Here is a 143800-nt window from a genome sequence, read left to right as displayed (position 1 = left end):
AACTAGGGCTTTCATCAACAAACCACTTGCGGTTTGGGGAAACCCAATTGTAGGAATTTGGTGCTGATTATTTTAACAGTGACGTGGTGAGTACCTTTCCCCTGATGTTGCTAGAGATTGTGAAACGTTGTTGATCAACTGGACTCTTAACCAGTGACATCTGCTTTGACTGTGTAAGATTTTTTAAATGGACAAATATTTAAATAGAACAAATATTAAAAGCAGCAAGGGAAAAACAACAAATAACACACAAGGGAATTCCCATAAGGATAACAGCTGATCTTTCAATAGAAACTCTTCAATCCAGGAGGGAATGGCAAGACATACTTAAAATGATGAAAGAAAATAACCTACAGCCCAGATTATTGTACCCAGCAAGGATCTCATTTAAGTATGAAGGAGAAATCAAAAGTTTTTCAGACAAGCAAAAGCTGAGAGAATTCTGCACCACCAAACCAGCTCTCCAACAAATACTAAAGGATATTCTCTAGACAGGAAACACAAAAATGGTGTATAAACTCGAACCCAAAACAATAAAGTAAATGGCAATGGGAAACGTAAATGGGTTGAATGCCCCAACCAAAAGACAAAGACTGGCTGAATGGATACAAAAACAAGACCCCTACATATGTTGTCTACAAGAGACCCACCTCAAAACAGGGGACACATATAGACTGAAAGTGAAGGGCTGGAAAAAGATTTTCCATGCAAATAGGGACCAAAAGAAAGCAGGAGTCACAATACTCGTATCAGATAAATTAGACTTTAAAACAAAGGCTGTGAAAAGAGACAAAGATGGTCACTACATAATGATCAAAGGATCAATCCAAGAAGACGATATAACAATTATAAATATATATGCACCCAACATGGGAGCACCGCAGTATGTAAGACAAATGCTAACAAGATGAAAGGAGAAATTAACAATAACACAATAATAGTGGGAGACTTTAATACCCCACTCACACCTATGGATAGATCAACTAAACAGAAAATTAACAAGGAAACACAAACTTTAAACGATACAATAGACCAGTTAGACCTAATTGATAGCTATAGGACATTTCATCCCAAAACAATGAATTTCACCTTTTTCTCAAGCGCACATGGAACCTTCTCCAGGATAGATCACATCCTGGGCCATAAAGCTAGCCTTGGTAAATCCAAAAAAATAGAAATCATTCCAAGCATCTTTTCTGACCACAATGCAGTAAGATTAGATCTCAATTACAGGAGAAAAACTATTAAAAATTCCAACATATGGAGGCTGAACAACACGCTGCTGAATAACCAACAAATAAAAAAAATAAAAATAAAAAAAATAAAGCACAGAGATGGCCAGAGTATGAAAAATCATGAACTATCTACTAGAACCTTACTGAAAATGAAATAAAATGGTCAAGTTGGAAGTAAAAGGATTGGAAAAGATACACAAACAGTAACCAAAAAAAAAAAATAGTAGTGTCTATATTAATATCAAGTAAAATTGATTTCATATCAAAGAAAATTACCAGAGACACAGAGAAACATTATATATTGATGAATCAATCCATTAAAAAGACATGGCAATTCTAAGTGCTTATATACCAAATGACAGAGTTGCAAATTATTTGATGCAGGAACTGGTAGAACTGAAAGGAGAAATAGACAGACTGAAAATTAAAGTTGGAAAGTTCAACATCTCTCTCTAAACAATAGAGAGAACTAGACAGAAATCAGCAAGGATCTAGAAGAAATCAGCAATACCATCAAACATCAATGTCCAGTCAACTATAATACTTCACCCAATAACAGCAGAATAAATATATTTTTAAAGGGTCTATGAACACATACCAAGATCATATCCCAAGCCATAAAATAAACCTAAACAAATTTAAAAAACTGAAATCATACAAAATTTATTTTCTGATTACAATGAAATCAAACTAAAAAACAGTAACATATACCAGGAAAATTTCCAAACCCTTGGAAACTAACAACTCATCTGTAAATAATTCATATATCATAGAGAAAGTCTCATGGGAAACACAAAATGCATTGAATTGAAAAAAAAAAAAAAAGATTTTTTAAATGGACCTTTTTTTCTCATTAGGGGAATTATTTCCCAATGCCAAAGGTGAGTTTTAAAACATGTATCAAATTAACATTTTATGATTTGCTCCAGAGAGATTCTTATGCTGAATTTCTGACATATAGACAGATATTTAAAGGCTTAGGATCAGACACAGTAGAAGGGAAGTCCCTGGAATTGATCTATACTAATAAATTGGCTCAGTCATTATTACTAATTTCTATTTATTGGATGTCTGCTTCAGGCATGGCCCTGTTCTAAATGTTAAGGAAAGAAATATGGGAAATACCTTGCCTCCTAGGAACTTTTAGTCTGAAATGTTGGTGTAAGTGGGATTTTTAAAAATAGTTATTGGACTTCTATATACATTAAATATCAAAGTATATTGATCAAGAAATATGAACCTCCCTTGGAAAGCCTCTTTGTCACTCTCCTAATATTTATTGTAAGTGCCCCCCACACCCCTGCAAGATCTTATAATATTTTTTCTCTCTAACTTCTCTGCCCACTGTCCAGTGATACTTCCTGGTCAGAATTATCCACTGGGTCTCAAACTATTTCAAGCTGGAGACATTAAAAGATGACCTTGGATTTAACAAATGAAAACAAAGATACCAAGTGAAGTATTTTTAAAATGGACGGATTCAAAGGAGATGCTATCCATAAGATTTTTTTTCAGTAGCCCTTGTAAAGATTAATATATTTCCCAAAACAATTTCTAATGAAATTTTTATCCTAAAATTGAACATTTTCTTATAAACACTGCCACTAGGCATTAGCACTTTTGTTACCAATTACCAGTATAAGTAACTGGTAATTATATATTATTGGATAATATATATATATATTGATTTGTTATATATATATATATTGGATTTGTTATATATTTACTTGTAAAATGGAGGCAATGGATTTCAGCCAAATGCCCAAGGGTAATACAAGGAAGCTTTAAAATCACGAACACTATACAAACAGTTTAACAATGAAATGTAGGTAGTTGGCAGAGATGGTTATCCGTAGAAGTGGGAGAAGAGGGAATAAATTAAAAGAGGAGGGCTATATTCCACAGAGTTAATTAGTATAAAATGGTTCAGCAGTGAAACTATAGGCATTCATAGCCAGGAATTACAACAGCATTTGGTTTAAACCCAAAAAGGGACTCATTTTCACCTTGAACTCAACCCGGGAGTTGTTGTTGTTGTTGTTCAGTCACTCAGTCATGTCTGACTCTTTGCTACTCTTTGCGACCCATGAACACAAGCGTACCAGGTTTCCCTGTTCTTCACTGTCTCCCAGAGTTTGCTAAAACTCATGTCCATTGAGTCAGTGATGCCATCCAACCACCTCATCCTCTGTCGCCCCCTTCTCCTCCTGCCTTCAATCTTTTCCAGTGAGTCAGCTCTTCGTATCAGGTAGTCAAAGTATTGGAGTTTCAGTTTCAACATCAGTCCTTCCAATGAATATTCACGATTGATTTTCTTTAGAATTGACTGGTTTGTTCTTCTTGTTGTCCGAGGAACTCTCAAGAGTCTTCTTCAGCACCACAATTTGAAAGCATCAGTTCTTTGGTGCTCAGCCTTCTTTATGGTCCAACTCTCACATCTGTACATGACTACTAGAAAAACCATAGCTTTGACTAGACGGACCTTTATCAACAAAGAGATGTCTGGGAGTTGCTTTCTTGGCTTTTCAAAAAGCCAAGGAATTTTTTATTCTTTTAAGTTCTCCATTTCTAGGGCGGTAGCAAAACAGAGAAGCAGACAAGTGAGATACACAGCACCAAAGATTGAAAATACCGCAGGGCTACAGACATATGTAGTCATATGCCAAGGGTAACAGGTAAACTAACATTAGGCATTTGACAATGGTAATTGGAAAAAAGTGAATTTCTCAAAGTGTACTTGATGGAAATTTGAAATCCAAACTTTGGAGGAGATTCTGGATCAGGATCGACATAGATAATAGCAAGATAAAAAATAATAATAAGATGGACACAAGAAAAGTGTCCTTGTTCCACTCCTAATTTCTAGAAGTTAGCCTATGGAGTCAGTGCAATCCTGAGATGTCTCATTAAATCCCCAAAATGTAGGAAGAAGCAAAGTGAATGGGGAGGCCCTTACATTTCTTCTGTTCTGAATGAGGAGGAATGAAACAAGAGAGAAAATAGGAGAATGTGAACCCGGAGCTGACTTTCTGAGATGAAGGGAAGGCTTGAGGTCAACCTCACTGAGTTGAGAAAACTATCTCCCAGCCCAAAAGTACCTCACAATGGAAGAATAGACATACCCCAGAGAATCACCTGTGCTTGGCTGCTGTTGTTTAGTTGCTTAGTTGTGTCCAGCTCTTTTACAACCCCATGGACTGTGGCCCACCAGGCTCCTCTGTCCATAGGATTCTCCAGGCAAGAATACTGCAGTGGGCTGCCATTTCTTCCTCCAGGGGATCTTCCCAACCCAGGGATCAAACTCATGTATGTTTTGTCTCCTACATCGGCAGACGGGTTCTTTACCAGTAGCGCCACCTGAAAAGCCCAGGACCCTGGTAGAGGATCTTTAATACCATCTCAGAAGAAAGGGCAGATGCTAAATAGAGAATGTTAATGGGGAGTCCAGCCACCACAGCTGAATTCTGTCCTAACTGTCACAGTCCCTCACAGAAAAAGAGATACGACACAACCTCCTCCAGCCCCAACTGTAGCTGAGTCAGGAACACAAACAGGTTTTGCTGTAACAGAAAACACAAAAAAGTCACCCTTGATAATGTGAGACGTGGATAGGAGGCAGAGAAGCAGCAAACATACAATCCCCAGAGGAACAAAACTAAACAAAGAAAGGTAATAATGTGACATGTAAAAGCTACATAGAAAAAAATTCAACAGAAAAGACAAACTGGTTTATAGAGTTTAGAAAATAGAAGAAAATTCCTCACAAATGATTTTGTGTGTTTGGTGAAATATGGACACTCAAGGCTGGGCAGACTAGGAGCATCCAGAAGTTGAGTAGGAGGCAAGATGGGTGGGTCACCGGCCCACACCTGGCCCCAGGAGGGGATGCCGGAAGGTGGGGGCAGGCCCAGGCATGCCAAGGGAAGTACCAGAAGGGTGGCCTCAGCAGGCAGACAGACCCTCCATCTTCAGAGATCTGTAGGCCAGCCTTGAGAAGGTATCTAAGCCAGGTCGTGAGTGTTCAGGCCTGAGCCTGGCTCAGAGAGGCAGGGTTGGGGCCTGGCTGGGGGACCCCAGAGCTTAGGGGCTGGCATCACTGGGGACTTCCTCAGTTGGAATCAAGCAGCTCCTGGAGGCAAACTTGGAGGTGGTCGTTCTTCTCCTCCAGGTGGTCCAGACAGGTATCGATCTGGTCCAACATGGAGTTGATGGCAGCTTATTCTGCTTGCCCAAAGCCCTCATCCTCACCTTCCACACACCCCTCTACTTGCATGCCCAGGTCCATGTTAGGGCTGGCATCACAGGCTCAGGCACCACAGGGGCAAAGTGACAATAAAACACAGACACGGTTGGCAGAGAGCCTGTGTGGGGCAGAAGGTGAAGGCTCACAAATGTTCTCTGCTACAGAACAACTTAATAAAAACATGAGTTCAGTAAGACAGAAACCAAGACAAGAAAATGATAGAATTGAAAAAGGAGTTGCAGATCTAAGGAAATAGAAGACCATCATTATTATAGGATTAATTAGAAAGAAAGTGAAAGTCACTCAGTCACGTCTGACTCTTTGTGACCCATGGACTATACAGTCCATGGAATTCTCCAGGCCAGAATACTGGAGTGGGTAGCTTTTCCCTTCTCTAGGGGATCTTCTCAAGCCAGGGACTGAACTCAGGTCTCCTGCATTGCAGGTGGATTCTTTACCAGCTGAGCCACAAGGGAAGCCCAAGAATATTGGAGTGGGTAACCTATCCCTTCCCCAGCGGATCTTCCATACCCAGGAATTGAACCAGGGTCTCCTGAATTGCAGGCAGATTCTTTACCAACTAAGCTTTTGGGGAAGCCCAATTAGAAAGAACCATGTACAAAATAGACACTGTTGAAAACATAATTATTGACGTGAAGAACGGCATGAGAATGAATGCAGAATAAAAGATAAAGATGAAAGCTGTTAGAGAACAAAGATGATCTAGCATAAGAATAATTAGGGTTTCTGAGCTAGAGAACCCAACCAATGAGAGGATGTAGTCAAATATATAAAGTAAGCATATTTCTCTTGTGGAAATAAATGCTTATGTTTATATTCAAATGATTTTCAACAAGGGTGCTAAGACAACTCAGTGGGATAAAGAAGAGTCTTTTCAACAAATGGTACTGGGACAATTGGATATCTTTTTGCATGTCTATCTCACACTGCCTAAGAAAATCAGCTCAAAATAGACCAAAGACTAAACCTAAGAGCAAAAATTACAAATATTTTAGAAGAAAACATACGCATCCATCTCCATAACCTTGGGTTAGGCAATTAGATTTATTAGAAATGACACCAAAAGTGGAAGCAACAAAAGCAAAGATAAATTAGACTATACCAAATTGTTGCATTTCAACGGCACTATCAAGAGAGGGGGAAAAACAACCGACAGCTTGGGAGAAAATATTTGCAAATATGACTAAAGCATATATCTAGAATAGTATCTAGAATATATAAGACGTCTTACTGACTTAATAATTGAAGGACCAATAACCTAATTTTAAAATGAACAAAAGATTTGGATAGACATTTCTCCAAAGAAAATACACACGTGTGGCCAATAAGCACAAGAAAAGATGCTCAATGTCCTTAGCCATCAAGGAAATTAAAATTTAGGTATGGTTGACTACTACCTTACACCCACTAGGATGGCTATATTCAAAAAGATAGGTAATAGCAACTATTTCTGAGAATTGAAGAAATTGGGCTCTTTATACACTTCTGGTAGGAATATAAAATAGTTCAGCTACTTTAGAAACAGTCTGGCAGTTCCTTAAATGGTTACGGATAGAGTTCCCATATAGCCCAGCTCTTCTACTGCAGGTATAAACCCAAGAGTAATAAAAACGTATGTCCATAAAAAACCCTGTACACATCACTTCTTGGCCTTTTGGCTAAGATCAGGTGCAAAGAGCTGTACATGAATGCTTATAGCACCAGAATTCATAATACCAAAAAGTGGAAACAACCCAAATGTTTATCAACTGATGAATGAATAAACAAAGTGTGATGTGATACATACATGCACCGGAATATTATTCAACTGTAAAAATGAAGTACAATACTAACATAGCCTATAATATGGATGAAGCTTGAAGACATTATCCCAAGTGAAAAAAGCCAGGTGAAAATGGTCACATACTCTGGGATACTATTTTAGGAAATGTTCAGAATAAGCAAATACATAAAGAAAGTAAATTAGTTGTTGCCATGGCCTGGGGGGGGATAGGGAATAGGGAGTGACCACTAACAGGTATGTGGTTTCTTTGGGGGGACGATGAACAATTTTTGGAATTAAATAGTGGTGATGGTTGTGTAACTTTGTAAATATACTAAAAATTACTGAACTTCACACTTGAAAATGATGAACTTTATGGTGTGTGAATTATATCTCAATTTAACTTATGTGCAGAGTACATCATGAGAAACGCTGGACTGGAAGAAACACAAGCTGGAATCAAGATTGCCGGGACAAATATCAATAACCTCAGATATGCAGATGACACCACCCTTATGGCAGAAAGTGAAGAGGAACTCAAAAGCCTCTTGATGAAAGTGAAAGTGGAGAGTGAAAAAGTTGGCTTAAAGCTCAACATTCAGAAAACGAAGATCATGGCATCTGGTCCCATCACTTCATGGGAAATAGATGGGGAAACAGTGGAAACAGTGTCAGACTTTATTTTTCTGGGCTCCAAAATCACTGCAGATGGTGAGTGCAGCCATGAAATTAAAAGACGCTTACTCCTTGGAAGGAAAGTTATGACCGACCTAGATAACATATTCAAAAGCAGAGACATTACTTTGCCAACAAAGTTCGTCTAGTCAAGGCTATGGTTTTTCCTGTGGTCATGTACGGATGTGAGAGTTGGACTGTGAAGAAGGCTGAGTGCCGAAGAATTGATGCTTTTGAACTGTGGTGTTGGAGAAGACTCTTGAGAGTCCCTTGGACTGCAAGGAGATCCAACCAGTCCATTCTGAAGAAGATCAGCCCTGGGATTTCTTTGGAAGGAATGATGCTAAAGCTGAAACTCCAGTACTTTGTCCACCTCATGTGAAGAGTTGACTCATTGGAAAAGACTCTGATGCTGGGAGGGATTGGGGGCAGGAGGAGAAGGGGACGACAGAGGATGAGATGGCTGGATGGCATCACTGACTCAAAAGACATGAGTCTGAGTGAACTCCGGGAGTTGGTGATGGACAGGGAGGCCTGGTGTGCTGCGATTCATGGGGTCGCAGAGTCGGACATGACTGAGTGACTGGACTGAACTGAACTGAAGAAAAGAATAGTTCTCGTAAAAAATAAAAATATAGTTGGCAAAAAATATATACAATTTTCTAGAACATATTGTTCTAGAAAAAAATTAAAATAGAGGCTTAACACCAAGTTGGATAGAAATCAAGGATAAAGATGGCTTCAAGGATAGGGTATTTTAAGCATCCAGGCAAAATACACACCAAACCAAAACAACAAATTGCCTAAAAAAGGTTGAGAATAAGAATACAGGCTATCCTCCAAATTTTCCACAGCAACATCCATTGCAAAAAAATAAAAATTTTGAGGAGACACATAGGGCTTTAAGGAAAGTAAGTTATCCCCACTCAAGAAAGCATTCAAGTATAACAGTACACTACCTCAAACATATATGAACTCAGAAAACACAACTCCTGTAGGTTCCTTATTGAGAAAACTACTTGATATGAGATCTTGCTAATTAAGAGAGAATCAAAATAAAGAACTCAAGAATGGAGAAATGACTCTTTGTGACCCCATGGATTGTAGCCCAACAGGGACCAGGCAAGAATACTGGAGCGGGTTGCCATTTCCTCCTCCAGGGGATCTTCCCGACCCAGGGACTAAACCTGAGTCTCTTGCATCTCTCACATTGGCAGGCAGATTCCTTACCACTGCGCCACCTTGGAAGCATTTAAATATAAAGCCAATTTAAAATATTTAAATATAAAAACAATGCCAGGGTATAAAACCAGTACTAAATAACTTTTGATATCATTACAAACAGAAAAACATGAACTGTATGAACCTGGAAAACATAAGAAAAATAATACAACCAACCAAAGGGATATAGGCACAGTCTTCATCCCTCTTAAAATGAAGTCAATAATATTATTTAAACTGAAACATAGTAGTAAAAAAAAATCAAAATTAAAAAAAATCATCATGGTGTTTAGAATTTTTTTTTTTTTAACTTCACAGGGATTGTTAAAGAAATATTACTGGGAGTGAAAAAAAAATTGTGTCAACTTGACAAGCCATCCCGTGTGTGGCACCAGCTGGTGACGGACCTGGCTGGACAAAAGCGTTTTTAGAATGGTAATGCAAATAAAGAGAGAAATGATGACAAAAAAAAAAAAAAAACTTGACTGGGTTAAGGGATGCCCAAATATCTGGTGAAACATTTCTGGGCATATCTGAGAGGGTGTTTCTAGAAGAGATTAGCCTTTGAATTGGTAAACTGAGAAAAGAAGATTGCCCTCCCAATATGAGTGGGAATCATCCAATTCCTTGAGAGCCTGAAGAGAATAGAGAGACAGGGGGAAGGCAAATTCACTCACTTTGCTTGAGCTGAGAGATATATCCTCTCCTGCCCTGGACATCAGTCATCACTCAAGCACCATGGTTCTCAGTGGGCTTTCCAACTCAGATCATGGCTTACACCATCAGCATCCCCCTCCCTCCACCCCTATTCCCAAGACTCTGGACTCAGACTGAATTACAGCACGCTGACTTTCCTGGTCTTCCAGCTTGTAGATGCCAGATCGTGGGACTTCTCAGAAACCGCAACCGTGTGAGCCAAATCCTATAATAAATCTCTTCTTGTATATATATTTATATCCTATTGGTTTTGTTTCTTTGGAGAATCTACTAATACAGATTTTTCAAAATAGATTCCTTCAGATTTGCTTCAGATCCCCTTTTTTCCTATTAAATTTAAATAAAATGAATTTAAATGTTTCTGTTAAAAATAGCGTTTCTGGTAGGATGCCATTTGGCAAAGGGTTTCAGCCAACTTGTAGTGAAGAATCAGAAATTCACACTGGGATGCCACTGCATGGTATTCATAGTTATTGATTCAATAAACTGCATATGGTCCTCATCCTACTGGGTTGATTCGGTCATAAATCACTTTAAAGTCCCAAGTACATGGGAATTCCCTGGCAGTTCAGTGGTTGGGACTCCGTGCTTAGCCTGAGTTCAATCTCTGGTGGGGGAACTAAGATCCCCCAAGCTGTGCAGTGGGGCCAGAAAAAGAAAAAAAAAAAAAAAGGCTCAACTACAGCATAACCCCAGTGGAGATTGGATCCTGATGCCCACAGTCAGCAATCAGGTAAATGTCACTGATTTAAAATACTGAAGACTATTTTAGCCATATTCCTTCTCTGGGTGTGCTACATGTTAACTGCAGCATAGGAAATAAGGTCAGGGAGGACAGAATCCAAGTTTCCTAATGAGCTATAAAAGAAAGTCAAGCAACAAAAGCTGTCACACCCTGAGGTGCCTTTGGGAGAATTCATAGAGAGAGCTGAATGTGAAGCATTCTTCTGTCTGCTTGATGATAGGGGCTGGGAGTGCAGCTTTAGTCCTGGGATCTCTTCTTCCAGTCATTGCCCTGGTTTGGGACCACCTGCACACCCGCTGTAAAACAAGCCTCTTGACATCCGTATTCCATCTGACCTTGTCAATATCAGTAGGCACTGATAGAAAACTCCCTGGAGATAATTTCCCCTGTTCTATACTGGACTCCCAAACCAGAGGTGAACACTGAGATGGAGAATCCAAGCCAAGAAGGAGAAATTTAAAATTTCATGCCACGTGTTCAGTCAGTCACATTCGACTCCACAACCCTGTGGAGTGTTGCCGGTCAGGTTCCTTGTCCATGGAGCTTTCCAGGCACAAATACTGGAGTGGGTTGCCATTGCCTTCTCCAGGGGATCTTCCTGACCCAGGGATTGAACCCACATCTCCTGCATTGGCAGGTGGATTAATTGTCCAAATGCTTTCACTTTGAACTGAGTCTTTCAGAATTTCAGTCATTTCCAGAGTCAAGTGTTTGTCCTTTTTGGTCTATCACCTACAAAATATTTACGGGTTTAAAGGTTAACAAAAATTAAACTTGTCATCTGCTCTGGCAGAGTTAGTGAATTTCGGAGAGGGGTTTTACTGTCATGGAGAGGGATTGGCCCTGTGATGTCATCAGGGTTAGGTGTCACACATACATTCAACAAATATTCAGTAAATGTCTATATAAGGCATAGGGAATACAACAGTGAACAAACAAAAACTCCCTGCCCTCAAGGCGCTTACATTCATTCATTCAAGTTCTTTGATGTTGCTATCTCTAAGACATATGTGCTTTTTTCCCCCTCTAATTTTGGAAGAATTCTAGAGACTTTTGTTGTTTTGTTGTTCAGTCGCTCAGTCGTGTCCGACTCTTTGCAACCCCGTGGACTGCAGCACGCCAGGCTTCCCTGTCAACTGCCACTTAAGTAAAACTGGGTAAGCTCACAAATTAGAAAAAATAAGGGCCATCTCGTGTAGTGGCTACAAAACAACCTGTCAACCTCTCTGGGTTCATGCTCTCAGCTCCATTGGTTATCAGCCTGGTGACCATGGGCATATTTCCTAACTTCTCTAAGCCTCAGTTTCCTCATCCGAAAAATGAGTATGATGATAATAGGACATTCTTCTTAGACTTGTGAGAGTTTGAGATAATCTGTGTAGAGAATTTTGCAATAGTACTAGAGACATAACAACTGAATGACAAATGTTAGCCATTGTTAATGGCAAAAGTATTTAAAATACAAAAATACTACTCTAATTATAGAACTGGAATTGGAAATGAGTATAAGTGCTAATTTACTTAGGGGAGCCTAAGTACAGACCAGAAAAAATTTAGTGTTTTCTTTATTAAAATCAGAAGTTGAAATAAAATATTTCTGAAATTATAATGTAAATCCATAAGAATACGATTTGCTTCAAGCTTTTCAGCAATAGACTGTGCTAAGTGAGGTAAAACTGCATCGTAAACACTGTCAGTTTGGTATCTTTTTTAGCACACTTTGTGCAACCCCTGATCATGGAGGCACAAAATTATACTTTAGACAATGCATTTTGTTGAATATAATTTCCTATTAAATGCCTATTTGTTGAGCTCCCAACCAGGCCTTGTGAAATGGCACAGTTCAATAAGGAAGGCTGTCAAATTCATGTATGATGAGAACACTGGAGTGGCGCTCTGTCAGCTGAGACAAAAATGGTCTGGACACTGACCGCCATTTATCTCTAACCCAGCTGTGTCTGATGGTGAGGTGGTACATCCAGTCATGCATTTCCACTGTTCATGCCTTCCCTCTGTTCCCCTCTATCAATTAGTGTGGGAGCTATTTCTGGAGGGCGCCTAGTTTATCCAAAGTAAAGGATTTGTTTTCTAGTCAGCAAATGCTTTCAAGTGGTAATTTAACTGTCAATGAAAAATAAATAAAAGGTGTTGTGAAGTCTGTATGATCTTAGCAATTCTTGGAAGCTCTGTTGTTATTGAATGTATCTCCCTCTCAGCTGCCTGAGGAATGGCATTTTAATGTCACACATCATGCAATTCTTTCCTGAATGTAATTGTAGTTTTTCTGATGCCATGCTTAGAGCTGTTCAAATGTTTGGCTTCTGGCAAATATTTCCTAATATATTTCCAAATATTTCCACTGTCATCATTCATGACAGTGATGGGTCTGAAGCAATTTTTAATACATTTTTAAATCCCACTAACTTGTTAAATAACCAGAGAAAGAATTCTATATAAATTGAAAACATCTTTATTACCAGAAGAGGTGTTGGGGAAGATATATGTGAAACTGTAAGGATCTGATGTTTGCAAGACTGTGGGTGGTCCACATCTTAGAAGCCAGTCACGCATCAGAGAGGTGCCATATAGTGAGATGAAGCCTGGAACTGGGTGGACATTGGTTTCTGCCAGCCACTGCTAAATGCCTATCAAATATTCTTTAAAAAGAAGTTTTTGTTTTGTATTGGAGTATAGCTGATTTACAATGTTGTGACAGTTTCAGGTAGATATATACGCATGTATCCATTTCCCCCCAAGCTCCCCACCCATCCAGGCTGCCACATAACACTGAGCAGTTCCCTATGCTATACAGTAGGACCTTGTTGCTTATCCATTTTAAATATAGCAGTGTGTACATGTCGATTCCAAACTATCCCTTCCCTGCATCCTTTCCCTCTCCCACCACAACAATAATTTCATTCTCTAATCTCTGAGTCTATCTCTATTTTGTAGATAAATTCATTTGTATCATTTCTTTATAGATTCCACATAGAAGGGGTGTCATACAATATTTCTCCTTCTCTGTCTGACTTGCTTTACTCAGTATGACAACCTTGGCAACCCACTCCAGTATTCTTGCCTGAAGAATCCCATGGACAGAGAAGTCTGGTGGGCTACAGTCCATGGGATCACAAAGAATCAAACATGACTGAAGTGAATGAGCTTGCAGGTCCATCCATGTTACTCCAAATGGCATTGCTTCACTCTTTTTAATGTCTGAGTAATATTCCATATGTACTACTGCTGCTGCTAAGTCACTTCAGTCATGTCTGACTCTGTGCGACCCCATAGACGGCAGCCCACCAGGATCCCCTGTCCCTGGGATTCTCTAGGCAAGAACGCTGGAGTGGGTTGCCATTTCCTTCTCCAATGCATGAAAGTGAAAAGTGAAAGTGAAGTCGCTCAGTCGTGACCGAGCCTCAGCGACCCCATGGACTGCAGCCTTCCAGGCTCCTCCATCCATGGGATTCTCCAGGCAAGAGTACTGGAGTGGGGTGCCATTATCCATTCCTCTGTCAATGGACCCAACCCAATATTCTTTCTCCCCTTATTTTCACTGATGTTAACTCCAATTTAATTCAGAGAGGCAGTGTGCCTGGACTTAGCTAAAAACACATCATTTCCAGTTTCCTGCAGCTGCCGTGCTCATGTAACATAGTTGTGTTTAATGAGTTTATCAGTAGCTAGATGGCACTTCAGGGAAAGGCCTTTGAAAGGGTGCAGACAGGTGCTCAGCCAACACATGCCTCCTTCCCTTCACCTTCTTCCTCTTGCTAGGAATGCAGAGGCCATGCTACAAGTGGATTAGGCATCAAGTGCCCAGCAGACCACAAGCACATGCTCAGGACAGCTGGGCAGAAAGAGAGGAAGATCCTAAGTCCCCAGATACAGAGCAAAACCTCTGTTCCGGCCCTGGACCACCTCACCCCAGCTTGTCATTCCTTGAGAAAAGTGAAGCAATTTATTGAGCAACTGATGTTTTGAGTCCCTGTCCTTAGAAGCCAAACACAATTTCTAACCTGTAGTGGAATGCTGCAAGCAAAATGGGAAACTGCACAGACGGCTTTAAAGATCCACCTGCTGGAGGCTGGAAAGCTAGAAGTCCCTGTTTCAGCAAGGCACGGCATTTGGTCAAACTCTGAATAGGAAGAGAGATGGAACCTGGTTGGTTGATAGTATTGCTGAGTCATTCTAGACCAGCTCTGCCACCCCCAGAGCACTCATTGGGTAAGAAGAATGATCCTTTATATTTTCTTTGCATTTTGAATTATACAGTGCATTCTACTTATGGCATATAAATGGGAAGAATAATTCCAAATACTTTGCATGGTATCCAGCCTATGAAAACTATTTAATAGAAATTTGTTGAATAACTAAATGGGAAAATCGTATCATTCTATCTTTGTCTCACTTCAGAATGTACATAAAAGAGAATCCTGCTTTTGTTGGTTTTACTGTTACTTATCTGCCAATTTATTATGCCTTGTTCCAGAAAAGTAAACAGTGTACAGATTGATTAAATAATTAGGTTGGACTTTGTGATAGGTAGTCCTAGACAAACCGTGATAGACAATGATGACGGCCCATTCACTGGTATTTTGGACCTCTCTTATGGGCAGCAGAGCCTATTAATTAATTCTAATTAATACAACTTATAATTAATTACAAATTCTAATTAATACAATCAGAGCCAGACCCAAAGAAATGTAAGTGTCAGTCATATTATGTTAGTATCCTGCATGATTTTCCTGACTCCCCAATCTTTAATTGACATCCTTCACTACTGTATAACTCTGGGTTGAAGAGGGGAAATCCTACATTTGAATAAAAACAACTCTAAATCTTTCTTGTAATCGGACCCCTTCCTGATGACTTCTAGCCTCACAAAGCCTCCAATTCCCTTCTGTAGCTGTCAAGGGCTCCATTTACCACGATTAGAGAAATGATCTTGCTGCTCTCTTTGACTTTCTGGGTTTTTTCTTGCGTGATTCAGGGTTTGAATCTCTAGAGCTGACAACCAGATTCTAGTATAAGGCAACAACCATCCTTGTTTCCTTGGGACCTTTCCAGTTTTAACCCTGAAGTTCTGGAATCGCAGAAAACCCCTCATTTCTGATCAAATTGGGATAGTTGGTTACACTGGTTACACTTAAAATATGTTATCCTGTTACTTTTCTCAGAGCTTCTGAGTTTTTATCTAAATTACCTTTCTGCTTTCTTTCTTTCTTTCATTCTCAAGTGACATTTGTTGCCTAGTCTGTGCCAAGTATAATGTTAGGTGTTGGAGAAGTACAAACAGCAATAAGATTAGGACCTTCTTACCTACTAAAGGAGACAGATGTATAACACTCATTACAAAATAGTGTAATAAATACAGCTAAAGATGTAATTGAGAAATATTTTTGAATACAGAGGAAGAAGTAATTTAAGTTACTGGTGAGTTAGGAAAGGGCTTCATAGAGAAGAGGACATTTGATCTGCGTCTTAAAAATGATTAAGTATTCATCAAGCAGGGAAGTTGTTAAGTAGTTTCTTCTTACAACTTTATCCTTTTTTTTTTTTTTTTAATTTTTCGAGGATCCAACTCAAGAATTTTTTTTTCTTCTGGCCATGCCATGCAATATACAGGATCTTGGTTCCCCACTTGGTTACTTACTCAGTTGCTCAGTCATGTTAGACTCTTTTGCAAACCCATGGATTGTAGCCCAACAGAGGGCCAGGCAAGAGCACGAGTGGGTTGCCATTTCCTACTCCAGGGGATCCTCCTGACCCAAAAATTGAACCCACGTCTCCTGCATTGCCAGGCAGATTCTTTACCACTAGTACCGTCTGGGAAGCCCCTTGGTTCCCCTACCAGAGATCAAACCCATTCCCCCCTCCCTGAAAGTGGAAGCTCAGTGCCTTAACCACTGGACCACCAGGGAAGTCCCAGTCCTTCCTTTTCAACGGAGCTTAAGTGTGAACAGAAGATCAGTATAAAGACCAGGAAATGGATTCTCATTATTCATGATTTCTTATTTTTTATGAAATTTTTATCTGAATCTTTCTCCAATCAAGAAATACGGTTTAGTAGTTCTGGCTAAAGAATGCAAACAGAAGTTGTTGAATGGATGGTGAGACTAATTAAAAGGGACAGGCAGCTGGAGCAAGCCCTTCTGCCATGTCCTCTCCCCTTTCTGGAATTCAGAGGTGATGACTGGCACTCCTACAGACATCCTGAACTAGGAGGAAGCTTTCAAAATGACCACGCTAATGATGACAGATCAGAAAGGGAAAGGAATCTCATCCCTGATACTCGTAGAGCAGCCATGGGAGCTCTGGGCCATCTACCTCAGGACTTTTACAAGAGAAACTCATCTTTTGTGTATTTACAATCATTGCCATTTAGGGGTTTGGATTGTATGAAGTTAAACCTAAACACAATGAATAATAGCAGAAACTTTTGGCCGTAGTCCTCTTCACTCCAACTCGAGCTCCCATCTCCCTCCAAACACTGTCGTTCTTCTGCAACTTCCACTCTTCTCAAGGTTAGCTCTGTTTGCCCACCACCTCAGCCATCTCATTCCTGTCTATTTACTCTGTGAACTAGTTAGTCTACCCACTCCAGACCTCAGCCTAGCTCAGCCCTAATGATTGTGTACTTTCTACTCCCCAAAACTATTTTTCTTATTGTAGATAATTTCCCCCCTAAAAAGAGTTCTATATTAACTCTAACATTTTCCCTCTACTACATATGTTATCTCAAAAATCCCAAAGCTTTCTCAACCAATTTTTAGCTATTTGTTGAAGTTCTATATTATTTACTATCCATGGAAAAGCTTGGTTCACAAAGGAAACTCTCAGATTGAATTTATCGTGTTAAAAGACTTTTTGCTGCTATTTAGTTGCTAAGTCATGTCCAGCTATTTTGCGACTCCATGGACTGTGGCCCACCAGGCTCCTCTGTCCATGAGATTTCCCAGGCAGGAATACTGGAATGGGTTGCCATTTTACTCCTCCAGGGGATCTTCACCCTCAGGGACCGAACCCATGTCTCCACATCTCCTGCATTCTTTACCAATGAGCCACCTATGAAGCCCATGTTAAAAGATAATCTCAGGCACATTAAAATTTCAAGTTTATTTGAGCAAATCAATTCCAGTTGGGCAGCACTAGACTAGAAGTGGTTTGGGTGTGCCACAGAAAGGAGTCAATGTAAAGACTTTTATAGAGAAGCCACATAAACCAGGCAAGAAAGTTATTTAATTGGTTGTAGCTTAAGCCACTGCCTTATTGGGAAAGACTAGCTTCTTCTGTGGGCTTCTCTGGTAGTTCTGCTGGTAAAGAATCCACGTGCAACGCAGGAGACACTGGTTCAATTCCTGGGTCAGGAAGTCCCCCTAGAGAAGGGACAGGCTACCCACTCCAGTATTCATGGGCTTCCCTGGTGGCTCAGCTGGTAAAGAATCCACCTGCAATGCGGGAGACCTGGGTTCAATCCCTGGGTTGGGAAGATCCCCTGGAGGAGGGCATAGCAACCCACTCTAGTATTCTTGCCTGGAGAATCCCCATGGACAGAGGAGCCTGGCAGGCTCCAGTCCATAGGGTCACAAAGGGTCAGACATGACACAGCACAACACATCACGGAGCTGGCTGCGTATGAATGGCTGTCCTTAGGTTTTGATTTCTTAACCTTGAGGCATTTTCAGGTTAGAATTTGGTTTGCTTACTTAGGCTACTAAGGCATTATAGCCACCTCAGTCTAATAACCTTTCTGTTTAATTAATTTAACAATCCAAAGCCCTAATAATTTCTCCATATTTCATTTGCATAATATGAATTGCTTAACAATAATGTAGAGAAAGAATGCAGTTTGGCATTGTTGAGGAGGAAGAAATTTTCCTCTATCTTTCTAGGTTCTTCTGGCTAATCTAAGAATTAAATTGACATAAGATAGGTAAATAGGAGAAAATTAAACAAAATTTTAATAGCATGCATATATGGGAGAGACCCAGAAAATCTGAGTAAGTTATCAAAATGGCTGAAACCCTCATCTTAAATACGGGATGTTGGGAGTGGTGGTTTGGGATTTCAAAGGCAATTTACATGGAGGTAGAAAAGCAATTGTTTGGTAAACAAATGTTTGCCGGGCCTGCAGAGACAATAGGACACAGAGTGGACTCTGATCTCTAAGAATTTCCCCAGCACTTTTAGCTCAGATTCATTGCAGATCTCTCTGACGAGAGCTCTATTCCTGTGACAGGCCTTCCATCTAAATTCTTCACACAGTTAGGGGGAAGGTCAGTTTCTTCGAGTCTTATGGGCCTTGATGGTTTTCAGCTCAAAATAACCCACATGCCAAGAGACATTTTAGACAGGGAAACGTTCTTTTAGGAAGTTTCAGGATCCAAAAGCTAAATTGATAGATTGTTGCATCTCATTAAAGTGGTCTCTTAGTCAGGTAGCTAGGGGAGTCTAGTTAAATTCACTGCAGGAGGCAGTGAGATAGGTGGGCTCTCAAAGTTAGGCCAATAAAGTACAAATGGTCAGATATTTAATAAGAGGCATTTCCATGGAGACAAAAGAAAAACAAAGGTCAATGAATGGAGCAAATTATAAACCAGTTTCTGAACCTGGGACTGTCGTTGAGAAAATTTCTGGATGTCAAATCTGAAGCATCTTCTGCAGGTTAAAATGTCTCTGATGATGTCATCAGGTGTTCAGGTAAACCTGAGTGGCTTACATGGCATCAAGCATGAGGATTGCATAAGCATGTGCTGTTGCGGTGATCTCTGTCAAGTTTATATCAAGTTGTTCAGGTTCAAAGGACTTCAGAAAGGACAGCTTTAGTTCTTAATGATTCTGAGTCAAAAGTGGGAGAAAAATTGGAAATGTTACTTTAGAGTGTTGTAGTCAAATTTTTGAGGAATCCAGAAGAATTTAGGATGCAGTACAGTTTATAGAAAAAGAAAATTTTAAGTCGATTGGCAACTAGAATCTAATATCCACAAGTGTCTAGTATAGTTCCTGCTGAAACACAATCTTTTCTCCTTCAGATCACCCTGAATTCTACCAAAGATACCCAAATTAAGACTTATTTGTTTGCAAAATAAGTTTAGTCTCATTAAACTTGGCCTGCTTATTTATATAAGTTTAGCAAGAATAGCAATTGAGCATAGAGGTTCTTTTGAATCTGCTTTGCCAGCACATTTCATAAGGAGTCTCTAGGTTGAACTTTTAAATGGTTCTTGAGACCAGGAGGCCATGCTAAGAACATGCAATAAGACTTGTCTGTAACACTTACAGATTTGGATGAATTCCTCTCTTCTTGAGGCCCTCCAAATATCCCGAAGTACCTGCATCTGCCAGGAACTGGCCTCCTTTACTCATCTATCTGGTAAGGCTGCTGGGATTCCTGTAAGCAAGGTACCAGGCTCTTTTTTCAAGGGGATTTATGGCTCCATAAAGTCAACCTTCATTCCTTGAAACTGTCTTGTCATATTTGATTGACGTTTCAGTCAAAACCATGGTAATGTTTATACCCAATGTTTTCAATTGTGTCTTCTTGTAATAAGGAAGACAGATTTTTAGTGAACTTATGTTAATAACTATATTGCCCTGAGGGTAAGACTATTTACTAAGAGTTTCCAAATTTTGGAGGGATCAGATAGGGAGAAAAAAGACAAATGTTTCAATTTTGCTTACAAATATAATTTAATAAATTGGTATAAATCATAGTGTAAGAGGAAATGTTTCCTTATGTCTGGAAAACAAAAAATTTTTAAAACAGTAATATTTCAGACAAAAAGTCATTATAATCATATTTATCAGTTTGCTTAGTCCCATGTGATTAATTCTTATTGCTCAATCTTGATCTTCTTTTAGTAGTTTTATGGAACCATCAAGTTTTTCATTAGAGTTCTGTAATTCCTTGCCTAATTCAGTGGTATGATCTGAAAGTTATCAGAAAACTATACAAGTCAAAAAGTCCCTTCTATGAATCTTCTTGAAGATGAAGCATTTTTTGCAAAAGCATCAGAGTGAAACAATAACCATTTATAAATGACAAAAGACTTAAAATGGCATGGTTAAAGATCTGATCACAATGCAATTGACAAAGACATTTTGTTATTTCTGTGACATTTTAAGTTAATAACTAGAATTGTGACTGACAATATTATATCAGGACATATCTAAATTTTGGGCTTCCGTGGTGGCTCAGCTGGTAAAGAATCTGCCTACAATGCAGGAGACCTGTGTTCGATCCCTGGGTTGGGAAGATCCCCTGGAGAAGGGAAAGGCTACCCACTCCAGTATTCTGGACTGGAAAATTCCATGGACTACAGTCAATGGGGTGCAAAGAGTCGGACACAACTGAGCAACTTTCACTTCATTTATCTAAATTTTACAAATTTCATATAATTTCTAGAACGTTTATATTAATAACATTTATCCACATGATATAATCTAAGAAGTTTTTATGAACATCCTTTGACAACTCTTCCCATGTAATTTAACATACTATTAATAAACCAGACTGCTGCTGCTGCTAAGTCGCTTCAGTCATGTCCAACTCTGTGCGACCCCACAGATGGAAGCCCACCAGGCTTCCTTGTCCCTGGGATTCTCCAGGCAAGAACACTGGAGTGGGTTGCCATTTCCTTCTCCAATGCATGAAAGTGAAAAGTGAAAGGGAAGTCGCTCAGTCGTGTCCAACTCTTAGCGACCCCATGGACTACAGCCTACCAGGCTCCTCCTTCCATGGGATTTTCCAGGCAAGAGTACTGGAGTGGGATGCCATTGCCTTCTCCAAAACCAGACTAGTTTAATATTGCTCTTTGAGATATATCAGGGCCCTCTGAAACATCCCAAAGTTAGCTAGAGGTCAAAAGGACTTCAATATAGAGTTTAATTGCAGAAAGTTTGTCAAAGATATAAAAATTTTTTAAACACTTGGTCAAATAAGATCATAGGTCACTGTGAAACAATATTTATTCATGTAATCAAAGTGACAATTAAAATCTTCAAAGGCAAATACAGAAAGCAGATTATTTAAAAGGTAAAAAAAAATTTACAACCTGTTATCAAAAGCAGATCAATATTCTAAGAAAACTCTGTTCCTCTTAACAGAAAGAAAATCAAATTCTTGTTTTGCATCAGCTTACCTTTAATATTAAAATACATTCACTCACCAAAGCTATCTTGAGAAAGAGGAACAGAGCGGGACGTTTCATGCTCCCTGAAGTTAAAGAATATAACAAAGATACAATAAGTAAAACAGTATTGTACTGACACAGAAATAGACACAGATCAATGGAACAGAATTAAACTCACACATGTTGGCCAATAAATCTGTGACAAAAGAGGCAAGAACATACAATGGAGAAAAGATAGTCTTTAATAAGTAGTGGTGGGAAAACTAGACAGCTACAGTAAAAGAATGAAATTAGAACATTCTCTAATACCATATACAAAAAATAAACTCAAAATGGATTAAAGACCTAAATGGAAGACCAGAAATCATAAAACTCCCAGAAGAAAACATAGAATACAATCTTTGACATAAGTCACAGTAATATTTGGGGGGTTCTGTCTCCTTAAGTAAAGGAAACAAAAGTAAAAATAAAGAAATGGGAACTAATAAAACATAAAAGCTTTTGCACAGTAAAGGTAACCATCAACAAAACATAAAGACAACATCCCAAATGGGAGAAAATATTTGCAAATTATATGATCAGTGGGAGAAGACTCTTGAGAGTCCCTTGGACTGCAAGGAGATCCAACCAGTCCATTCTAAAGGAGATCAGTCCTGGGTGTTCTTTGGAAGGACTGATGCTGAAGTTGAATCTCCAATACTTTGGCCACCTCATGCGAAGAGTTGACTCATTGGAAAAGACTCTGATGCTGGGAGGGATTGGGGGCAGAGGGAGAAGGGGACGACAGAGGATGAGATGGCTGGATGGCATCACTGACTCGATGGATGTAGTTTGAGTGAACTCCAGGAGTTGGTGATGGACAGGGAGGCCTGGCGTGCTGCGATTCATGGGGTCACAAGGAGTCGGACACGACTGAGTGACTGAACTGAACTGAACTGAAGGGGTTAATATCCAAAATATATAAACAACTCATACAACTCAATATAAAAAAAAAACCTAATTAAAAAATGGTCGGAAGACCTAAATAGACATTTTTTTTCCAGAGAAAACATACATATGGCTAACAGGCATATGAAAAGATACTCAACAGCACTAATCATCAAGAAAATGCAAATCAAAACCAAATGAGATATTATTTCGCATGTGTCAGAACAGCTATCATCAAAAGAACACAAATAACAAATATTGGCAAAAATGTAGAGAAAAAAGGAGCCCTTGTACACTGTTGGTAGGAATGTAAATTGGAGCGGCCACTATGAAAAACAATATGGAGGTTTCTTAAAAAACTAAAAATAGAACTACCATATGGTCCAGCCATTCCATGCCTGGGTATATATCCAAAGAAAATAAAAACACTAATTCATAAAGATTCATGAACCCCAATGCTCATAGCAGGGTGATGATGATAAAGTTTTTATTTTCTTAATTTTCTTTCACTGTCCCAATTTTCCTATCAGTTTAGGTACAGGATTTTATTGATTTGAGTCTGCATTTATTTGCATATCAGCAATTGAAGTCAGTAAAATGGGGTATGGAATAATAACCTGAAATAAACTTACTCTTGACTCCTAATTGCTCTCCGTCCATTCAAGTTCCCTAGATTATGCATTTTGATGTGCCAAAATTAAACTAAAACATTTAATTGTTGGCAATAAAAAAGAGACAGTTATGGAGTAGCAAAACATGTCTTTATTTTTCTTCAATATTTAAATTATAAAATGTTTCAGCAGTATCAAACAGTAAAACTGAAAGAATTTTACAGCAAACACCTGTATACATAACAGTTAGATTCCACCATTAGGATTTTCCTATACTTGCTTCATACATAGCTATCCATCTATTTAGCATGCCCTCATCAATCCATTAATCCAGCTTACTGTGGGTACTTTTCAAAGCAAGGTGCAGACAGTATACATCCCTTCTAAGTACTTCAACATGCATATCATTAATAGAATTCAATATTTTATACTTTTTTCTTTTGTTATAAAATTTATCTACAATGAAATGCACAAATCTTAAATGTACTTTCACTGAGTTTTGACAAGGGCATGCACCCTAGTAACCAAAAACCCTATCAAGATATACAGCATTACCACTACCTCAGAAAGTTCCCTGCTATGAACCTGCCTGTCCGCCCCCTTAACATACAATGAAGGAAAACACTGTTTTAATTTTTTCTACCATAAATGTCTTGCCTCCTGCAGAATTTCATGTAAGTGTTGGGGTACCATTCTCCCCCAACATCGCTCCGATTTCTGCCCATTTCACTACCAGAAGCACAATGGCCTTTGTCCTAGACTCTTTCAAAGGATGTTTGTAATAGCAAGTGATTCTGGAATGCAGAGATGATGTCTGCTTCGAAAGCAAAGAGCAGGTATGCTCACAGGAAAATACATGTTTAAACAATGTCTGAAAATTAGCTTCATTGGGTTTAGCCCACATCCCAAAGAAAGAGTAGGATGTGATCTCTGTTATCAGCTGACATAAGCTGTCAAGTTTAAATAAATAAAAAGGGGTGGTCATTGGGGAAAGGAACCAGAGAAATTTAGTGGGGAACAGCCCTTTATGTACACAGTGTCATGGAAGCCTCCCTGAACTTTTAAGAGGAAAGGATTGTTATTCTCATTTTAGAGAGGAAGAAGCTGGTTTTTGTTCTGACATTTGTCAGGTGAGTACCAGAAGCTCCAACCAGACCAAACCATCATTCTAGCCGCCATGAAAAAGTAGAGGATCAAGTTAGCAACTTCTCTTCTCTGACTTCAGTTGTCTCTGTAAGACCGAGGATTGACAACCATGAGTCTAGATGCTCACCTTGACTTTCACACTTTCATTCACACACCATTTGTCTACTACCTGCTGCCTTGCCCCAAGATTTCAGCAAACCAAATTCCAGTGGAAGGCACACTCATTTCCCTATCATCAATGACAGTCAGCACTTGTGTCAATAGTGATCTAATGGCAGGTCTCCTTGCCCACCTCCCCTTCTGCAACTGTCCTACTCTGATGTGGCCAAAAGAGAGTAAGTTGCATTGGCGTCCCCATACCTGCCCCCGATACATGGACCCAGGTACTCTGTAAAAAGGCAGTTCAGAATGTTGACATCTGTGTGGAGACAATGAATAACTAATAATTTTTGCAAGTAAAGTGCTTTCAATTATTTGTTTTCATCAAAAATGAAAGGAGGGTCAGTTAATATATCACTTAATTTGTGATAGCTCATAATGTGATTTTTCATATATAACTTGGAGGCGAAGTAAATAATCTAGTGTTCTTAAAACAACTCTTGCTATTCCCCCTCCTCAGTGTTTATATCTATAAAGATAAAAATTGGAATGGAATGGATTCTGAATCTTGTCTCATTTAGCAATAAATAATATTCATTCATGCCTACATGAACTATGAGAAGGTGGGGGACCAATTCTGTTATTAAGAAATAGATTTCCAAAAAATTATACTATTAACACTTAGCACATTTTGTATTTTGTTGTGATACATTACTTCTTGGAGAGATAACTCAATCCAGAATAACTTGAAAAATATTTGGAGGCTTATGGTCATAGGAAATGTTTTGTTAATTTAAATTTATACTCCAATTCTTTCTGTACAGAGGCTTGGCAAGGGCAAACAACAAGAGACTTTCAAATATGAATGCTGAATAAAGTTCAGTAGAGGGAAGAGAAATGGAAATACAAGTTTAAGAAAAAGATGAAGAAAAGGAAGAACTTATTCAATATTCGTATTACTGAATGGTGGTACTTTAGTGTATATACTCCATTAATTACTCTCAGAATGCTGCTGTGGTTCTATTTTAAAGTCCGTGTTTAAAATACACTGCAAATATATCCTTTACAACTATCTATGCTTATAAAACTTTTAGTAATCAATCTAACAATGTGTGTGTGAGGCAGGGAAAAGGTGAGTCAGTTCAATCATTCAGTCGTGTCCAACTCTTTGCAACTCCATGGACTGTGGCACACCAGGCTTCCCTGTCCTTCACCATCTCCCGGAGCTTGCTCAAACTCATGTCCATCAAGTTGGTGATGCCATCCAACCATCTCATCCTCTGTCGTCCCCTTCTCCTACTGCCTTCAGTCTTTCCCAGCATCAGGGTCTTTTCCAAGGAGTCAGTTCTTCTCATCAGGTGGCCAAAGTATTGGAGTTTTAGCTTCAGAATCAATCCTTCCAATGAATATTCAGGACTGATTTCCTTTAGGACTGACAGGTTTGATCTCCTTGGAGTCCAAGGGGCTCTCAAGAGTCTTCTCCAACACCACAGTTCAAAAGCATCAATTCTTCGGTGCTCGGCTTTCTTTATAGTTCAACTCTTACATCCATACATGACTACTGGAAAAACCATAGCTTTGACTTTACAGAGCTTTGTTGGCAATGTCTCTGCTTCTGAATATGCTGTCTAGGTTGGTTGTTTAACTTTTCTTCCAAGGGAGCAAGCGTCTTTTAATTTCATGGCTGCAGTCACCATCTGCAGTGATTTTGGAGTCCAAGAAAATGAAGTCTGTCACAGTTTCCATTGTTTCCCCATCTATTTGCTATGAAGTGATGGGACAGGATGCCATGATCTTCATTTTTTGAATGTTGAGTTTTAAGCGAGCTTTTTCCCGCTCTTCTTTCACTTTCATCAAGAGGCTTTTTAGTTCCTCTTCACTTTTTGCCTTAAGGGTGGTGTCATCTGCATATCTGAGGTTATTGATATTTCTCCCGGCAATCTTGATTCCAGCTTGTGCTTCATCTAGCCCAGAATTTCGCATGATGTACTCTGGATATAAGTTAAATAATCAGGATGACAATACATAGCCTTGACGTACTCCTTTCCCAATTTGGAACCAACCTGTTGTTCCATGTCCGGTTCTAACTGTTGCTTCTTGACCTGCATACAGATTTCTCAAGAGGAAGGTCAGGTGGTCTGGTATTCCCATCTCTTTAAGAATTTGCCACAGTCTGTTGTGATCCACATAGTCAAACTCTTCAGCGTAGACAATAAAGCAGAAGTAGATGTTTTTCTGGAACTCTTGCATTTTTGACGATGCAAAAGAAAAGGTAAAATGGTAGAAGTTTCCAAGGGAAAAGGAAGAACAATGACCCAAGGCAAAAGGCAGAGGGACAGACAGATTTCTAAAATGCTTGTGCAGGTACTGGGGCAAAAATGTTTGGTAATAACCTCTGTAGAATTTGGAAGCTTAAGTGGCAGAATATAACCTCCCCTCCCCTCAACCTGTGCTGGGCAGTAGCCACTAACCAATGTGCTTCTAGAGCACCTGAAATATGGCTAGTCTGAAAAACCATATTTAGAAACAAATGCTATTAAGTACAAAATACACACTGGGTTTCAAATTTTAGTATTAAAAAGGTAAACTATGTCATCAATAATTTATTTTATTTTCTTACTTTCTGGCCAAGCCACATGTGAGATCCTAGTTCCCCAACCAGGGATTGAACCTGTGCCCCCTACGATGGAAGCAAGAATTCTTAACCACTGGACCACAGCAAAGTCCCTCATCAATCATTTTTATATTGATTACATGTTGAAATGATCATATATTGGGTTGAATAAAATATATTATTAAAACTAACGGCACCTGTTTCTTTTTTAATGTGGCTACTAGAAAAATTTAAATTATATAGGGAGCTTGAATCTGTGGCTCATGTGATATTTCTATTGAACAGCTCTGTGCCAAGAAAAATGTTTTCCATACCTCAGGCATCCCCAGAGCCCTGCAAGATTTTTGCAATATCTGCTCCTTCTGGTGGCATTATTATTATGCACTTAATATTAACTCACATTTTTACTTAAAGTTATGTCTAAAGGAAGATACATATCATGGGGCTAATATAATAGCTCAAATTGTTAATAAACATTAAGTTAAATATATAACCCTTAAATGGAGAAGGCAATGGCACCCCACTCCAGTACTCTTGCCTGGAAAATCCCATGGACGGAGGAGGCTGGTGGGCTGCAGTCCATGGGATCGCTAAGAGTCGGACCCGACTGAGTGACTTCACTTTCACTTTTCACTTTCATGCATTGGAGAAGGAAGTGACAACCCACTCTGTTGTTCTTGCCTGGAGAATCCCAGGGACCGGGGAGCCTGGTGGGCTGCCGTCTATGGGGTCGCACAGAGTTGGACACGACTAAAGCGACTTAGCAGCAGCAGCAGCATAACCCTTAAAATACAAAATGTCTGTGTCTCAGTGCACCTCTGAAATCAAGTGATGCGGTAGTAATGGACCCAACTGCATTGGGAAACTCTGCTTGGACTGGGTAAGAGGAGTTTGGGGAGGGATTTCTCTGGATGGTAGGCGCATCCTCAACAGTGCTATTTCCAGCCACCTAAAGTCTGGCCACCAAGAGCTGCAGTCCTGGAGGGAGCAGAGTCGGATTACCATTCCGACAGGTGGAGGAGGCGTGAAGCAGCCTCCCTAAGGGCGATCCAGACAGCTTTGATAACAAGCATCTCAGTGGCAATCAGGTGGCCTGAGTAACAAAGACCTAGTTCTATTTTCCCCATCCCCTCAAACACCAACCCCCAACTCTCTATTCTAGTGGGGTCCTTCAAGAGAAGAGGGCCCACCTTGACAAGTAGGAGTTGAAGTCAGATTAAATTTGATTTAGAAAACAATATGCTTTCTGCCTTCAGTACTGTGAAGGAAAATTCAAATCCCTTACACACTTCTGCAACAGGGGTACTGTTTTCCTTATATGTAGATGAAACTCAGATGGCCTAAGGGACCTCCAAGGTCATACAGCTAGCAAGTGACACCTAGCTGACTTCAACTTTGGAAGCTGGGCGATTCCCATCTGCTCCCATTTTGCAATGGTCATCAAGGACACAAGAGAGATGTGATCCTACCCTCTACACACATGAATTCTAATTGGGACCCAAAATATTTTCCCTTCATATTATCAGGAAAACATCAGGAAAAAACCTTCACTGGCAAACATACATCCAATTCAATTTCCATAAGCAAAATTTAAAGCTATGTTCAACATTCTTTTGGGTCCACGAAGTAGTTTATTGATGTTTATTTTGATATTTTCCTCTGACCACAAAGAAATAATCATTTGGCAGGTATGGTAAAAATAGTCCAGGATGAAGTCTGACAGACCTGGATTCCAAATCTGAATTCTACCCTTTCCTGTGTGACCTCGGGGACATAATCTTTCTGGGCTGCAATCTCCACATTTGCAAAAAGGGGAAAGTCATTTTGAGAATTAGAAATAATGTATGCAAAGGACCTTGCAAAAGTACCCTAAGTAATCATCACTATTAATATGGTAATTATAGTAAATAATCATTCCTTACTCCTCTTTGTCCTCAAAATCTTCCATCAGCTTTAACACAAGATAAGATCAAACGTTTTATCTTTCTAAGGAAAAAAAAGAGCCTAAATGGTGTTTGTGTGCCTGCACCTGTCTATTAACTCACTTAGTGTCACCATTTCCTGGGAATCAATATGATTATTTGCCCCTGGACATAGTTTCCCAGCAACACATATTTTGAACCAATTCAGGTGAATTTCCTCTGTCATTATGGTCACCTGGCTCTTGCATCAAGTGGCTTCTTGAAACCTTCTATAAATATCAGAATTATGTTGGCTAGAGGGAAATGAGCAAAGGTTATGTTTATACACCATCTTTCTCTTGAGATTTTACACTGAGCAAAGAGCCATCACCTGAGGCCACTACAGTCTTTGAAAGCGGTTGGATGGGTATTTTTGTGCCCAGCAAACAGAGCAGAAGAGATTTATTCCTAGGGTTTTCTGACCAGAAGGAAAGGAGTAATCCTTCAGTGAATCTTCAACAATTATTGTTGAGGATCAGGAGTGACCCCCCAAATAATCTGATTTTCCTGTACAAGGTCTACCCTGACATTTTCTCTCTTTTTCCACTGGGAGCAGACTGGCAAGTACATTTAAAGCAAAACAAAAGTCAAGTTATTGCTAAACCATTTGGCAAACAGTATATGAAGTTTCCATGTTTTAAGTGTAAATATTATTCACTTTAAATTTCCTTTATCTTTCCAAGTCTGATTAAAAAAAAAATTATGTTGCTTGAATCTCTGCAGGCAAGACATTTACTTTGATATTCACTAAGTATATTTTTGTGATTGCTCAGCAAACATATTTTTAATAATGATGTATAGGTTTTTTATTTGAAAAATAATGACAATTATTTTTGATAGGATTAAAATATTCCCTAATTTCACTACAATGTTATCAATTTGCTATATTTCTTTTTAATAGTTTTCCTTTGTACAAATGGTTGTTTTATTTTACACTGTTATATTCCATTGGCAACCTGCTTTTTTCTTTTGCATGTTACAACAACATTTTCATAGTTATTTTAAAAAACTGGCTTACTACCCAGTTAATTTGATAAAATCTCCTCTTTCTCCTACTTTGTCACTGACTATCACTCATGGACAATCATTTAAAAATAACCTTTGGAATTTAGAAAGATGGTAATGATAACCCTGTATGTGAGACAGTACAAGAGACACAGATGTAGAACAGTCTTTTGGACTCTGTGGGAGAGGGCGAGGCTGGGATGATTTGGGAGAATGGCATTGAAACATGTATAGTATCATATGTGAAAGGAATCGCTAGTCTAGGCTCGATGCATGATACAGGATGCTCAGGTCTGGTGCACTGGGATGACCCAGAGGGATGGGATAGGGAGGGAGATGGGAGGGGGGTTCAGGATGGGGAACACGTGTACACCTGTGGCGGATTCATGTTGATGTATGGCAAAACCAATACAATATTGTAAAGTAATTAGCCTCCAATTAAAATAAATTTATATTAAGACAGAAAAAAAACCCAAAAAACAAACAAAAAATAAATAAAAATAACTTTTGCCAGGGTCTTCAATGTGTACCATGTATAGATAAGTAAATTGCTATTTGCTAGTAAAGTAGTTTTTCTTTTTTGTTGTTGTTGTTTTTGTTTTTGTTTGTTTGTTTAATTTTATTTTATTTTTAAACTTTACAATATTGTATTGGTTTTGCCAAACATCGAAATGAATCCGCCACAGGTATACACGTGTTCCCCATCCTGAACCCTCCTCTCTCCTCCCTCCCCATACCATCCCTCTGGGTCGTCCCAGTGTACCAGCCCCAAGCATCCAGCATCGTGCATCAAACCTGGACTGGTGACTCATTTCATACATGATAGTATACATGTTTCAATGTCATTCTCCCAAATCTTCCCACCCTCTCCCTCTCCCACAGAGTCCATAAGACTTCTATACATCAGTGTCTCTTTTGCTGTCTCGTATACAGGGTTATTGTTACCATCTTTCTAAATTCCATATATATGTGTTAGTATACTGTATTGGTGTTTTTCTTTCTGGCTTACTTCACTCTGTATAATAGGCTCCAGTTTCATCCACCTCATTAGAACTGATTCAAATGTGTTCTTTTTAATGGCTGAGTAATACTCCATTGTGTATATGTACCACAGCTTTCTTGTCCATTCATCTGCTAATGGACATCTAGGTTGCTTCCATGTCCTGGCTATTATGAACAGTGCTGCGATGAACATTGGGGTACACGTGTCTCTTTCCCTTCTGGTTTCCTCAGTGTGTATGCCTAGCAGTGGAATTGCTGGATCATAACCAGTTCTATTTCCAGTTTTTTAAGGAATCTCCACACTGTTCTCCATAGTGGCTGTACTAGTTTGCATTCCCACCAACAGTGTAAGAGGGTTCCCTTTTCTCCACACCCTCTCCAGCATTTATTGCTTGTAGACTTTTGGATCGCAGCCATTCTGACTGGCGTGAAATGGTACCTCATAGTGGTTTTGATTTGCATTTCTCTGATAATGAGTGATGTTGAGCATCTTTTCATGTGTTTGTTAGCCATCTGTATGTCTTCTTTGGAGAAATGTCTATTTAGTTCTTTGGCCCATTTTTTGATTGGGTCATTTATTTTTCTGGAATTGAGCTGTAGGAGTTGCTTGTATATTTTTGAGATTAGTTGTTTGTCAGTTGCTTCATTTGCTATTATTTTCTCCCATTCTGAAGGCTGCCTTTTCACCTTGCTAATAGTTTGCTTTGATGTGCAGAAGCTTTTAAGTTTAGTTAGGTCCCATTTGTTAATTTTGCTTTTATTTCCAATATTCTGGGAGGTGGGTTATAGAGGATCCTGCTGTGATGTATGTCGGAGAGTGTTTTGCCTATGTTCTCCTCTAGGAGTTTTATAGTTTCTGGTCTTACGTTTAGATCTTTAGTCCATTTTGAGTTTATTTTTGTGTATGGTGTTAGAAAGTGTTCTGGTTTCATTCTTTTACAAGTGGTTGACCAGTTTTCCCAGCACCACTTGTTAAAGAGATTGTCTTTAATCCATTGTATATTCTTGCCTCCTTTGTCAAATATAAGGTGTCCATATGTGCGTGGATTTATCTCTGGGCTTTCTATTTTCTTATTCTGTACTTATACATAAAAATCTAAAGTATTCCATTAGATGTTATGGAAAAATATGAACGAACTTTTTAGTCAACCCAATACAAGCAATGTGATCTTGTGTAAATTATTTAACTTCTAAACTTAGCCTCTTTGTCCATAAAATGGGGATCATAAGAGGAGCCAGTTCAAGAAGCTATGAGATCAGGGCTCTCATATGCTAAGCAATCAATAAATGCTGTTGATAAACATATACTTTAAACAAGATTCATTTCCAGTCAAAATAAATGGAAAAGGAGCAGTTGGACTTCTACTAACAGAGGTCAAACTAGGTTATGATCTTGCCCAGTGTGTAGGGGGCAGCTGAAGAAATAAGTAGTACAATCAATGGATAATGTTATCTCCTGATCCAGCAGTGTTGAACTGGCAGCTCTGTCTCCAGTAGAGTTACAGACCACAGCGCAGCATCACCGCAGGTCCCTACTCTGGTCAGCTGGTGCCTCCAGATAAGCCTACCAGCCCTGCTCCTCTCAGCTGCCAAGCAAATCTTGAAGCTCCACCAGACAACTCAGGATGCTTTCCTGCAAAGTGCGGAACCTGTTGTTTTACTTTAGCCTTCAACTGTCTGGATGTTATTCCAAACACAATTTTGTAATTTGGAACCCACATTTGGAATTTCCTGTAAGCTATTCTTCAAAGATTCTGAAATGCCTTGTACGAGAAAGAGGAAGAAAAACTACCTGATTTTCAGTGTTTCTTAAAACATTTAAATATCATTTTAGATTTAAAGAAAATTCAAAAAATAGCATAAAATTTCCCATGTGCCTTCTGCAAGATCCCCTAATTGCAAACATTTTACCATGCTTGCTCCTTCTTTCTCTCTTAGCTTTGAGTCACTCAATGCTATGTGTGAGTTCAACACGTTGTCTTTACAGCCACTTCTTCATGTGAACTGAGATGTTCTCTGTGATATTTGTCCTATAATTTAATACTCCGTGTATGTTTTCAAAATATCTCTCTATAATAGAGAGAGACATTTATATAATTACTCAAGGTGATACACATGTATAGTTCAAAAACCAAATAGAAAAGATGACCTTATGTGGAAAGCCACAGGTACGCCCTCAGCTCTGCTTGTCAGAGGCAATATCTTTTAAGCAATCCTTTTTGCTTTGGGTTTTTTCCAAACTTACACATCTCAAAACAATATACTTCTACTGCTATTCCTTCTAATCAACTTGGACATTTAGTTTTAACTTTGTACCACAAAAGAAAAGAATTTAACTCATTTACTCCTTCTTTCTCTTAGTAATAGTATTCTTAATTCTTATACTAGTCATCTCTGTATCTTCAGTCAACATACTTAAGTCTCAGCTTTGGCTCCAGCCACCAAAGAATGCCAGTTGCCCCCAGCTTGGTAAGCAGAGGATATCAAGCAAACTAATTCCTTACCCTCTTCCTTTCACCTAAAAGCTTTACCTTTACTTTTACATTGCTGATTTCCAACATTTTCATTCTGTCCTAGAAGCATCATTCCAACGTCCGTAATTTGTCTATGAGTTCATCTTACAAGGTGGAAAACTGACAAGAATTTATGTTTCCATGATGAGGTGACCAGGAAGCACGCTCAAGAGTCTTTCTCCACAAGGCCAGACCATGACCACCTGTCTCTCAGTGGAGAAGATTCCCATGTCAAAACAAGGGGGGGAAAAAAAAAAAAACAAGGGGGATTCCACCTTTTACCTCCACCAAATCCCTGAATTGTATCTTTGTGATTTCCCAACTCCCGGCTGCTACCTGATCAGTCATTGTCCTGGCATCTGTGTTTCGTCTGTGGCTTACTCTTTCCTTCTCAGTCTCTGAGAACATGTAGGAACACTATCCCCTACCCTCCCACTCCCCTCAACCCATTCACCCCTACCCCCAGTACCAGAACTCACTGCTTTGGTTTGCCCTAGGAAATCTGCTCACTTTCCTTAGAACAACCTTCCAATTTAATTAGTTGCCAAGGATGAAACAAATTCAGATTTCGCACAAATTCTAGATTTCTGTCTTCTATTGAAAAGTATAAGATTGGGTAACTCTGGGCTTGAACTCTGCAGCCATGGACTAGGGTGTCACCATACTAGCTTTCTTCCCTTTACCTGTCTGAACCCAGTGGTAATGGCTTTTCAATACATACTTATACTTGGTCTCCTTGGCTCCAGCCCCACATCTCACTCCTGCCCCAATCCAAAATCTCGCTCAGCTTCCCCAGGGCAGACTGTGCCTCTTCTGGGCTATGTAGCCCCTCCTTCTATCTTCTCCCCTGTTATCTACTCAACAGGTGGTCCACAGACCAGAACAGCCTCATTGACATCACCTACGAGTTTTTCAGAGACACAAAATCTCTTACCCCACCCTAGATCTGAGCCCTAATCTGCAGTTGAATGAGAGCTCCTATAGTGTGCCAATGAGGAAAAGAGCGGACCTGGATTGTAGTTTCCCTGCCTTGTTCATTGGGTGGCCTTCTCTTTTTCCTGTCTTCCTAAATGTACTGAATCCTCTCATGCACGGATGTCCCTCATTCCTTTCACTTCATCCTCAATTTTGTGGATCTGTTTATTTTTTATTTTCACTTCTTTTCTATTATTCAATGTGATCTCTAGAGGCAAAGGGAAAAAAATTGGGTGGTCAGTAATTCAGCAAGCGATTTGACAGTTTTCAGACACAGGTCTTAAAACACTGGAGTATTAGAAAATGTTGCCATGCCCTCCTTTTGTTTTGTTTGCTTGGTTGTGTTTTACAGCTGTTCTCTCTGTAAGTACACACATGTGAGAGGGGATGATGGATGGTTATGGCCTTGATGGGGCAGCTCCTTACATGGGAGTCTCCTGATGCTCTTTGGTTGCATAACTGAGCAAGGGATTGTTTGCCTGCAGTGCCGAAAACCAAACAGATAGCAGGTGTTTGCAACAGGTAAGGGTTCATTGCAGGGCGCCAAACAAGTGAGTGGAGAGAAGCCTCATATCCACTGTCACTTGGTCTTTGGATTAGGGGGTGGTTTAATGGAAGAACAAAGAAACTGGGGCTAAGTGTCATCTTGTGATATTTCTCTCTTTTCATGTTTTTAAAAAATTGAAGTATAGTGAACTTACAATGTTGTGTCAGTTCAAGTATACAGCAAAGTGATTCAGTTATACATATATATTATTTTTCAGATTCTTTTCCATTGTCGGTTACTACAAGTTAGCGATTATAGTTTCCTGTGCTATATAGTAGGTCCCGTTGTTTATTCATTTTATATACAGTAATGTGTATATGTTAATCCTAAACTCCCAGTGTATCCATCACCCTTCCATCCCCTTCAGTAACCAAAGGTTATTGTTTTATGTCTGCGAGTCTATATTTGTTTTGTAAATAAGTTCATTTGTATCATTTTTTAGGACTCCACATATAAATGATATCATACAATATTTGTCTTTCTCGTGATATTTCTTAATCATAGTTTTGAGAGTCAGGATGCCTACAGTTTTGAGTCTCCAGTCTGGTGGTCCGTGACTGGGTTGGCGGGGGTGGTTCTGCTAGCTCATCCTGCCCTAGAGAAAATCTGAGTCTGTATGTCAGTGATAAGTTGACAATAGCCATTTTAGCATATTAACAATGTTATCAACAGCAGCAATTTTAGTCCCTTGAATCTGGTTTGATTATAAACTTCAGTCAGCATGGGATTGAGGTCAGAGGGGATAAGACAGGGAATAAAGTTTAGGATAGAGAGGTTAACCATAAACTCCTCAGAGGAATTCGGTTTTAGGGGGACTTGGTTTCAGTTGAGAGGATTTCCCTGGTGGCTCAGATGGTAAAGCATCTGTCTACAATGTGGGAGACCCGGGTTTGATCCCTGGGTCGGGAAGATCCCCTGGAGAAGGAAATGGCAATCCACTTCAGTACTATTGCCTGGAAAATCCCATGGACAGAGGAGCCTGGTAGGCTATAGTCCATGGGGTCGCAAAGAGTTGGACATGTTTCAATTGATGACTTTACACCTGAGAAACTCAGAGACATTGCTGCCTGTAAGACACACCCATCTTCCAGGCAGACTTACCACCCCATTCTGCCAGAAAATACCAGCATTAAAAAAGCAAATTGAAAATTACAATAAAGACAAAGAGAATGGAACAGCTTAACAGAGTTGTGTAAAGCCATGTTTCTTTGTTGTTCTGAGAGTATTTTTATTTTTAGCATCACGACTGCTACTATACATTTGTCCCAGCCAGTCATCCAAGTACTTGTGGAAATTAACTGCAATGTTATGAATGTTTCACAGATGGATGAACCAAAACTGATGAGAAAACAAACTGGTTCTGATCTTTTCACCATTTGGAGAATCTGAGTTTTATCTGACTGAAATAAATGTTTTCAATGAGAAACTGCATCATGTAGGATTTCTTTTCCTGCCAGAAATGGAATGCCCAACTAAAAGTGGCCTCAACCAGTGGCTCTCAAAATGGCTGCATGTTAGAATCACCTAGGAAAACTGACTCCTACCTGGTGAAATCCAATTTCACTGGTCTGGGGTATGACTTGGGCATTGAGAGGACTCATTCTCAAATGCAGCCAAGGATGAGAGCCACCTGCTTAAACAATGCAGATGCTTACTGTTTCACTTAACCAGAATCCTGGAGATGACATTGTAGGGATGGCTCAGGGACTCTGTAATGTCATCAAGGACTCAGGCTCTTCCCGACTCTCTCGTTAGTCATGCTCAGCATGTTGTTAATGTCTGCCCTCCCAGACACAGATGGCTGCTGTCGCTCTGAGCATAAAGTGTTCAAACACAGCAGGGAAAGTGAAGCTAAAACCAACTCCTCCTCTTTGTCAGTGAGGAAGACTTTCTAAGAAGCTTGCCTACCTCCACCCCAGGAGATTTCTCCTTATTTCATTGGCTAAAACACAGCCACCCAAAGACCAACTGCTGGCAAAAAAGAATGGCTTACATCCATTGTTGCTGTTGCAAAGTGAAATGAGGGTTCCATTAAACTAAGTAAAAAGAGGGGAAGGCTTTTCGGTGGGCAACCAACAGTGTCTGTCCTTGTAACCTCATTATCCAAAGCGAGTTAGCAATAGCTCATCATTAACCCATGGAATAACCTCAGGCTCTGCTGGACCTGAAACTAGTTTTTAAATTTTCTTTTGGGGCACTTCTAAGTTTCTATATGGAGTACTATTTTATAACTTTTTCCTTCTTAGAGGTCTTCCCCCAAAATGAAGGGAATATAGAATTTTTAAAAATAAAATTTATTACCATATGGGCCACTGACACTTTGATAAATCTAAGACACATTATGGGATTTTACTGATTTTATTTTTCTTACTTCATGTTTTGCCACTTCATCATTTAGGGAACTCTTATCATATACCTTATCCTAGCTATATTTTAAAAAGAATTAAATTATACAAAAAATGGAAAATGATGAAATCCCCTAAAAGATGATGCACTGTCTTTAAAAAATATATTATCCTGCAGTTTTCCTATCATAGTGCCCAAAGTACTGCTTTCATTTTCAAGAAGGAATAAAATAAGACTTGAAGGGACTATCTTTATGGTTTGCTTCAAGATTTCATACAACAAGTTGAGAATTCAGAATTTTTCATTTTCCATTCATAGTGGCAAATAAAAGGAAATTGATAGAGGAAGATGTTTCCAAGTTACTAGATGAATCAGAAGATAAATGGAAAGAGGCAGGTAGCAGCACTCTTAGACTCTGTTAATGATGGCAAAATTGGTCAGGTTATGAGCTTTCAGAGGAATATATTGTAGATGAATCTTCTCAAAACTCAATAATCGATAAATGACCTACATATTCTTAAGGACACAAAAGAAATGTGGTATTTTCATCCAGTTAGTCATTTGACAGGAAAAATGTCACTATGCAATATTTTGTGACAAGAACTTGGACCATCTTGTTTTGCCAAAATGATGTATGATGATACTCTTTAATATTTTTTATTGTTTGTGTGTCAATGTTTGAGTTGAGGTTTACTATGTTAAAATTCTTGTGAACATTTCAAATAAAGTTTTTTTTCTTATTACCACTTTATTCTGAAAATTAATCATAAAGTGAAAGTGAAGTCGCTCAGTCGTGTCCAACTCTTTGTGACCCAGTGGACTGTAGCCTACCAGGCTCCTCCATCCATGGGATTCTCCAGGCAAGAATACTGGAATGGGTTGCCATTTCCTTCTCCAAATTAATCATAAAATGACTTCAAAATGCTAATGAGCACTTTTCTTGGTATACTGATAACTATACAAATAAACTAGAGAAGGAAATGGCAACCCACTCCAGTACTCTTGCCTGGAAAATCCCATGGACGGAGGAGCCTGGTAGGCACAGTTCATGGGGTTGCGAAGAGTTGGACACGACTGAGAGACTTCACTTTCACTTTTTACTCTCATGCATTGGAGAAGGAAATGGCAATCCACTTCAGTATTCTTGCCTGGAGAATCCCAGGGATGGGGGAGCCTGGTGGGCTGCTGTCTATGGGGTCGCACAGGGTCGGACACAACTGAAGTGACTTAGCAGCAGCAGCAGCATACAAATAAACATTCAGGTTTCTCAGTTGTGAGCTCAGAATCCTTTATTAGTGTTGACAAGAAAAACATATTGATTATCTTGTTTAGGAGAGACACTGTGCCAGGCTTTGACAATACACAAAACCCATGTCTGCTCTTAAAGAGCTTATATCCCTGTTGGGGGTCAGGGATACGAATTCTCTTCCATTAGGTAGAGATGCCTCATTAAAGTTTTTCATTTCTAGTTGTAGAAATTAAATATTCCCCAGATATCCCCCAGATATTCCTCAGATATCCCCCCTCTCAGTATTACTATCTTACAAAGTGATATTAATAGAATATCAAAACCAAGAAATTGACACTGAAATAATCTATAACACTTATTCAGATTTCACGAGCACAGACTTATTTGTGTGTGTGTGTGTGTGTACCTCTATGCAATCTTATCACAAGTAAATCCTGTGAAACCACCACCGTAATCAAGATACTTAATTGTACCATCACCTTAAGACTTGCTCTTGTCACTCCTATATAGCCACATCCCCCTCTCCCCATCTTTAACCCTGGCAACTACTAATACATTTTCTGTCTCTGTATTATTTCATGAATGTTGTATAATTGGAATCATGCAGTGGAATGACATCAAAATATCCTTTTGAGATTGGCTTTCTTTCAGTCAGCTCAAGTTTCTTGAAGTTAATCCTAATTGTTGCTTGTATCAGTAATTTGTTCCTTTTTATTACAGGGTAGTATGCCATGCATGGTATGAAAGTACTAGAGATTATTTAGTCATTGAGGGACATGTGGGTAGTTGCCAGTTTGGTGCTATTTAAAATAAAGCTGCTATGACAGTCATGTACAAGTTATTTCCTATGTGAAAATAAGTCAATTTCTCTGGGATAAGTGCTTAAAAGGGCAATTTGGGTCATGTAGGTAAGTTCTTTTTAGTTTTGAAAGGAACTATCAAACTATTTTCTCAAATGGGTGTACAATTTTCCATTCCCTCCAGCAATACGAGTGATCCCAGTTTCTCTGCATCCTTACTTGCATTTAGTGTTGTCATTTCACTTTGCTGTTCTGATAGGTCTGCAGTGAAATCTCACTATAGTTTCAATTTGTATTTCTCTAATAGCTAATACTCTTGAACATCCTTTCATGTATTTACCTTCTGTATATCCTCTTAAGAAAAATCGTTTCTTAGGAAAATGTATGTTTGTGTCTTCTGTTCATTTCTAATTGGATTACATTTGTCTTTAATGCTGAGTTTGCGAGTTCTTTACATATTCTAGATATGCCAAGCTACTATTTTTAATCAGCTACTATAACATTTGAGGGTGAAATGATGTCATGAAGAGTCTCTATCTCATTGAACCACATTAATACTCTTCCCTCTTTAGAAAAACCAACTATATCAATTCCAAACCATCTGTCTTCAGAGAGGAACAACACTCTGTGGAAGCCAGGTTCCAACTTTCATTGAATACTTTATTTGCCATTAATCTGCTCTACAGCATTCTTTAAGAATTAGAGCGCTACTCTTCATCCTTCTTTCTCTAGGGTTTCTGTTATCAGGGCCACAAAAGCATCTGAGATAATGATTACCTGAAAACATCTGTTTGTTTTTAATTTTTTTGCCACTTGTCTGTTTTCACTAGAGAAGCAAAAGGGTTTTCCCCTGCTCGTTTGTTTCTCTGCTTCCCCACAACTTTAGCTCTCCCTTGCTATGGCCACAGCACGTGCTTTTACATACCCATGAAGCTTGGTTCCTCAGATTAACTGATTCTGCCTTGGTGTCCACATTCCAAATTTCAGGAAGAGAGATGGGATCACTGAGGTCAGTTGTGCACTTCTGGTGTGGTGTGGCCTGGAGAAGTGATAGCAAGTGATAAGTGGCTATCCTTCTGGCGATGTGGCCAGTGAGGTTCTCTGAGGAGGTCTGAGCAGAAAATCACTGTAATTTCTATTACAAGGACCACAGGGAACAGAATCACAGAGGTTAAATGGTTCCCAGAGTCACATAGCTTCAGTGGTAGAGGCAATATATAAATCCTAAGCCTACCAAGTTCCAAAAATTATACGGTATCGACTATGCCAATCACCCCACCAACATGGTTTCTTCCCTTGAAAACCTGGGTTTCTTGGCGAGATCAACAAATATCTCTACAATACAATTACAATACATATACAATCTGACAGAAAAATATACCCGGAGAAAACCGAAGAGAGAGTTCTAGTAAATGAAATACAGTTTACAATTAAAAGAATAATAGCATTCTCCTCTTTTTAAAAAGTTTGGCATTAGTTTAAATTTATGCTTATATTATTACCCTCATTATAAGAATACATTAGTAGTGTGTTTACAAGCCCTTGAGTGAAACAGTTCAGTAACATAAAAAGTTAATTCCAGAAAGTGTCAGAAAAAAACCAGAATGGCACAAACACCTTTAAACAAGATACATGATTTTTTTAATATATATTTTTAATTAATTAATTTATTTATTTATTTTACTTTACAATATTGTATTGGTTTTGCCATACATCAAAATGCATCTGCTACAGGTATACATGTGGTCCCCATCATGAACCCCCCTCCCACTGCTGCTGCTGCTGCTGCTTCTAAGTCGCTTCAGTCGTGTCCGACTCTGTGCGACCCCATAGACAGCAGCCCACCAGGCTCCCCTGTCCCTGGGATTCTCCAGGCAAGAACACTGGAGTGGGTTGCCATTTCCTTCTCCATTGCGTGAAAGTGAAAAGTGAAAGTGAAGTCGCTCAGTCGCATCAGACTCGTAGCGACCCCATGGACTGCAGCCCACCAGGCTCCTCCGTCCAGGGGATTTTCTAGGCAAGAGTACTGGAGTGGGGTGCCAGTGCCTTCTCCACTCCCTTCCCACCTCCCTCCCCATACCATCCCTCTGGGTCATCCCAGTGCACCAGCCCAAAGCTTCCTGTATCCTGTATCGAACCTGGACTGGCAATTCGTTTCTTATATGATATTATGGAGAAGGCAATGGCACCCCACTCCAGTACTCTTGCTTGGAAAATCCCATGGACGGAGGAGCCTGTTAGGCTGCAGTCCATGGGGTCGCTAAGAGTTGGACACGACTGAGCGACTTCATTTTCACTTTTCACTTTCATGCATTGGAGAAGGAAATGGAAGCCCACTCCAGTGTTCTTGCCTGGAGAATCCCAGGGACGGGGGAGCCTGGTGGGCTGCCGTCTATGGGGTCGCACAGAGTCGGACACGACTGAAGTGACTTAGCATAGCATAGCATATGATATTATAGATACATGATTTTATGCAAGACACTTTAATTTTGTCCTTTAATCAACATTAACTGACTTTCTAATGCTAGATCAATGTTATATTCTTGCAATCAAGTCAATGGGATAACTAAATAGTATATAAACACAAAGTTGGATCTGGCCAACTAAAATTTTTACTTAGAATTTTTCTTCTATGCTCATGAATGAGATTTGTTTACAATTTTCCTTTTTAAAACTAATCTTGTCAGCTTTTGATATCAAGGTTAATGACAGCTGCTGTATCAATAATATATGGTTGTAAGTTTTACTTGACTATAATAGTGCTTGACTCTTAACCCAGCTGGGTGCTTTCTTTCAGAGAAGTATTTAAAATATAGACTAACTTTTTAAATTGGCTACAGGCTATTTAGATTTTCTATTTCTTTGAGTCAGTTTTTTTTTTTTCTTCCAGTTTTATTGAGATATAACTGATGAACAGTACTGTGTAAATTTAAGGTGTAAAACATAATGATTTGACTCACATACAGCATGGAGTAATTATCACAATAATTTCAGTGAATATCTTATATAGTTCAGTAATCTTATATAAGTTCAGTGATCATCTTATATAGATACAAAATAAAATTAATTAAAAATTTTTCTTGTGAGGAGAACTCAGGATTTACTGTCTTAACTTTCCTACATCACATGCAATAGTGTTAATTATATCATGTTGTGCACTGTTGTTATTCAGTCACCAAGTCATGTCTGACACTTAGATACATCCCTAGTACTTATCCTAGGGCTGGAAATTTGTATTAATACCTTTTGACTATCTTCATCCAATTCCCCTCCCCTCTACCCCTGCCTCTGGAAACCACAAATCTGATCTCTTTTTCTGTAAGTTTGTTTTGAAGTACAACTGACTTGTAATACTGTTAGCTCCTGTTAACACAATGTACTGATTTGATATTTCTATAAATTTCCAAATGATCACATCTAGTTACAATCTGTCACCAAAGATGTTACATAGTTATTGACTTTATTCACACTGAACATTTCATACCCATGACTCATTTATTTTGCAATTGAAAGTTTGCAACTTGATTCAATTTTTTAAATAACAACTTTGCAGACATAATTCACATATGTTAAATTTATGCCTAAGTATTTTGGGCAATGGCAACCCGCTCCAGCACTCTTGCCTGGAAAATCCCATGGACGGAGGAGCCTGGTAGACTGCAGTCCATGGGGTCGCTCAGAGTCGGACACGACTGAGCGACTTCACTTTCACTTTTCACTTTCATGCATTGGAGAAGGAAATGATAACCCACTCCAGTGTTCTTGCCTGGAGAATCCCAGGGACGGGGGAGCCTGGTGGGCTGCCATCTATGGGGTCGCACAGAGTTGGACACGACTGAAGTGACTTAGCAGCAGCAGCAGAATTTTGGTCTTTTTTATAGAAACTTGTTCATCAGAATTTTCCACTTTATAGTCATAAAGCTATTTAAAAAGTCTTGAATTAGTATTCAACCAGAGAAACAGAACCAGTAGGAGACATATATTGAAATTTATTGCAAGAATTGATTTAGATGATTGTGAAGGCTGGAAGGCAGGACTAAAACCCTAAACCATAGGGTAGACCTTAAGGAAAAGCAGCCTGAAAAACTCAGGCATGAGCGGAAGCTGCTTTCTACAGGTGTGGTTTCTTCTCCCTCAGGGAAGCCTCAGTTCTGCTCTTACGACCTTTCAACTTATTGAATCAGACCCACACAGACTATCTAGGATAATCTATTAGAGTCAACTGGTCATGAACTTTAAAACACTCTATAAATATAAATACCTTCATAGCAACATATAGGTTAGTATTTGATTAAATAACAATGGTACCCTAGTCAGTTGACACATAAAACTGACTATCATAAGCCTCTTATTTTTACTTATTTTTGGCTGTGATGGGTCTTCTTTGCCTTGTGTGGGTTTTCTCTAGCTGCGCGAGCAGGGGCTACTTTTCGTTGTGCATGGGCTTTCCATTGCAGTGGCCTCTCATGTGAAGCACAGCCTCTAGGAGCGAGTGCTTCAGTAACTGCAGAATGCAGGCTCAGTAGTTGTGGCTCTCAGGCTCCAGAGCATGGGCTCAGTGGCCTATGGGCTTAGTTGCTCTGCAGCTGGCCTGTGGAATCTTCCCCAGACCAGGGATTGAACCGGTGTCCCCTGCATTGGCAGGTGGATTCTTTTTTTTTTTAATTTTAATTGGAGGCTAATTACTTTACAATATTGTAGTGGTTTCTGCCATACATTGACATGAATCAGCCATGGGTGTACATGTGTTCCCCATCCTAAACCCACTTCCCACCTCCCTCCACATCCCGTCCTTCAGGGTCATCCCAGTGCACCAGCCCTGAGCACCCTGTCTCATGCATTGAACCTAGACTGGCGATCTGTTTCACATATGATAATATACATGTTTCAATGCCATTTTCTCAAATCATCCCCCCTTCGCCTTCTCCCAGAGTCCAAAAGACTGTTCTATACATCTGTGTCTCTTCTGCTGTCTCACATATAGGGTCATCATTACCATCTTTCTAAATTCCATATATATGTGTTAATGTACTGTATTGGTGTTTTTATTTCTGACTTACTTTACTCTGTATAATAGGCTCCAATTTCATCCACCTCATTAGAACTGATTCAAATGCATTCTTTTTAATGGTTGAGTAATATTCCATTGTGTTTATGTAGCACAGCTTTCTTATCCATTCATCTGCCAATGGATATGTAGGTCGCGTCTGTGTCCTGGCTATTGTAAACAGTGCTGCAATGAACATTAGGGTACATGTGTCTCTTTCAATTCTGGTTTCTGTGTATGCCCAGGAGTGGGATGGCTGGATCATATGGCAGTTCTATTTCCAGTTTTTTAAGGAATCTCCACACTGTTCTCCATAGTGGCTGTACTAGTTTGCATTCCCACCAACAGTGTAGGAGGGTTCCCTTTTCTCCACACCCTCTCCAGCATTTATTGTTTGTAGACTTTTTGACAGCAGCTATTCTGACTGGCGTGAGATGGTACTTCATTGTGGTTTTGATTTGCATTTCTCTGATAATAAGTGATGTTGAGCATCTTTTCATGTGTTTGTTAGCTATCTGTATGTCTTCTTTGGAGAAATGTCTGTTTAGTTCTTTGGCTCATTTTTTCATTGGGTCGTTTATTTTTCTGGAATTGAGCTGCAGGAGCTGCTTGTATATTTTTGAGGTTAATTCTTTGTCAGTTGCTTGGTTTGCTATTATTTTCTCCCATTCTGAAGGCTGTCTTTACACCTTGCTTATAGTTTCCTTCGCTGTGCAAAAGCTTTTCAGTTTAATTAGGTCCCATTTGTTTATTTTTGCTTTTATTTCCATTACTCTAGGAGGTGGGTCATAGAGGATCCTGCTGTGATTTATGTCAGAGTGTTTTGCCAATGTTTTCCTCTAGGAGTTTTATAGTTTCTGGTCTTACGTTTAGATCTTTAATCCATTTTATTTTTGTGTATGGTGTCAGAAAGTGTTTTAGTTTCGTTCTTTTACAAGTGGTTGACTGGTTTTCCCAGCACCACTTGTTAAAAGAGATTGTCTTTTCTCCATTGTGTATTCTTGCCTCCTTTGTCAAAGATAAGGTGTCCATAGGTGTGTGGATTTATCTTTGGGCTTTCTATTTTGTTCCATTGATCTATATTTCTGTCTTTGTGCCAGTCCCATACTGTCTTGATGACTGTAGCTTTGTAGTAGAGTCTGTAGTCAGGCAGGTTGATTCCTCCAGTTCCATTCTTCTTTCTCAAGATTGCTTTGGCTATTCAAGGTTTTTGTATTTCCATACAAATTGTGAAATTATTTGTTCTAGTTCTGTGAAAAATACCGTTAGTAGCTTGATAGGGATTGCATTGAATCTATAGCTTGCTTTGGGTAGTATACTCATTTTCACTATATTGATTCTTCCAATCCATGAACATGGTATATTTCTCCATCTATTTGTGTCACCTTTGGTTTCTTTCATCAGTGTTTTATGGTTTTCTATATATAGGTCTTTTGTTTCTTTCGGTAGATTTATTCCTAAGTATTTTATTCTTTTCATTGCAATGGTGAATGGAATTGTTTACTTAATTTCTGTTTTCTCATTGTTAGTGTATAGGAATACAAGGGATTTCTGTGTGTTAATTTTATATCCTGGCAGGTGGATTCTTAATCCACTGCACTACCAGGTAAGTCCCAAAGTCCCTTCTTAATTAAAAAAAAAAAATCTGTAGATTTTGTTGTTAATAATTTCCTTTTCACTTCTAATATTACTTATTTATGCTTTTCTCTTTGTATAATGATTTATCTCGTCTGATTTTTTTCTAATGTATCAGTCTTTCAAAGAACCAACTTTTGGCTTTTTGACTCCAGTATGTTTACCTTCCACTCCACCAGTTTTTGCTCTTTATGACACAGTTCCTGAGTAGGTAGAAACTGGTTTTAATTACAGGAATACTACCAGCAAAAGGCTGCACTTTAAACTATAGGCTCGGGCTGTTGTATTTTTCCTTTAACCCTCTGTCGAGCGTGAATTTGGACTGCACACCTATGTGAAAACAATAAAAAAAGAATATATATACAGAAAAAAAACCTAATGACATACACATTTACCAGTGGTCACCTGTGGGTATTAGGATTGGGAGTGATGTTCTTCCTCATTCTTTATTAGTATGTAATACTAATAACTAAAGTATGTACTACTAATAACTAAATACAATGCAATACTTTTGATTGATCCTAGATCTGAGGGGGAAAAGCCTAATGGGCACTTTGGGTGAAATTTTAGTATGAAATGCATGTTAGGCAATAATATTCTTCTGTTAAATTTCTGTTATAATAATGATATTGTGGTTATGTAGAAGAATGTCTTTATTGGACATATATTGAAGTACCAAGGGGTGAAGTGTCATGTTGCATATTTCAAATGGTTCAGGAAAACCCTGTTTTACAAAGCATTTATGGCAAAATGTCAACAATAAGTCAATCTAGATAAAGGGTATATGTATGTTTGCTGTACTCTTTGAAATTTTCTGTAGGTTTAAAAAATTTAAAAATAAACACCTGGGGGAAAATTACATACTTCCATTATAAAATAGCTGGAAAATCAAAAGAGCCCCTAAGATAACCAGTCACTGAATAAGACACTTTCTACATAGATGGGTCTCATCCTTTTGTCTAAAGGGATCTGCTCCATGGTAGGGAGTAGACAGAGTGGCTTACCTCAGGCTGCTGCATTTAGAGTGGTTGTAGATTACCACTGTCCCCACAGTTGGTAGGCATAACCCAGTACTCACTCACTTGCTCTCTGGGATAATTAGATGACTTTTTGAATATAAAGTTATAAAATAAGCTCTTTGGGAAGCTTTTTCTACTGAAGAATGAAACTGAGCATAAGACCACTTTCTACAGAACATAAGCTCAAAATAGGCAACAGTACTGGTATCATGATGATGGCTAATATATTTATTTCCATTTGTATTTTCTTACCATTAAGTTCCAATTCTCTGAAAAGATTTTTTCCTTAAAAGTTTAATATTATTTAGAAATGAGATAGGGATGATATTTCTTCATTTATGAGTTCTGATTTTTAAGTTCAGTTCAGTTCAGTCTCTCAGTCATGTCTGACTCTGCGACCCCATGGCCTGCAGTACTCCAGGCTTCCCTGTCTATTACCAACTCCCGGAGAGCACTCAAACTCATGTCCATGGAGTCAGTGATGCCATCCAGCCATCTCATCCTCTGTCGTCCCCTTCTCCTCCTGCCTTCAATCTTTCCCAACATCAGGGTCTTTTCCAATGAGTCAGTTCTTCACATCAGGTGGCCAAAGTACTGGAGCTTCAGCTTTAGCATCAGTCCTTCCAATGAATATTCAGGATTTTTAAGTTAAACTAGGTCAATACAAAAACTCTCCTTCAACCAAACAAATGTAGACCAACCTTTTACAGGGACTTCCCTGGCTGTCCAGTGGTTAAGTCTCAACACTTTCACTGAAGGGGGCACAGGTTTAAACCCTGGATGGGGAACTAAGATCCTGCATGCCATGAGGCATCACCCAAAAAACAATGAAAAAAGAAAAAAATTTTTTGCAAATTCTTGGTATCATCAGGTTCCTATGGATTTGAAATATAAAACTCAAGGATTTGAAATATAACACTCAAGTGTATAATATCCTTAAGTATTATACACTGTGATAAAAAGCAAGTTGGAGAAGTAAAAACAAAATACCTATCTATAAGCATGCTTTCCAAAGTAATATAAAAAATTTTTACTTAAGGATCTTGAAACCAACATTAATTCATAATTAATTCAGAATCAAACTTAATGACAAAGCAAGATTTAACTAGCCAACAACATAGTAACAATAGCTGATAAGTATCTAAAACACTACAATGTGCCAGGTAAGTGCTTTTACCTCATTTAATTCTCTTAACAACCTTTAAATTACATATTATTAATATATCCATTTTACAGGTGAATGGACAAAGGCTACGACTTGCCCAAGGTTTTTTAGCTGGTAGGTATTACAGTGAGCCTTTGAACTCAGGTAGTCTGTATGGCTTTGAAATCTGTGCTCCTAACCTGTGTTACAATGCCTTTCAATACCAGCTCCTACATAAAAAATCAGAAATGCTGTCTTCCAATCTTGAGACAAGAAATATCCTTTGGCCACTACACATCTAAAATTTCAACATATTTTGTCCCTTCCAACCTAAAACTACCCTCAATTTTGAATCACTTGATTTTATTACTATCTTCCTACCCCAGAGTACCCCTGTACTGTCCCTCATAAAGTGGCTCACTTGTATTAAGCTCTGCTTAGAATACTAACCAAAAAAATGTATGAACTACTTAATTAAATCTTGTTTGTTCAAAACAAAAGAGGAGTTAAACACTTTCTCAGTCTTCAATTACTCTCTTATCAAGGCTTCAAAGATTTGCTCAATAAAGTACTGCTGACGCTGATAACCAGAGTAGTTTACCAGGAGCATATGCTGAGCTTCAATATTATCAAAATAGTATCTTCAATACCTTTGTGTGTTTAATGTGTAACAGGATGAGGGTGAAGGGGCTTGCGTAATTCAATGAAGCTATGAGCCATGCTGTACAGGGCTACCCAAGATGGACAGGTCACAGTGAAAAGTTCTGACAAAACATGGTCTACTGGAGGAGGAAATGGCAACCTACTCCAGTATTCTTGCCACAAGAACCTCATGGACAGTATGAAAAGGCAAAAAGATGTGACACCAGAAGATAAGCTCCCCAGGTTAGAAGGTGTCCAAAGAAGCTGAAGTTGACCAGTTGTATGAAAACCTACAAGACCTTCTAGAACTAACACCAAAAATATATGTCCTTTTCATCATAGGGGAGAGGAATGCAAAAGTAGGAAATCAAGAGATACCCGGAGTAACATGCAAGTTTGGCCTTGGAATACAAAATGAAGCACAGCAAAGGCTAACAGAGTTTTGTCAAGAGAACATGCTGGTCATAGCAAACACTCTTTGCCAACAACCCAAGAGTCGACTCTACACAGATATCACTAGATGGTCAATACTGAAATTAGGTGGCTCAGATGGTAAAGAATCTGTTTGCAATGTGGGAGACCTGGGCTAATTCCCTGGGTCAGCAAGATCCCCTAGAGAAGGAAATGGCAACTCACTCCGGCCTGGAGAATTCCATGGACAGAGAAGCTTGGTGGGCTATACAGTCCATGGGGTCGCAAAAAGTCAGACATGACTGAGCGACCAACACTTTCACTTTCTTTCATATTCTGTGCAGCCAAAGATGGAGAAGCTCTACACAGTCAGCAACAACAAGACCTGGAGCTGACTATGGCTCAGATCCTGAGTGCCTCACTGCAAAATTCAGGCTCAAATTAAAAAAAATAGGGAAACCCATTAGGCTATTCAGGTATGACCTAAATCAAATCCGTTATGATTTATACAGTGGAGGTGATGAACAGATTCAAGGGATTCGATTTGGTAAACAGAGTGCCTGAAGTACTATGGATGGAGGTTTGTAACACTGTTACAAATGAGCTTCCCTAGTGGCTCAGACAGTAAAGTGTGTGCCTACAACGCGGGAGACCAAGGTTCAACCCTTGGGTGGGGAAGATCTCCTGGAGAAGGAAATGGCAACCCACTCCAATATTCTTGCCTGGAGAATCCCATGGATGGAGGAACCTGGTAGGCTACAGTCCATGGCGTTGCAGAGTCGGACATGACTTAGTGACTGAACAACAACAGAAACAAGATGGGGGTAGTGAAAATTATGGTAATAAACATAAAATATATTTTCTAGAAACACTTCCATTTCATGGAAATACAATGTGAAGACCATATTAAACTAAACATGAAAATGTAAGTTTTATTAAAAAAAAAAAAACAGGCAATACAAACAAATAAAAGTAATATATGAAGAAATTTCCAAAACAAAGGTCTCATCTACAAAATTATTTACATGTTTAGGGCCCATATGAAAAAAAATATGGTCCCCTGGGTCCAGTATAGACATAAGAGCAGTCTATAGTAACACACTTTGGAAGAGGACTTTTGTAGTACTTCCCAATATGTGATATTTACCAAACAAGGAACACTCTAGAAGGGGCTTCAATGCTCAGAGGTTTTAAGACCTTGGCTTTGATGATTTTGAAGGTAAGAAACAAAATCAATCCAGCCTGCAATGGGACATGACAGTGGCCTCCAGTCAGTGGCCATGGTCATGCTTCTGAATGGCCCTCCATTTGGGGGCAGAGCAGTCTGCAGAGACGATAGTTTTTACAGATGCCCCGCTACCTGCACCAATATAATTACTGGATTATCTTATAAAGACAAACAGCAATCTTTAAACTCTTTCAAAAATACTTAAAGAGCTTCCTACAGATTTTTTTAAAGGTCTAGATTCACCAAAGATCCATTACTTTCCTAAGTTCTAAATTTACCTCCTTACTCTATTCCTGCTTAAAAGCAAAAGCTGACAGTTTCTGATTCGTAGAAAGATCTAAAGGTTTTTGCTTTTTAGGTAAATTCAAATTCTTCATTTTTTCTTCCTGGTTTTCAGTTTCCTGACTTTCATCGACCACACGTTTTCGCTTCTTTTCTTCAGCTCCATCACTTGCAGTTCCTCCTTTGGCCTTGGCAGCCCATGCCTTTGTAAAAATATTCGAAGAGAAAAGATTACATTTTACAGGAAACATTATGCAGTAAAGCAGCATAATTAGCACTTGAATTGTGAAGCTAATCATTAAGGGTTCTCATTTTTTTGAAAAATAAATTGCTTATTATTTAATTGCAGGGCACATTAAAAAATTTACATTCTAACTATAGTATTTCAATCTAAACTCTGCTTGTATTTAACCATATTTACCATTAACCATTATAACTACAGGTACTGTTTAAAAAAGAAACCTTTTATTTTGAGATTAGTAGAGATTCAGTTGTATTAGAGATTCCATGCAGTTGTAGGAAATAATACAGAAAGCCCCTGTGTCCCCTTTACTCCCCTGTTTCCCTCAATGGTTGCATCTTGCAAAACTATACCGTACTATTACAGCTAGGATATTGACATCGATAAAACCCTCTTTTTATTCCAACTCATTTGTGTGTGTGTGTGTGTGTGTGTAATTCTACCGTAGGCTGTGTATTTACCACCACATTCAGGATATAGAACAGTTCCACAAGCACAAGTATCCCTCATGCTGCCCTGCCCTATTCCTCTCCCAGGCTCCATCCCCTGGCAATCAGTACTCTGATCTTCACCCCCATCACTTTGTCATATCACAAATATTACATATGGTATATGTTCTTTTGGGATTGGTTTCTATTCAGTAAGCGAGAACCTAACAGGGTTCACTCATTCCATTTATTTCTTAAACCTCTTTTAATCTCTAACAGTTCCTCCTCCTCCTACTTTATTTTCCTTCCCAGTCATTATTGTTGAAAAGGGTACATGTGACCTGTAGAATTTTTCACGTTAACAGACTGGATTAAGGTTTACACTAAAAATGATGATTACATTTTAAGTATTCAAAAACATGACCACAAGTTTTGCCATGTCTCTTCCTCTTTTCCTGCATAAGCTGACAGTTTCAGCTTATGGTCTTATTCATTCAGATGCCATTTTATTTAATACTTTAGAATTTTTATCCTTTTATAAATGCTCACAAAAAACGAGAAACACAAAGATGCTAATGAGATTCTAAAGAAGGTTAGAGGTGGTTAGACTAGTTTCTAGTTTCCTCATTTTGCAATACCTTTATTTTGTAAAACCAGTTTATCAAGGTAAGTATCTATGTCACAAGGTACCCATTGCTATACCCTTGTCATCCCTGGGGAAGGTAAGTCTGAGATTTGATACAACATACACATTCCTTCCCCTTGTAAAAGAAAGCTGCTCCTAGCCTTTTTCTACATGGCAGAGAATGACCTAAGAAGCAATAGGTACAAGTCACCTGTCCTAATTTCCACATGAAAGGCTAGAACAGAACACCGATTGTTTCCTCACAAAGCAGTATTCTCATTTAGTATTCAATGTGGAAGTAAATAGTATTTTAAGAAATTCTGCTTACAAGGGCTCTAAAGCAGTTGTCCAAAAATGTGAATTAATTCCAGTTGTACTTACTAATTTTATTTGATTCTGACTTAAAAGCAATGTACTTTTTCTTGGGCTATTCCCCTAACTTACAATATGCAGAAACTTATACAGATGTAGGTAGTATATCTGCCAAAAAATTAACCATCAACACTAAATAATTATTATATAGATCTAGATGTCAAATGGAGAAGGCAATGGCACCCCACTCCAGTACTCTTGCCTGGAAAATCCCATGGATGGAGGAGCCTGGTGGGCTGTAGTCCATGGGGTCGCTAAGAGTTGGACATGACTGAGCGACTTCACTTTCACTTTTCACTTTCATGCATTGGAGAAGGAAATGGCAACCCACTCCAGTGTTCTTGCCTGGACAATCCCAGGGACGGGGGAGCCTGGTGGGCTGCCGTCTATGGGGTCACACAGAGTCCGACACGACTGAAGCGACTTAGCAGCAGCAGCAGATGTCAAAACTGACATTTCGTTTGTTGCATCTCCTCTCCACCAAGAGTTTGAGTGTATTCAGTTTTAAAACACAGAAAAAAGCATTTTCTATAAGAATTTTTAAAAGCCAGGAATTCACTAAAGTCTCAATCTCAGTACAATTATTCTTACCTTCCTTTCTTCAGATGACAGTACTTTAAATCGAACCATTCCTTCTTTTATTATGTCTGCTTCATCTGAAAAGTCAGGATTGTCAGACAAAATATTACTTCTGTTTTCTTCCAGCCACATCTGGAACCCGGTCTTAGGCCTAAAATAGCAATTATGCAAAAAAAGTTTTATACTTAAGACAGTTCTGGAGTGCTTTATGATTTTTCAGGTTAGTAATTAACCATTAGTCTTTGCATACCTATATATAATGTAAGACAGACACAATTAATTACACTTGTTAATATTCATAATTACATATTACTTAAAACTGCCTAGAGACTGCAGGAATAATGAGTTGAAAGAAATTCTTTGTAAGATCAATTCAAAGGGATTATTCACATTTATATTTTCCAAGCACATTTATATTTTCCAAGCACTCTTTAATGAATATTGACAGGCTCAAGGTCTCCAATCTTCCTTAGCCCCTCTAGTCCAATAAAACCCTTCCATGAATTCTTGGTAGCCTTTCTCCATTCCCTAAACCAGCTATCTGAAATCTTCATGATTTCTCTCAAGCTCCTTTCTCCTGCTAGCACAGCTGACCTGGGAGCCTAGGTCAGTTCTTCTACCATTATGTAAAGCATGGACACAGCATACACGTCAATGTTACTAGATTTCAGTTCTGACACAAACTGTTTTTTAGGTCACACTTGAAGATTTAACGCAAATATTTAACATTTACTGATCACTTTTCTTCTGTATAGGTTGTTGAAAGTATAAAAAATTTAATCTTCTTAAATAAAAATTTCACTGTTTAATAGCTAAATTAAATTCAGGACAAAATAAAAAAAATAAAAACTACAGCTACCCTGTCAAATTAAATTGGTTAACACGAGATGTGAGAGTTGGACTATAAAGAAAGCTGAGCACCAAAGAATTGATGCTTTTGAACTGTGGCGTTGGAGAAGACTCTTGAGAGTCCCTTGGACTGCAAGGAGATCCAACCAGTCAATCTTAAAGGAAATCAGCCCTGAATATTCATTGGAAGGACTGATGCTGAAGCTGAAGCTCCAAGGCTTTGGCCACCTGATGCGAAGAACTGACTCATTTGAAAAGACCCCGATGCTGAGAAAGATTGAAGGCAAGAGAAGGGGACGACAGAGGAGGAGATGGTTGATGGCATCACCGACTCAACGGACATGAGTTTGAGTAAACTCTGGGAGTTGGCGATGGAGAGGGAGGCCTGGCGTGCTGCAGTCCATGGGGTTGCAAAGAGTTGGACATGACTGAGCAATTGAACATGAGATACCAGTTACATGAAATTCATAAACTCAGAAATGAAATGGTGAGACTTTTCTGGTGGTCCAGTGGTTAAGAATCCTCCTATCAATACAGGGGATTCAGATTCAGTCCCTGCTCAGGGAAGATTCCACATGCTGCCAGACAACTGCAACTACTGAGCCCACCCACACACTGCAACCGCTAAAGCCCACACGCTCTAGAGCCCACTGCAACAAGAGAAGCCACTGCAATGAGAAGCCTGTGCACCACAACAAAGATCCAGTGCAGCCAAAAATAAATAAATTTTAAAAACTGAAATAGTGACTTTTTCAGTATAGCTGACGTATTTCAAATAAATCTAGCATACAAGAGATCAATAAATTTGGTAACATAATGAGTTGGTGGACAAACAGGGACTCTCGTATTGCTGGGGGTGTATAAAATGATACAAACATCCATGCAGAGCAATTTTGCACTATCTTTCAAAATTGTAAGTGTACATTAGCTTGAACCATACAGGAATCCATCTTACAGCGGCTGCTGCTGCTGCTGCAAAGTTGCTTCAGTTGTGTCTGACTCTGTGCAACTCCACAGAAGGCAGCCCACCAGGCTCTTCCGTCCCTGGGATTCTCCAGGCAAGAGTACTGGAGTGGGTTACCATTTCCTTCTCCAATGTATGAAAATGAAAAGTGAAAGTGAAGTCGCTCAGTCGTGCCTGACTCTTAGCGACCCCATGGACTGCAGCCTACCAGGCTCCACGTCCATGGGATTTTCCAGGCAAGAGTACTGGAGTGGGGTGCCATTGCCTTCTCCGATCTTACAGCTATATGTATATAATATTCATATAAAGTTATTAATTGTACTACTATTTGTACCAGCAAAAAACCAGCAATGACTTTCTGTCCACTTTCAGAGAACTAAATAAATTATGGTACAGCCATTCAATGAATGTAAAAAGATTAAAGAAACTCTTCATGTAGTAATAAGGAATGATCTGCAAAACCTGCTCTTAAGTGAAAAAAATAAGGCACAGAACAATGTACATACTATCATTTTTGTAAACTAAAAAAAATGCATAGAATAATTCTAGAAGGCTATAGAAGAAATTTGTGCAGTGAGTATTTGTACACAGGGAACTGAGTGGATAGGAAAAAGATTTACTCTTCACCACACATCTTTTTGTATCTTTTGACTGTGTTTCTCCCATATAACTATATTATTTAAAAACAAAAAATGAACTAATTAAAAAATATAGTATCCCAGTAAAATGTGTCCATAATTTAAAACACAGATAGTTTATCAAAGCATACTTTAATAAGTAATGTAAATAGATACTAATCAATATTTGTGGCTTCCCTAAAATTACATGATTTCAGAATGCCCACTACCTGTGCCAATGTATTATTTATATTAATGAATAACAGGGCCACATAATTTTGTATGGCTACTTCTATGTGCCTTTTATTGGAATATTGCATCTTGAGAATACTAAATTTTTCTATGTACTGACCTTTGGTTTTCAGTGTTTTGAGGACACACAGCTGGGGTTTCAGATGATGAATTTTTAGGATTTTCTTCTTTTACTTCCTCAGTCCTGTCAGCTTGGGAAGTTCTTTTCTGGAAAAAGGATGCTGCAGATGCCTGTGAAAACAAACATGTGAATACTGCAACAAAATCTAGCATGACTCTGTATGTTACGAGCAAATTTGGAAAAATGTGGAAAAATATCTATTATTATTTAGAATTCTTACACTAACATGTAAGTCCTAAGGTTTTCTGTTGAAAGTAAATATTTATACACATGCATACAAAACTTCCAAAAAACTATACCTCAAATTAGTTTACCTATTTTACTGATGACAAATCTGGGATAAAATTATCAAAACCAGGAGAAAATCTGGGAGGAAAACTCAGAATACAGAACAGGAAAGATTAGGGCCAGCTACTAAGCTAGCTGTCATTAAACAGGGACAGGCATCAGAACTGTCTAGGAAATGAAAAAAATATAGACACATGCCTGAGTCCCTGGCCTGGGTCTATACATTAATAGTAATACAATCATGGAAGGGACATCTCATCACATTGTCACAGTTACTGGGTAATCCCATCACCCTTGAGGGGAGGGGCTGCACAAGGTCATGAGGACCAGGAGGCAGGAATGACTGGGACTCTCTGAGTCTCTTCTAAACAAATGCTAATACACATCTCTTTCAAAAATCACTGGCTTGGTTTAATTGGGAGCATTTTTAATACTTTCTTAAATATCTGGCAGCTGTATAATATGATTTAAAGTATTAATATTTTAAAAAAGTGATTTCAAAGCAAAATTAGAATTGAGAACCACTGCTCTCACTACACTATCAGTTATGAACAACCAGAACCTCCTGTCTCATACCTGAAAAAGTGAACAAAACTAAAGTAAGACAAAGAGACCACGAGCTGTTTACTGTAGATGAAGGCAGCTGAAATCATACCTGCTTAGGTTTTGGCTTTGGAATCAAGGGCTTTATAACTGGAGACTTTTCATTATCTGTAGCTCGATTAAGTGCAGTAGATTTCTTAGATGATTTGTTCATAGTGTCTAAAATATTAGTTGAACGTCCTGAACTCACTGAAATGGCTGGCTCTCTGGAATTGCCCGATACCTAAAGAGCAAACTAGTATTAGCATTTCATAAAGCTTAAAGAAGGAAAAAAACCCAAGAGATTTGTTTTTCCTTTAAATTTCTATTAGGTTTATATTGTAGTCTAACCTTTAGAACTGAATACATTTGGTATAATCCAGACTGATGCACATATTCCCAAATACCACATCCCCAAGAAAAATAGGGAGTACCTTTCAAAACTGTAGGTTCTTAGAAGATAAGTAGAAAATAAAATTCTCGGTCCAAGTATGAACTAGTGCTGCTTTCATTTTTATTTTAAAATATTTACTTACTTAAATATTTTAAAATTTAATCTGCTGCAGTCTTTAATGCCTCTAAGTCTGGGGAGGGTCATCTGGTAGTTTGGAAATCTCTCTCTGTATGGAAATGTATTTAAGTAATAGAAAACATCACTGGAAAGAGTTTACCTTGAAGGGGTTTATTCGTCCTTGGCTGCTAGAGGTAACTGCACCTTTCATAAGAAAGAAACCCTCACTTAATAGTCGTAAAACTGAGAAGACTTTTGACTTCTACAATAATGATGAATATTTTAATCTGTATTATATGAAAATACTGTACTTTGCAACTTTAAAACTATTAATAACTATATGTGACCTCTGTCCTACTGTTAAGACGAAATAAAAGCTATTAGATGATGAGAGCTATTCCAAGTTGCCACTATGCAATATATTTACACAAATACAGTATGTAGAGATCTACTCTTTTCTCACATTACCAAGGAAGAATGGTGCCTTATTTTAGCTAATTGTTAATTCCTCTACAAGTGCTCTAGATTCCACCCCTGCTTTTCAAGAAACTGCTTTTCAAGAAATTCCCATTCCTGCTTTTCAAGAAACTGAATTAATGGCTACATGCATCATCTTTGACTTTTCCTTCTTCATTGGCTTCTTAAGTTTCCTAACTTAAAGAAACAAATAGAAAACACATTCTCTGCCACACACAACCCTCACCCCTCATATAATTCTGTCTCACATCCCCTAAGCAGTCAAATTTCTCAAGAGCTGTCTACACAGCTATTCCCATTCCCTCACTATTCATATGCTCCTCCAACCAAAACATGGCTTCCAGCCCTACCATCCTGCAGGATCTATTCTTTCTAAGAACTCAATAAACTCTATGTAGCCCAAACTGGTGGACCTTTTCCAGCCAACACCTTATTTGACCTCTCAACAACATTCCACACAGCCAAGGGTTCCTTTCTTTTTGAGAGTATCTCCCCACTGACTTCTGAGATAATGCATTCCCTGGCTTACCTCCTTCCTCTCTGTTCTCATTTTCTTTTGATGGTTCCTCCTCCTCTTCCTCTACCTGATGTATAAATGTTGGGGATTCCCTAAGCCTAAGCTCATTTTCTCCTCACTTTGATCCTCCCCAGTGCTCACTTACACATACCTGTGGTTTAAATTGTTATACTCACATCAACAATCTTAACTTCTATATCTGCATCCCAGAGATACTACTTTCCCGAGCTCTTGACCCAAACAGCCCATAGTAATTTCATCATCCTCCTATCTAAAGATACATTTCCCTACTCCTGACTCAGTAAATGGCACCATCACTCACTCAAGTACTCAAGCCAGAAACTGACAGCCATTCTCCACACCCTGAACTTCCATACCCTCTACATTATTTTCAGAAATGTCTCTTCAATTCCTCCCTTTCTTCAACAATTACCACCACCCCAGTCTAGGTCACTATCAATCTCACTTGGGACTACATCAGTAGCTTCCTTATACACAACCCTCCTCTGCACAGTGTGCCATATATGCTCCTGATTAAAACCTGCAACAGTCTCCCGGCAACCCCAAAATAAAGGTCAAAGTCCTTACCGTGGCCTACATGGATCTGCATGGTTTGGTTCCTGTTCACCGCTCCAAAACCATCTAGCACCGATTTCTCTTTGCTCTCTGTCCTCTGTGAACCACTCTTCAAAGTTCATACATGCTGTCCCTTAAGCCCACATGATTCTCTTCTGCTCCCATCTACCTTTGCCTGGCTGCCTTATTCCTCCTTGAGATCTCCGCTTTAAACATTCCACGAGGCGCTCCTTGGGGTCCCAACTATCCCCCACCACTGACTAGATTATAGTCATCTGTTATATGCTCTTTTAATAATCTGTACACATGTAGAAGTATATTTTCAAAATCAGAATAATGTATGTATATACTTTTAAAAGCCAACTGGTATAAGGTTTATGCAGGGATCAAATATGCACATCCACTTCACTTCTGTATCTTCCCTCTAGTCAAATACCTGACACACAATAGGCATTTAGTAAGTATCTGTTAAATAAACACAGTTTCACTAACACTTCTGATTGAAAATAACAACTACAACAAAATAGGCCCTGAAGAGTAAGGGGTATTTGAGTAGATGTAGCACTTTAAGGATTACTTCAAAATTTCCCTCATATTTACAAAATCAAAAATGTCTTACCTGACTTAAGAGCTGGCATATCAGAGGAATCTGCACTTTTGAAAAATGGGTTCTGTCCTGTAGAATAATTAAAACAATACAGTGTAAATGGGAATATAAAGGAATCTTCTGTAATCAACAGTCAGACAAAAAGACACCTTGAAAATGTATGGGTATTCAATTTCCCTCAGCCAAGTAAAATGAAGGAAGTCACACAAATGACACTTCTCATCTTTAAACTGCCTTTAAAATGTATTTTACCATGTTTGTGTATTTCTGTATTTTCTTCTGTATTATCAGCTTCTCCATTATCCTCCGTATCTTCTTCAACTTGATTTCTGAGCCTTGGCTGACTCCACTCTGTAGAAGTATTACTATAACTAAAAAAGAGTAATACTATTCAATAAAGAGCAATGAAAAGACCAGGTCAATATTGCAGGATAGTAAAACTCAAACAACTGAGTATTTCTTACCCAACATTCAACTTTTTCCTGAAATCTTCTTCTTCCTCTTCCTCAGCTTGGGTGGCTGCCAATTCTGCTGCCTTCTCTACAGCCAGTTCACCAAGTCTTTGGGCCAGTATTAATCTCCGAGAACGAGAAGCATACTTAATGGCTAAATTCACAGCATTTTGAGTCATTAGACCAGCAAGTTCCACACAACGAAATTCCCGCTCCAGTTTACAGGAAAGCTAAAGGAAAAAAGGGTGGGAGGGGATAAATTATGTTATGTAAAACTTTTTGAAAAATAAAAGAAAGATACTCCTGGTAGAACAAACAGTTTTCTTGAGACTGTATCTCTGATTTTAAGATGTACATTTTTACACATTTTAATATCTCTTGAAGTTGAAAGCATCTTACAATTGATGGTGAGTCAGTTTAATTGGCAGCATTTTTTCATAAGTGACTTTTACACTCAATAATGAAATATGACATAACATTTCAAATTATAAATTACAAGAAGAGTAAGGGATTTATTTAAAATTAAAAAATGGTTTCCCACCCATTCCACCACCTGCAGTCACCAAACAGGGTAGCAAATTGAAAGAAAGAATAGATTGTAAATGATTTGTTTGTTATTACTTTGTCCAGAAGTGGCACACAAAAGCTACCAAGTGAATTTGGGTGGGCAAGTAGATTTACCCATTAGTTTTCTAAGTATGATTGTCCATGATCTCTAACTACTAGAAACAGTTATACAATTTCTAAATTAGCAAGCAACCTCCTTTTTCTTGCTATATTTTTTATACTTGCAATATAAAATGAAGAATACTCATTTATCATCTCTCACAGAACATGGACTTTCTTCTGGTATGAATTTTAACAACTCAAAGTAAGGCAACTGAAGTATTTACAACATGAGGAAAATGAGTACTTTGAAGACAACTAAAAGTCTCACAACTCATGGAAGTATTATCTTGTTACTTAACATGTCAAATCTGATTCATCAGCAGACGCTTTAGATATTTACTTGCACATCCTTCTCAAGTTTTCCAGAATCACTTATCTATAAATAGTACCCCTCAGTCTGGATGGTACGCTGCCTCAGGAGGCATTTGGAAATGAAAGTAGTATAGTTTCCTAGTAACTAGGTGGAACTATGGGCATTTGCCAGGGGACAGGAATACTAAAGAACTAACAGAGTGCTATGACCACCCTGCTGAGGAACACTGTACTCCAGGGTAAAAGCTACTCTAGGACTAAAGCATGAATAACTCAAACAGGTTTCCTTACCTGTGTTGTAGGAAATAAAAAGGTTACTAGTTCATGTTGGTATACAAATGGGACTTTGTAAATGGAACAAAACTTTCTCTACAGTAAACTAATTAAATTTCTTTAATACTAAACTCAAGGCAGTGTTACATTGAGGTGACATGGTGAGTACCACCACCTTTTGGAGATTGAAGTTACAATCAGTTCTATGGACTTAGATATCACTTTTCCCTCAGAACTCTTTTTCTCAACCTTAAAATGAAACGAAAAGTCTGGGCCATTTACTCTCTGAGGAAATACTGAGGTCTACTGTGTATTAGACACTGTCAGTGCCTGGTAAATGGCAGAGAACGAGACATGGTCATGGCCCTCAAGGGGTTTATAGTCTAGTACAAGAAGAGCAGAGAAAAAATTACATTATATTCCTCCTCATAAACCAACCTACAACGAGAATACAAACTTAAGAACTTTATCTTTCAAAAAGTTCTTTTATCTTTAAAGATAAATGTACTTAAATATCCAGGGTATCAAACCTGGTCACTGGCTACAAACTTTTACTACACACAGCTGCCTAAGAGGATAACAAAAGACAGGCATTCTAAAAGCCTGATCAAAATTCTTAAGACTGCTCATTCAGCCTTGGAGATCTAAAAGTCTACACTCAAACTTTATCCATTGCATATGATAAGAGCAGGAGCTGGAGCCACTTCTCAAACTTTATGAACAAGCATCCAAATTACCTACAGGGCCTGTTACAGTACAGACCAGTGGGCAAAAATAAAAACGGAGTCAGCACCAAAACAGTTCATTTCTTCCTGTGTTCTGAGGTAGTATCTTTAATATTTTAACTGCAACATCAACTGGGAAACTGGTATTTTTAAGGGAGAAAAATACCAATACCACCAGATACAGCTTAAGAATTGTAGGTTGTGAAAACTGCTAATTCATATACCATTAACATATTCAACCTAGAGAAAACATTTTCCCCACTGTATTTATTTTACTCACCGCAAGCATTTTCAGTAAAAGTTCCTGTTGTTCTTTTGTTGCTTGATTTTTAGCGCTCTCTTCATATTCATAACCATTTTTTGCTAAATAATCAAGGTGGTTGTGAAATATAACTGAACGCCAATACTGTTCCTGCAAAAGTGGAACAACTGCTTAGGGTCAACTATCAGCTGACTATCAGGCAAGAGTTAAATATTTATCTTATGACAGCAGTTTCTGAATAAAATATTTTCTGAAACATTCCTTTCTACAGCTTACTTTGCAATTCAAATTGTAATGTAATACTATGGTTTGACTTTATCTTCTGTACTTGAAAACAGGGGGTGGAATACAGTGACTCTTGAACAATGTAGCAGGCAGAAGCACCTACCCTCTGTGTAATTGAAAATCTCCAAGTAATTTATAGTCAGCCCTCCTTATATGCTGTTGCTCCATAATCAGAGGTTCAGTATCCTCAGATTCAACCAACCTTGGATCATGTAGTACTGTAGTATTTACTATTGAAAAAACCCATGTACAAATGGACCCCCACAGTTCAAGCCCATGTTCTTCAAGGGTCAACTGCAGAGCATTTTAAAGATTCTTAGTTATCATGGTTAATGCTCAGAGAACTTGTTAAACTAGATTTGTAAAAGCTGATTTGTTTCTTGTTTAGAATTACCAGTTCCAAGATATCAATGACTCAGGGCTAGAACTAAAATTAGGCAAGCCTCGTGCCTAGGGTACAAAATTCAAGGAGGCACATCCTCTTAACAACTTGTCCAAGCCTGACAGTGAGTGCCTTACCTAGTGAGGCCCTAATGGTCATACCCATTTATCTCTTAGACACAGTCCCTGGAAGTAGAGATGGCAACCGGGTACCCTGGGGTTCACAAGACCTCCTCCCTCCCAGCTGCTGGTATTATTTAATTATAAAGTAAGGAATACAGAACAAAAGTCATCAGAATAATTTTAAATGCCTGTATTATAGGCAGGTATCATCAAACTGAGTGTCAAGATAAGATTTGTGCATACCTCCATCTGTCCTTTCTCTGTGGCAGTCTGACAGTAAGGAAGCTTAAAGGACAAAACAGCTACAGCAGGGCGTGGAAGGGTGGGAGGAAATCGAGAACCTTTGCAAGGAATACACCTGTCAGAAAAGAAAGAGTCTCACCATAAAAACTTTTTAAAAATATCATAAAAACTGCTACATTATAAATTTTCCAAAAGTCCGTTAACTTGGAATAACATTATTCCAAATTTCCCTTTTAAAAAAGTACTTTAGGGGACTTCACTGGAAAAGACCCTGATGCTGGTAAAGACTGAAGGGAGAAGGAGAAGGGGACAACAGGATGAAATGGTTGGATGGCATCACTGACTCAATGGATATGAGTTTGAGCAAGCTCCAGGAGATGGTGAAAGACAGGAAAGGCTGACATGCTGCACTCCATGGGTTGCAAAGAGTTGGACACAACTGAGTGACTGAACAACTGGCGGTCCAGTGGCTAAGACTCTGTGCTCCCAATGCATGGATTCAATCCCTGGTCAGGGAATTAGACCCTACATGCTGCCACTAATCCTGCATAATGCAAAGAAGTCTGAAGATCATATGTGCCACAATTAAGAGCTGACACCACGAAATAAATATATAAATATTATAATAAACAAACAAAAAACTACTTCAGGCCTGATTAACTAAAAAAACTATCCCTCTACATATTTCAATTACTACAAAAATCCCTCCCTACATCAGCTTTACTAAATGAACAATCACTAAGTGAAATCAGCTCCTTTCAGATTTTTCCTTAGCAAAATGTCCACTTTCAAAATATAGAAACTGTGGCATAAATACTTGTCACAGGATCCATATTAGAAAACAGATTACCCTTAAGATAAAAAGGTGATAAAGCATATTCACTTTCATTCCTCAGTTTGGAAATACTTGGTAACTATTGGTAGTTATATAAGTGTCATATAAGAGAAAAAGATGATGAAATGTCCAATACAGGTTAAGTGTTTATTATTAGATATTAGTGACAGTGAAGCAGAAGATGCACTATCATTGTAAAAAAGGTTATAATGTATATCTATCTGCTCTGCTATGCCTTATGTGTTAATAGTTCAGTTGGCAAGGACTTTTCTGACAAGATATGTAAGGCACTTATACATGCCCATCAGGATGAGTACTTATGTAATTTATAATTAAAAAATATTCATTCATCATAGTGCTTTATATACATAGAATACTCTTTTAATGTATGTACTCCAATTCTTAGCTCCCCGACCTAAGGTTGAACCTGTGCTCCCTGCACTGGGAGCTCCGAGTCTTAACCACTGACCACCAGGGAAGTCCCTTAATTTCTATTTTGTTCAATAAGCTCTAAGTCAAGCAATTGGTTGAAAACTTCATAGTGAATATAAAGAAATTCTTAATTTAGTGACTAGGGAAAACAAATAAATTAACTAAGTTGACAGGATAGGCACAATACAAAGAATTTCAAAGTACTTTTAAAAAGAGTCAACTGAGCATTTTCTAATAGCCCACCTCAGCTGCTGGGGATTTTCATGGATACCAACCACCCAGTAGTGATCAGATTTTCCTTTACAGTGTTCTCTTGTGTTACATACAGGAGTCCATGTATGACCAAGTCCTCTGTTAAGCATTCGAACAATGCCTTCTGAATCCACATAACATGGGGTACCTATATACCAACAGAAAAACAAATCACCTGGAATCATAGCTATGTATTTGTTAAATAAATCTTTTTTTCAAAAATACACACTGATCACTTAACCTTCAATTCAAAATGAAAACAAACACCCCCTCCAAAAAAACCAAAAGGGCAAATAATCCAAGATTATTTCCCATAACATTTCATTAACCACAGAGTAAGACTTAACTGAACAAAAAGGAAAAAAAAATCTGCAAGTGATATGACTTAAAGAGGGGGAAAAAAAAAAACCCTGATGAATTCAGTGAAAACTATGCCACCTGCTGGAATACAGCAGTTTTTAAAAAAGCCAATTTCAGGAAAGAAGTTAAAACTTGAATCTGATGATTCCTTAGTCGAGAGAGACTTGGAAATATGAGCAGAACCTGATGCAAGGTGATGATATAGAGAAATGCGTCTTTAGTATTCTTCTTCCCCCTCTCTCCTGGTCTCGTCACTGTTCTATTCCCAACAGTTCCCCACTGCTCTCTTCCTAAACTTACCTAGGGAACAAGTAAGCATCCCTGTTTCCCCACCTACTCTGACCCCATTTCAGGAAATGCACGGTACATTTCCCAATTATCCTTTTTTTTATCTGAGACTTCACATCCCTCTTACTAGCAGTTTCCTCAGGGTCTAGATCTGATAGGTAATTGGAAGAAAAAACCGAACCAATAAAAATGGAAGTTATTAATGGTCACATTATTATAGCATAAGTGACTAATATCTCAATAGAAAACACATTCAGAAATGGTTGGATTTTTAAAAACAAACTGGAGTTTCCAATGATGAATCCCCAAGAATAGAAATATTTAAGCCAGAAGACAGGGTTGACAGGTGCCTTAAAATAAGGCACTCTGTAGTGTCCTTCAAACATCTGTCATAACCCACTACTGGGTCTGCAACAGGACACTGTTCAGTAGAAATATGTGAGCCACAAATATAATTTGTAATTTCTTAGTGCCACATGAGAAAAGGGGGAAAAATGTGAAGGCAATTTTAATAATATTTTTATTCAATCTAATATCCAATACTATCATTTTATCATGTAATCAACGTAAAAGAATTACTGAAATTTTTTACATCCTTTTTTCCATACTAAGCCTTCCAAATTTGGAAAGTATTTTATAGTTATAGTACATCTCAACTCAGATTAGCCACTTTTTAAGTGCTCAGCAGCCACATTTGGCTGGTGGTTACTGTAGTGAACAATGCAGCAATAGAAAATTCCTGATTTCCACGTAGACTCTGCTAGAAAAGCCAAAATTTGAACAGGTACTTGTATCTCCTCTTTACTAGCTAATAAACTTTCAGAAAAATTTATTTCCCTCTTAGTAAGTTTTCTAATCAGAAGAAGACATCTTGTACATAAAACAGCAGCTACCTTGCCTGGAAACCCTAGTTTTCAGTTCTGTTAACATATTAAAATAAAGTACTTTAAACATAAAATACAGACAAATTATCTTTAAACAAATTAATTAGGAATAAAATAATGAACAACAATTTTCTTCTTGAAAAATATCTTTAATATAAATAAATTTATCTTGCCTTCAGCTGAAAATCCAACCCATACAAGATAGGATTTCCTTGTAAGAGGAAGAGGATCACCATGCAAAATTTGTTTTTTCTTTTTCCCTAGCTCTAGCAGTTGAACTCCAAGGCACTGATCCCCATCAAATCCTGTACCTAGTGAGAAAATGTAAATATAAGTCAGGTATCAATGGTTAATTATAGTTAAAATAATTAATCTATTTTCTGTGAATTTAGGTTATTTTGTGATAAATTCCTAGATTAATTAGCAGTACTTTTTATAGATAATCTTTTTATCTGAGGCACCAATAAGGCATTGGAACAGTATGTTACATAAATGAGAACTTTACATAAAGTGGTAATGTATGTAGTAATTCTCAAGAATTGAGATTTATAAGTGGTAATTCTCAAGAATATAACTGTAAATATTCAAAAAGTGGTAATTCTCAAGAATATAACTGTAAATACTCAAAAAGTATTTACAGAGAGCTTTCTTTGTACCAAGTACTGAGGCTACAATGTAAATAAGACAAAGTCAGTGTTCTCATGAAATTCATATTCAGGTAGGAGAGGAAAAACCAATTTAAAAAAGAAAGAAAATACTAAGTGTCATCATTGAGGATTAAAATACTAATGTGACACAGAGGGTCAGACTGAGTGGCTACTTTAGACTTTGGACAAAGGTGGCCCTTGGAAAAAGTGAAATTTAAACTGAGATACGATTTGCAAGTTGGAGCTGGCCATCCAAATGGTTAAGAGGAGGAGCACTATAGTAGATAGGGGACAGTTAATGAAAAGGGCCCAATGGAACAAACATGGTGATTTTGAAGAACACAAAGAAGTCAGTAGGGCCAGAATCACTGACAAGAGAAAACGTAGTAAGAGATGAGGCTGAAGAGGCAGGCAAAGGTCAGTTCATGTAGGACTTGGCCACCCGTGACAACAAGTTTGAGTTTTATTCTAAAGCAACAGAAAATCATTAGAGGAATCTGTGCAGAAGAGGGAAGTGACTGGATTTATGTTTTTAAAAAATTAACAGTAAGAACTGAAGATGAAAAGCTAGTCAGAGGTTACCGTAACACCTAAGAGACGATGTCTCATTTGGACTGAGGTTTTAGTGGAGGTGTGGAACGTGTTGTGTGCACTGACATGATATGACTTTGCTGACAGAAGTGATGCTAGGGGTGTGAGGGAAGAGAAGAATCAAAGATAACTCTTACATTTCTGCCTTGAATACTGGCAGTACGCCATTTATCAAGATCAAAAAACGAAGGAGCAAGTTCGGAGGGGAAAAAAAGCCCAGAGGCTTTACTGTGACCAAGTTAAGTTTGAGGTGTGTCAAAACTCTACACAGAGATTTCAAGTTGACAACTGGATATGTAAGTCTGCAGATATAAGAAGGGAGTAGGGTTGATGATACTAACTTACGGTCATGAACACAGAGATGTACTAAAGCCATGGGTCTTAATGAAATAACCCAGGGTAGTTTCTCAAACTGTATTTTTTTACTTGTGAGTCATAAAATTAATCCAGATCAGTAACCTATTAAGACCAGTCTTAGCACAATGATGGGTACTAAAGACAGAATATGAAGAATACAAAAGAATATAAAATACTAGAAAAAAATCTACCTCTGTGATAAACAATGACAAGCTGTTCTCCATGTCCAGCCATTGACACAATAGGCCCAGGGAGACTGAAGACCTCTTTTTGAACACCTCCAATGGTAAACAAGCGAAGAAGCAAGGAGCTAGTGGCAGCAGCAGCCCATCCCTGACCAAGACATATGGCTTCAATATCTTCATTCGGAGGCATGTCTACTATCCACTCTTTGCTTGAATCCCAAGAACTAAGGTGCAGGCAGTGAAGCTTGCTAAAAATTAAAACAAGACAAAAACAATCAAACTTTCACATTTGATATTATATATATATATATATACACACACAGCATGATACTCAAAATCAAGTAACAAAGTCAAATAGTTTATTTTTCTATTATAACAAATAGAATAAAATCAAATAGTTTATTTTTGATAAACAATAACAAAATCAAAGTTTATTTTTCTATTATACACAAATAACAGCATCTTTATATGCTGTATAATATACACAAAAAATGACCGTTTATAAACAAAACAGCTTTAAGAAAGTAATTATGAAATATCCTTAAAATGTACTATGTTAAAACTATTAACAGTCATGTTATTAAAGAATATTCAAAGATACAGGAAAATGTTCACAACATGTTAAATGGAAAAAAACCCAGGATAAAATCAGCAGAACATGATCCAAGGTTACACACACATATAAAAATCATGACTATATTTTTAAAAAGAAAGGAAGCATCAAAATGATCAGCAAGAGTGCTCTCATTGCTGAGGACAAAAACAAAACCTTTAATATGGGAGAATAAAGAGAAAAAAATTAAATATTATCGCACCAAGGAGATTACCAACCACTGCTAACAATTTGATTTGTGCTTCCAGTCTTTTTACTTTTGCGTATATATATACATGTAAGTTGTTATGAAACCTAAGCTTCAGAATGTAGATGTCATAGTATTTAGAATCAGAGGCAATACTGATTTCCTGAATAGTAATTTTAAATTCAAATTTAAAATAAAGGGGGATGGGAATTATTCCCTGGCAGTCCAGTGGTTAGGACCCCTTGCTTTCACTGCCAAGGGTGCGGGTTCAATCCCAGATCGAGGAACTAAGATGCCACAAGCCACGTGGGCACAGCCAAAAAAAATTAACCTAAGTAAATAAGGAAAAGACAAAATACCATATGATATCACTTATATGTGGAATCTAAAATATGACAGAAATGAGGTGAGGGGTCAGTCACTCAGTCCTGTCCGACTCTGTGACTCCATGGATTGTAGCCCAACAGGCTCCTCTGTCCATGGAATTCTCCAGAATACTGGAGTGGGAAGCCCCGACAAAAATGAACATATCTACAAAACAGAAACAGACTTACAGACATAGAGAGCAGACTTGTGGTTGCCAAGTGGGGAAGGGGGAAAGGACTGGGAGTTCAGAAGTAGCAGATGCAAACTAATGTATATATAGGATGGGTAAACAAGTTCCTAGTGTATAGCAGAGGGAACTATATTCAATATCCAGTGATAAACTATAATGGAAAAGAATATATATGTACAACTGAATCACTGCTATACAGCAGAAATTAATGCAGCATTGTAATCAACTATACTTCAATAAAAAATTAAGAACAAAATAAAAGGATAATATTGTCTAAGACTGTGAAATAATGTATCTAGGAAAACAAAAAGAACAATCGTCAATCAGGAAATCGTAACAATCCTAACAATCTGAAATCAAAATTGCACATGGAGCCAAGGGGGAAGGAAGAACTGCAGGGGGAGCGGTGGGGGAGGATTGCGAGTCTAAGGTTAGCAGATGCAAACTAGTACATATATAGGACTGAATGAACAATGAGGCCCAAATGAATAGCATACAGAACTCCATTCAATATTCTATGATAAACCATGATGGGGAAGAACATAAAAAAGAATGCATATGTAACTGAATCACTTTGCTATATAGCAGAAACTAACATAATATTGTAAAACAACTATATTTCAATTAAAAAAACCTGCACATGGAAATAGATATTCTAATAATGTAAGATATTCTGAGTTAGACACTGAGTCAACAGTGATTTATTTTAGTAAACTGATTTAACTCAAAAATCAAGTACTGAGTTGATTTACATCGTGTAAATTAGGAAACCAATTAAAATATTAAAATGACCCAATCTGGTATTTCTCAGGCTTTAATGCATACTCTTCCACCTGAGGATCTTGTTAAAATGCAGATTCTGACTCAGAAGGTATGGAGTTGGGTCTGTGATTCTGTGTTTTCAACATGCTCCCAGGTGACCATGCCCGTAGTTTGTGGACCATACATTGAGCAGCAAGGAGCTAAAGTATCAGTCAGAAGGATTTTAATTTCAAATAACCTGGGAGTTAGTAAAATCTAGGATCAAATGTATAATAAGCACCATGATCAGCTGAAAAAATCAACAGGAGAGGGCAAGCTGGCTGAAATAACAAAGCTGAATAAAATGCTTTCTTCTTTTAAAAAAATACAGATTCTGCATCCATCGCTTTTCCATCTTAATTTTCTTGTCTCCATATCTACCTACCTACCCTACCTACCTACTAACATACCTAAGAAGTCTGAAGTATATTAAGTCAAAAAGTCAAAATGACAAATAGTACTTAAAAAAATTTTCAATGTGTTCCCTCCTCCCTTTTTTAAAAGAGAGGTCGCAGATCTAATCTACGGTGACAAAACCCAGATCAGCAGTTGTTCAAGGCTGGAATTAGACTAACTGTTAATTGTTAAGAGTAATTATATTTGAGAGAAGACTTCTTCAGGCAATTTTCATTTTCTAAAAATTCTGTACTACTTAAAACTTGCTTGTTTACAATTAATATGTGTATTATTATGAAAGAAGGGGACAATCAGGCAAAATCAGACATACGTTCTGAGGTATTATAGGTGTATTGTATTTGTACTAAACGTTTCTTCCTGAAATTCCATACTACAAAAGATGTATAATTTTGTTTTTTGTCTTACAACTTTATGTACTAAATTTCAAAGTTCAACAGTAATGAAGTTCTCCTAAATATCTTGAATTTACCTTGCTAGTTCATCAGTGCTTTCACATGCCAACAAAACAGCTTCATGGGAAAGATCTGCTACTGTGTAATTAAAAGTGTTTAATAAGTGTGTTGCATGGTGTATAGAAGTATCATGGAATTCCACATCTATGGCATTGTCTTGCTCATCATTATAGCAGCGAATAATTCCAATAGAGTTCCACACCTACAAACATGTTAAGGTTAAATACAAGTGAGAAAGATTAAAGTTCTTAGAATCAGCAGGCTAAAATACTACAAATTAACAAATAATGTAGTCTGTATAAGGGATTAAGTTATGGAAGCAACCACTTTCAGGTAACAGTAGATACTTGAGCATCAGAGCAACAATTACTAATTATTCTTTTCCTCATGAAAAGGTACATACACACTTATTTATTAGTAAATGTGGTATTTTACTTAATATTTTTAAAGTATATTACTTTCATAAAAAATATTTTACAATTGGCCTTTGAACAGTTGAACCATTAAATTCCTCAAAGGAAATGTTTCTAAAGTTTATTTACAAATATGGATATAAATGACTGCATACTTTTTTGGCCCAAGCAACTGGTTTATAGTCATGGCATAAATATATATATTATAAGGCAGCATAAATTGATACCATTTGAAAACCTGTATTCCACTCATGTACACTACTGGCTCCCCCTAAGCCCTAGTGTTTCCTTTATTCTACCACAAATATAACTACTAAATAAAGTACCTGACAATATTAGAAAAATTAAGATCTACCACCTGATGATGACTACTGATGAGACAATAAAAAGTTTTTCTTTTTAAATAAAACACCACCTTTAATATTTATCTATAAATTTATGCCAGGACCATACCATTCAAAAAGGACAACTGTTCAAGTCCTCAGTGGAAAAACTCAAGCAGTCAACAAATAAACATATTAAACTTTTTTAGCTCTTAAAGACAAAAAGTTAATGTAGTTGTTTATCTATAAATATATATTAAATGCCTACTGTGCCATACCTTGTTTTTTTTTTTTTTTTTTTACCTTGTTCTAAGTGCTATCAATAAACAGAAAAATCTCTACACTTGTGGAGCAAAAATTCCCATAGCATGGGTTAAAGGGGCAGACAATTTTTTAATAGTACTTATCACCTTCTGATACTATATTATACTTCCCAAAAAACGCCTTCTAACTAGTCTTTTAGAATCCGTACAATCTTCTATATAAAACTAACATGAGAAATAAAAGTTGGAAGCATAGTCAAGAGAAACTGCAAGATATACAGTCACATTTACTTATGTTCATTATATGTCATTTTGTGAAGCAGAATTTTATTTAACCCAATTATCAAAAATTAGGTTGAAATAAGATTAAAACTGTTAGTTAACCATAAAATAAATCAACCACAAAACTATAAGCAACCAAAGTGCTCCAGGTTAATGAAGGTTTTTAAAAAATATTTTTTACCAAACAAAATTAACTATAATAAGATAAAATGTTAAAGTGAGATAAAACTACTTTAAAGTTACATGTAGACCCGCGGCTTACCATGAATCTGTGAGTGAGATGCAAGGGTGTAGAACCTGATTGGAATGGCTTTTGCCGGGGAGTTGGCATAGGACCATCATAAAATGGCCTCTGGGATGTTACAACTGGTAGATTGTGAATGCTGCCTCCCTGATCATCTTCCTCTTCTTTGAAAAGACTAGAACCAATTTTTAGCATTGTAACATCTAGAAAACAAAGGATTATAATGAGAGAATCATAAATACCAGCTATCTTGGAAAAGTATTATGAAACCTACTAACCATGTCCAATCATATTTAATAATACTAACATGCTATTTGCCTCTTTCACTGTGTTAGTACCTGTGGTATAGTTCAAACGTCAGAGGGTTAAACTGTTGGTACCTTAGCATGAAATAAGTCAGTGGCACCAATCTGTATTAGTAGTCAATGTATTGTTAACCAACTGTAGTAAAAATAGTAAAAATATTAATTTTATTAAATTTTGAGTTTTGCATACACTTTTAAAAAATGTTCTCTGGGTTAAAATGGGAAATGTGTATACAGAATTGGGATGACTATCTCAAAAAAAATAAAAGCATTTGTTGAGCTGTAAGCTGAACTAATTTTTCATGTAACAGCATTTTTACCTAAAAAAATGCCAGATAAACTACAGTTATACAAACTCAGGAATGTGGTAAACATCTTCTTAAAAATGAAGTGGTCATTTAAAAAAATAACTGACAGAATTTGTGGTTAATGATAAAATTTGAGCTTTCAAGTGAAAATCAGAATAATGAAAAACCTGTATCTGCCACCATGAACTTGACCGCTCTGTAATATTTAAAAACTTCTGACGAGATTGGTGATGGTACTAACAAATATTCTAGATAACATGCCAGTATCAAGAAGGTCTGCAAAGCTCAATAAACCAGCATTTTCCAAATTACCAATGCATCTGTGACAGAATCAAACGCGGTAAAAGATCCATTCAAAGCTCAAGTTAGACCAATGGATTTTAACATAGTAAGAGAGTTGGAAAGTTTACCAGCAAATTTTCAGATTCCGCATTGCAAGAAATCTTTTAAGAAACTATCACTTGCTGCGTTTTGGTAAAGCATCAAAGAGGAATATTTCAACAGACTATTAAAAATACTTCTCCCTTTTCAAACAATATATTGTGTGAGGCTAAATTTTCTTCACATACTTCAAACAAAACTAATGTATGGCAGTAGACTGAGTCTTGAAGCATGTGAGGGAATTCAGCTAGCTGTCTTCTACGCTAAGATTTGCAAAAGGGTAAAGTAACACCACTTTTCTAACTATTTTATTTTCATAAAAAGTACTATGTTTACATATAATGAGTTTGTTGTTAAAGTGAATATTTTAAAAATTTCTCAGTAAACAACAAAAAACATAACTCGGCAAACAATTTTCTTTGGGATCCTCAAAAAGTTTAAGAATGTAATGAGTTCCTGAGACCAAACATCTGAGGAGTGCTATACTATAAATCCTACATGCTTTAAATGTAGCACAATTTACCATGAACATTGGCATTTTACTTGGTAATGTTCAAATGTGTTAATTTTAGCATGTAAGTTGTAATAATCATTTATTTAAAGGCTCTTAATTATAATCTCAATATCTTAAACAGATACCAAACTATTCAGGTCACCTATTTCTTGAGTTAGCTTGGTAGTTTGTGCCTGTCAAAGAATTTGTCCATTTCCGGCTTCCCTGGTGGCTCAGTGGTAAAGACTTTGCTTGCCGAGGCAGGAGAAACAGGTTCAATCCCTGATCTGGCAAGATCCCATATGCTGCCGGGCAACTAAGCCTATGCACCACAACCATTGAGCCTGAGCTCTAGAGCCCAGGAACTGCAGCTACTGAGCCCACATGCCTCAACTACTGAAACCTGCATGCCCTAGAGCCCATGCTCCACAACAAGAGAAGCCACTCTGAGGAGAAGCCCCCACCACAACTAAAGAAAAGCCCTCTCAGCAACAAAGACTCAGCATACACAAAAACAGGCAAATAATAAAAAAAAGAACCTGTCCATTTCATCTAAGATGTTGAATTTATAAGCACAAAGTTGTTCATAATGTTCAGTTATTAAACATTTGTTAATAGCAGTACTATCTTAGAGAAATATAATGTGAGTTATAAATGTAATTTAAGATTTTCTAACAGCCATATTTTAAATAGTAAAAGACACAGGTGTAATTAATTTTAATAACATACTGTATTTAAAATATAATTTCAACAGGTACTCAATGTAAAAAATGGCCAGATATTTTACATTCTCTTTTTTGTACTGTCTTCAAAATCTTGTCACATTTAATAATCACAACACATCTCAATTTGAACTAGCCACATTTTCAGTGCTCAGTAGCCACAAGGGGCTAGTGGCCATCATATTGGATAGTGAAGGTCTATGGGATACACAATGATGATACACCTTCACTACTTACATCAATCATTTGCGTCTTTATTTCTTGATCACTCAGGATAGGGATGTATCAGTTTTATTGACCTTTTCAAAGAATTAGCTTTTGGTTTAATGCTAGCACAGTAATGCTCAAAATCCTTCAAGCTAGGCTTGAACAGTACATGAACTGAGAACTTGCAGATGTACAAACTGGATTTGGAAAAGTCAGAGGAACCAGAGATCAAATTGCCAACATCTGCTGGATCATACAAAAAGCAAGAGAATTCCAAAAAATCTACTTCTGCTTCATTGAGTATGCTAAACCCTTTGACTGTGCGGATCACAACTAACTATGGAAAATTCTTAAGAGATGGGAGTACCAGACCACCTTAACTCTCTCCTGAGAAACCTATATGTGGGTCAAGAAGCAACAGTTAGAACCAGACACGAACAATGGACTGGTTCCAAATTGGGAAAGGAGTATGTCGAGGCTGTATTTTGTTACTCTGCTTATTTATGTACATCATGCAAAACGCTGGACTGGAAGAAGCACAAGCTGGAATCAAGATGGCTGGGAGAAATATCAGTAACATCAGATATACAGATGATACCACCCTTAAGGCAGCAAGTGAAGTGGAACTAAAGAGCCTCCTGAGGAGAATGAAAAAACTGGCTTAAATCTCAACATTCAAAAAACTAAGATCATGGCATCTGGTTCCATCACTTCATGGCTACTAGAAGGGCAAAAAGTGGAGTAACAGTGATAGATTTTATTTTCTTGGGCCCCAAAATCACTACGGACAGTGACTACAGCCACAAAATGAAAAGAGGCTCGCTTCTTGGAAGAAAAGCTATGACCAACCTAGACAGCATATTAAAAAAAGAGACATTACTTTGCTGACAAAGGTGTGTATAGTCAAAGCTATGGTTTTTCCAGTAGTCACATACAGATGTGTGAGTTGGACCATAAAGAAAGCTGAGTGTCGAAGAATTGATGCTTTCGAATTTTTGGTGCTGGAGAAGACTCATGACAGTCCCTTGGATAGCAAGGAAACCAAACCGGATAATCCTAAAGGGAGTCAACACTGAATATTTATTGGAAAGACTACTGCTGAAGCTGAAGCTCTAAATACCTTGACCACCTGATGTGAACAGCCAACTCACTGGAAAAGATGATGATGCTGGGAAAGATGGAGGGCAGGAGGAGAAGAGGGCGACAGAGGATGAGATGGTTGGATGGCATCATCGACTCAATGGACATGAATTTGAGCAAACTCCAGGAGATAGTGAAGGACAAGGAAGCCTGGCATGCTGCAGTCCATGAGGTCACAAAGAGTTGGGCACAACTTAGTGGTTGAACAACAACAAATACCTTTAGGTCGTCAATTTCATTGACTTCTACTCTTCAAAAAAAAATTTAACAGCTTTATTGAGATATAACTGACATGCCATATAATTGACCCATTTAAAGTGTACAATTTCATGGTTTTTGGTATATTCATAGAAATGTGCAACCATCAGCACAATTTTAAAGCATTTTCCTCACCTCAAAATGAAACCCTGTACCTCTTAGCTATGACTCTCTACTTCTCTATTCATCCTTATGCAACCACTAATTTAGTCTCCACAGATTTCTCTGTTCTGAACATTGTACATGAATGGAATGATGTAATTTATAGCTTTGTGACTGGCTTCTTTCACTTAGTATAATGTTTTCAAGGTTTATCCATGTTGTAGCCTGTTATTATTTCCTTTCTTCTGCTTGCTTGGGATTTAATTTCCTCTTTTTCTAGATTGCTAAAGCAGAAGCTTTAGATCATTGTTTTTTTTAGGATGAAATGTTTTTCAACATATGTATTTAATAGCATGGCAACACTTTACCAACTCAATCATCAGTTCAGTTCAGTTGCTCAGTCATATCCAACTCTTTGTGACCCCATGTACTGCAGCACACCAGACCCCCTCCCTGTCCATCACCAACTCCTGCAATTTATTCAAACTCATGTCCATTGAGTCGGCAATGCCATCTAACCATCTCATCCTCTGTCGTCCCCTTCTCCTGCCTTCAATCTTTTCCAGCATCAGGGTCCTTTGAAATGAGTCAGTTCTTCACATCAGGTGGCTGAAGTATTGGAGCTTCAGCTTCAGCATCAGTCCTTCCAATGAATATTCAGGACTCATTTCCTTTAGGATGGACTGGTTGGATCTCCCTGCAGTCTAAGGGACTCTCAAGAGTCTTCTTGAACACCACAGTTCAAAAGCATCAATTCTTCGGCACTCAGCTTTCTTTATAGTCCAACTCTCACATCCATACATGACCACTGGAAAAACCATAGCTTTGACTAGACAGACCTTTGTCGGCAAAGTAATGTCTCTGCTTTTTAATATACTGTGTAGGTTGGTCACAGCTTTTCTTCCAAGGAGCAAGCGTCTTTTAATTTCATGGCTGCAGTCATCATCTGCAGTGATTTTGGAACCCCCCGAAAAAAAGTCTCTCACTGTTTCCATTGTTTCCCCATCTATTTGCCATGAAGTGATGGGACTAGATGCCATGATCTTAGTTTTCTGAATGCTGAGTTTTAAGCAAGCTTTTTCCCTCTCCTCTTTCACTTTCATCAAGAGGCTCTTTAGTTCTTCTTTGCTTTCTGCCATAAGGGTGGTGTCATCTGCATATCTGAAGTTATTGGTATTTCTCATGGCAATCTTGATTCGTTTGTGCTTCATCCAGTCCAGCATTTCTCATGATGCACTCTGCATATAAATTAAATAAACAGGGTGACAATACACAGCCTTTGATGTACTCTTTACTTACCAGCTCAATACTGACTTTGAATAATAGTTTTAATAAAAAATGGAAAATATTGATCAACAGGATGGATTATCACATTCACAAAGTCAACTCATACCAACTGAGTTTTCATCATCTTCGAGGATGTGACTTCGCTGTCTAGGACGACCTGAAGCCAGCATAAGGTCATCATCATCTTCCTCATCATTTACAATCCCCTTTGAAAAAGAGTGAGTTTTGACTGCATTGTCATTTAGACAGTCACCAACATTACTTGTATCATCTCCATCAAAAAGATCATTATAATCCTTTTCTACTCTGCTAGACACCTTGAACAAATTAATACAAATAAGAAAGTATTAGTGAACTATTTAGATAAACACAATTACTCAAAAGGCAACCTTTTAACATGTACCTATAAACTCTACTGAGTAAGCAAATGCCGTGGTAAAAATAATTGACAAATATATTTATTAGGACTGCTATTTACATTATGAAAGACCTAGTCCTTACTTTAAATGCCTTACAGTCTATAGATAAGGTGGCAGTATAAGACAGACACATAAAGAATACATGTGTATATCCAAATATAAAGCAAGATTTTATTCTTCACAATCATTATCCAGAAAAGAAGTCACCTATGAGTCCTTGCAAAGTCTCTCACTATAAGATATTCTCTCTTTATTTTCTTTTTGAACAAGATACTGCCTAGGTAAGATGTTTAAATGATCTCAGTTAAAGCTTGTTCTGGGGATATTTTTGGAAATTTTTTGATGCTTACAGAAGTAAACAGAACCAACAGAAAAACAAAAGTGGCAATTAAATTCAACATTAATCATTGATTCCTAGGAATATGAATATATTGCAAGTACTGAATGTCACTGTAAAAATTTTTGAAATCACTTTAAAAAGTGAGCAGTAAGCAGTTATGCTGTAAAGATCACAGTTATTAATACAGAATGAATAAAAACCATACAATGTTAAGTCAAAGGAAAAACTTACAGCTTGGAATAAATGTCTAGTAAGAACACCATTAATGGATTTAAAAGGGACTGTATCACAAATCTGTTAGGTGGAAATGCATATAAATGTGTTCTAGAAAGTTGATATTTAAAAAATGAGAGAACAGGAAAAATATTTCTGAGTTCATATGACTGAATAATTAAATAACTAAATGCTAAAAGAAGATATTTAACTATTTTATCCATAGTCCTAAATGTTTACATACTCAAGTTGGTAATAAATTTGCTTTTAGCTTTGTTATCAAAAATGAGGATTTTAATCTTTTCCTTGTGGAGAGGGCCACTCAGTGCTAGAGATGTTGTAACAGAAATATGTGCTGTGAGGAACAAAAGCAAAAAGGAGAGAGAAGGCAAGTCTAAATAGAAGAGTTAAGGTTTTATAAGAGGTGACAAACTAAATTTTTTTTTAATTCTTTAAAATTTTATTGAAGAACAGTTGATTTACAGTGTTAACTTCAGCTGATTCAGTTATACATATGTGTATTCTTTTTCATATTCTTTTCCATTATGGTTTATCATAGGTTGCCTGTGCTACACAATAGGACCTTGTTGAACTAAAAATTATTTCTCAATTTACTTTTTGTTTTTATCAATGTTATACATACATATAGTCAGTGTTACAGGTTTAATATAAAAACAGATGATGAGTTTGTTCACTATCTTGATTATAGTTATGGTTTCAAAATTTACCTAATTATACATTTCAAGTATGTGCAGTTTACTTTGTATCAACTGTACTTCAATAAAGCTATTCAGGAAAAAATAAGCTACAAGGATATGCTGTACAGCACGAAACATAGCCAGTATTTTATAATAACTATAAATGGAGTACATCCTTTAAAAATTGGGAATCAGTATGTTATATACCTGTAACTTACATAATATTGTATGTCAACTATACGTCAGAAAATAAAATTCTTCTCTCTGTTTTGGTCTTTTTCCCTACAGAGATTCCCCCAAAGATCTTCCAATCTCCTGCTTGAAAAGTGTAAGACTGGCTGACAATGCTCTGGGAGCCAAGTATGAAAAGTGAGCTGGAAATTTGAATGTTCAAGTATATACACTTTCATGTATTATTTTTCAGAACAGTTTTTCCCTTTCACCCAACACCACTCAGTGGTACCCAGTGTAACCTTACTCGGAGAACGAGTCTCCAGCTTTTTGCCAGAATGTACACTGGTTGAAGGAGGACAATTACCCAGCTGTGCTCACTGCTGCTGAGACTGGAGGGATCTATTTGCTTACTAAATGAATCCTCCTGTTTTCGGCTCCACTTTTATGTACCTCAGTTCAGTCTCTCAGTCGTGTCCGACTCTTTGCGACCCCATGAATCGCAGCACGCCAGGCCTCCCTGTCCATCACCAACTCCCGGAGTTCACTGAGACTCACGTCCATTGAGTCAGTGATGCCATCCAGCCATTTCATCCTCTGTCGTCCCCTTCTCCTCCTGCCCCCAATCCCTCCCAGCATCAGAGTCTTTTCCAATGAGTCAACTCTTTGCATGAGGTGGCCAAAGTACTGGAGTTTCAGCTTTAGCATCATTCCTTCTAAACAAATCCCAGAGCTGATCTCCTTCAGAATGGACTGGTTGGACCTCCTTGCAGTCCAAGGGACTCTCAAGAGTCTTCTCCAACACCACAGTTCAAAAGCATCAATTCTTTGGTGCTCAGCCTTCTTCACAGTCCAACTCTCACATCCATATATGACCATAGGAAAAACCATAGCCTTGACTAGATGGACCTTTGTTGGCAAAGTAATGTCTCTGCTTTTCAATATGCTATCTAGGTTGGTCATAACTTTCCTTCCAAGGAGTAAGCGTCTTTTAATTTCATGGCTGCAGTCACCATCTGCAGTGATTTTGGAGCCCAGAATAATAAAGTCTGACACTGTTTCCACTGTTTCCCCATCTATTTCCCATGAAGTGATGGGACTGGATGCCATGATCTTCGTTTTCTGAATGTTGAGCTTTAAGCCAACTTTTTCATTCTCCACTTTCACTTTCATCAAGAGGCTTTTTAGTTCCTCTTCACTTTCTGCCATAAGGGTGGTGTCATCTGCATATCTAAGGTTATTGATATTTGTCCCAGCAATCTTGATTCCAGCTTGTGTTTCTTCCAGTCCAGCGTTTCTCATGATGTATTCTGCATCGAAGTTAAATGAGCAGGGTGACAATATACAGCCTTGACGTACTCCTTTTCCTATTTGGAACCAGTCTGTTGTTCCATGTCCAGTTCTAACTGTTGCTTCCTGACCTGCATACAGATTTCTCAAGAGGCAGATCTGGTGGTCTGGTATTCCCATCTCTTTCAGAATTTTCCACAGTTTATTGTGATCCCCACAGTCAAAGGCTTTGGCATATCAATAAAGCAGCAATAGGTGCTTTTCTGGAACTCTCTTGCTTTTTCCATGATCCAGCGGATGTTGGCAATTTGATCTCTGGTTCCTCTGCCTTTTCTAAAACCAGTTTGAACATCAGGAAGTTAACGGTTCACATAATGCAGAAGCCTGGCTTGGAGAATTTTGAGTATTACTTTACTAGCATGTGAGATGAGTGCAATTGTGTGGTAGTTTGAGCATTCTTTGGCATTGCCTTTCTTTGGGATTGGAATGAAAACTAACCTTTTCCAGTCCTGTGACCACTGCTGAGTTTTCCAAATGTGCTGGCATATTGAGGGCAGCACTTTCACAGCATCATCTTTCAGGATTTGAAAGAGCTCAACTGGAATTCCATCACCTCCACTAGCTTTGTTCCTAGTGATGCTTTCTAAGGTCCACTTGACTTCACATTCCAGGATGTCTGGCTCTAGGTCAGTGATCACACCATCGTGATTATCTGGGTCATGAAGATCTTTTTTGTACAGTTCTTCTGTGTATTCTTGCCACCTCTTCTTAATATCTTCTGCTTCTGTTAGGTCCATACCATTTCTGTCCTTAATCAAGCCCATCTTTGCATGAAATGTTCCCTTGGTATCTCTAATTGTCTTGAGGAGGTCTCTCGTCTTTCCCATTCTGTTGTTTTCCTCTATTTCTTTGCATTGATCGCTGAGGAAGGCTTTCTTATCTCTTCTTGTTATTCTTTGGAACTCTGCATTCAAATGCTTATATCTTTCCTTTTCTCCTTTGCTTTTCGCTTCTCTTCTTTTCAAAGCTATTTGTAAGGCCTCCCCAGACAGCCATTTTGCTTTTTTGCATTTCTTTCCCACGGGGATGGTCTTGATCCCTGTCTCCTGTACAATGTCAGGAACCTCATTCCATAGTTCATCAAGCACTCTATCTATCAGATCTAGGCCCTTAAATCTATTTCTCACTTCCACTGTATAATCATAAGGGATTTGATTTAGGTCATACCTGTATGGTCTAGTGGTTTTCCCTACTTTCTTCAATTTAAGTCTGAATTTGGCAATAAGGAGTTCATGATTTGAGCCACAGTCAGCTCCTGGTCTTATTTTTGCTGACTGTACCTAGGGCTACCAAATTCTGAATTTTGGGGATTAAGCCAAGCAAACTAAATTGCACTTCAGCTGATCCCCATTGCAGCAGTTTTAGGACTCAGCTTTTTGAGAAGTTCAATCTAGTTTCTAATTGTCCTATTTTTCAACTTCCAGATTTTTTACTTTTTAACTATCATCATTTCAACTATCTTCTTTATGAGATCATGCACTTAAAAAAATTGTTGGGATTTCCCTGGTGGTCCATCGGTTAAGAATTGGACTGGGTTTGATTGGGTTCAATTGGGTTGGGTTGGGTTTCACTGTGCATTGGGTTCAATTCCTGTTCTGGGAAAATCCCACATGCCATGGGGCAATAAGGCCAGAAATCCGTAACTACTGAGCCTGTGCATCTAGAGCCTGTGCTCCGCAGCAGAAGCCACCACAATGAGAAATCTATGTACCACAGCTGGAGAGTAGCCCCCACTCGCTGCAACTAGAGAAAGCACAAATGACCCAGCATAGCCCAAAATAAATAAATAAACATAAAAAAATAAAATTCAGTAGTTTTAGTGGGGCTTTCAGGTATCAGGTATTTGAGCATACATAAAACAAGCTCTGAGATAACTCTAATTCAGGACAGAAAAACTTTAGGTTAAACTAAATTACAGCTATTAACTCTAATTTTCATCTATAAAACATTTAACTAAAAATTCCTAGAACACAAGAATACTAAAGCAGTATTTCACAAAGGCATTTCTTGGAGAGCCATGGAATATTAATGGACATTATATGGAGGGGAAAAAAGTTCCTTAGGAAAATGTGTTTGTGAAACATGAGGATAAAACAAGTTTAAACAGTTCTGTGATAGAGCATTACTGAACATCTAAAAACATAAATTATAATTTTCAAAGAAAGTAACCTGGTTTGCAGTGTTTCCCAAACTCATACGACCACAGAAAGACTGAAGAAACTGTTCGACCCTATTACTTATTACCTTACTGTTTGACATCTTCCCACTGGGGTCACAAACATTCTCCAGGAGTCCCAGATTTCCTTCTGCATCAGTATAAGCTATTTGACCACAAGTAGGATGCCATGACAGGCCACAAATTGCATAACCTTTCTCATGTTTCACCCTAAAAATTAAAATGTAAGCTCTTAAAACCTTGTCAAGAAAATTATAAGCTATCAAAAAATAAAAAATAAGATAAAATTATAAGCTATCCATTTCTGTAGATAAATTTTATTTAGCAAAGTTTTGATAAACGTATCTATTAGTGTGCATTTTAACAATCTAATAAACACAAATTTGAAATGTTTAATAATAAAACAAAAATCTAATAGAAATAAGCAAAAAAGAGACAAAAGATTTACTGAATCATACCTTTCAATGCAATTTTTGGTTTCCACATTCCAAATTATAATTAAACCATTAATACTCCCTGCAGCTAAATACTGTCCACAAGGAGACCAGGTTACTATATTCAGTGTCTAGTAAAGAAAAACAATAATAAATAACTATTTTATATAATTTGAAACAAAAAAACTCATTTTATTACCAAATTCAAAATTTTATAATCCTTATTATATCCAATTTTTATTTAAATCTGATACACAAATGGCAAGACAAAGTTTACTTATTTTTTAATGTTCTTTTCCAGTAATATTTAACAAAGGAATAGCGGCTACTAGTTTGTTTATCATCAGAAAATTACACTAGCACACTTTTAAAAATAGAGTCTAAGAAATGCTTTTATCCTGGAAAGAGAACACAAGTTATCCTCTTAGCAGTCATCAAGATGAAGAACTAGGAAGTGAAGTGAGTCACAGAAGCATAATTGCTGACCTACTGGGCCTCTGTTTCCTAACTGCAAAATGGGTAGAATGAGAGAAAAGGGGGTGAGAGAGAGACACACACACAGACCAACAACCTTTCCTGTTCTAAAATTCCAGGGTCTAATAAACAAGTCTCAGTGAAGTTCACTTAACAATAAATGCTTACTACTAATAATGTGAGAGTTACCTATTCTAATACTATGCTAGGCATTTGACTTCTTACAAATTAAAAGATTTTCTTATCAAGTTTCACAAAGGAGAATGGTCAAATAGGACCTAACAAAGACTTATCTACTGTCCAATTATTGGCTAAATGTAGAAAGGCTGAGGGGCAGAAGATGGAGTTCTTCTCCATGTCCAACAATATTTAACTGTAATTGTATTAACGCAAAGTATGCAGTAAATATTCCCGTTAGCCTCTTGAAAGTTATCACTTACAAAACCTACCTGAGAAATCAAATCATCTGAAAGATCAAACTGGTTACTCCAAGTTTCTCTTTTATATAGCTTAACAGATTTTTCCACAGGAACTGCCAGTAACTATTAGGAAAGATAAATGATTTAAATAAAAGTTAGGTTTAAAGAGGAAAAAAAGCAGAAAATTCATCCAAATAAGAGCAAAGCTATATTTTAATTGGCAAATAACCAAACTCAGAAGGTTACTTAAAATCCTAATGAGCAAAGAATGGGTGATGATCACTCAACTGCTGGTACTGAAACACAAAGCACTTATAATACTCGTATTTTTAATACCATTTCTTAAGGTATATAAGCACTTTGGATCTAGAACTTCATCCTGGACTTTCCTGGTGGTCCAGTGGTTGAGACGCTGTGCTCCCACCGCAGGGGCTCAAGTTTAACCCTTGGTCCTAGTTTCACAGGCCACAATGTGTGGCCAAACAAACAAAAAAAATTTTTTTAATTCATCTCATTTGCTGGAAGGAAAGAAAAGAGCCACAATACTTTGTGTATCTTAGAAAAAGGAAACTTATCTTCCTACGTATTCTTCCAAAGAAATACATTAGTAGAAAATGACATATTCTTTTCACACTTACCAAAAAAAGTATTGTTTTTAAAATTTTGTTGTTTCATAAGCAAAGAAAAATACATACCAGATTTTTCAACTATCACTTTAATGCTGAATGTACTCATCAAAGTTTACATGACACTAAAGGGTATACATTGAAAAGTAAGTCTCTCTAATCCCTAAATCCTATTTCTACTTCCCAAAAGCAAAGAACTTAAGCACAGTCTATACAAGAATGCACTATGTACATATATGCAAATAGAAACAATAAACAGCATTCTATCTACTATCTGTATCTACAGCTCTATAGCCTGATGTTTTTAGTATTTCTAAAGATTGATTATTCCCTGTGAAGACACAGATATACCTCATTCTAACAGTTGCAGCGTATCCCACTCCCAGGAATAAACACCACAATTTGACTAGTTCTCTATTAAAGAACATTTAGGATGTTTACAATCTTTTGCTACTACAAATAATGATAAGACATTTTTGCCGTACATGATACATAGTGCATATGTGCAAATGTATCTATAGAATATATCCTAGAACTAGTTCTATTGGTCATGCATTCCAATAAAAACTGCCATATACTCTTCCACACAGTTTATATCAACCTTTTGAAGTTTGAGAATCAGACAAATGAAAAACAGATGATCAATTTGTATTTCTTTCAGTATGAAAGCAAGTGTTAGTTGCTCAATCCTGTCCAAGTCTTTGCAACCCCATGGACTGTAGCCCACCAGGCTCCTCTGTCTTGAGAATTTTCTAGGCAAGAATTGGAGTGGGTCGCCATTCCCTTCTCCAGGAGACCTTCTAACCCAGGGATCAAACCTAGGTCTCCTGCGTTGCAGACACATTCTTTACCATCTGACCTACTAGGGAAGTCCTTAGTATGAAAGGCTGCATGTGTATTTTCATATGTAAAAGCCATTTGTGTATCTTTTTCTATACACTGTCTGCTAATGTCCTTGTTCATCTTTTTATTGGGATCTTACTGATTTATAAGAACTCTTTGACTATCAAAGAAATGAATTCTATCATATTATTTCAAGCTCTCAGTTTACATTTGTCCTTTGCCACTGAAATATTTTTTTTTATATTACCAAACTTATAAATTTTTTCTCAAAATTTTCACATACACAGATAATTTGAAAAATACAGCAAATATTTATATAATGAGATTCACCATGTGATAGGAAGGCCTCAAGATGGTTCTCAGTAATTCTCACCTCCTGATATTTATGCCTTTTGCCAGTACCTTTATTAAATCTCCTTTTCTTCACCTTTACAATATACTAACTTCCCACATATGCTTGATCTACCTCTCTGTTTAATAGATATCTACTCATAAGTAAGCAGCAAACTTTTGATTTCCATAGCACATTATATATTTGATTTAACTAGATTTCACCACTTTTCTTTTTCAAAACTTTTAGTTTTCCATATGGCTTTAGAATAAGTTCTTTGGTCCCCCTAAACATCTTACTGATATTTTATATTGAATGTTTTCAAGACTATAAATAACTTAAGTAATAACTGATATGCTGCTGCTGCTAAGTCACTTCAGTCGTGTCCGACTCTGTGCGACTCCATAGACGGCAGCCCACCAGGCTCCCCTGTCCCTGGGATTCTCCAGGCAAGAACACTGGAGTGGGTTGCCATTCCCTTCTCCAATGCATGAAAGTGAAAAGTGAAAGTGAAGTCACTCAGTCGTGTCCAACTCTTAGCGACCCCATGGACTGCAGTCTACCAGGCTCCTCCGTCCATGGGATTTTCCAGGCAAGAGTACTGGAGTGGGGTGCCATTGCCTTCTCCGAATAACTGATATAATAATATCAAAAATTCATTTCAAATAATGGGATATATTTTTTAATGTACTTTTCTAAATATTTTCATTTGCAACAACATGGATAAACCTGGAGGTATTATGCTTAGTGAAATAAGTCAGAGAAAGGCAAATACTGTATGTTATTACTTACATCTGGAATTTAAAAAATAAAATAAGTAAATAAAATGAATAAATAAAACAGAAACAGACTCACAGATAAATAGAACAAATTAGTGGTTACCACTGAGAAGAGAGGCGAAGTGCAAAAGAGGGGCTAGAGATTGAGAAGTACAAACTATACTGTATAAAATAAATAAGCTAAAAGGATATATTGCACAGGGGATGCGGCCAATATTTTATGTAACTTTAAATGGAATACAATCTACAAAAATTCTGAATCACTATTGTACATCTGATACTAACATAACATTGTAAATCACTATTCCTCAATAAATAAGTAACTTAGAAAAAAGAATGGGATAAATTTTTTTCTAAAGTTTTCTTTTACTCTTCTGGGTAGCATGTTTCTCTTTATTTGGCTTTTACACATTTTTTGGAGTTTACTCCAAGTTATTTTATCTTTTCCCACCATATTTTCTAAATGGCTGCTGTTTGTATACAGGACTGTTACTGGTTTCATAATTTTGCTTCCAACTACCTGACTGAATTTTCATATCTGTAATATTTTTCCCTCAGTTGATTTTCTTGAGATACAAGCATTTTCTTGTATACATTCTCCTTCTCTTCTTTCAAATGTCTCATATCCTTCCATTGTCTAACTGTATCAGTAAGTATCCCCAAAATGTTAAACACTAGTAGTAAAAGTTGACATAACAAGACTGTTTCCATAGTTTCATTTAGAAAAATAAAGGGAAAAAAAATAGAAAAAAAGACAAAAGTTGAAATGTTTCTTAAAACTTTTTAATAATGATTAATTGGCTTTTAGCTCTAAAATTTATAGAATAAATGAAATAGTTACAATTAAAAAAACTATTCTTACACTCAAAGACAACAAGGACCAAAACATATAAATAAAACAAAGGTTGAAAAATAAGAGTCACTCACCTTCCCACTTTTTGGCTGCCAAGCAAGTCTGCAGATTGATTTTGCATTTACCACATCATTGCATTTTTGTAGCAATGGCCAACTAATAGGACATGTCTGATTAAAAAAAAAAAAACAGGAAAATCTAAGTCTTCTGACTGAAAAATAATCATTTTAAATAAATAAAAATGCAAAATAAAATGCAAAATAAAAATTTGTTTCCCTTTATGAAAACTCTCCTCAAAAGATAAGCAGCACCAAATACATTTAATAAGTGGTTTCTTCAAACTGATATATCACTCAGAAAAAAGCAACTTAATTCACTTTAACCTAATTATAATACAGTATTCGATTTACCTAAGTTCCTTTAAGTTTTTCAGAATTACAAAGCGCACGAGTCTTAAATAATTAACTCAATAAGAGTATTTCCTATGTAGAAGAAGCAAACAATATACTCACTGAATAAACACAAACAAAAACCCCCAGTACATTAAAATCTTAAAGTAATTATGAAAAGAAACTTGAGAGATCTACTGTAAAATGTCAAGCTGTCAAAATCAATTCTTTTAAATAGTTCAAACATGAGGGAAGGGACTGTGGCTATGAGCTGAAATGTATCTGTAGGGGATGTTTTTCTCATCAGCCACATCATCCCCACAAATGCCAAGCCTCCTCTGATTGCCTCAGGAAGAATTAATTGTTCCTTCTGCCGATCCAGAAAGCACTTTCTTCATACCTCTTTTAAAACTACTATCAGACTGGGTTAGAATAAATTGTGTGACTCTCCAAATCAAGTGTGGCCCATGTCTTATTTTTGAATCCCCAACATCTAGGGACCAAAATATGGTAATTAGTTTGTAAATATATAATGATCAAATTTCCCTTACTGACTTACCAAACCTAAAAATGAAATATAAATCTATAATTTCCTTTGTGATTGGGTACAAAATCAATTAGTCTTCAACATATTTATTTTTGAATAGATTACTATGGAATTCAATCACAAAACCAGTATTTTATGCTACTGAAGAGAAATGAACTATGAAGGAAAAGAATTACTAATTTGGCCCAATAATACATTATGTAACACCCAATATATGAACAAATAGGCAAACAGTTTTAAATTCAAATTGATGAGTTTACCTGATCTGAAATTTGCCACACTTTGACAGATCCATCACAACTAGATGATGCCTGCAGGAATAAAACAATAGATTTCTCTATAGTTAGAGCCATAATACTATATGGAAACTGGTTCAAACAGGCTTATATCAATTGCATGAAATTTTATGCTAATTTTCTTACAGCTTTAAACATATTCACCAAAAAATGCAAAAAGAGGAGAAAAAATGATTACCAGAAAGATGTCCTTAGGGTCAAAGGAAAGACTTAAAACAGGGGCATCATGTCCTCGAAATGTTTTCTGTTGGCTGCAATCCATCACATCCACAATTTTGACTAGAAAGTCACTAAGAACAAAAAGAGTAATGTATATCAATAAATGTCAATGCAAAAGGCTCTCAAAAGCTATGACCCAAATATTTCAAAAAACACAAGAGTAAATGCCATCATTTCTTTGTAGCAACATGTGAAATCTGGCATGCATATCTAATAACTTATCTTTTAGTTTTGCTCTATGCTGCTGCTGCTAAGTTGCTTCAGTCGTGTCCGACTCTGTGCGACCCCATAGACGGCAGGCAGCCCACCAGGCTCTCCCGTCCCTGGAATTCTCCAGGCAAGAACACTGGAGTGGGTTGCCATTTCCTTCTCCAGTGCATGAAAGTGAAGTCGCTCAGTCGTGTCCGACTCTTCGCGACCCCATGGACTGCAGCCTATCAGGCTCCTCCGTCCACGGGATTTTCCAGGCAAGAGTACTGGAGTGGGTTGCCACTGCCTTCTCCTTCTGCTCTATAAAGATGCTATAAAACATAACTCAAGGTTTCCTATATGTTAAATACAAATACTTTTAGGAAGTGGCTTCCTTAGTTAAATCTTAAGCTTCTATTATTTGCTAATCTAATTACGGTAATAATCACTTTTAAAGGCACTATGCCAGCACTGCTCTCGTGGTCCAGTGGTTAAGAATCTGCCTTGCAATGCAAAGGACACTGGTCTGACCCCTGGTCTGGAAAGATCTCAAATGCTGTGCAGCAATTAAGCCCTCGAGCCACAACTACCCACACCGAACTACTAAAGCCCACTCGCCCTAGAGCCCACGCTCTGCAACAAAAGAAGCCGCCACGATGAGAAGTACACACATCCCAACAAACAGCCGCCCCTGCTTGCCACAACCAGAGAAAGCCGATGTTCTGCCACAAAGACCCACGATAGCCAAAAAATTAAGTAAATCTTTAAAAAAAAAAAAAGGCACTAGGCCTTTTACTCCAACTCAGCAATTCACCAATTACACTTTCTTCCTATGACAAATAAGCATCAAGAGAAACAAAAATCCTAACTGTACAGTGTAGGTTCTACCTAAAATAATTTTTTAAATTTTGTATCCAACTATCATCTTTCCTCAGTCTTTTCCAATATTTACTTAGTAGGCTGTCAACAAAGCAATATACCTCAATTCACAAAGAAGCACAAGTTTATCAAAAACCTTTACCAGAAAAAAAGACTAAAATATAATAATTAAGTAACAACAACAAAGAAGGACCAGAGTCCTGAAAATGTTACCCTGAGTCCAATGAATGAGGCCATTTTGTTCTAGTATTATTTCATTTTCTGATACCAAAGAGCCTTACCTAGATCCAGCAGCAATTTTTGTACCATCCCCATTAAAGACCACATGGTTTGCATTTGTGGTGAAGCGAGTCAATATTCCATCCGGAACTCCTTCAGGAAATGTGTGCACTTGAATAGTATTGTTAGATACTGCAGTGACCAATTTTCCATTCTAAAAGAAAAATAAAAGAAACACTGGTAAAAATGAATTAATTGGGAGTCCCTCGGTAGTTAAATATCCTGTAAAAAACAACAACAACAACAAAAAATTTACAAATGTAATCCATGTTAAGAGAAAAATACAGTCACTCAATGTACAACTTTTCTGAAATAGCTATTGGTGAGAAAAACTTATCTGCTGTCTTTAGAAAATTTAATTCCCCCTTCATCAGCCCAACTTTTAGCCTCTGATTTTTCTTGTACTTCTGCCAAGAAAAATAATTAAATAGTGTTTCATGGATTCCCAAATGTCACAAAACAAGAGACTCTGAAAGAAAACATAGCCAGTCTCAATGAGGGAACAGCACAAAGGACACACTATCAGTGCTGCCCTGCTTCCGGAAAACAAACATCAGATGTCTTTTTGGAATAGGGTGAAGTCTAAATGCAGAATTCACTGCTCCCTTTTTTTTAAGCACGCCACGTAGCAGGCAGGATCTTAGTTCCCTAACTAGGCATTGAACCCAGGTCCCCTGTAATGGAAGTGTAGTGTTTATTTAGTATTATAAAAACACCTGTATACATAGAAAATTTTAGGATCTGAATATGATCAGCAGACACTGTTGTTCTGCAGAGCTTTTAGCTAAGAATCATAAAAGGTTAAGGATCTGCCCTACCACCTTAATTTTTATTACTTATCCAGGAAGAATTAAGTCCTGATGGGCGACTCATAGTCTACCAACCCCACACACAATTTAAAATATCATATGGTCAATTTTTTAATTTATATTAAATAATAACTGCCAAAAGACTCAAGTTTGTTAATGAACTTACTTTATCCTACAGCAATAGGTCTTAGCCATATTTGCATACTTAGGACCTCTCAGCTTATCTGCAGCCTCTGCTCCCATTCTAATGGGAAAAGAACCTGGTAATACAATGGCAAGTTACCATACAGCAGTATTTGGGGAGATGTATCCATCTGTTCAAACAACGGTACAGCCAATTCAAATTTGAACTGTGATAAACACCTCTGAGTTCAATTACTGGAACACTGGTGAAAAATACTGTTTATGCCTGTTTGCAACTACTGTATATAATTAAAAACCCACAATAAACTAAATTGATAATGTTGAAGATAAGCTAACAATAATTTAAATGTGAAAACAAGAAGAGAATTAACAAAAAACTATAACCAACTCAACACAACACTGATGGTGCAAAGTGTTCTTTGGCCAAACTGTTAAAACACCAACTATTTATTTATGTGCATGGGCAGAAATTCTGCAACCTGCCTATTCTTTACTTTGCAGACAGATTTCTTTGTAGAATACTAAGCATCCTCAGTTATCTCCAGTAAAGAATCTTGGTAGTTCTTTAACACAACTTTAACTAGCCCTCTATTCATGTGAAAATGTTAAAATACATAACTACACTAACTCCCTTGCAAGGCCGGAATAAAGGCCTTGCTCTGAAGTCATTTTCAAACAAATCTATTAGGAAATCAACTCACTACCAGTATATAATGTCAACTAGTAAAAATGAAAGAAAAAAAAGAAACCATTCAAAGGATCAGAGCTGTGTTCTGGATCAGGTCAAGACTATTCTTTTTCTTGGTACATAGGAAGGAAGGAACCCCAGTAAAGGATGACTTGGGCCTATTGTGTTCCTTACTAGCCATCTGACCTTCCTCTGAGCTTTGATTTTCCCAGAGAAAAAAAGGACACTGTAAAATGTAAAAAAGACACTGTAAAAAAAAAAAATACTAAGCAATTACTAACAATAGTTAACTACTCACAGATACATTGATATATCCCACTTTTACTATTTTGAGGGTGGTACTCTTTTTCTGCTTTGTTCTCAATTAAAGCACCTAATTATATTTTCCTTATAACCAATTATGCTTTAAATGAAATACATTGCAAAACTGTCAACTTTGCATGGCTATTTGGAAACATCTTTTCATTGAAGTATTGGGTTACCAAAAAGTTCATTCAGGCTTTTATTTACGTTATTGAGACAGCTAAAGCTTAGGCGGGTTTATAGGGAGTCCAAGGACCCTCAAGGAGGAGGAGAAGACCAACATTCTATACATTCTTTTGCCTTAAAGCATCTAGTCACATAGACTCCACAAACAATACATCTTGCTCATGTGTATGTTTTTTTCTTCTTTTTTTAACTCCATGTTAATGATTATAATGGTAACCACATATCTTGTCTGAGAACCTGTTTTTCCCTCAAGACTTACACAGTGAAAATATATCTAGCCCAAGGACATGTTGTAGGAATACATCCCCCCTAGCTAATCCTGTGCTGGTGTTATCTCAAGAGTATGTTATGGGGGGAAAAAGGTCCAATAGAGCTTTTACAACCTTGAAAAAGTTTTTTGATTTATTCTTGGTGACTAATTAAAAGTATGTAACGCTCTGCTCAAACTGATGACAAGGGTATTTTCTCTACCTCCTTCTGATGTCTACGTCAGAAACTCTCTCTGCTCCTTTTCAATAAACTCTCTTTGCCACAAGCCTTGAGTGATTTCTGTTATTTCCATGAGGAATTCCTCTCCCCACAAGAGCCATGAGCTAGGTAGAACATGGCCTGCACTCTGTGGCTTCACCACATCAGGACTGATTTTGTCTCATTATGGAAAACCAGAATGAACTCTGAGGCCAACCCTACACGGCCAACCCTATACTATAAATTCCATTCCTAAAGCCAAACATTTTAGCACTTAACATGGGACATCTAGTGGGCCGAATGATGTTGATGCTCAGTCCCTAAGCTCTGTCTGACTCTTTGCGACCCCGTGGATTGCAGCACACCAGGCTTCTCTGTCCTCCACTATCTCCCAGAGTTTGCACTGCTCAAATTCATGTCCACCAACTTCGTGAGGCTATCTAACCATCTCATCCTCTGCCATCCCCCTCTCCTTTTGCTGTCAATCTTGCCCAGCATCAGGGTCTTTTCCAATGAGTCCACTCTTTGCATCAGGTGGCCAAAGTATAGGAGTTTTAGCTTCAGCATCAGTTCTTCCATTGACTATTCAGGATTGATTTCCTTTAGGATTGACTGATTTGATCTCTTTATAGTCCAAGGGACCCTCAAGTCTTCTGCAGATCATAATTTTAAAGCATCAGTTCTTCAGTGTTCAGTCTTCTTTATGGTCCAACTCTCACATTAGTACATGGCTATTGGAAAAATCATAGCTTTGACTCTATGGACCTTTGATTATATGCCTGTTTTTGAATATGCTCTTTAGGTTTATCATAGTTTTCCTTCCACAAGCAAAAGCATCTTTTAATTTCATGGCTGCAGTCACCATTGCAGTGATTTTGGAGCCCAAGAAAAGAAAATTTGTCACTGCTTCCACTTTTTCCACTTCCATTTGTCATGAAGTGATGGGACCAGATGCCACGATCTTAAGTTTCTTTAGTGTTGAGTTTCAAGCCAGTTTTTTCAATCTCCTCTATCACACTCATCAAGAGCTCTTTAGTTTCTTTTCACTTTCTGCCATTAAAGTTGTATGATCTGCATCCTGCTTATCTGAGGCTGTTGATATTTCTTCCGGCAATCTTGATTCCAGCTTGGGATTCATCCAACCCAGCATTTCGCATGATATACTCTTCATGGAAGTTTAAGCAGGGTGACAATATATAGCCTTGTACTCCTTTCCTAATTTCGAACCAGTTGTTCCATGTCTGGCTCTAACTGTTGCTTCTTGACTTGCATACAAGTTTCTGAGTAGACAGGTAAGGTGGTCTGGTATTCCCAACTCTTTAGGAATTTTCCAGATTGCTGTTATCCACACAGTCAAAGTCATTAGTGTAGTCAATGAAGCAGAAGTAGATGCCTTTCTGAACTCCCTTGTTTTCTCCATGATCCAACAAGTGTTGGCAATTTGATCTCTGGCTCCTCTGCCTCTTCAAAACCCAGTTTATACACATCTGGAAGTTCTCGGTTCATATACTGTCAAAGCCTAGCTTGAAGGATTTTGGGCATAACCTTGCTATGATTTAGCTCATATTTAATGTACAACAGTCATTTATATTTTTCTCCTGGGAAGATATTTTCTATCCTATATGACTACTTAAAAAAGAATATGTAAATAAGACCATCTCATCTACCTTAATGAGTCTAGGTTTGAAAAATATATGAATTCTATAGAAAGATTCTTTTTTCTATCCAAATACAATACACTTAACTCAAAATTCATTAAAAATAAAAACTCAGATACTTAGTTTGCAAAGTCCTTCTGAAAACATAGCTCCATTCTCCAAGGAACCTATATCTCATTCCCATATTTACTTTAAATAAAACATTAGAAATACGAAATAAGTCTTGTATCTTGAAGTTAATGAAACAGTCCTTTTTTCCAGTACAATTTCTCAAGTTAGTGAGCTAAAATTTTGAAAATATATTGTTAATTTTCAAAGGAAAACAGGAACATTTAAAACTCTAAAGATAAGGTATAATTTCTTGCTTATATTTTAACTGGCTCACTGTCACTATCCATTAATCACCTTTTATAAACCACTCAGATTTTACCTGTAAAAATGTTAGGCAAATTATGGCATTATTACACATTTTAAAATATTATTTCATAAGAGAAATAAAAAATGTATCTGCATTCAGAACTTCTATAAAAATATTTTTCATCCAAACATCACATGGCAGTGTCATTTCATATCAATTGCTGTAATTGTTTTTAATACCTTTAAAGCACATGAATATGCTTTTTCTCCAACATTAATGGACTTAGGGTCATCATCATCCAAATCTTCCCAAATCCTCACATCACCATCACTTCCACAAGTTACAATACAGCTGTGAAGGAAACACACTCATTAAAAAGTCACCCAGTTTTAGGTTTATTAATTTTTTTGGAATGCTACTTTATCTCTTTTTTAATTAAATCAAGGTAACAGCCAATGTTTCCTTATTTTATATACATTAACCCCGATAACAAGGACTGTTAACTTCTCATTCTATAAAATAAATGTAAGTTTATGTTCTCTACAGTTTCTCCTTGGCATAAAATTATTTAGATATCTGCAATAATGTAAGAAAAGTGAAACATGTAATCTCTGTAACAACAGGGACAGGGACCAGGTCTACTTTGCTTACCATTGTGCCTACAGCACAAAGCAGTCTATGACAGAAGCTTTGATAAATGTTGAATGAATAAATGGATGAATGCAAAAGCTCAATTATCCAAAGCTGATTATTCAAGTCGCTATCTGTCATCTCTCAAATCTTATTTTCTGAGTGCTGTTATTCATTTGTTATGTCCTCTCTAGACACAACAGTAAATAAAATACAAAAATAAAATGGTAAATGGCAAAGAGTAGTCATATAAAAAACTATGGATGGAGGCTTCCCTGGTGGCTCAGTGGTAAAGAAGCCACCTACCAATGCAGGAGACACAGGTTTGATCCCTGATCTAGGAGGAACCCACATGCAGCAGAGCAACTAAGCCCATGCACTACAACTACTGAGCCTGTGCTCCAGAGCCCAGGAGTGGCAACTACTGAGTTCATACTGAGCATACTGAAGCCCATGCTCCTCAACAAGAGGGCTCCACAATGAGAAGCCTGTGCACCACAACTAGAGCAGCTCCTACTTATAACAACCGGAGAAAAGCCCACACAGCAATGAAGACCCAGCACAGCCAAAAACAAAAACAAAACTATGGATGTTCAGAAGAAAAAAATTAATTTCCACTTGGAAAGTCAGAAGGGTTCATAAGAAAAGGACAGGTAGGACTGGATATGCTGAGATTGGTAAAAAGGACAGTTTCAAACAGACAATACTACATTAATCAAAATAAGAAATTAGTAAAGCACAGGGGAGTTTACATGGAGCAGGCATGCCAGGAAACTGAGGGGGAAAAAAGCAGATTGACTTTAACACCAGAGTAAGGAGTTTGGATTTGGTTCTATAAGAAATAAATAAGAGGACTATAAGTCCCAGTTTGTCCTGGACATTCTTGATTTATGCACCCAGCTGATTTGGCATTTATCCTATTTTTTTGCTTTAAAATATATTAGTATTAGTTGCATTAAAATATGTCCTAATTTTTCACTTTAAAACACATTAGTACTAGTTGTATCAAAATTGGTGAATTTGACAGACTTCTTTTCCCTTTCAGTTTCTGCCATGATCTTGTTTGTGGTGTAACAAGTGCCATGAACAGAGTTCTCACCTCAACATTTAGGTAAATCTGCAAGACAACCACTGATAATCCATCTCTCCCTCTCCAACCCTTTCTTGATATAACATAACACCTCTTTTCAAAGACAACAGGTGTTAACTGATAAAAAAATTTTTAATGTTTTGTCACCAACTTTTTTACAAAAAAACTGTCTTGAAAGTTTTTGAATAGTAGTATGTTACAGATCTATTAAAAAGAACAATTTGCCAATCACTAAATAATTAAAAAAAACTGTACTTTATTTTGAAACCCTTCTTCCCATTCTCAAAGGTGTCCTAGGTTAGATGATAAATGAAGAAATCCACAATAAGTTTTTAAGCAAAGGACTAATTCTATCACACCTTTATCCTCTCTCCCACAGCAATGCTCTTTCCCTAATCTAACCACCCCTTCCTAACCCTTCCAGTGGGCCTCATGAGAGTCATGGTCAGGCACCAGCAAAATCAGCTTTTTTCTGAACATTCCTCTGAGAACACTGCTTCCTCTTCAGCCCTCTTAAGTGGTGGCTGACTTCTTTTCTATATCCATCCCTCTGGGACCCCACGTTATTACCCCGTCCATTCTATCGCCACACCCTACTCTTAGGGGAAAAAAAAAGCCTGAAACTGTCATCAGACCAGCTACAAATTCTTCAAGAGAAATCCCTTGTTCCCTAACGATTTTTAGCAGAAGGCTCCTTATTATTCTCTAACACTATTCCTACTGCAATTCTGTATTTTCAATATCCATGTAGATGAAACCTCCTGATACTTGATCTTGTCCTCTATCCCATGTCAGACTCAAGTTTTGTCTTTATCAACACTGCAATTGGTTCATAATCTGTTTCAAGCATCTTAATCACTTATTGTTTCACCTTATACCCTTAATATCCTAACTCCAACAATTTTTAAATTCTATCACAAGTCTATCTACAACCTAATGAAAGTACCTTTCCACTGTTTCTCATTCCTTCAAATTTTCACATACCTCCTAATCTAGTTCAGATTCACATTGTCACTAAAATGAATTCTTTGTGTTACACTCAAATAAATCCTTTGGCTTTCACTTTGTCTACCCAAAAAAAAACCCAACCCTGGTTAAACATCCAACTCACTGCCTATTAATAAATTTGCACTTACAGAACTAAATAGAACTGAAGGAAACACAGAACTAGATTATTTCATCCCAATCTAAATTCGTAACTATTAATTTGAATTAGGCCTTTAGTGCTGCCCTGTAATCCAATTACATTTCCCTAGTTCATTCAACTTACCTTCTCTACTAACCATCTATCTCATATCTACTCCTCTTTCTTCAAACCTCTACCTCCTATCCATTCTCAACTAATGACTTTCCTATTTCACTCAGAAAACAGAAACAGTCTACAGAAATTATCCACATGTTCTCCACATTCATTCTAGGTGCTCCTTTCCTCTATTTATAAAACTGACCGTGCTCCTATCTCTGGCCAATCCCTACTGCTTTTTACTCTACCATAGTGCCTCTCTTCCACTCAAAGACCATAGCCAGTCTCCTTCTTTTTATTCTAATATTGGCTTAACCCTCTTTTGGGTCCTCTCCACTGAAACATATGCTGTAATCTTTCTCACCTTAAAAGATCACCTTTCCTGACTTCACATTCCTATTCCACTACTCTTATTCTTTAAGTATCATCCTCATAAACTCCAATCCTTTTCTATTCTCCTAAATCATTGTAACAAAGCTTTTATTCTTACCACTCCATTAAAAAACAAAACAAATGAAAATACTCTCAACTTGACCCACCAGCAGAATTTGCCATAGTGTATTTCCTCCTCCTTAAAATATTTATTTGGCTTACTGATACCATTCTTGTCTCTTGATTTTCTACTTTTCTTGCAATCCCTTCTTATCTCTTTGGCTACACCTCCTTCTCCTTCTTCCTATCCTAATATTCTGGAGTGCCCAGGGCTTAGACCTACAATCTCTTAAAAAAAAATACATTCACTCCCTCCCTAGATGATTCCATCCAAGTTCACAGCATTAAATATCATTTACATATTGTCAACTCCCACATTGAGATTTCCAGCCGGGACCTCCATCCTTTACTTTTTCTAATTCATATTCAGTACTCCCATTTCATTTATGATTTCTAATTTCTCTTTTTTGGTTGTTGTTCTTTCTCAAACCTTTATCAAATGTAGTATTTGTATACCTATATATATATGTAGTATGTATAATATATATATTAGAAAACTTATGAATTTTTGTCTAAAAATTTATGACATTTTGATTCCACTTGTTTGACTAAGTATGTATAGAATGCTAGATTTCTAATTTATATTCACTCAAAACTTTGATATAGTTCCATTTACTCTAGCATCTAGTATTAGTGAAAAAAGTCTATAAAGCTTATTATCTCAGTGATTTAAAAAAAAATTCTGAATGAGGCTTGAAACTTCTAATCCAATTCTGAGAATATAAAGACATACTATGTTGTAAAAAAAATAAATAAATAACATGTGACATAGTATTATAAAGCACAAATTTTGTTCAAATTTCACAAAATTTTATGCTAGTGTCCATTATTTGTTTTCATGCCTTATTCAAGATTCTACATTGTATTTAGTTGCGTTGAACAGCTTCAGCTACGTGCAACAAATTCTGATAAATTCTCTTTTCATTTGTACTCTTATAAATATTTTCTAATTTTCCTTATTATGGCCTCTTAGATACACCCATCATTTAAAAGTGGACAATTTCCAAATACACGGGGTTTTTTAAGTATTTTTGATATTAACTTCTCATTTAAATGCTTTCTTCTCTGTAATCACCCTCTTGTGTTTTTTTCAGTCTTTTAACTTTATTGAGGCTTTCAATGGCTTAAGTCAAAGGTCTTTCTTGGTAAATGCCACATTACACTCGAAAATATGCGGGTTATTTTCAAATATCTTTTGATATGACTTCTAACATAATCCCACAGTGATGAGAACAGACTCTATACGATTTGAAAACTTCAGACCATGTAATTTTTGTACCTTGTTTTATGTCCCTGGATATGTTCCTGTGTCTCCAGTTTACAGTCTATGTGAATTTGAATAGAATTTGTATCCTGCTGTTGTGTGAAAATAGTATAAATCTTAACTTATGTTGAATTGGTTCAAAGTGCTTTTCAGGTCTACTATATACTTCTACTTTTCTGTCTATTCATCCTATTATTTTTTGAGAGTTTGATATTGAAAATCCAACTAAAATCTTAATTTATCTACTTAAAAAAATAACTGTAATACATAGAGGAACTATGTTATTTTGTTCTGTATTTTCCAAGTCTGCTGTAAATGTATTATCATAGTCTCATAATTAAAAAAAAAACCGACTCCTTTCCAAGGTGATCTCATCCAAGTTTATAGCGTTAAATATCATTTACATATTGACAATCCCCACACTGAGATTTCCAGTCAGGACCACAATTCTGAATTCCAAGAGCTATCACCTAAAGATGCAGATTTCTATCTCAACCTCAGGTTTCTTCTCAGAGCTTTAGACCCATTTATCTAACTGCCAGGTGGCAATGGGGTTAAGAATCCACCTGTCAATGCAGGAGATGCAGAAGACACAGACTTGATCCCTGGGTCGGGAAGATTCCCTGAAAAATGAAACTGCAACCCACTCCAGTATTCTTGCCTGGAAAAATTCCAGGATAGAGAAGCCTGGCAGGTTACAGTCCATGGGGTCGCAAAGAGTTGGACACAACTGAGGGAAGTACTAAATCTCCAGCTGGATTTCTCAAAGAAATCTTACACTAATTAGGTTCAAATGCAAACTCACACTCTCCACTTCACAACCTCCGTTTCAAATATGTTTTGCGTTATTTCTGAATAGCCAATTACTTCCCCAAACATCCAGAAACGCAGTTTATCCCAAACACTTCCCTCTCCTTCATCCTTAGTATTTGATCCAGTCTGATGATTTTACCTTTTAAATATCTCCTGAATGCATTCTCTTTTCTCTATACCCATGTCTACTCTAGTCCAAGCTTCCATCACACTCAATGGAACTAATACAGATATCTCCTAACAGTCTCTCTGTATCCACTTCTACTCCTTTTCCATTTCATCCTGTATGTATCTTTTCAAAAATGAGACAGATCACATTTCTTTGCTTCAAATATTTAATACCTTCCTACTGCTTTTAGGATAAAAATTAGATTCCTTAATAAAAAGCCCAGAAGGCCTTGAACCGGATGCCTACCTCAATACCCTCACAAATTCAACTCTCATCAATCTCTGCAACACTTTAGCATGGCTAGCTTTCTTTCACTCCTTTAAGAAAAACGTAGTGGGCTTCCCCGATAGCTCAGTTGAATCCGCCTGCAATGCAGGAGACCAGGTTCAATTCCTAGGTTGGGAAGATCTGCTGGAGAAGGGAAAGGCTACCCACTCTAGCACTCTTGGGCTTCCCTTGTGGCTCAGCTGATAAAGAATTTGCCTGCAATGCGGGAGACCTGGGTTCGATCCCTGGGTTAGGAAGATGCCCTGGAGAAGGGAAAGGCTACCCACTCCAGTATTCTGGCCTGGAGAATTCCATGGACTGTATAGTCCATGGGGTCACAAAGAGTCAGGTGCGACTGAGCAACTTTCACTTTGACTTTCAAAAACGCTGTGGAATTAACCCCACTGGAACTTTTCAGTGTTCCCTCTCCCTGGAATGCCAATATCACCACCCCACTGCCACCATCATCCATCTCTTTATCCTTCTTAATGCCTACTCAGTCTTCAGATCTCATCTCAAGAAGTACTTCCTCAGAGATCCCTCCCTTCTGAAACTAGGCCAACTTTCCCCTCCTATATGCTTATTACTGCACATATCACTTAATAACTCTAACTGTAATTCTAAATGTATTTTTTGCAATTAATTTGTATTCTGTTTCTGTCAATCTACAAAGACTTTAAGGTCAATGAGGGAAAAGACTGTGCTTTGTTTGCACTATTTTATCTCTAGCACCCAGTGGAGTAGACATGCAATATTTTCTCAGTGAATCAACCAATACAGGAGTGACAGCAGAAGCCACACAACTGGACAGTGCTGCATAGGAATTCAGAAAGCTAAAAGGGAAGATGTGAGAGATATTCACACAGTGAGATATGGGGAAAACACTGTGGCTTATACATGATTTAACTTAAACTCCACACTACTTATATCAACCTGCCTTGCTGCTAAGTCACTTCAGTCATGTCCGACTCTGTGTGACCCCATAGACGGCAGCCCACCAGGCTCCCCCGTCCCTGGGATTCTCCAGGCAAGAACACTGGAGTGGGTTGCCATTTCCTTCTCCAATGCATGAAAGTGAAAAGTGAAGTCGCTCAGTGTCCGACTCTTAGTGACCCCATGGACTGCCGCCTACCAGGCTCCTCCGTCCACGGGATTTTCCAGGCAAGAGTACTGGAGTGGGGTGCCACTGCCAACCTGCCTTATGGCCTGTCAAATATACACTGTACACCTGCTTTAACCGATTAAAAAAAGAATATGTTGAAAAATTAAAATGGACTAATTGTAACTCAGGCATTCAAATTAGAGCTGGGTGGCCATTGTGGATATGGTTTCAAATACATTCCTGAATTGCTGAGAATTTGAATTTTCTGAACTGTATCAGATTCAAGGATATCACCAGCTGTTCTCAAAACAGTATCTGCTAGCAGCTGCCAACTGCAACCTTATAACTATACAATCATACTGGACTCCAACTAATCCTTACTTAACAAGCACCCTTACTTCTTGCCCACACCAATCATAATTCTGACAAACTACTCATGCAATTTTGCAATTTGTGCTGTTATAAGTGTCCTTCATTTTGTAGTTCAACAGAACACAATTCAAGTGCTTCTTTAATCTGCGTCTCCTGGGCTATAGTCTTTAGTTTGGCTCAAGTAAAACTCTTTCCTATTCCGAGTGTAGACTGTTAATTAGGATTATACCCCTCCAAGGGACTAGAATAATCCTGACAAAATATCACAAATTAGGAATCAAGCAGAGGAAATACGTTGGGGCGGGGGAAGCCTATCAAAATGTTTCAAACAGTTTTAAAAAGCAAAGAGTATCACAAAAGGCCCTCCAAAAAGTTTGAATTAAACACTAAATTTGACAATCAGGCAGCTAGCATTCTGGCAAAATAACTAATAATGTGAGATGCATAAAGGGGAATGTGGGGGAAAGCTCGTATCTTTCCAATTCCTCTGGAAGTAAGATTTCACACTCCTTAGCTTTCTTGATATACTAAAACCATGCTGGGCTGAATGAAACAGTAAATCTATGGACGACACATGTGCCATTTTGCATTTCAACCTTATTTCTATGTGGATGAGCCATTTTACGCAGCACTAGTTACATGACAAAGAATAATAACGAATATTCACACCTGAAACCTCGTTTTTGGTTCTCAAAGTACCTTACCTCCCAGAATCATCAAAACAGACATCTGTGTGTCCCTCTGTGTGTCCGTATCTCATGGGCTTCTGTGTGGCAGGCATTTTTTCCTTTACTTATCTGAAAATGTTTTATAAAAGTTAGTATTATTTTAAAGGACAAGAAAGCCGGGGGCTGATCGTAAAGAAGGGAGGTCAGTCTTCTGCGGGACACGCCCTCGGCAGCCCCTTACCCCCACCCGAGGGGCGCAAATAGGATATAGCGAAGGGTCCGTCCGACATAGGCAGGAAGAGAACACGCTTGTCTTCGATGGGCCGCACGGACGAGGCCAGCGAGGGGAGACTCACCTAGAGGACCGAACCTCCACAGCCGAGGAAAGGGACGGGGGAGCGAGCGCCGGCGCTGGCGCTTCCCGCGCTCGGCGTGGTCCCACACTGCGCCTGCGCTGGCCCGCCCACTCCCAGCGCGGTCCAGACCCGGGACGCCGGGCGGTGGCGTCAGCGGCGCGCACGCCGCTCGGGAAAAAGCCGGTTGCTGGGGGAGTGAGGAAGAAAGGGAGGGAGCCGAACACGGAAGTGGTGGCAGTGCCGGCGGAGCAGGTGGAGGCGGTGAGTGCGATGTCTGCGATGAGAACCCGGCACCTCAGGATGGGGGCTTGCAGACCGACAATCGCCTCGTAGGACTTACATGAGGTGCCGGAGTGGCTGGGCCTCCCTTCTCCACCTCAGCGAATACCCAGAGTGATGGCGGTGGTGATGGCGGCAGTTACAAGGATAGCCCCTGTTAAACTGCGTTCCGAGAGGTGAGTGGGGGAAGGGTGGTTTCTGCTTGGCCTTGCCCTCTCGGGGTCTGCTTCTACTTTGCTGGCGCTCCTCACTGGCAGCCATATCCGGGTCCCTGAACGGGTCCAGCCCCTCCTTGGGACCGGGCTAGAGAATGAAATGTCTGGGCTTGTTCTTTAAAGAAAAGGAAGACGAGACCCTTTTCAAGCCTTTAATCTTGGCATCCTCGACGCCTTCATCTTGTCATTTCTATAGCGGTGAAGGAGAGAAGACTTAATCTCAGTTCACGATTCCTGGAGGTGCGGCTGGTACATTAATGCTCGTTCTATAGGACATTGTACATGTGTCCCTTGAAGTAATTCGTGTTTCCCTATTCAGACTCCACCTAAAGTTCAATGAAGTGCATATCTTCTTTTATATCTATAAAAGAAGAGCTAAAGTGTATTGTTGAATACTTCATTGGATCCTTGCAGTCTTTGCTAAGGTCTTGGCCATTAAATTTATGCTTTGGTTGGATCTTCACGATCTCCATGTTGGGAGACCGATCTCTCATGAAAACCTTCACAACTGATATTTTTTTGTGGTACCCACCTTCTAATCTCAGTCGGATTTTGATTATGACATAAGTGAAACGTTTTTCCTTTGTAGAGTTTTCCCCATTGTTTTTCAGTCTAGTTTCATTGGGGAAAGTTGCAAACACATTTAGACAAACCGTGGTATTGTTCTTACCGCGTTGGCATTGTGTAAGGTGTTGCTTTAAGTACTAAGGCTCCAAATGAAGAGTGATTGGCTGAAAAGAACTTGGGATTTGTGGGGAAATAACCAACCTATTGTTTTTACACAAGAGCAAAAGATTCCTGAGATGATTCTTTCCGAGTGACTTAATTTTTGTCCGGAGATGTTTCATTGTTTAGATAGAACGATTTCTAGTTTGTGGTGTTTTTTTTTTTAATCCAAGTAAATATCATTGCATTGACTATGGGGTTCGAGACTAAGTCCGATAATATATTTCAGTGTAGTACTTTTCAGAGCTCAGCATAAGAAGAATCTGCAAATTTGGAACAAGCTTTGTAGGTATCAAATGCTCTAACTATAAAATCTGTAACACCATGTGACTTTAAAACTATGAATGGTGTTCGCGCTTCTCTCCTTTAACTCTGCCTTAGCAATCAAGCCATTTGATTCATAGGTTAAAGAAAAATGTGTATATGTATATGTTTTGCTTTGTTTTTTTACAGATTTAAAATGTATGGAATAAGCTTGGGCCTTAAAGCTGAACAAACCTAGATTTTAATTTTGACTCTCACAGTTACTCGTTGTGTGACCTTGAATATGCTTCTTTACTTTTTCTGAACGTCAGATTCCTCATCTCTAAAATGAAGATGACATCTATTTCCATAGAATTGTTATAGTAGATAGAAGATACTCATGAATGTATAAAAGTAAATTGTCTTGTGTTATTAATGGGGTACTTTGGGTGGGCATTTAATGGTTCATTCAAAATGGAGTTGTTTGAATCACTATTCAGTAAATTTTTTTGAACATTAAAAGGTGTATTCTTGCTTTTGCCAATGTGTTTTCACATTTCCATTTTTCAGTCAAATTTTAAAAAGAATTTTAACGTCTTCAGTTAATTCATGATGTTGTTGAGGGAAACAAACATTCAGCTAATACATACAAGACAATGGTGTGGTGATGAAATGTGTATAACTTGAATCTTAGTAAACATTGCCTGGTGATTTAAGATAATGTAGATTTTAAAAAAGAAACCAGTGCTGTTGTCTGCCACTGATGTGGCTGTCAGAGTTTTCCAAATGAATTTATCATAGCAGTGCATGTCTCATAGGAGTGAATAGCTAAATGAACTCACTGTAAATGATGCCAAGGTCGCAGCTTCAGCTGCAGTGAAGGTTAGTTAGCTTTGCTCTGTGGTGACCATTGATACTACCCTTAGGTTCACAAATATTGTTGTTCTCAAGGACAATAGGGTAAGAAAACATGAGTATATTACCATTCTACTGTGGCAGTATTACCTATATAAATAATAATATCACATAATCTTAGTTTATCCAGGAGGCTTATCAATATTGCCTTATGGGAGGAATGTTTAAAATTCCTTTTTAATAAAATATGTATTAGATATAAAAATTATTAATCTTATGAAAGATAAGGTTAGAAGAAGAGAGTAATAACAAAACTGAGAACAGAGTAAAAAAAATATTAAGACAGTTTAGAAATCTGAAGATTTTTGTATCTCTGAAAGTGTCAAACTTACCAGCCTATTTAATTTATTTTGGGGGTAAATAATACTTGCATATGTATAAACTTTTAAGGTATTAAAGTGGATACAGTGAAAGACCTTCTCTCAACCTACCCAATTCCACTGGCTAAGGACAGCTAGTATTTGACTCCTGTGTTGTTACAATGACAGTGGATCCTTACCACCGCAAAATAGATATAATCATTGTTTTATCAATAAAAAAATATCAAGGCTCAGTAAGGTGATGAGTTGTCAGAAGTCACACACCTAACCATGTGTCAGAACTAGAAATAGATCTTTTACTTCTGATCCAAGTAGTCTGCCAGACTGGCTCTCCAAGTCATAACTGTTGCCATAAAACTTAGAATTTAGTTTTATCAGAATATGAAGGCAATTTTAAGTCTAGAATAACATTATACTAGTTTGTATGTAAAACTTGTTACCTAGGCTTAAATGTAAGCATATATAATTATCATAAAGCCATGAAAAGAAGAATCTATGATCAGTTAAAAGAAAAAAACTTTGCCTACTATTTCTGTTGAAATTGATTTACTAAGCTTGTAAGAAACTACAGATTTTTTATAATTAAGTTTCATTATTTACACCCATAATATTTTTCAAGAACTTGAAACTTTAAAACTTTTTTAAAAAGAGCATGTTTAATATCAGGAGTAAAAGAAAGAGCTTTATGATATTTCAGAAATGATGAAGCATCCTCAGCCTCAGATTTTTGAGATATGTTTTTGTGTGGATTTTCTAGCCTTTTATGTAGCCTGTGTTTCCTTTCATTCTTTTTCCTTATTGCCACTTTCCTAGCTCTTATTTTTTGAAATTAGCTCATTCTACATGGAAGGTTCTGAGAAAACATAACATATTGCAGAATGTAATACATATTCTCATTAAGCTCAATGTATGCTATTTTCATACATTTTAACCCTGGCAGTAAAAACATGAGGCAGCTGGCATTATCCAGATTTAATAATGTGAACACTGAAGCTGAATGAGATTTTAAAACTCAGGAGAGACAGCTAGTAAGTGACAGAGTCTGAATTTTAGATCATGTTTAATGATTTAGCAACTCATGCTATTTCATCTGCACCATGCTTCATTTTTAAATATGATATAGTCAAAAACTAGATTGTTAATTTTTTAGGGACCTTTAAAACTTAAAAACTTTCTCTTAGACCAAATTACACTCATAGGAAGAAAGACTGCAAGGAAATTGGCCAAAATGTCTAAATTGATTGCTTCTAGGTAATTGAATTACAGTCTTTTCCCCTCCTTTTTGAACTTTCCTGAATGTTTCCTATATTTTAAAATATGCATATATTATTTTTATAATTAAAAAATTATAAATTGAAAGGAAAAAATATATCTGTACAATCCAATTTATTCTCTGAGAGTCACAATCAAGTATCTTAAGCATTCTGATTTCTAAAATTCTGTTAAGGTTCTTGTGCTTTTAGAAGTTTGTAGTGCCAGCCTTTAGTTTTCTGTTCCTCTTCACCCTAAATTAACCCTCTTCAGTGACAGGTCCTAGACATTTCTCTTTAGCTTGCATACCATAATGTACCTTCATTTTAATGTTAGCCCAAGTTAATGTTTCTTCCACAGTTTGTTCCACAAAAAGGGTTTACTTTGAGTTAAGTATAGGAAACTGTGGCCTAATCAGGTTTCTTAACCAAAGGACCTCTTGGAACCTTTTGCTATCTTTCAGTGGGGAAGTGATTTCCAAACTAGTTTGATAATGAAACTTCCAATTCTATAGAACACGTATTAATACCTTTTAGCACTAGTGTACACAGAAGTTCAGATTGGGGAACACTGGTATAAGCAAAATGTAGGAAATTAAGTGAAGAATGTTTGGAGAAGGGAAGAAAGGGTATAGTGGTGCCAATCAGTGTGTGTTTATTTGTGTTTTGTTTTCTCTTTTTCCAAATCAGTTAAGTCCCCTGAGCCATGGCTTGTTAGCATTGAAAAAGAGGTACTTTAAAATATTTACTGGAAAATGAACCTATATTGCTTTGGTAATGAGGAAAAAACACTTATAGTTCAGATGTTTCTCTCTTAAACATTTGAAAAAAACATTTTGCATGTTTTTTGATTAACATTCTGAGGAATTTATCTGTCGTATACTATCCAGGATATTCCATTTGTGGACTCTTAAGTGTTTCCTTAGAATCCAACACAAATATTAGCCTATGATCAAATATCAAGGACTCTGACCCACAGAATCCAATTTAAATATCATGGACTATGATCAGAATGCATTCAAGGAGTTTTGGGACACATAATAGCAGGTAAACTTTGGAATAATAGATTTAATAAGGAAATTACTACCAGAATAATAATTTATCTGGGAATTCTTTATATAGTATAGTAAATTATTCTTTATAAGGTCAAATTTAATACTTACATGAATTCTGGTCTTAAATAGACATCAGCATTGTGGACATAGTAGTTCAATGACTAATTAATATATACAATAATCCTCTGTTATCTAACATCATAGAGAATACAAATGAAGTTTCTAGATAAATGAGGTTTAACCCTTTATTTACTTTTACAACAGTTTTCAATGGAAATTTGAATTAAAATCATCTTTCCAGCCTTATTCAAGAGAACTAACTAAATGTCATTTAAATCTGTTGTTAGTCTAGGATGGTCACTTTGGGTATTCAGTCTTTTATCGCTATCTGTGCAGTTGATTGTAGAACCTGGGATCAAATGGCTAGTGAATCTGGGAACTTGATTTCTTGAAAAAGGCTTTTATATAAACTTACTTTAGACACTTGCCACTTCCTCATTAAGAAATAATGATTTTAAAAATGTCACTGTGTAGTCCCCAAGGTATTGTAACTTAGATGCCTTCATAAAAAATTATTGAATCAAGAGTCAAAGCAACCTTCTCCCAAGTGATTCTTTGACTCTCTTAAAAAAAGAAAAGTTTCTTCGCAGTTACTAAGAAAGACTGTTGATTTGTCAACATTTTTCAAGATATCATCTTTGATTTCTATACTACATAAAAATGGTTGTAAAGCCACTTCTTTTTTTCACTTTGTATCTCATCTTCTACTTCATTTTTACAAAGTTTATGTAAAACTCCAACTATTAATGATAGGGTTGAGGGGACTCATTAAGATTCAGAACCTTACACTGTTTTTTAACACTCAGACTTTATGTGTATAGACAAACGTTTGGCAAGACACCAGAACGTTTTTTTAAAACTCATTTTTACTCTTTAAAAATAAATTTTTTTCACTAAAAACTAATGTTATTTTTATTGAGAGAAATGTAATTGAATTTTTTAATATTGTGCATTTTGGTTTAATGCAACTTTCAGAAGAGATTAGATCTTCTGCCATGTGTTTTAAGTGTAAAGATGCAAGAGTTTATATACATTTTTATCTTATTGTAACAAAATCATGTAATAGTGAAGGAAATTCTGAATATCTTCTTTTTCTAAAAAGCTTTCTCCATAGCCTTTTTTTTTTAAGCAGTTACTTTCTCAGTAGTAATTCTGATGTTACCTAAACCATAAATAGCCAGTTAAATATTTTGTCTTGCCTTTTTTCTTAATGTATCTGTTAAGTAACTTCTCAGAGCTGCTTATTATCCCAATAAAGGTCATCAAACTAAGAACACTTGTCATTTTGAAAAAGAAAAATATATAACTTGTCTTATAATATTAGCAACTAAACTGTGGGAAATTCTTAAAGAGATGGGAATATCAGACCACTTTACCTGCCTCCTGAGAAATCTGTTTGCAGGTCAAGAAGCAAGTTAGAACTGGACATGGAACAGACTGATTCAAAATTGGGAAAGGAGTATGTCAAGGCTATGTGTTGTCACCCTGCTTATTTAACTTATATGCAGAGTACATCATGCAAAATGCCGAGCTGGATGAAGCACAGCCAGAATCAAGACTGCTGGGAGAAATAGCAACAACCTCAGATACGCAAATGGTACCACTCTTGTGGCAGAAAGCAAAGAACTAAAGAGCTTCTTAATGAAGGTGAAAGAGGAGAGTGAAAAAGCTGGCTTAAAACTCAATATTCAAAAAAATAAGATCATGGCATCCAGTCTCATCACTTCATGGCAAATAGATGGGGAAAGAGCACAGACAGAGACACACTTTATTTTCTTGGGCTCCAAAATCACCGCAGATGGTGACTGCAGCCATGGAACTCAAAGATGCTTGCTCCTTGGAAGAAAAGCTATGACAAACCTAGATAGAGTATTAAAAAGAAGAGCCATCACTGCCAACAAAGGTGCATCTATTCAAAGCTATGGTTTTTCCAGTAGTCATGTATGGATGTTAGAGCTGAACCACAAAAAGGCTGAACGCCGATGAATTGATGCTTTTGAACTGTGGCGTTGGAGAAGACTCTTGAGAGTCTCTTGTACTGCAAGGAGATCAAACCAGTCATTCCTAAAGGAAATAAGTCCTGAATATTCATTGGAAGAACTGATGCTGAAGCTGAAGTTCCACTACTTGGCCACCTGATGAAAAAAAAAGCCAACTCATTAGAAAAGACCCTGATGCTGGGAAAGATTGAAGGCAGGAGGAAAAGGGGATGACAGAGGACAAGATGGTTGGATGGTATCACTGACTTAGTGGACATGAGTTTGAGCAAGCTCTGGGAGATGGTGAAGGACAGGGAAGCCTGGCATGCTGCTGTCCATGGGGTCACAAAGAGTTGGAAACAAAGTTGGAAACAACTGAGTGATAGAACTCTGCCCTGAGATAACTAGCAAACTTTGTGTTAGTAGAATTTCCATGGTCATGTCTATTCACAAATATTGTAAAGATTCTCTTATGTAAGATAATATAATCCACAAATGTATTCCAACAACATGGAAGCAGTTGTGATCCACTAAAAGTGCACAAAGAAATGGAGAGGGTTGCCATCAAGTACTTAGCTTTTTGGAGCTCCCACTCCTCCCCCCAGAAAACACCTCATCAGACAAGTACCCATCTCACAATGAGTAATGGGAACATTGCCAATCATATATTCAATATTAATAGAGTTTTCTAATTTTTAGACAAGTATAAATACAAGTTAAATTTTCTTCCTACTTTGAAGACTACAACATTAAGTGGCATTCTGGCCAATATATCAATATGGTAAGTAAGTAAGTTTTAGTCACTCAGCCGTGCCCAGCTCTTTGCGACCCTATGGACTGCAGCCCACCAGGCTCCTGTGTCCGTGAGATTTTCTAGGCAAGGATACTGGAGTGGGTTGCCATTTCCTTCTGCAGGGGATCTTCCCGACCCAAGAACCAAACCCAGGTCTCCTGCACTACAGGCCAGATTCTTTACCCACTGAGCTACAAGGGAAACCCATTGATATGGTATATTTTACCAAATACATTTTTTTCCATAAGTTTATAAAAAGTGGAACTTCTGAAGCATGAACTGAGTCATCTGTCAAAAGAATAGCTATGTAAAATTTATATAAGGCTATAGTGCTTAGATACCAAAAGATAACCAGTCAGAAGATTTTCTGTGCATTAACTCTTTAAGTGCAGGTATGGAAAATTCATCTAGGACAATGGTATTTTTCACTTTATTTTTTGGATACCTGTAGCAATAGTATATGTAAGAACAGTTAACCTAAAATCCAGAGATACTTAATTGATTACTCCTATTATGTACAGGTTGGTAAGCCTTACCAAAATAAATCTGTTTTGTTAGCATTTAAACTTGTTTTGAGTGAGGCTGGAAGTCAGTTCTCTGGTGGAAAACGTCAAATTGTTCTTAGCTTCATAGTCTGTTGAGTTTTAGCAATGTCTAGCTTATTAATCCTTTTTTATTTTGAAAGGTTAGCTATCATCCTGAAAGTTATATGTGCTCATAAACTATAGTTAGCACTGGGCTAGAGACAGAGGTATTTCAGTGATTTCTTTACTTATGAACTATTTCTATAAAACTGTCTTGGGTGCTATAATAAAACAACATATGTAATATCTGTTTCTTTTTTAAAAAAGAAATGTTAACCTTTATTGTATACTTGCTCCATTTAGAATCTGAGCTACATATGTATTTTACATACCTTATTTCTTCTAATTCCTACTAGCCTAATGAAATATATAGCATCAGTGTCTCCATTTTATAGATGAAGAAACTGAGATTTTAAGGTCATATGGCTAGTACAAAATCTATTTTATTTCTCATTACTTTCATGGTTACTTTTTCCCTCCAAGTTCTTTGTGTTTTAGTAACTTGTTTATTTTAAAGGCTTTCCTCAAAAGTCTAGTAACCTATCATAATCTAGAGTAAATGAAGCACAACAATGCTGTCTGAAAGTACAAGTAAGCAGGCATGGCTTATGGATGGATGAGCCTCACAGAATGCCTGGGTGTCCCTCCAGCTTTTTATTGGAGGATTTCCAGTTACCAGAATCTATAGATCTTTTCTCTTTGGTTATTCTGTTTCTCCAGTTTAGTACTGTCCAATCTCTTATTAGGGAGGTGTAAGTTTGACCACTGGAATTCTGGAAGTTGGATGGAAGAATGGAGCAGGGAACTTTCTGATTTTAGTCCCAGGCCTCCCATCTATCCTTACTATGTCTGGTATCCAAAGTCTTGAGCCTTTCTGGTTCAATTTCTCCAAATAATAAAATCCTATCTCCTCTAAGTATGAGAGTAAGAACCAGAGAGATCTAACTGCCCTAACACAAATTTTCAACCTGCTTCCCCATTTTTCTGAACTGTTCTCCATACATACTTTCTGTAGAATCTGGTGCCTCTGAGTGTCCTGGACTTTGCCTGCTCTGTTGTCTTCTCATTAACATTGCCTCTGTGCCTGGTGTCACCAACCTCTCCACTGCTGAGTCAGTCATTGCTCCTCTGTTTTCTGTCCTTGTATTTTGTCACTCAGGTTATAGATACATGATAGTTTCATTGAAGATGAGATTTGTGTTTTTATTGCTCATTTTCCCTTGTTTTGGGCTGATTTCTGAGAGAAAAGTGGAGCAAAAAGATTTTCACTTAGCCATTTTTAAACTGCATCATTATTTCTTTTATAATTAGAAAAAAACCAAAGCTATTTTCTTTTTGAGGGGAAATCAGCTATTCATTTAGAAATTTAATATGGATAGCAGTAATTATAACTAAAGAAAGTATTGGAATCACCAAAAGAGTTTGTAGGAGACTTGGTTGTTTTTGAAGAGAGTGATGAAAGCAGACCCTGGTAAAGGTGGGAATGTCATCAAGAGCAGAGGTGTGGAATTAGCTCTGATAACAGGAAGATGAGCATGTTTATATGCAGTGGAGTAAAGTTGACCTTAGAATTAATAATCTGCTCTTTGATATTTTTAAAGTAAATAAAAACACTAGATATTTTAAATTTTACATAATATACTTTTCACATTATCACATTGAATAAAAAAGTTGAAAGTATGTAATATTAACAAAAAAATATCTGCTTGGGGCGCTTATTTAATTTTTTTAATCTTGAAAAGTATAAGTGTAAGCTCTTAGTAATAAGAGACTTTTCTGATCAATGACCTCATATTGTTCAGCGTACTCTGTAGCTTCTGCCTGTTTATTTTTGTTCAGTGGAATTTAGTCAATGAACAACCAAAGCATACTGTTAAATATAATTTGGTATACTAAGTGATGATGTTTCTTTCAAATTTAGATTTTAAAATATTTTTTCTCTGTGAATTTTAAATGATTATGTACCAGTGAGCTCACTAAATCAAAACAATAAGTATAATCACCTGATGCTATTCTTTGTTTAGTAATCAGGTACTTCATATGACAAGGGCTTCCCTGGTGATTCTGTGGTAAAGAATCTGCCGGCCAACGCAGGAGGTGCAGGTTCAATCCCTGGGTCAGGAAGATCCTCTGACGAAGAAAATGGCAACCCACTCGAGTATTCTTGCCTGGAAAATACCATAGCAGGCTACAGTCCATGGGGTTGCAAAGAGTAAAACACAACTTAGCGATTAAACAACAACAACAACTTTATATGGCAAGCCTTTATCATTAGTTCATACTTTTAAGCACGTCCCAATCATATTTGCCATTGCAGATGCTTATTTCAAACTCTACTGCTATGAAAATGGATTTTGGTAGCTCTCAACATTACTTAACTGTTGGGATGGTTGAGAATATTGAGTACAACCGATTTTCTTAATTATAAAATTCAATATCCATTTATAAAATATTTGAGATTATAAAATCCCTCCCCCCAAACTTGGACTTAAATCTTATTCCATCTAATAATAGCTAAGTAGTTTTTATCTATGACCAATCATTACTATTAATTTTAAAAATTTGTTTACATTATAAATTTTAGGCTATCTACCCAATTTCATAGGAAAGGCATTGCCCTATAGAACTTTGTTTTTTTGAAATTATCAGGAAGAATATATAAGTGTGTGTGTGTGTATGTGTGTGTGTAAAATAACAAATTTTTATCCAATTCCAAATTTTCCACACACCATGTAGACTAATAGTGAAATTGACCAAATATTTAAATGAGTTGACAAAAATTACGTTGGGAATTCTTGCATGACGTTTCTACTGTTCAGTGCTGATTATTTATTTAATAAATTCTTAACAGCTTTTATAACTTAAAATTGTTCATATTTTCAATCAGTAGAAAAGAAAATGAAAGAAAAAAAAAAAACGAGAGAGAAGGAAGGTTGTTGTTGTTGTCTAGTCACTAAGTCAGTCATGTCTGACTCTTGTGATTCTGTGGGCTTAGCCTCCCAGCTTCCTCTGTCTGTGGGCTTTCCCAACAAGAATACTGAAGCAGGTTGCCATTTCCTTCTCCAGGGGATCTTCCTGACCCAGGGATTGAACCCGTGTCTCCTACACTGCAGACAGATTCTTTACCACTGAGCCACTGAGGAAGCCTACAAGGAGGGTGAAAGTGAAAGTCGCTTAGTTATGTCTGACTCTTTGCAATCCCATGGACTGTAGAGTCCATGGAATTCTTCAGGTTCCCAACCTAGGGATCGAACCCAGGAGGGTAGTGATAGTTAAATACCAGCTCATAGTTTTCTCATCTCTGACAAAGAATTCCCTGGTCTGCTGTGAAATTAAAAAATAAACCAGAAATTGTTAACATTTCAGACATATATTTTGGCTGACAGGATGCTTAGCTTTTTTGATTCACATTGACAAGTAGCTATGGGAAAGAAACTCAGATTCTTGACTCAATGGCACTATAGAATTATTAGTATATGGTAAAGTAGTTTATTTAAATGAGAACAAAATATCTTGGAACTGCCTTCCAACATTTCCAGTACTTTTTTGAAAAACTATATTAATTATCTATGGCAAAAACCACTACAATATTATAAAGTAATTAGCCTCCAATTAAAATAAATTAATTTTTAAAAAACCAAAAAAAAGTGTATTATCCCTTTTCATCTTGTATATAATTGGGACTTGATATATAAACTATGCAATGTTAATGACAATTAATGATCTTTATTTTTTTTCCTTAGATACATCCAGAAAGTACCCAGAAGAAATATTCTACTGGAAAAATTGAAAAAGCATTATTTATAACACTGGAATTTGTGGACAGTTTGTTAAAATGGCAGAAAATAGTGAAAGTAATAGTAAAAATGTAGATGTAAGGCCCAAAACTAGCCGGAGTCGAAGTGCTGACAGAAAGGATGGTTATGTGTGGAGTGGAAAGAAGTTATCTTGGTCAAAAAAGAGTGAAAGTTGTTCAGATGCTGAAACAGTGAGTGCTGTCGAGAAAACTGAAGTTCCTTTAAGGAGCCAAGAAAGGAAGCACAGCTGTTCATCTATCGAGTTGGATTTAGATCATTCCTGTGGGCATAGATTTTTAGGCCGATCTCTTAAACAGAAACTGCAAGATGCTGTGGGGCAGTGTTTTCCAATAAAGAATTGTAGTAGTCGGCACTCTTCAGGGCTTCCATCTAAAAGAAAAATTCATATCAGTGAACTCATGTTAGATAAGTGTCCGTTCCCACCTCGATCAGATTTAGCCTTTAGGTGGCATTTTATTAAACGACACACTGCTCCTATAAGTCCCAAATCAGATGAATGGGTAAGCACAGACTTGTCTCAGAGCGAATTGAGGGATGGTCAGCTAAAACAACGAAGAAACATGGAAGAGGTCAGCTGCTTCTCACATACCAGTGTTCAGCCCTGTGTCATAACCAGTAACAATTCTTCGGGTAGAGGTGGTCCTGGGACTGACTCTATAGTGAACCTGGCTTCAAATAACAGCATAGAAGATAGTGACATGGATTCAGATGATGAAATTATAACACTTTGCACAAGTTCCCGGAAAAGAAACAAACCCAAATGGGAAATTGATGAAGAAATCCTGCAACTGGAAACACCTCCCAAGTACCATACTCAGATTGATTATGTCCACTGTCTTGTACCAGACCTCCTTCAGATCAATAATAATCCATGTTACTGGGGTGTTATGGATAAATATGCAGCTGAAGCTCTACTAGAAGGAAAACCAGAAGGCACCTTTTTACTGCGAGATTCAGCACAGGAAGACTATTTATTCTCTGTTAGTTTTAGACGCTATAGTCGTTCTCTTCACGCTAGAATTGAACAGTGGAATCACAACTTTAGCTTTGATGCACATGATCCTTGTGTCTTCCATTCGCCTGACATTACTGGGCTCCTAGAGCATTATAAGGACCCGAGTGCCTGTATGTTCTTCGAACCACTTTTATCCACTCCTTTAATTCGGACTTTCCCCTTTTCCCTGCAGCATATATGCAGAACAGTTATTTGTAACTGTACAACTTACGATGGCATTGATGCCCTTCCAATTCCTTCTTCCATGAAATTATATCTGAAGGAATATCACTATAAATCAAAAGTTAGAGTACTCAGGATTGATGCACCAGAACAACAATGCTAGAAAAAGGGTAGGAACAAGGGAGTGGTTATATATGTATTTTCATTTAATACTTTATTTTTCTTATTATACCACTTTGAATTTTTCTACAAGGGCAGTTGAAGTCCAAAATAAACTTCTGCCCTAAATTTTACTTGCAGATCAGTTTATTTTTATTAGGATACAGTAATTGTTGAACAATAATAATGGTTACACACTAGGGGTTAATGGATATTTTTGACCAGGTTTGGTTTTTGTTTTTACCATGTAGATTGTATACTTAATTTTTTTCTTTTCTTAATTGTAACTTAAATATGATCCAGGGATATTTGAAGTTTGTAGGCATTGCAAACACATTTAAATAATCTGTATTTCATACTTTTCTTTAAAAATAATTGTTTCTTTTCCTATATATAACATATAAAACGCTTTGTTAACCTATGTCATTGGCATTCCTAACATAAGATATAGTTTCCACATCATCCTTTCATTTGTTTTAAAAGCCTTCGGTAAAGCTGTGTGTGTTGTAATTTACTAATAGGGATGTTAAAAGTTAACAAAATGGCTTCAAATCAAACTTGATGTGTTTTCATTTTAAATATTAATTGTAAAGCTGAATTACTAAATTTGATTAATCAGGTCAGTAAGAATCAAATGAGGACATGATATCTTAGAGGTGAATTTATTCTTCTGTAATGTGGCATGGTCATTTATTATTCCTTGAATAGATCTTTCTCTCAAACTTGGAAGAGTTACCATCTTCAGAACATAAGTATTATTCCCTTCTCACTGGAAGCTTTAAAAATAATGATACTACTATTAGTAACTAGTAATTACTAAATAATAAAGCAACTGGGGTTTTTTCTGTATTGACTTGTGAACTGTTGCTTCTGCTTAGCTCTTTTTTAGAAACTGAGCCTGTTACTTTGGAGAGATGCCACAGTTTATAAACAGCCACAAATTTCCATTGGTAACCAAAGAGACCTAAGTAGTTTTCCATTATTTTGACTTGAGCTTGAATAAGGATTCAAGAAGTAAACATGGAGCTTAGTATTCAGGGAACTTAATACTGGTTTTGATCTTCAGATTTCAGGTAACTATTCCTATTTTCAGAACTAACATATCTTTAGTATGGCTTCAGAAAAAGGAAAACATTTTGAGAGCTATATTGCTTATGCCATACTGAACAATACTGGGCACTGGGTATAATATTTTTAAGTTTAGCATCTCAAGAACAGAGAAGCATTTTTTAGAAAACATTATCCCAATATAATATAAATGAAGTGATAGCCTATTTAACTTTTCTTTTTTAAAGAATCAATAATAAATTTCCTAGACAGTTACTTCTTCTGGTGAGTTGTCTACCCCTTTGTACAAATTAGCATTTTTAATATAGTAAATTGATCTCTTGATGCTAGTTTATCTAGTAGGAAGCTGTTTCTACCTAGATTGAAAGAAATTTGACTCAAATTTCCCAGTTAGATGTTTCTTAAGTATTGCTTTTATGTCGAAGTAGCATTTCCCTTTCCTACAGTTCTGCTGTTAACATAAAGATGGCATTTAAAATTAATTGCTTTAAAATAAGTTTTTAGCAGTTATCACAAAATTGAACAAGAAAATCTCTTACCATTATCTTCTAGCATCCTTTTTTCTCAAGTGATCTCAAGATTGTCTTGGTTCCAGTGAGGGTTAGCTACTAAAATAGCACCTCTCTCAGCAGTGATGAGGCTCAGGATAACAACATCAGTGTCAGGATAAATCTCTCTTCTAAAGATGATATTTCCCTTTTACAAAAGTTGGACAGTCTCATACTACCTCATCTTTCTTGTGGCGCTTTTGTAGATCACTGAGAAGCTTATCTTATTTACCAATATAATGCTTCCTAAACATCCATCTTTGGTGAAGAAAATTAACAGTATGGTTAGACTCTACCCATAATTATAGTTTTTTATCAGAATTTGATATTGAGACTTTCTGTTTCTATGAAACAATATTGTTTTAAATATTTTTCTTTTAAAGATAACTTTTTATCAATACAGAAAAACCTAAGGAATGATTAGCTAATGAATATTCTGTTAAAGGTAATTTTATAAAGAAAAAGAAAATATGCTGTCTTTTATAATGGTAAAAATTAGTATTTATATGAAAATCAAGATCTAAGTAGCCTTTCATATATTCAAACTGGTTGCTTGTGATATATTTTCTCTGCTTTCTTATTTTTTTCAACTTCAAGGTATTGATAGCTGTTAACATTTTCAAAATACTGCCATTTATATAGCCTTGAAGCAGATGATCTAATAAATGAGAGCAGGAAAGAGACTCATTTACTCTGAAACAGTTTGTATTTTTTCCTTTGGTATTTGCTACAGTGAAAAGAAATCGGGAAAGTAGAAATGTAAGATTTGAGAAGGGAATTGATTACCATGAAGGGAAAAGAAGAGTAAGAATTCTTTAGAGCATGAAGCGATTGGAATTTAGAAAGGTTAAGTCTTTCTCAGTGACTTTTTGAGGACACATTTGAAAGAGCATTCAGCATTCAGAAATTAACTCATTAAAAATATACTTACTGGAATTATGTGTAAGTAAATGAGTATAAATTTTGAGAGGAACAATGTGGGGAGATATATAAATATAAATTTTGTAGCTAAGTTGAACACTGAGCATTTGAAAAGTGTGTAAATTTCAGTCGAGAAAGCATTCAGCATGGTGGAAATGTAGTGCTTACTGGTGAGAGCGGATGGGGCTAAAAGAAACGATAAAATATTAAAATTAAGAATTTAGGCATCACCTCAGGGGAAAGCCTTGACAGTGAAAGGGAACTACTTAATCGCTAATAGCTAGTCTGGACCAGACACTTAAATGCGCTTTGGGAATCATCCTGCACTAACCAGGAAACAAACTTTGATTTTTCTATTTCTCTCTGAAGCTTTCAAGAGTACCCCCAAGCCCGCCTCCCCTTTTTTTAAGCTACAGCATCTTGATTCATACTGTACTTCCCGAAACATGCTGAATGGATTTTTTAGGTTACCTGAGCATTTTGTATGAAGAATTATATCTGATCTTTCTATAACTGTGCCATTCACTTAAATAATTCATGGAATGGTTTAATTTAAAGGAAGACCTAATAGGAAGAAGATTAAAGGAAGCTTTTAGTCAGCCTGTGGCTAGATTTATTGATTTGGTGATCAGACTTGTGTTCTTTCCTGAATTTTAGCTAATGGCAAACTGTGGTCAAAAAATGGCTTTCAGTTAAAGTTTTGACTTCTTATTGTAAATAATATAAAGAATGTCTAAGTAATTAGAAATCCTTTTTAAAAAGTAGAGCAAATGTGGCAAATAGGATTCATTATACAAATTCCATTTCTTTTTATAAAAAACAAACCATTATCATTTATTCATGAGCCAAAGCCATTAAGAAGATAAATCAAGTTATCAGCTTCCTGTCTCTCTGAAATTTGGATCATTTTATAGATCCATGTAATAGAGAGCTTCCTTCCTATGAAACGAAAATCTTGAGACCTAACTCTTAGACTCTTAGTTTTCATTAAAAATCTTTTTTGTCACTTTTAGCTATAATCAGAGTCAAATAGATTATACATTCATTTTGGTAGAGGAAATTTCACAGGAAGTGGACTTAATTATACAACATTCCCTGAGGCAACACAAGGGAAACAATGTTTAAAGTAGATTGTGCTTAGGTAATTTAATGCCCAAATGAATAAAAGATTTTAAGTCAAGCAGATTATTGTTTCTACTTTGGGGAAAAAAAATGTTTACAATCTTCATTTTACATAGACAGTTTTACATTCATTTTTACTTCTGAAGAATGGACAGAAAGCACAAGGGGTTTTTCTCTTTTAATGGTCTAGAAATAAGCAACACTACAAAAGTGTACTATTAACACATGAAGATAGTGGAGACAAAACGGAAGTAACTATGGCTTCTAAAAAATGTAGACTAATGGATATAATCCAATGAAAAGGAATTTAAGGCACATGACTCCTATTTCAAATAAAGACAGTCTTTTTACTTTTTAATTTTGAATACATTACTCAATTCTCTCTTTAATTTCCTAGCACATAAAATATAGATGATAATAGATGTCACTTGACTTCCTGCAGGTTAATTCTTTATGGTCCAAGAGGTGACCCTTGGAGCATACTTGAAAATATTTCTGTATAGCTGTTAAGTACTAACGTGATGACAGGTTTTCAGAGTTTCCCCTTAGAGAACCCTGCAGATTCACATTCATTTCTTTTAGTCTGTAAAGGCCTTCTTGACTTGATTTGACAATAAAGATAATGGTACAATTTGAATTTATGGTTTAGACTCTGCAATTAGATGAACAGTTGCAATTTCCTCCTACTCTTAATAAGGTTTATGTAAAATTGATGTTTGCCTAAGTTATTTTAAAAGTTGATTACATTTGCAGGAAGAAAAGATAATCACTTTTGCCATAGTTATAATCAAATTTAAGCTTTCAGACGAGTATAAAACTCAAGGAGGTTTACTTAAATTATGCTGACTTTGCTAGAATTGGATAAATTCTGTATAAACCAAGTATGAACTAGATATATACTTGAATTTACAGAGTTTAAGTAGTAACTTCACAAAGCTGTTAGTACTCATCAATCAGCCTTGTATGATCCACCCCTTACCTAAAAAGAAGTAGAGTGTTTCCCTTTTTATTTCTAATCCTGAAGTTGAATGTTTCTTCTTGGATGTGAGTTCAAATAAATTGATCTGAATACATTTTCATTTCTTATTAATTAAAACCTCATATATAAAATCCAAAGGCTTTGTAGTCTGTTTTCAAAACACTACTGCATATCCTTACCTGACACGTTCAACTTGGAGAAATTTTTAAATCTGTATTACACATTTTCCTTTCAGTTCTTTAGTGTGTCATTTTAGGTCTTCCAGAAACATGTCAAAATGTGATTAAATGTACAAGAGATGTATTGAAGGGCAATGGACACCTTTGAAGAATAAAGGGGAATGGGACTTCACTGGTGGTCCAGTGGTTATAACTCTGCTTACACACACACAAAGAATAAGAAAGAAAGCAGGGAAAGGTGGTGAAGTCTTTGTACCACATTGCAGGTCTGACATCTGTAAAAGAAATTGAAGGAAGCACTGGGTAGGGTGGGCAGTGCAGTTCTGAAAAGGCCAGGCTGTGGATTTAGTTCCCAACAGGTTGCCTGTTGGAGCCGACAGGGGACAGGAATGGGCTAATTTGATAATTCCCACTGTGCTCAGTTATTGACTGGAAATATGGGAAAAGCTGAAGGCTGTTGGTCACTCATGATCAGGACACACATGATCAGGACTACATGATCAGGACTAGAGTGAGGCACTTAAATGTGGGCATAAATTTTTTTGACCATAAACCCAGTAATGAAAATAACTTTTGGGTGACTTTAAAATTCAGGATTAATGCACAATGACCCCTGCTGCTGCTAAGTCGCTTCAGTCGTGTCCAACTCTGTGCGACCCCAGAGACGGCAGCCCACCAGGCTCCCCTGTCCCTGGGATCCTCCAGGCAATAACACTGGAGTGGGTTGCCATTTCCTTCTCCAGTGCATGAAAGTGAAAGTGAAGTCGCTCAGTGTCCGACTCCTAGTGACCCTATGGACTGCAGCCCACCAGGCTCCTCCACCCATGGGATTTTCCAGGCAAGAGTATTGGAGTGGGGTGCCACCGCCTTCTCCGACAATGACGCCTATGATAAGCAAAACATCAAAAACATTTTAGCACTATTTTGCTGACTTACGGTTCCTTCTGAATTCCTATGACTCCGCAGGGCACTGCTGAGTTGCAGCCTTCTATGAGGATAAAGTAGGTCACACTAGTATCCTTTTCCATAGACCACTGCCCCTATCCAAAGATGTGTCTTCCCCAGGCTTCAGTTCAGTTCAGTCACTCAGTCATGTCTGACTGGGACCCCATGGACTACAGCACGCCAGGCCTCCCTGCCCATCACCATCTCCTGGAGTTTACCCAAACTCATGTCCATTGAGTTGGTGATGACATCCAACCATCCATCTTCTGTCGTCCCCTTCTCCTCCTGCCCTCAATCTTTCCCAGCATCAGGATCTTTTCAAATGAGTCAGCTCTTCACATCAGGTGGCCAAAGTATTAGCGTTTCAGCTTCAACATCAGTCCTTCCAGTGAACACCCAGGACTGATTTCCTTTAGAATTGACTGGTTTGATCTCCTTACTCTTGAGTCTCCAAGGGACTCTCAAGAATCTTCTCCAACACCACAGTTCAAAAGCATCAATTCTGCGCTCAGCTTTCTTTACAGTCCAACTCTCACATCCATATATGACTACTGGAAAAACCATAGTCTTGACTAGACAGACCTTTGTTGGCAAAGTAATGTCTCTGCTTTTTAATATGCTGTCTAGGTTGGTCATAACTTTGCTTCCAAGGAGTAAGCATCTTTTAATTTCATGGCTGCAGTCACCATCTACAGTGATTTTGGAGCCAAAAAAAAAAAAGACATCTGCCACTGTTTCCCCATCTATTTGCCATGAAGTGATGGGACCAGATGCCATGATCTTAGTTTTCTGAACGTTGAGCTTTAGGCCAAATTTTTCACTCTCCTCTTTCCCTTTCCCAGGCTTAGGTATTATTTGAAGATTCTCTATCACTCATTTTTCAGTATGGGAATTACGTGTGCTGTGGAATAAACCCAGAAAAGTCTTCGTTTAAGAAGCTAATAGTAAAACGTCCACCCAGCAATCCACTAACAGCAAGTGAAAATAAAATCTAAGAATACTGCATACGTCTTAATTTTTACACTAAAACATATGTACGTGTTATATATGTATATTTTGCACAACACGTAATTATGACATCTTCATTGTTAGCTAGCACATTCCCTGACCGCTGCGGTCATGTGTCAATCACCTTTGAGGTCTGTCACAGAGTAGGTAGGTAAAGGTTCAAAACTGAACTACGGGGAGAAAAAAATATTGATTAGAAAAAACCTGCAAAGATATCCATTCCTTTTGTTAATATCAATTTGTCAAGCCATTTGCAAATGTCTTCACTTTTCTGCACTGTTGCTTTCAGTTCAGTTCAGTCGCTCAGTAGTGTCCGACTCTTTGCGACCACTGTTGCTTTAGCTCTCCACAATTTTGGCCAACGGATCCGTGCCCCGGGTTAGAAGGCATTCACACCTAGCCAGCTTCGAGGCCTAACTCTAAATACCCCAAGTATAGGGAATCCAGAACTTGCTTTCAAGCCTCTCCAGGAGACAATTTCCGCCAGGCTGCCAGAACGCAACCCGCCACTGGTGTTTCCTCTAAACTGCTCAGAACTCCGGGAAACCAGGGAGCTTTCCTTCCCCCCACTGAGAGAAAAACAGCCGAGCAGTCGTGGACGGGCTGGCCGCAGTGCCACCGGGGCCCTGAGGAGGGCGCGCGCGGCCGGGCCCCGCCGACCAGTGGGGAGGCGGAGCCGGGTGGGGGCAGCGCGTTCCGAGCACGGCGCTTCCTGTTCCGGCGCCAGGAGGAGCCGCGCGCTGCTGGTGCTGCTGCCGCCTCCGTCTCCGTCTCCGCTGCCGTCGGTCGGGCTACGCTCGGTTCTTAAGCACCCAGTTCTCTCGGACCCATCGCCGCTTCTAGATCTTGCTGCGAGTTCGGATCTTGCCGGGTGAGGCTGCCTCGGCGCTAGGGGGTCATGGAGGAGAGCGAGGGAGCCCGCCCAAGCGGGACGCGGGGACAGTAACAGAGGTGCCTCAGATGCCTCTTTGGTGGGGCGGGGGCTAAGAGCGTCTCCCCGTGGTTTTCCTCCCGGCTGTGGGCAGTCCGCCCGCTAGCCCCCCAAGGAGAAGGCGTCGGGGGCGGGTGACGTCGTACCGATGGATTTCTCGGCGGGTGACGTCAGGCCTGGCTCGGGGGGCGGGGCGGGGAGCGGGCCTGGCCCCTCCCCCACCCTTTCCCGGGCGGGCGCGACCCGCTCGGAGGCCGGTTCGCTCCGGTTAATCCCGGACTCCTTTTGTTCGCTGGGCTCTGAAGGGCTGCCCGCCTTGCGCCCCTTGGCCCCGACTCCCTCCCCCACTCATTAATTGCTAATGAAAGGGAGAGGAAGGCTGAAAGAGTCTTGTAGGAGTCTTTGGTGCTAGTTTAAGATTATTCGCAATATGAGGTTTTGCTCATCATTTTTTTTTTTTTTTGGTCGTCATTTTCTAGAGGAGTTCCTAGCAGATACTTAGATTAATATCCATGACAAACTGAGAAGTGTTGAGTTCTGTAATGCTCCCTTATTTTAGGATTTAGGAGCGCCTGGTGGCTTTGGACCGTTTTCTTCTGAAAATCAAGAGTAGTGCTTCTAATAAATGGGGATTGTAATGTTGAAGCATGGAAGCATACTCATCTGACAGAAGAAGAAAAAAATTTTTATAGGGTTGTTACTGAAGAAATACACGCTCGTACACTTGATGGCTGTGAGTTTGTTTTGAAAAAGAACCCTCCATTAAAGACGAAGGTACCCTTCAGAAATCTTTCAGAAGTTCTTTGTTCTGGAATAGTGTTCTTTGGGCAGGAGGAATAGACATTTTTCTCAATACTGGTGTCTCTGAACTTTCTATTCAAAGCTAGTTTGTTTCAGAAACTTGAGTTGTGTGTACTGGAATGTCCCTTTTCCTTTCTCCACGAGGAACAGAGACCCAGAGACAGCCCCTTAACTGAAATCCTTGGGACCAGTGTGTTTTGGAATTCAGAAATCTTAAAAATTTTATCTTTAGATTTTAGAAAGCCGATAAGGTGCAAAGACGAGAGATCACACCAGCGGAGTCGGGGCACCGTCCCCAATCCAGCATTAATATTTGTGCAGCGATGAAAAGTCGCTCAGTCGTGTCCGACTCTTTGCGACCCCATGGACTGTAGCCTACCAGGCTCCTCTGTCCAGGATTTTCCAGGCAATAGTACTGGAGTGGGTTGCCATTTCCTTCTCCAGGGGATCTTCCCGACCCAGGGATCGAACCCAGCTCTCCCACTTTGTAAACAGACGCTTTACCGTCTGAGCCACCAGGGAAGTCCACCAAGTATGTCAAACTTGCGAACACTTTCATTTCTAGAGGTTTCTGAATTGAGAACTGCAGGTAAAAGTTTACGAACCTATCATAGCAATTTGTAAAAGCTGACATCTATTGAGTTTTTGCTACCTGCCAGACAGTGACCAGGAGATTTATTGTGTAAGTCTCACAGCAAATCTGTGAGGTGGCTACTACTGTCAACTTTCACCTCTGGGGTTTGCACAGCTTGGCTTGTCCAGAGCCCACCAGTGAACTGCAGCATTACCTGGTTTGAAATACTTACAGTGTGCATGCCTTTATTTTTTAATGCTTTTTTAACTGAAGGATAATTGCTTTACAATATTGAGTTGGTTTTTGCCGTACATCAGCCTGTACTAGTCATAGGTATACACATATGTCCCCTCCTTGAACTTCCCTCCGACCCCCCTCCCCAGGCTTGCACTGTTTTAACTATATACAGTATGCCCGTACACCGAGGAAGAGAAGGTGGTATGTTTATTTTCTAGGCACTTGATTTACCAGTCCCATTTAGTTCTGACCTTAAGGGCCCATTATTATAGTTGAAGTAACAGATTGAGGTGTGCTGTCTCTGAGATGGTCAAACTTTGGTCTAGAGACTCTCTGGGTGAAGCTTTCGTATTCCTCCCCTTTCTTCATTGCAGCCAATCTGAACTGCTTATACATCCCCCAGATCTCTTGCCCGCCCCCGCCCCAGCTTTTGCAGAAACTGCTCCTTTCCCTAGGATCTACCCCAGGTCTTTTTGTTCTCCCACACTGCAAAGACAGGACTCCTCAGGATTCCTCCTTTGATACCTTTAGGAGCTCTTCAAGGTGTTCCCATAGTGCCCTGCACTTGCCCCAGGTAGCCTACTGTTTAAATGGTAGTTCTCCACCAGACTGTGAACTGCTGTTAAGTGTTTATTCCATGTAAGACTATTCATTTCCCCAAGGCCCAGTGCAGTACCAGGCACTTAGGTTCCAAAAAGTATGAGTGTAGAAAACAGGACTGACAGGAGCTTGTTGAAAAGTTATTTTTTTAATTACATATTTTTAAGTAATTTAAAATGTTCAAAAACATGCAGATCCCAATTTCTTGAGTTGTCCAAATGTAAAACAGTGTTATCTAATAAATGCCAATACTAGAAACTATCACATAAAAATGTTCATTCAAAATTTATATTTTCGGTACAATGTATTACCAGTATCCTCTCCCCATACTAAACAAGTCAATGCAAAAATCCTGATTTCGCTTGCTGCTGGTACTGCTGCTAAGTCGCTTCAGTTGTGCCCGACTCTGTGTGACCCCATAGAGGGCAGCCCACCAGGCTCCCCCGTCCCTGGGATTCTCCAGGCAAGAACACTGGAGTGGGGTGCCATTACCTTCTCTGTGATTTCACTTAGTGACTCTTAATAAATATCTTGTTTATAACTGTAGATTTTTAGATATTTTACTTATCTGTGAAGTAGTCAGGAATTGTAACTGTTTTGTTGATGAGAAAAATGGTCTCTGGCTAAACACTGTCTTTGTCAAAAGATTCAGACAAAAAATTTGGTGTCTGGGTTTCCTAACTGTGTAGTCCCATACTGTTTTTGACTCCTACAGTTTGATGGCCTTTTGAAATATTCCTTGTCCAATACCAGTAATTTATGGGGTTCAACTTTTTAAAACTCCCCCGTGATTGAATTACTATCTTTATTCTAAAGGCCATAGGTGTTACAGAAATGTTTTATGTTTCTAATGCTAGTTGAAAGAAATTATGTACTCCTCTGTTTTAAAATTGCTCTTCAGAAATACAATGAAAAATTAAAAAAAAAATTTTACACATGATGTGTATTGCCATAAAGAGTTAATGGAAACTTTTGGAAGTGATAGCTTTAGATTTTTCCAAAATGAAAAAGTCTTCCTTGATTATAAACTTTTTTTTTGTAGTTCAAGATCACATTGGACTCATTTTAATTAGCATAATCCATGTGTTTTGGAGGGTTTTTTTTTTTTTCCCCCTCTGGAAAATCTAGGGTTTGGGGGGATTTCCTGGCAATCCAATGGTTGGTTGGTTGTTTTTTTTTTGCAAGTATACTCGATGTCCATTCTATTGGATTGTATTCTAGATTGGAGTACTGATGTCCAGCTCTATTTTTTTAACCATTTTATGGTGAAAGTATTCCCCAAATAGTAAATTGGAATGTTTCCAATTAATATGAATACTGTTTGGGCATGGAAAACAAGTTGCTTTACAGTGCAATGCTGTAAAACAGGAAGTGACCTCTATTTCTAATCCCTTTGGTCAAGGCTTTATTATTTCCTCTGTCTTCCAGGATTTGATGTTGAATTTAAACTTTTGAAAGCCAGAGTTAGATTTTAATGTCATGCTATGATTAAATAACCACAGTTTTTCAAAAACTAAGAAGGAAATGAGTAATTGTAAAAACCTGAAATGTAAGACCAGGTGAAATTGAATGGGTTGCTTAATTAGGTTTTTTGCTCCAGAATTAATGTGAACTTTGATACAGAACCACTTTCTGTTTCGAAATGGCTCACCCTGTGTGAAAAGAATGTTAGTCTTAGGTAGGCTTGAAACTTGTGCATTGATAAACTTTTTTTCATGTGTTTGTCCTAAGAATCTACTATTGTGTGATGTTACTTTTTAGTATAAAACCTTAACATGGAAATAAATGGATAAATATATTTGCTATACATTCATGATGTGTTTTTTAATCTTATGAATTTAAGAACAAGGTTATAGCTGCTGTGACTGCAGGCTTCCTGTTCATTTTCTTTATCATTCCGCATAATAACCATACCACACGAACTAAAACTCTGTAAATGGCTCAATATTGTGTATTGGTGGGACAGAGAGAAAAACTGTGAGATCAAATCATTAGATGCCAAAAAAATCTGAAGAAATTAAGTGGTTTTTTTTTTAAGCTAGCAAAAAAAAAAAAGGGACCAAATCTAGCAAAAATAGGCATAAATAGAAACTTTCCTTACTGTAATTTTTTAAAATCTCAAAACTAAAAATGAGAATCATATTTAAACATTATAAGCATTACCAGGAGAGTTGGGAAGACTACTGTGTTCACACTATCTTATTTAACATTTCATTGTTTAAATTCTAGCTTATGCAAAAGAGAAAAAGGGTATAAACATTGCAAAAAGATGGTAAAATTATTTTTCGCTAATGGCATAATTCTTTATCTGCAGATTCCAGAGAATCAACTGAGAGACTTTCAGAAATAATTCAGTAATGTCACTGCTTACAAAAGTAATTCACTAAAATTTAAAAGGCTTTTCCCGTATATGAACAACCAACCAATTAGAAAACATAATGGAAGACCCAATTTACAACCATGAAAAAAAGTTTACCATTTAGAAATCTAACTCACAAAAAATGTATAGGAGTCTTGATTTTTAAAAACTATTGAGTGATAATAAATGACAGTGATGGGAACCAGGATGATATACCTTGTTTCTCAAATAATATTTTTATATTTTAAATATTATCAAATGTCCCCTACATCTGTAAATTTAATTATGTTTTCTCATTGTGCTGTTGGGATTTTTTGTTTGTTTCACAAAGTGACTTAGAAAAAATAAGCATGACAATAGTCAGGAAAACCTGAAAAAATAGTAATAGTAGGTCATAAAATTTGTTTAAAAGTATAAAGCTGCCCTAATAAGATGGAATGTTATACTGTGGATCAGTAGAATAATGTTCACAGGACCTTTGGGAAATGCTGGAGGCTCTGTGGCCTGGTGGTTTTGGAATCAGTCTATACCTGGGTTTGAATCTCAGTGTTTGTCACTAGCTCTGTGACTTGAAACAAGTGAACTTGCTAAGCTTCCTTTTCTCAGCTGTAAACTGGGAGTGGTAATAGAATCTGCATCTATTTGTGAGATTATGCACCTGAAGCACTTAGCATGGTAGATAGATTTTTCAGTGTTTGTTATCAATAGCAGCTGTAGAATGTGTTAAAGGTGGCTTGTTGGGTCAGTTAAGAAAAGACAGATTGCTCAGTAATTATTGTTTGAAAGAAAAACAGAAGATTTTTAAACAAGTTAAACTATATAAATACTATTAGAAAGCGTAGATGAATTTTTTTGTGTCATCTAATACCCTTAATGTCTTACAAAGCATTAAAAAAAAAGATGTACTATTAATTAGTAAAATGATCAAATGCAAAAAAAGTACATACTGTATTATTCTGATTATATGAAATCAAGGAACAAGTGAAAACTAAAAAAGTGATTGCTTTTTTAGGAATTAATTGGGAAATAGCATGAGTAAATTTTATGGAGTAAGGGAAATGTTGTGTATTTTGGATGGTTACAGGGGCATATACAGCTGTCAGAGCTTGTTGACCTGAGCACTAATCTGGGCATTTCATTGAAAGTTAATTATACTGGAGTTATAAAAATTGAGGAAAGTGGTCCAAGCATATTTACAGAAAAAGAAGTCTAAATGGGGTATTAAATTTAAATAATGCTCTACTTTCCACTTAATTAATAATCAGATGTAAGTTAAAACAAGATGCCAATCTTTAACCTGTCATTGAAAATGACGTATAAAACTGGTTTTGAAATATTCCTTCTTTTTTTGTTTTGTTTTGGTTTTGTTTTTAGGAAAATGTCTGATGAATTTTCGGTAAGTTGATGCATTTATTCTTCATAAGTTTTTCAACTCTTAGAAAAAAAGACATGGTCCTAACTGTGGGCCCTAAGTCTTCCAATTTAAAAGAAATGCTTTTTGTGATTCTTCATTTTTTTTTCTTTTTTTTTTTTTAGCATGTGATTTTGATGGATGATTTGTCTTTATTTAGCTATAATATTCGAAAATGCATTCTGTAGTATTTATTTCTTTATGAATCTTTAAGTATAATTTTTTAAAGGCTTACTTCTGTTTTCTTTTAACCTGATAGTGTTAATTATAGCCAACATTTATTGATAATTATATACCAGGCACTGTGTTAAGTGCATGGAGTGAGTTATCTCATTTAGGCCTCAGGTTAACCCTAAACTGTTGTTTTGAAAATGAGGAAACCAAGGCTCAGAGAGGTTATGTCACTCGTTTGAGGAAAAGCCAGGATTCAGTTCACACTGTGTTGATCAGTTGTATTTAGAAAACTTGACCTTCTCTGAGGAATTTGCATTGTAAAGCTGATATTCAAGGAAACTCCTAAATTTTGTATTAAATGAGGTGGTTTATAAATGGAACAGCTTGGCTTTTGAAGAATTCCTGACCTTATAGCTTACCATCCTTCATGGGTTGATAATCATGTATGGCATTGCTTGTCCCTGAATAAGATCAATAAGACATGCTTGTTTTGTATTCCAGTTGGCAGATGCGCTACCTGAAAACTCCCCTGCCAAAACCTCTGCTGTGAGCAATACAAAACCCGGCCAACCTCCTCAAGGCTGGCCAGGTTCCAACCCCTGGAATAACCCAAGTGCTCCACCTGCTGTGCCATCTGGACTCCCGCCAAGTGCAACACCCTCCCCCGTGCCTTTTGGACCAACGCCAACAGGGATGTACCCCTCCGTGCCTCCCACCGGACCGCCTCCAGGACCCCCGGCTCCCTTTCCTCCTTCTGGACCCTCATGCCCCCCACCTGGGGGTCCTTATCCAGGCCCTGGCCCCACTGGGCCATATCCTACACCAAATATGCCCTTTCCTGAGCTTCCAAGACCATATGGTGCACCCACAGATCCAGCTGCAGCTGGTCCTTTAGGTCCATGGGGATCCATGTCTTCGGGACCCTGGGCACCAGGAATGGGAGGGCAGTATCCCACCCCCAATATGCCATATCCATCTCCAGGGCCATACCCCGCTCCTCCTCCTCCCCAGGCACCAGGGGCGGCCCCACCTGTTCCTTGGGGCACCGTGCCACCAGGAGCCTGGGGACCACCAGCGCCATATCCTGCCCCTGCAGGATCATATCCCACACCAGGACTCTATCCCACTCCCAATAATCCTTTTCAAGTGCCTTCAGGACCTTCTGGTGCTCCACCGATGCCTGGTGGCCCCCATGTGAGTGTTTAATTTGTTATTAACATGCAGTAATAGTCCCATGAGCTGAAAAACTGTCTCCAGTTTTGGATGGACAATTAGAAAGCTATTAAACCTTTTTTTAAGGGGTGTTATATAAAATAAGTCAATTTCAAGCTTCAGACAAATTTAGATAAAGCATTTAAAAGCATGAAAGCATAGGTATTCCTGGTATTAAAAATACAGAAATTCCTCAGATATCCCTCAAATAATTTGTAATGTAGTAAGTGGTATCCTCAACAGCATCCTTGAAGTAAACTGAGAGATGTGTTTCATTGGACTTTTTTTTTTTTTTTTTAACTTCTCTCAGTAATGTTTTAATAGCATCAAACCAAAGCACAAAGTTCAATGAAAGTCATCTCTCCCAGTCTGGCTAGATATAGAGGTAGATTTTTAGAGAATCCAGAGCCATGAATGTGTAACGTTGCCCATCTTTCATGCAGCTGTCGTGTTTCTCAGCCAGGGTTATGTTAGATCCTTCACAGTACTGAGCTCAAGGTTATACCACTCTGCTGCATCGCCAGTTATATGTAATGCTGTGTGCTCTGCTGTCAGCCAAGCTGGAGTAGGGTTGACATCTTAGTTGAGGACCCTGTCTTGGGCATATGACCAAGTAGAAAAGCACCTTGTTCCCCTATGAATTGAGCCAAGTCACATTCTCCATAGGGGAAAACAAAATCTGTTTATTCTTAAAAGGACTAATCAGATCTCCAACCAAGTTAATCAGAACCGATCAATCTTAATAAAGTGTCCCTGAAACTTTTCATTAGTGTAACTTTTTGCCATATATATATATATGGTTTTAAATATTTTAGTAAAGTGTATGCCAGAATAAGTGATGATTTGCTGTTTGGATTTATTAAGCAATAAGTTTAAGTCACAGCAAGGAGTTAATAAACTCCGTTTACAAAATCTAGAAGTTTACTTTTTCTTTTTTCTATTGCAGTCTTACCATTAAGTTAACAATGGATGAAGAGATGACGCTTTGCTTTTTGAAGTACATAGATATATGCACGTGAATGCATATCTAAAAATTGCTGTTTCCCTGTTCTTAGAGGGCATTCATGAGAGAACAACTCTTGCACCTCTCAGAAGATGTCTGCCTCTTGTGCTTGGATGTATAGTACATCTGATGGATACAATCAGATAAAAATGGAAATGGAAATCATTCAAATGTGATTTTTATTTGGTTTTTATGGAAAGTTAAAGTAATTACGTATATTGAATAGCTCTTTGCTACAATTTGTTTAAAACAAACTTTTCAATTTGTTTAAATTATGAAACTAAACACTTATATAATCACTTTTTCCCCTAAATAAACACACTTTGAAAACAATCACATTGTCATAATTTAAACAAATGATGCTTCTCAACATCTTGAGCTGTTCTTTCTACAGGATAAATAAACCTGGTCCTTCTGAGGTTATATTTTGGATATACATTTTAAAACTGTTGGTGATTACTGTCAGATGTTGAGTTCATTTTTATCCTTGAGCTTTTAGTAAAAACTTTTCCTTCGTTTTTAGTTCCACTGATATGTTTTATTTTTAGCCAGATGGGTCATACAGCTCTAAAATATGCCCTTTGTGGAAACTTGTTTCTTTTTAATGCAGGCCGACGTGTAAATGTAAATTATATTCTTAGAGAATTGGTGATCTCTTTGTATTGTTTTAGAATAGATTGAACTGTCTATATTGCTTTGGGAAGAGCTCAAGGAGGAAATAATTCTCTCCTTTGTCTGGAACCTCAAATTGGAGGAGACCCTGGGAACTACTTCATAGTAATAAGTAATTTGCATTCCCACAAAACACTCTTCTATGGGGCCCTTCCTGTAGTCCCCTTGCTCCCTGATACTGAAAACTGGCCTACTCTAGGGCTGTATCACAAACACAGAAGTTAGTTTAGAGAACCTCAGTCATACAGACATGACTGCTCTTTGTAGAAGTGTGATCGAAATATGTTAATGTCTTTCAGAGTCTGGTTAAGCTATGTCATTGTGTCTCGCATAGTTTTCCTGGATCTGTTTGTAAAGTGCTTATGGTTAACAGTTCAGTTCTGTATTTGTTGACAGTAAGACTGGTAAATAGGTAGAAGAATGAGTGCCACCCAAAAATTATTCTCTAGCTCTAACACTGAGCATAATCATAAAGTATAGATCTCTACAATTGAGTTTAAAGTAGTGTGACTGTGTTACTTAAAAATAAGTGTTGTTTGTAACCTTCAAAATAGCTTTTTGGCACCTTATCTTTAAATCATATTTTTAGATTTGGGATAGAACTGACCGTGTTACTTGTCAATAACATTTTGAAATTTTGAATGTATCCATTAGGTTACTAAAATGTATTTGTGACTTTCTTGACCAATATATGAGAGATTTATGCAGGAGCTCTTACTTTTGCTTGGAAAGAAAATATTTGGTGGTTTTATCTCTCTTATAGTTAAAATGTCAAGAATGCCAAATGCTGCCAGTTTAATGGTTTGTTAGCTACCTCCTTTTAAGAAAGCAAGATTGTCAACTTTCTAGAGTAACCAACAGTATTTAGGCCTCCCTTAAGTAAATGATAGAGTCAAGCTTTCAGAATTGAAACTAATTTGTTTAGGTATTTTCAGACTGGGGAATGTTAGCTTTTTCATAGTGGCACAGTCTTTTTCTTTCACTTCTTTGCAGGGACAAGTGGCAGCTATCTACAGTACTCTCGAAATCTGTTCTAGCCTTCAATTTGTAAGGCAGTAGCCTTAGAAGGTATCATAGCTTAAATTATCAGTGAATATCATAATAGTAGCTAATTTTGGAAGGATGATAGGAAAAGTGAGATGGCAACAAAGATCTCTCTCCTTTTGGTTATTTTCGTTGTCCTACCTTGGGATAAGTTGATAGCTCTGGCTTTAGATAAAATATTTAACACTAGAGAGGATAATGTTTGACTACAAGAAGAAGAGGTAGCAAGTTTGGGAATCTAATCGTGGAATCTCTTTATTATTATGAGAGAAAATCTTATGCTAAAGGATTTGAAGGGCCATGAATACAAGATTTGGAACTACTACCCCTTACATTAACTGCTGACCCACACTGCCCAGCATGCCGTAGATGATACTGCCATTTTAAAACTGGCTTTTCAAGGGTTTTCCAACTGATACTTGGGGAAATTTTTTTAATGAATCAGAATCGAAGGAAATAGAATTTCTCCACTTGGGGGAGGGACATCTCAATTCTTAAGGGTATTCTGGGCCAGCAGGTATTTTTAGGTTCAGGGTGGAGTTAAGAAAAGCAGAAGTTGTTTCAAGGGTGACATGGAAGAAAGCATCTAAGAAGGTTTTTTGTCTTTACTAGGGAATGTTGCTTTTAAAACAAACTATGCTAGGCCAAGATTGGTTTGTGGAACAGGCTGCTTGTTAGAAAGTATGTCTGGCCTTAAGGGAGTATGCAGTAAATATACTGGCATTTGGACTTTCAGAGCAGAAATTTTAAGATAAATTTGATGGAGATAGTTGAGATGTGTTGAGGAATAGTATGTCTGGAGTTAGGATCTTAGGTTTTGAAATTGTTGAGCCTAAAGGTGACAGAAATTCAAAATCAGACCTTGGGTCCTCACTCATACACACAGTCCTCAAAAATCAAGGCTCCTTAAAGAAGTGCTTACAATGCCTTGGCTTGTCTTACTAGACTCTGCCTAATGCTTTTGAAGATGGCTGTTTACAGCTCTGACTGCATAGCCCTGTTTTCTATAAAATAATATATTGATTATTCAGGAATAAGTGCATTTTTTAATTACTAAAGGGCCTCCTTCCTTTGTTAGTTTTACTGCTTACTGTTTTCAGTAGAGAATAATAAGGGTGGCTCAGACAGTAATGGACAGATTCGATCCCTGGGTCAGGAAGATCCCCTGGAAAAGGGAATGGCTACCCATTCCATTATTCCTGCCTGGAGAATTCCATGGACAGAGAATAATAAAGGGGCAGAGTAGAAAGGGGGTGGTCTATCACACCGCTACAATGGGATATTGGAATATTTTCTAGGAAACAGGTCGGTTTTGCCCCTGGTATTTTTACCTCACAGTTATTAGTGCTACCTATTGTACTCAGATGTACAGCTTTTGGAACTTCGTGTATATCAACATAGCTCTACTCAAGTTTCAGTTAAAATCCTGTGCCTAGCTTGCAAATCAGTCAGTTGCCTACACTTCTAAGAGATTCGTGCCAGTGTCTTCCTTTCTCACCCTGAATAATCTAGTGCTAGATTTGTAAAATGCCTGGTTTATAAACCTTGGAAATTAAACCTAAGCACAGACCTTCAAGTGTTCAAGTTTTTGAAAAGCATAAGGCTTAATTCAGATGGATCACACTGATCCACTGTACTATGCATAGAAAGTGGTGGGTGGCTTTCAGGGAAGACTATAATTTTATCTTAATAGAGCAATATTTAGTGTTGAGGACAGGCACTGTTCTTTTTAATTTCAGAATTCTGCCAGGTAAAAAATTGCCAATAAAATAATTGGTATTAAAGAAATGGCCATGCAAGCTTCTGGCAATAGAAAGCCTCTGAAGACCGCATTCATTCAGCAGACACTTAAATGTCCATAATCCAGGTGCTTTTGTCAAGATGCCAGAGATACGGAGATGAAGAGGATGCCCTTCAGAGGCTAGCCTAGGTAGAGGCAGGCATTACAGGTTCGATGAGTACACCCAGTATTAGTTCCCTGGATAAACATTTTAGTATTCCTGCTGGTGGAAGTTTTGGACTAGCCTTTGGGCATTTAAAGAACAAAGTATGGAATACCTTTCTTTTTTTTTTTTTTTTTTTTAAGTAAGAAAATGCTTTTCAAGACTGTAGTGTTTGTTGATGCAACTATTCAAGCACACAAAGTAACGGGATGTTTTGCCTCTTCAGTTTTCCCCTGGATAAAGGCACTTTCACTGCCTGCCACTGATAAGCAGATCCTGATTTGTTGCCATTAAGTAAACTTGACTTCTTATGTGTGCTCTATAAAGGTTTTGTATTTTTTCCTTGATATTGTAATTTTTTTCACTGATTTAATAATGACAAATTTAATGTATGTAATTGTCTATGCATTTTAAGTTAAACTGCCTAAAATGTGATTTGCCACATATACATTTGTTTGTATTATAAACTGTAAGCAATCCGTTGGAGATGTTAGGTTTTATCACCTGCTGCTGTATTTGTAAACAAAGACAAATGTTGCTTTAAGACGTAATTATAATTAGGGATAGTCTATGGATGTGATACTTGATATTTTTTAAGATAAACTTGTTTGCTTTTGTGTATTATACCTGAAAACTTTTTTTTTTAATGTATTTTCATGGTTTCGCAGTTTTTTCACTTATTTTAATCTTTAGGCCCAATTCTGGGCTTCCCAGAAAAGTCCAGAACCTAATTAACTACAAATTTGTTGTCATAAAGAAAGAAAAATAGCCTGAGGGGACACCTGCCCCCCAACCCCCAATGTGACCTGCATTCACGAAGGCTCCGTGGGAACAATGCCTTCTCCACAAACCCATCTTTCAGCAACGCAGTGTCCCTCATGAGGATCTCCTCTCCTCCCTTTAAAGCTGGCCTATTCTTTGTAACCAGGTTATCTGTGCACATGAAATCAGGGAGCCTTCCCTATCTGCCCCTGCTGCCACACACCCCTCCTTTCCTCTACAAAAGATACTGCTGTGCCTGCAGTAAGGGTCACATTGTTAAACTTGGCATATAGTTGCTGTTCTCTGTCCACAGAGGATTTGCTAGCATTTCTTGAAACCGAGTATGAGTGGGGCTATAAATGAGTGAAATAATTTGTAGTATATTCTATTTTTGAAAAGGATTTCTGCTTTTTGCTTTGGACCAAAAAGAAATTTTTTTTTTAAATTTGCATTTGATGTCTTAACTCATATCTCCTAAAAGGACCCACTTAAAGTGGAGCTGTGAAATAGGTAGTGAAATATAAGACCACTCTGGAGCAGGGCTGGGAGGTTTTCCCATCATGAAATGAAATTCCTTTGGCAAACACGTTCTTGCCTGGATATCTGACACAAGCAGTTTCTTTTTTTTATCACCATGTTAAAAGTTAGCACTAGTCCCTTTGCAACAGATCTCTAAAGTAAAGTAGAATCCTAACTATTAATATAAGCACACTTTAGACAAGGCAGTGCAATAGAATTCTAATACCGGAAGAGAATTTGGTCCTCCTCCTGGAGTTTGTTCCTACAGCATCTGAAGATTATTCTCATGGGGGCAGGTTTTTGTGTTAATTCTCTGGGATTCCAGGAATGAAGACACAAAGCAGGTTCAGCTTAGTTCCTCTCTGCTTTCCCTAAAGCAGCTCCACAATTCCACTATAGGTCAGTTTGGGCTGCTGTAACAAAGGATCATAGACTGGATGGCTCAAACGAGAAATTCTTAGGGTTCTGGAGATTAGGAAGTCCGTGATCAAGATGCCCGCTAATTCAGTTACTCGATGGGAGCCTCTTCCTGGCCGGCAGCTCCTCACTGTTTGCTCCCACATAGAGAAGAAAGCTCTCAGTTGTCTCTTAAATGGATACTAATCCCACTTTAAGTAAAGGTCCCATCTCTATAAACCATTACATTGCAATTTATGACTTAAACATGGATTAGGGGGAATAAGGGGGCACAATTTGGTTCATAACACAGATAAGGTGTTTGAGGGGACAGAAAGTTTGGCTCCTTTAAAATTTTTAAAGCTATTTTAGATGACCACATCTCCTAGTTGAGATTACCTGGGATCAGATTACAGTAGAATCTCCATCTAGATTTCTAAGCTATGCTTAAAGTGTTAGTGTCACACAAGAAAAGCTTTTGCTTTGTAAGACAGATAAAAAGCCTTTTTTAGGAGTAAGAATATCTTTAAAAGAGGTTAAGTAAACCCCAAGGTCTAATTAACATGAGAATGGCATCAAGACTTAAGAGTGTCCACTAGATTATACCTTGCTCATACCCAGTACCAGATACCTTTATATATGCAGTTCCTTGATTATCAGTCTAGACCTCTGCCTTTTTCAGTGGACATCGTGACCTGTTCTTGTCCCCTTAAGACACCACTGAGTAGATTCCAAAGCTGTGGGGAGTTAGGAAGACACTCAACTGGTTAACTTTTTAGATAAAGAGGCCAAACTAAGCTTCATGTATTGTCCTACTTATCCAGTTTCATTTCCTGGGAGCTGATAATGATAGCTCTAATGTACATTTTATATACTTTGGACCACTGAATTCTTAACACCTGGAATTTAAAGTTACAACAAACCTAAAGGTCAGTTTTTAGTTTCGATTTTATAGATAATGAAACTACAGCTAAGAGGTAAAGATCGCCTAACCTGGTATGTTATGGAACTGAGTACAATCAGGTGTAACCAATAGCAGTTTTACTGCTCTGCTGCTGCTGCTGCTAAGTCGCTTCAGTCGTGTCCGACTCTGTGCGACCCCAGAGACGGCAGCCCACCAGGCTCACCCGTCCCTGGGATTTTCCAGGCAAGAGTACTGGAGTGGGGTGCCATTGCCTTCTCCCTACTCTGCTCTGCTTTGCTTCAAAATGCAGCTTTCCTAAGAACAGCTTCTCCATCTTACATGTGTCTGCCATGGTTGGCTTAGTGCTGTAGCACTGCTTCCAAAATTGTATACCTAGGAAGTCAAATCCATATAACATTGAGTGTTACATAGCAAACCTTTCACATAGGCTTCCCTAGCGGCTCAGTTGGTAAAGAATCTGCCTGCAATGCAGGAGACCTGGGTTTGATCCCCAGGTCAAGGAAATGGCAGAAGGAGAAGGAGAACCCTGGAGAAGGAAATGGCAACCCAATCCACTATTCTTGTCTGGAGGATTCCATGGCCAGAGAAGCCAGGAAGGCTATTGTCCATGGGTTGCAAAGAGTCAGACACAACTGTGTGACTAACTTTCACTCTCATACCTTTCACACAGTTTATGTCATTGAATGAGTTTCATCAGATACTTTAAAAAGCTAGTGTTTGAAATGTATATATATCCTTGCAGTTCGGTAAATAAGCACAGTTCTTAAACGGCTAACTTACTGAGTTGTATTTTCATAAACATAATCCTCAGAGGTGTAGCATTTTAAAGTAGGTTAAATACGGATGTGAGAATTGTTAACAAAAGGTTTTGGGTGATCGAATCACTAGTGTCAGCCCTACCGATTATTGAAGACACTGGTTATCCAGCTGCCCCCAAGCGGCAAAGGCTTGGACAAGGCTGTCAGAGTGGCTGAGACAAAAGAGGTCTCTGTTAGTAGTAGATGAGCAGCCAAGATGTACAGGAACTGTACAGCGGGTGGGAGAGTCCGAGGGAGGTTCTGCCAAGTATGGCCTGACGGTTCTTTTTTAAACTTGCCAATACAGGACATGCTAAGTTAAAACATCTTAACTGTTGCTTAGTTACTGCAACACAGAAAAATCCCAAGTGCTAAACTTAATGAATACCTGGATCCCTTCTTGAATGCCCAAAGAAATCTTTACAAAAAAAGACCAAACTACAGGACTAACGATCAGGACTGGATCTTGGCCTGTTAATAGAAGGGGAATGAAGACAATTGACCTGAACTAAGAAAAGCCTGTTTACAAACCTCACAAAACTTTTCATCTGAAAGGTGGTAATAAGTCTCCACCTCTGGTGAGTCTGTAATAGAAATCTGATCAAATTCTAGAGTGCAGCTGTTCATGATTCAGTGAGCAGCACAATTGCTGGGGATTCATGCACGGAGCTTTTAGCCTTGAGCTCAGCCTGGCAGTGTGATTTGGTGCAATTGACTAGCCTCCTGTGCTGATTTACCTTATCTGTAAAACAGATGATAATGCTCAAAGTACCCAAAGTACCAAGAGGGAAAAATGGAACATTCTTACCTCTAGCCAAATGATTCTATTTAGTGTATTAACATAACTAAAAGATTACACATCTAATAATATACAGTATCTGTATAAATGCTTTTTTTAAAAAAATCAGATTGTCAGGACTTCTCTGGTGGTTCAGTGGCTAAGACCGCTCCCATGCAGGGGGCCTGGGTTCGATCCCTGGTCAGAGAATTAGGTCTCACATGCAACTAAGAAAAAATAAAAGTTGCTCAGTCGTGTCCGACTCTTTGAGACCCCATGGACTGTTGCCTACTAGGTTCCTCCGTCCATGGGATTTTTGAGGCAAGAATGTTGGAGTGGGTTGCCATTTCCTTCTCGAGGGGATCTTTCCTACCCAGGGATTGAACCCAGGTCTCCTGCATTGTAGGCAGACACTTTACAGTCTGAGCCACCAGGGAAGTCAGGGAAATTAAAAGACCTTGGTAAAATCAGAATCAGTCACACTTGAAGGAAGGCTAAAATGTACACAGTGTGATGGTATGTTTATTAAACACAAAGGATGCATTATAAGTGGTCATACGTGCCAGTTTGCCTGAGACAACTCTGGTGTATGTTGCCCAGGTGTAATTATTAATAGCACACTCCTTGCATTCTCAAAAGGGTCTGGATTTAAGGATCAATTATTTGGTTATCTTGACTACTGGAATGCAAATGGAGATTTTCCATGTTTGTTTCCTGAGATTAAAAAGTCATCCTAAAAAAAACATGTTTCAGCATAGAATTGACCTTTCCTTCACATATATTATCTAGAGTGCCACTTACACTGTATCTTATTAAAGTAAAGAACAATATCTCAATTGCAGCCACAATTGCCTTCAAAAAATTCCCAACAAAAAGAGCACATTCTGATCCTAGACCAGGAAGCTGTGCCTTTTTTAAATAGAGATGCTAGATATTGAGGAGAGATGGGAATAGGCTTCCTACTTTTCTGGGCATCTGTCCAAAGGTTTCTGCCTCATAGCCTCAGATGTCTTTTTTCCCCACCCCGTTCTGGAAGCAATTTCCCTTAAAGCTCCAAGTTCTTTCCTAACTTAATCCTGTCACAAACTGAGTGATGCTGAAAACTATGTCCAATTTCAGGGGCTCTTTAGCTGCTGCATACAAACATCAGCAAACCTCTGGCAGAATTGCATTTCATCTCCAGTCCTGGGCTGATATGAGTGTTTCTAATTCACAATGATAGTGGAGGGGAGGGAACAGTGAAATTATTATCATAGGGTACATTAGTGGCAAGATGATGAAAATGTGTTAAACCACTTCAGAAATATCTGAAGTAATAGTAACAGTTGGCAGGAGTAATAGTTTTCCATTTTTTGCTATTTGAGGCACACTGACTACCAAAACTGGTGGCTCTCCTGTAAGGATTTAGGGCTTCAGGTGTTACCACACTAGTCTTCATCAAGCTGTTAGTAGAATGTCTGCTGCCACAACCAAGTTCTCAAGTCTTCTCACATGGTTACATGGCAAAGTTCTTGGAGTCGAGGAAACCATTTCTCCTTGGTGGTGGTGTACTGGTACACGAGCGGTTTGAATACTGATCTTCACCACCTGCAGCATCTTCCTAGCTTAGCATTCTGACAGCATTGTCATAAAAGCACATGTCCCCCGCTGTGGCAAAAATAAATTTTTCACATTGACCACAATTTAGTTGACACATCTGTGCTTGGTGCATTATTATGCCACAGTGGTGGTGAAGTTAGAACTGGAAACAGCTCACGAAAACATCTGATGAAATGTTTGAATAGAAAGTGAAACCTCAAAATACTTCAAGTTTGAATATCCGTTTGCTGCTAGTACCTTTCATAACAAAGTATGTGGGGGTCACATCTGACTTATTGGTTAGAAAATTATTGCTCTCAAGCAACTCATACTCTGTTTAATGAAAAGCATATTAGCGTTTACCAGGGGGAGGGTTGGAAGGAGAGGCAATTGAGATGTGTACATGAAGGACTTGATAGAGTCTGATACTGTTCTATTGATAGGGGTGACGGCTATACATGAGTATTCATTCTATTTTATTTGGCACCAAAGATATGTAATACTCTTTGGGATGTACAATTTATATGCTAAAGCATATGGAGCCTGAGCACGTAATACTGAAAGGAAACCCCAGTTTCACACAGACTCTCTGAGAAAGGTAGAAGGGCCAGAATTCAGATATGTATCAGTAGCATACGGTCATACCTAGTGTCAATGTTTTATTTTTTCCTAATAACAAAATCTCAGTTGCTTTAGGAAACAGATGGTTGTCATTAGAACACAAAAGCACAGGAATTCCCTGGTGGTCCAGTGGTTAGGTCGCTACTTTTCCACTGCAGAGGGCAGAGGTTTGATCCCTGGTCAAGGAACTAAGATCCTATATGCTGTAGTGTGGCCAAAAAAACCCACAAAAGCATAGAGTGT

The 143800-nt window shown here is 37.7% G+C and overlaps 3 protein-coding genes across 5 annotated transcripts; 2 read left to right on the top strand and 1 right to left on the bottom strand.

Annotated features, from left to right (window-relative positions):
- Positions 1–50281: 50281 nt before the first annotated feature.
- WDHD1 (WD repeat and HMG-box DNA binding protein 1) lies at positions 50282–103959 on the bottom strand. 3 transcript variants are annotated; one of them, XM_005905050.2, is made up of 26 exons: positions 103878–103959; positions 103558–103650; positions 95651–95762; positions 90800–90951; positions 89410–89521; positions 89196–89246; positions 88074–88169; positions 84598–84690; positions 83699–83805; positions 83309–83450; positions 77980–78190; positions 72689–72873; positions 71163–71347; positions 68126–68367; positions 66513–66650; positions 64799–64955; positions 63289–63403; positions 62275–62406; positions 60028–60245; positions 59816–59934; positions 59576–59632; positions 57547–57590; positions 56949–57119; positions 55985–56115; positions 53215–53353; positions 50282–51160 (listed from the first exon to the last, which is right to left on the bottom strand). In XM_005905050.2, exons 2-26 carry the CDS (start codon positions 103632–103634, stop codon positions 50963–50965), a joined length of 3384 nt encoding a protein of 1127 aa, XP_005905112.1. In that variant the 5' UTR covers positions 103635–103650; positions 103878–103959; the 3' UTR covers positions 50282–50962. The 3 variants fall into 3 exon arrangements, with proteins under 3 accessions (XP_005905112.1, XP_070233903.1, XP_070233902.1); XM_070377802.1 differs by having other exon boundaries at positions 77980–78079; XM_070377801.1 differs by lacking the exon at positions 59576–59632.
- A 107-nt stretch (positions 103960–104066) lies between these two features.
- On the top strand, positions 104067–119754 carry SOCS4 (suppressor of cytokine signaling 4). The gene is made up of 2 exons (XM_005905049.2): positions 104067–104332; positions 116040–119754. The coding sequence occupies exon 2, from the start codon at positions 116132–116134 to the stop codon at positions 117452–117454; it is 1323 nt and encodes a 440-aa protein (XP_005905111.1). The 5' UTR covers positions 104067–104332; positions 116040–116131; the 3' UTR covers positions 117455–119754.
- Positions 119755–124926: 5172 nt separating this feature from the next.
- On the top strand, positions 124927–137832 carry MAPK1IP1L (mitogen-activated protein kinase 1 interacting protein 1 like). Its single transcript, XM_005905048.2, has 4 exons — positions 124927–125091; positions 131097–131118; positions 131809–132501; positions 133466–137832. Exons 2-4 carry the CDS (start codon positions 131101–131103, stop codon positions 133475–133477), a joined length of 723 nt encoding a protein of 240 aa, XP_005905110.1. The 5' UTR covers positions 124927–125091; positions 131097–131100; the 3' UTR covers positions 133478–137832.
- Positions 137833–143800: the final 5968 nt, after the last annotated feature.

Source organism: Bos mutus, chromosome 10 (assembly GCF_027580195.1).
Source record: "Bos mutus isolate GX-2022 chromosome 10, NWIPB_WYAK_1.1, whole genome shotgun sequence".
NCBI lineage: Eukaryota > Metazoa > Chordata > Mammalia > Artiodactyla > Bovidae > Bos > Bos mutus.
This window is presented reverse-complemented; position numbering and strand designations above follow the sequence as displayed.

Excerpts from the sequence above, each read along its gene's own strand:
- WDHD1 (XM_005905050.2), bottom strand. The coding sequence starts at position 103,634 with ATGCCTGCCACACAGAAGCCCATGAGATACGGACACACAGAGGGACAC. Across the intron at positions 90,952-95,650 it reads CATATTCATGTGCTTTAAAG|AATGGAAAATTGGTCACTGC; the intron begins GTATTAAAAACA and ends TTTTTCTTTTAG. Across the intron at positions 72,874-77,979 it reads AGATGATGAAAACTCAGTTG|ATGTTACAATGCTAAAAATT; the intron begins GTATGAGTTGAC and ends TTTGTTTTCTAG.
- SOCS4 (XM_005905049.2), top strand. The coding sequence starts at position 116,132 with ATGGCAGAAAATAGTGAAAGTAATAGTAAAAATGTAGATGTAAGGCCC.